Source organism: Brachyistius frenatus, unplaced genomic scaffold, assembly GCF_029030835.1.
Source record: "Brachyistius frenatus isolate BFR_SWC_R1_liver_20210118 unplaced genomic scaffold, ASM2903083v1 Contig_120, whole genome shotgun sequence".
Lineage (NCBI taxonomy): Eukaryota > Metazoa > Chordata > Actinopteri > Embiotocidae > Brachyistius > Brachyistius frenatus.
Window position 1 is genome coordinate 703,258 of NW_027210719.1, and position 121,896 is coordinate 825,153.

At 41.7% G+C, this 121,896-nt stretch overlaps 3 protein-coding genes across 7 annotated transcripts; all 3 read left to right on the forward strand.

Moving 5' to 3' along the window:
- Window positions 1-3,691: 3,691 nt before the first annotated feature.
- On the forward strand, window positions 3,692-6,772 carry abhd13 (abhydrolase domain containing 13). The gene is made up of 2 exons (XM_069713690.1): window positions 3,692-3,869; window positions 5,314-6,772. The coding sequence occupies exon 2, from the start codon at window positions 5,348-5,350 to the stop codon at window positions 6,401-6,403; it is 1,056 nt and encodes a 351-aa protein (XP_069569791.1). The 5' UTR covers window positions 3,692-3,869; window positions 5,314-5,347; the 3' UTR covers window positions 6,404-6,772.
- A 2,567-nt stretch (window positions 6,773-9,339) lies between these two features.
- tnfsf13b (TNF superfamily member 13b) lies at window positions 9,340-12,384 on the forward strand. The gene is made up of 6 exons (XM_069713654.1): window positions 9,340-9,972; window positions 10,091-10,208; window positions 10,824-10,880; window positions 11,030-11,154; window positions 11,400-11,550; window positions 11,719-12,384. The coding sequence occupies exons 1-6, from the start codon at window positions 9,739-9,741 to the stop codon at window positions 11,829-11,831; spliced, it is 798 nt and encodes a 265-aa protein (XP_069569755.1). The 5' UTR covers window positions 9,340-9,738; the 3' UTR covers window positions 11,832-12,384.
- A 5,929-nt stretch (window positions 12,385-18,313) lies between these two features.
- Window positions 18,314-119,559, forward strand: myo16 (myosin XVI). Of its 5 annotated transcripts, XR_011311577.1 has the most exons (36): window positions 38,706-39,287; window positions 44,928-45,197; window positions 55,539-55,609; window positions 55,951-56,094; window positions 63,215-63,323; window positions 65,745-65,869; window positions 66,053-66,178; window positions 69,491-69,566; window positions 71,151-71,301; window positions 71,454-71,604; window positions 72,603-72,713; window positions 75,139-75,204; window positions 76,687-76,814; window positions 78,504-78,609; window positions 79,620-79,737; window positions 80,353-80,500; window positions 80,703-80,820; window positions 82,678-82,795; window positions 83,548-83,619; window positions 84,187-84,328; window positions 85,117-85,189; window positions 88,290-88,442; window positions 89,223-89,423; window positions 89,897-89,972; window positions 91,363-91,559; window positions 92,675-92,755; window positions 93,945-94,150; window positions 99,595-99,697; window positions 100,587-100,683; window positions 100,761-101,025; window positions 103,329-103,711; window positions 103,827-105,092; window positions 107,775-107,927; window positions 109,052-109,137; window positions 111,626-111,731; window positions 116,231-116,320. XR_011311577.1 is itself a non-coding variant. In XM_069713661.1 (35 exons), the coding sequence occupies exons 2-35, from the start codon at window positions 44,963-44,965 to the stop codon at window positions 116,399-116,401; spliced, it is 5,826 nt and encodes a 1,941-aa protein (XP_069569762.1). In that variant the 5' UTR covers window positions 18,314-18,376; window positions 44,928-44,962; the 3' UTR covers window positions 116,402-119,559. The 5 variants fall into 5 exon arrangements, 4 of the variants coding, with proteins under 4 accessions (XP_069569762.1, XP_069569761.1, XP_069569763.1 ...); XM_069713661.1 differs by lacking the exons at window positions 38,706-39,287; window positions 111,626-111,731 and adding an exon at window positions 18,314-18,376 and having other exon boundaries at window positions 116,231-119,559; XM_069713660.1 differs by lacking the exons at window positions 38,706-39,287; window positions 111,626-111,731 and adding an exon at window positions 28,221-28,321 and having other exon boundaries at window positions 116,231-119,559.
- Window positions 119,560-121,896: the final 2,337 nt, after the last annotated feature.

The window sequence follows — 121,896 nt, forward strand, 5'->3', positions numbered from 1 at the left end:
TTTTAGGGAAAATGTTGACCACTCTTCCTTAATGCCCTACTTATCACGGTGAGTATACACACAGTGAGAAATAAAAAAACAGGAGCTACAGGTTGTGTAGAGATTTGATTGTCTCACGCTGCTCATCATTTCACAAAACCCTCACATTCAAATCCAACGCAACGAGGAGACCATGTCCTGTCCACATGTAATTACCCCGTATGGCTGTTACTCCTCTATTGTTTCACTTAATGGTGCTTTTTTTTGTAGCCACAGTCTCCAGCTCATCACCACTCCAAGCACTTTAGCAAGACGGGTCCCATATTTCATATTACACTCAGGAGAGCACACACACACACACACACACACACACACACACACACACGCTCCAACCTATATTGGCAGGTTAATTAGAGTGATAGATATGATCATATGTGTGACAGAAGGTTTATTTGCAAGGGAAATGAGGGAAATGTAGCCTTTATTAAATGTCTACCTCCTTGCCACAGGAAGCCTCCTAATTGCTGCATGAGCCATGCAATTTCCACCCAATTTATTCCTGGCAGGCATCATGTATAGGGGAACTCTTTGCTGCAGGCCCACAATGCCAGGTAGGCGTGTCTATTTCCCATCAATATACAAGCTCATTAAATCTTGTTGACTGGGACTACAATTGAGTAATAAGAGTTACAGTAACTGCTGTTTTGTTAATCATGAATCAGTACGAAATAAAAAAAAATAAAAAAGGACTTTAATGTTTCCCCGAGGTGACAGGTAACCTGTAACTGTATTTGTCCCCTCTTTCTGTGTCATGTTTAAAATGAAGAGTTGCCATTATGTAGCTGTCCTCTCTGACTCAAAGCAACGCTCTGTCTCCAAGGTGACAACACATTTACATTGTAGTCATGGACACCACCATCTATCACTTGATGTGTGGCATTCGGTGACTTGCAAATCAAAAAGGCATCGCTCGTGATAGTGTCAGATGAGCTCAACTGTGTCTTTCACACCGCCAGCAAAAAAAAAAGAAAAATGCAGTGATGGCAACTCTCACACATGGATTTAAAAACACAGCATTGGTCATGAAAGGTGATGACTGACGGAAATATCAGTGCCAATCAATAGCTTGGCTTCTGCATAAAAGCTGCCTGTCAGTTTTCATTTTATCAATGGGAACCATGGGTGCCTTGTAGAATCGTACTCTAGTGTTCTGGTGTCCCTAGGAGGCCAGCCACTGAGTGCATGGTGTGAGGTGAATGATAAGCATGTCCCTTGGCCTGATGATATGATATTCCCTGCCAGGTCATCACAGTCGCTCCTCGTCCTATAGCTGCTCTGACTTTGTGTTATTGAGCCTGGGCCCTCCAGCTGTTTAGAGTGCTATATTTCAAGTAATTGAGTCAAGGGATACGAGAATGGAGCTGCAGTGTGTGTGTGTGTGTGTGTGTGTGTGTGTGTGTGTGTGTGTGTGTGTGTGTGTGTGTGTGTGTGTGTGTGTGTGTGTGTGTGTGTGTGTGTGTGTGTGTGTGTGTAATAAATGTTTTGACTGACATGTCAAAGGTAATTGAGTTGTAGGTGAGAGAGTGAACTTGCCAGCTGTCAGTCTGAAGCTGAATCCTTCAGAATGCAGCTCAGGGACAAGTGTGTGCAAGTGTGTGTGTGTGTGTGTGTGTGTGTGTGTGTGTGTGTGTGTGTGTGTGTGTGTGTGTGTGTGTGTGTGTGTGTGTGTGTGTGTGTGTGTGTGTGTGTGTGTGTGTGTGTTTTCTACTTATTGTGTTCAGTATCTTATTCTTATTTCCTACATAATCTGAATAATGAATGGAGTTTGAACACTGACATAATCTTAAAATCTGTTCAAGTTGAAAAAATACAGTTGCTCAGCCGCAGTTGTGAGTCGAGATGATGTCGGTCACAGTGACAGTTTCCCTTTTGGAGGCTGTCTTCTGACTGAATTCTTACGTAGAATTGAACCCAGTGAAGCGTTTTACGGACCAAAAAGATATACTGAACATTTACTGAAATGTCAACAATTTTTTTTGTGTCTCCTTGTTGTGGTAGAAGCAGCAGTGCTACAACACTCCTGCCTCGAACAGCTGTAATTCTGAAAAGACAACGGCTTTCACCAATGTCACCAAAATATACAGATTACCTATATCTTTCTATTGAGATAACAATTTGCCCACCTAGCATACAGTACATTAAATACATACTACATAGTATACGATGATGACATACAGAATGCCGTCACAGTGTATTCAAAATTGCATCATGACCACTTTCTCCAAAAGCACACATATGCCAAACCTCTCCTCACCAACTTGGATGTTGTGGCTTTGGGGTTCATTATTTTGAGTGTCAGCATTTTTACCTTCTCAAATATTAAGACAGAAAAACACACAAGCTTTTATACGCTGGCTATACTTTAGGTGTATTTTTTTTATGGCAGCTTATGATGCAACAAAGTAAAGGATCATGCTCTGTCAAAGGTTTCTAATGCCGACTTGGTCAACAAAGAATCAAATCAACGAACCTCAAGGACAGAGCTGACCAGCCAACAGCTGTGCTCGTCCGCACATAATCTATCTGTCTCCTCCATGGTCACACTAAGTGTGAGGTTAAAAACAGCAATGCCATTGGATGACCTAGAAAGAGAGAAAAATACCAGCATAAACAAACTCAAATTTGCAAATAGGAATCCTTGTGCATGCTATTCTTCATGATATTTGTTTCCTGGTTAGTTTAATAGATCATCGTATAACTACATGAGATGTAAAGTTGCCAGTGTGAGCACACACAGTCACAATCTATCACTTATACCCCCGCCTAGGTTGAGTTGTTCCTCCAGGTAAATAGAAACAGACGTGAATGTTGTTTGTAGGTCGACATGCTTCTTACCCGGGCTCAAGGACATTTTCCATCAGCAACCTTTCTTCCCAGGGTGTTGTGACAACTCACATCTACACTTTTGTGGGCTATTCGATGTGTAAATTCTGACTCCAACAACACACATACACACTTTTTTTTTTTTTTTTTTTAATATAATATGCTGTTTAAATCACAGCAGCAAACACATCATTTATCAAGCTTCATATATGGATCCCTCTTTAGGAAATGAATGAATTTGAACAGTTTTCATCTTTGAAACACTATTTTCTAGGAATGTAGCTTTATAGTGGGTGGTGCTGATTTGTAAGAGCCTACATCACCATCAAATATACACCATAAATATAACTTGGTGTGATTTGGATTTGTGTCATGAATAAGTAGACTATGATACACTGCCTATTTGTACAATACAGCACTGCATTGATCACTTTCAATGTTCACAAAACACCCTCAAGCCAATTTGATCTGAGGCGTTCACGTTTAAACCCTTTAAAATTCCTCTTGATATATTCTTTCTAATAGCAGCACCTGGTGGGCAAAATATGAATAACACATGGAATGGTGATTGGCAAAAGTTTGGTTTAAACCACTGTCTTTAACAGTCTTATGTTGTGCATGACACGTAACAGACTACTTGTTATTATTATTATTATTATTTATTTATTTTTTAATCAATATTAACGTTAGTGGCTGTTCCTGCTTTCTGTTGGCATTTTACCACACTGCAACACTGTTGAAACGCATGCGTGCAGGCCATTGGTTTACCAGGAACCCTCGTCCTTGCGCTTTAAGCTCTACACGGACCGAAAAGAAAGCTGCACCAGCGATGCTAATCAGCTGTGCGGCTAACCTCGCCGGCTGCTGCTGACAGCCAGTCACCTACCTTGCGACCGCAACTGTCATCCCGTTAACTTTCACAGAGCCGAATGACAGTGGTCGGGCTGTTTAAAGGTCGTTGTTTTGAAAATATTTCGTGCGGCTGAGACGCTGAAAATGAGAGAAGGGTGAGTATGGTGGGCTTCTTCGCTAACCCGTAGACGAGGCAAGCTAGGTGGCTAACTTCAAAAGCTACATATTGCAGCGCGAACAGCAGCAGCGGAGTAATGGGAGAAAAGGGATATCTGAGGAGATGTAGTTGGATCCCCCGGTTCTTCAATAGCTCGGTGGGGGGGCTGAAGCGATGGCTGCCGTCACCGGGGAGGGGGGGGGGGGGGGGACGTTCGTTAACATTAGCTCGCTTAACTATCAAAGCTGTCGTGACGTCACCCCGACGAGCTCCTTCATCAGCTGTCACCAGCTCTTCTTCGTGGGTGGGGTCGAGGCTTTTTTTTTATTTTATTTTTTTAGATTTATTTATTTATTTATTGCACTCTTTTGTAATATTTAAGTACATGTTTCTTCAGTCTGCACCCAGCCTCGTTGACGTGTTGTAGGACTGGAGAACCGGGGTGGTGTTGGGGGTTTGGTGGTGGTGGTGGTGGTGGAGGGGGAGGGGGGTGTTATCCACCAGCTGTTGATTGGCTGAGCACACTTGAACCCCCAAAGTAACCGGGTCAAGAGGGTGCAAGCACCTCTGGTTTTAGCCTGGGCATTAAAACGACAGTTTATTGTACCAAAATATCGTCTTAGATTTTTGAATATTGGTTAAAATCGTGTTTAGGCAGAAGTGTTGTAATGTTCCCGGGATCTAAAGGCTCCATTACAGTGGAGCGATGTCATTTTCTGAACTTACCAGACTCTTCAGCGCTCTTCTGTTATTTGCCCACTTAGTTCTTGTGTCCACGGTTATTTATTGAGAATCAATTGTGTGTATATTTTGCGAAAGCACCAATTCAACGTCTGCAATGGGGTTTTTTTTGGGTTTTTTTTTTTGCAACAGTGACGTTGAAGTATTTGGTCCAAAAGATAGTGTTATGTGATTTTTGTCCATATTTCCCAACCCTAAGTAATATTATGAAAATGGGAAGTGCTACAAGAACAGTTGGCACAAAGGTCATTGGATGGGGAGTACATTTACGGTTGTTTTACTTCCTGCATCATGTAATATACCATATTCTGTAATGTTTACACACTGGTTTTTGGATTATTATATTACACTAACAATTTGTTCAATATTGTGGGGGGAAAAGGTATATTTATATGATATGAAGGTGGATCAAAAAAGCGAGCGAAGCAGGAGGAAGCTATAACCTTGAAGTATTTCAGGTTTCAGCACCTGAGTTGCGCACATAACTTCCTCCCGCTCCATGCCCGTCATGGTGGTGCACTTGTTTTGTGCGATCTCTGAACTTTTTGATGCACCTTTATGAACGTGATGTGCAAATTTATTTACTGTATTATATGTATTTTTTTTTTTTTTTTTAAATAGATAATTTCTTTGCCTGACAATTTCTTTACAGAGTCACTCCAACATTTTCCCTTTGCTCACTCTCCTCTGTGTATTTGCAGAGTGTGTGTCTTGTGACTCAGCTCTCGTGAAGCCATGGAGAAGCCCTGGAGGCTGTGGGGGGCGATGGAGCGTTGTACCCTGACTCTGGCCTCCTGGTCCTTGGGTGCCTGTCGAGTCTCCCTTTTGGCTCTCATCCTCACCTTCCACCTGTACGGGGGATTTTTTCTCCTCGCTCTGATCCTCGCGTCTGTGGCGGGCATCCTCTACAAGTTTCAGGATGTTCTCCTCTACTTTCCTGACCAGCCCTCCTCCTCTCGCCTTTACGTTCCCATGCCAACAGGAATCCCACATGAGAACGTGTACATTCGCACCAAGGACGGCGTAAAGCTCAACCTCATCCTGCTTCGTTACACGGGAGGGGACGCACCCCCCGGAGTCACCTCTGGCAATCAAAGCAGCCCCGCTTCCTCTGCTCCACCTACCATCCTTTATTTCCACGGTAACGCCGGTAATATTGGTCACAGGGTGCCCAACGCCCTGCTGATGCTGGTGAATCTGAAAGCCAACGTGGTGCTAGTGGACTACCGTGGCTACGGAAAAAGTGAGGGTGAGCCCAGTGAGGATGGTCTGTACCTGGATGCCGAGGCCACGCTGGACTATGTCATGACCCGCCCCGATCTGGACAAGACAAAGGTAGTACTGTTTGGTCGTTCTTTAGGAGGTGCTGTGGCTGTGCGCTTGGCATCAGTCAACCCTCACCGTGTAGCAGCCATCGTTGTTGAAAACACCTTCCTCAGCATCCCCCACATGGCAGCGACGCTCTTCTCCTTCTTGCCCATGCGCCTGCTGCCCTTATGGTGCTACAGGAATCAGTTCCTGTCCTATCGGCAGGTGGCGCTGTGCCGCATGCCCTCGCTGTTTGTGTCTGGTCTGTCAGACCAGCTCATCCCGCCGGTTATGATGAAGCAACTGTACGAGCTGTCGCCCGCGCGGACTAAACGCCTGGCTATCTTTCCTGAGGGCACACACAATGACACGTGGCAGTGTCAGGGCTACTTCGCTGCTTTGGAGCAGTTCATGAAAGACCTGCTGAAGAGCCATGCCCATGAAGAAAGCGCTCAGCCCTCAGCGAGTGTCACCATTATCTGAGGGCACAACAAAAATAAAGAAAAGAAAAGAAAGCAGTCAGCGACTGACGAGTGAATTGACCGGACGGACTTCACTGATTTTTGGAAAGAATGTACATTTTTTTTATGCTTTTGTCTGGGTTTGTATTTTATTTCACTCTTTTTACCTTTCTGTAAATTTAACATGTTCAAATGTTTTGACTATTTCAAGGTTTTAAAAGAGGGTAAACAATGTCCTCCAGTGCTCTTTTGTGTTGCAGCTATGAATGCATGTATTTGACCTTTGATGAATGAAGCCAGAGCATACATACGCACACCATAAGACATGTCACAACCACGGAGATGAATTCAAATCAATAAAACAATGTCTTATTGTATCATGACCAGATAAGGGCCTACGGTGTTTCTGTGACAGTTGAATCCAAATGACACTTCTTCTGATATACAACATTAGACACTGATAGTATGTAGGCATATACTGTAAATATATACACCTTTGTTAATACATTGCACTTTTCTGTTTCTATTTACCCGAGTGTTTCATCATGTGGGGTCGGCATCTTCTGAGCAATACTTTGATCAACATAAGGATGTTTTTTTTTCTCTCCCCTTTAAGCAAAGAACACGAAGATCGCGTCCGTGCTGCCGCTTGGTTCATCATGTCATTGTTGTGATTAATATTTACATATAGCCTTGGAAAGTTTTGTCTGCAGTAGCGTAAAGCCCCGCTGTCGAGTGATGATTACATTCAGCTACAAAAGTGTCGGCTGGTGGTCGGGAAGATAAGGCGACGTGTGTGATAATCTGCCTGTCAGAAATGACTTCTTGATATTTTATTTCCTGTCACACTTCTGTTTCGTTGCGATTAGGATGTTGGTACAAGCGTTTCTCCCCGGTACCATATCCTGTTAAAACACCACTAGCACACAGGACAGTCTTTGTCTTTTTTTTTTTTTAATGGGCTCCAGTTTGGTGACCAGCATTTGTCCTTGTGGCGTGTTATTTACAAGTGGGTTCAGATTTTTACAAGTCCATCTTAGTCCAGCACTATAATACATGTTTGTGCACTGAAAGAGTAATTGGTTGCTGTAATCCTCTGGTCCCCACTGACATATTCCAGAATAAATCCACGGGAAGAGATTAAGGACAAAATACAGTGTTCGTTTGGTGCAGGAAGTTGAGCTAATGAGATAACGTGAGACCTCAGACAAGCGTAGTGGGGAGTTTCCTAGGACGCAATATGTTGAGTAAAAGACAAAATCACTGTCACTATTAACAAGGAACTGCAGTCTAGAAACTTTCAAAAGCAGAGAAAGTCCCGAACTTTACAAAAGTATTTGTGAAAGTGCTAAAGCCTCATGTTAACTCCAGCTGGACTTTAGAATGAATCTTTTACAAAAACAGGACGGTGGATTTTGTTTCCCATCTCTTACACCGAGGACGAGTTGTTTTTTTCAGTTTTAAATCAGCTGTTGTGATCATTTGTTAGCTTTACTCATCATTACTCGGCATTGTAATTGTCCATCGGAGAATTCTGTCACCCCCATGCTCATGTGGCACAACGGCTTTACTCACTCGGAGGGCTTTTAATGAGCTAATTAACCTTTCCTGCATGTCTTCCACGGGATGAAGAGAAGCCTGGCGATTCAATCTCGGTCGTCTGCTCTCGCTCTCTAAATGCAGCGCGCTGCACTGCACTGCTTTTCAAAGCCATTTAAACACACTCACCAGATCTCCTCAGCCATATTTGAATGCTGTTGGTAAACAGTACGAGACAGAGAATTTGACAACACTGGAATACCAAATTTTTGTGTCAATGTGAAGACAACTTGAAAAATGGTGTAAAGGCTACTATGAATGTAAGTGGTGGTCTTCAATGAACATGCTTTATAATTATTTGTGTATTGATCGTCTTTTCTCTCTTCTGTGTGACCAGTTTTGGGTTTTTTTCTCCACCGGTGGCACTGAACAGTTTTGTATTATATCAAATCCGTATGCTGAGTTAGTGCACATTGAATTCAACCATGTGAATATACACTCATTTTGTTCCACTAGCTTTGTTTCATACATCTCTGCTTTTCATTAGAACCGCACCATCTCTTTCATTCGAGGATTTTTTTTTTGTCGGCCTTCTGAGACAAATTTATCAACCGTAGATTATTCGCCAAACGTATTGTCTCTGTCCAACACCCTGTTCATGAAAAGGAATCAAACTGAATGTCTTTTCTTTTTCTTTTTTATAGAGAATCATTAGCCAGATATTGTGAAAATGCACTCCTGAACATATTTATACATGTTCATATGATTGTGACTAGATTGTTGAAAATATTGGCATTATTTGGAATCAAAAAGTTGCATTTGCAAACTGGCATCTGATTACAATGAAATATCTCTAATGAACCTGCACAGTGTTGATCAACTTTGTGTACGTCCACCATGACTCCACATAGAGGAAACCATTCATGGGACACCTGAACAGACAGACATGTGAATGATTTGTCTTTATCTTCAGTATGAAGCAGTCAGTTTAAGTGATTTTCCATTTCAGTTTCTTTTCTATTTCAAGACAATGTTGACGACTTCTTTTGTAAGCACTCGTTTTCACTTTCTATTTTCTGTACTGTAACATGCAATAAATTGGTACATTAAAGTTTCTTGTTTGATTTTGTTTGTTGTAAATAAGCTTTTGTTGTTTTGCTTTTCAAAATGTAGCAGTCCCAAAATAATTTCTGTAACTTTGCAGCACTTCACTTTTTTCATTCTGGGAATTGCATTTTTTTTTTTTTTTTTTGCTGTTATTTTGCCGTTCAAAGTTCAATACGTTTTTGCACTTCCCTCTTTTTAGTGCATGTTAAATTCAGATGTAACGGTGCCATTCATAATATGTATTTAGCACTCCACCTCGTTCACCATCAGGGTGTTTCTCATGGTGCTGTCGAGCCTGCTTCCGGCGCCTATTCACGGGGGTTATTTGTTCGAATGTGGAGGGCATCAGATGTGTTTTATCGTGATGAAGAGAAACCGGGGAGAGAGATTTGTCAGGGCTTCTGGTCTGGCAGGAAGCTGTTGGTGTGGTTAGCTGAGCGGAACCATAGAGGGGAAGCTGGTTTGCCCTTTTTTGTACTGTCTGTGTTCTGCGCAGTCCCTCAGATGAAACTGGATCCAGCTACAGACGGACAAAAGCGAGAGTTCAGGAAGTCAGCCTTGCTTGTAGACAGGAATTAAAGTAAAGCGAGGTCATCTTGAGGGAACTTCATGCCAGGAGAAAACTAACACAGATCCTGATCCGAGTCTGTCTGAGGAGTAGTTTACGCGTGAGACCGGTCATGCTGCCCGTGTGAGCTCTCTGGAGATTATATGGGCCCTGCAATGGCGGTTCTGGTCGGTGGGGACCCGGGGACTGGACAAGGGGCCGGTCAAGGAAGGCTGTCCTGGCCGGTTTTCCTGCTGACGCTGGCTGCTGTCACCTCCTCCTCTCTTTCAGCTTTGTCTCTGTACCAGCTGGTGGCTCTGAGAGCGGAGGTAGTAGGACTCAAAGCAGACGTCTGTCGCAGGAGAGTAGAGGGACAGGAGGCCGAGGACAGAGGCCAGGTGAGACGACACCAGTCCTCGGGGACAAGCATGGCTGCACGGAGTTGTGTAGACGTGCAAAATGTTGTGTTTGACTTGCGTGTGTTGTGTTTCTAAGGACTTTATTCCGTTTGTACAGACTGGAAATGTGAGTAGCAGGAGAAGCAGCGAGGAGCCCCCGCACCAACCTGTGTCTCAACACGCCTTCACTCTGTTGAGGAGGAGGAGGAGGACGGTGTCTGAACCGGAGACGATAGGTAAGACACAAATGGTGCGCATGAGCCTGACTGATCACTGGTAACGTGTAACATGGAGTTATTACTTGCAATTTGTTCGTGTTTATACAAATATATCGGTTCACCTGCAAAAACAGTAGTGATATGTACAATTTATATGTAACCGACTGCCTCTGGTGTTTGTTTTTTTTATATACCATTATCATGTCCAATATATTTACATAGCTACAAATCATGTGATTGTCTGAGAGGGTTTTACACAACGATCCACACTGCCTGCCCTCAGAGCATTGAAAAGTAATGGAAAAGTTCCCCCAAAACACTGAGCTCTTCCAGACTAATAGGCAAGCATGCCTCACTTATCAGCTTTGGTGATAACCACACCTATGATGTCTCATGACTCATGATATCTGGTGAGATATTGTTGCCATCCATGAGTCGACTTTGTTTATTTGTGGTGTAACTATACACAATTTAACAATCGAAAAACGGTCTTGCTGTTGAGTGCTAACACTGACGCTGAAATATTGCCCGAAGAGAAGAAAAAAAAAGGAAGGAGCAGAAGGAACAAGAACGGTAAAATGTTCAGACTGTAAAGACACAGCTGTCCAAATTTTCTCTCATCTTTTCTCACAGTTTCTCAGCCCTGCCTGCAGTTGTTGGCAAACAATAGCAGAAAAACCATCAGGAAAGGTACAGTATGTCTGACCTCGGCCGGGACAGTTAAGTCTGTTTTTTGGTGAATTTCATGTCGATTTTATTTACATTGTACTAGTTTTCTTGGTCTTTGTGCTTTCAGAGATTTGACATGTTTTCTAATCTGATGTTATGTCTTGGATCAGAAATTTCCTCAGTGGTCTACACAGCTATCCCTTGGCAGGCTGGGCTGAGGAGAGGCTCTGCCCTGGAGGCCGACCGGGACCGCATGCTGGTCAGAGAGGAGGGCTACTATTTTGTGTACAGTCAGGTGCGTCCATCTGTGGTCATTTCAATGTTTTTCCACAGGGAGGTGCTGCTAGTCTGTTAGCAGATCACCAGATTTCTATTCGACACAGTGCAGAAAAAAAAAAAAAAAAAAGGGTGTGCTCCATCAGAGCGTAAGATAAAGAGAAAATGCAAATTGTGCATGTATGATTCATGAGGTAGTAAATGCTGTATTACCAATGCCGGTACTATACCTTGTGGTTTTAACAGTAATTCTTATGTGTGCAGGTCTACTACAAGGACAGTACCTTCGCAATGGGCCATGTGGTGATCCGGTGGAAGAGTAACGTTGTGGGTGATGACCCTTCGTTTGTGTGTCTGTTCCGCTGCATCCAGAGCATGGACCCCGTCTTCTCTTTCAACACCTGCTACACAGGAGGTGAGCCTGTGTTATTGTTCCTGTCCAGCTATGTTCACCCTTTCAACAACAGCTGTTAAGGGTGGGTGTGTGTGTGTGGAATGACTGCACGTGTGTGTGTGTGTGTGTGTCACTAGCTGGGTTAAGGGTCATCGATGTTTTTCTGAAGTGACCATTTAAATCCTTCAGGTATTGCAAAGCTGGATGTCGGTGACTACTTGGAGCTTCTCATTCCTCGGTCTATGGCCAGCGTGTCCCTGGATGGAGAGTCCACCTTTCTGGGTGCTATCAAACTGGCTTAAAGTGTGTCACCGGACAATGGACACAGTGGATGCTGTTGTAGGAAAGAGGTGCCACCGTTGAAGGTGATAGAGCAACACGACACAGTTCTAGCGACCTTGTCTGACTTTCAGTGTTGTGAGAAAAATACAGGAAGCAGTCATTTCTCCACTGGCTGAATGATAGACTGTGTAACTCCTGGCTTTTTCATGCTGAGCCGACAGGAACGGGATAATGAGTTGAGGCCATCATATTTACTCTTCAGCTTCAATTGTGTTCATTTGTACCACACATCAAGACATACATTTGTATTTGTAACTGTCAGAATCAAGAATGCTTTTTTTTATATATATATATATATATATTTTAAATAATCAGAAACATGACAAGGTCCATTTTTCTTCATTGTAATACTGTAAGGATCAATAATACAATCTTTCTTTCTGCAGCAGTAACATGACTGTGCCAATTAAATGGTTCCCATTTTTATAGTTAATGATGTAGACATTTTAACATAATAAATGTCAAACCGATATCAAAATTCAGTTTCAATAAATTGACAATTCTTGCACAAGAGATTCGGGTTGGAGTTTGTTGGTCCATTGTTTAACCACAAGAAGGAAAGACTTATATTTTGCAGAACTTAAATCTGCGATAGAAATCAGGCTGAGGTTGAGCAGGAACAGTGCCAGCATGTCTACATTTTACTCTTTTGCTGTGCCGTGACTTATTCTTGCGTCCCAGTTCTCTTTTCTCCCCACTCCATATCCGGTTGTCTGTGCTTTTCATGTATTTGTATTGCCCCCAGTGTTGTGTTTCACCAATAAATCAACACACAATTTGACTTACAAACCTTAGTGCCACAGTGGCCAAAAACGCTTTGCCTTTCGAGGGTTGAAAACAGTGACCTTCCCTCCTGTAGCCTATCGGAGCTTTAGATATTAGTACAGCAACACCCAATGTACACTGAGTGAAAATTAATTTGGGATTATCCCAGCAATGTATTTGTCTACTTTGTGGCTAAGGTCACCATTTGTCAGCCAGCTTCCTGTATCCATTTCGAATGAAAAGCCTTCTAGTGTTGAATTCATGGTGCAGTAATATACTACCAGGTTTTGAGCTGATCCTGTTCCTTTCATATTTGAAAGTGTTGTGTTGACATGTGTTGTGAACATCAGCAGCTCTTCATTGTATCTTTTATTCACTGTAAAAATACAGAAAGTTATACACAATGATTTGCTGATGCCAGTCGATACACACACCACCATGTAAATGGAACTGACTAGGAACAATGAAAATCAATCATAAGAACATATCTTTTAGCTTGAGGCAAAAGTGTAGGCAGATGATGTCTGTACTTTCAAAAGGAGCTGATCAATGAATTTGTCGTGCCTCAGGAAATAGTGAAATATCTTCAGTGGGTAATTCTTTGGTTTATATTATGTATGGAGGCAGAGAAAGAGTTACGCCTGGGTTATACTTATGGACGATGGATTTCCATGACTTTTCCATAACTTTAAATCTATTTTCATTCCAGAATATCTTATGAATTCTGTGTATACAATTAAAAATCACTCGGCAATTTTTTTTTTTTTTTTTTTTTTTATACTTTTGCAAATCCTGCTGTGAAACTGTTGACTGCTTAGTATCAATACATCCAAAAGTAAACCATAATAAACTTCTCACTGTCATTATAGCCTCGGTGTTTGACGATGCTGCTCCATACATTGTCCTTGAGATCATTGTCTTTGTCTTTTTTTGCTCTTTGTCATATAACCACTAGAGACACGAACCATCAACTTTGTCATCAGGGGTTTTGACGTGACCTCCGTTCTACTTCAACATGATTGGTTGATTCATTTAATGAAAAGTAAAAGTGCAAGCTCTGAAACATTAACCTCCTTACAAAAAAAAAGTTGCTTTTTTGCTGTGGAATGTTCATGTTCTGTGAAAGTTCTCATGACAAAAACAACATTTAAAAAAAAAAAAAAAAGATTTGTGAATTGATTGCCGCAAAAAACACCCACAGTTTCTATTAAAATGTACTTTTTTACCTTTTAAAATGAAGTTTATTTAAAATGCTCTTGATTAGACAATTTAAGTTTTTTTAAATAAATGTATCATTTGTTTTAACTGTAAAAATAAAATTACTCTCGCAGTTTATTTATTTTTGATTTTATTTTCTCTTCTTTCATTACAGAGGCTGGTTATTTTTGTACTAAAGTTTCCCCCTACCTGCCATACTCTGTCTGTCTCTTTGTGTAACTCCCTCTCGCTAACAGGCCTTCTGTCCGTTGTGGCAAAGAGTTAGACAAAGCCCAGTGGGTGGTCACTTCTTCACCAGGCATTTTGCCCTTGGAGTCATGGCTCCATTTGACAAGAACCAAAATCAAAGGAGGGGGAGGTAAGTAGAAAGTCTAAAATTGAAGACTTCAGAAAGAAAGATTTCCAACAGACTTAATGGATGGCAGTAGATATTAATGGGAGAGGGAGTGGAAGAGAAGCAGGGAGACCATGATGCTAAAATGTATATAGAGCAGGCCAGACACGGGGATCCAGAAGTCAGAGCAGCGCTTTGATGATCTGGTAAACAGAGCAGGCGGCTGGACAAACAGCAATCGAGAAAAAAAAAAAGAAGAAGGAGGAGGGGAGTGGAGCACAGACCTCTCCTATAAATGTGTCAAGCATGATGCTCCCCCTCCCTCTGGGCCAGAAATGTCTTTGTGTGGTACCATGGTGACGGCTTGTGTGTTGGCGGAAGCTGATGTCATTGTAGGCTCGGCTCTCAAAAGAGAAACCAGCATCTGACCGGACAATCAGGAAATGAGACCTGCTGTGTACACATGCTGGCACTGTGTATAGTTCACACACTCACACACATGTGAGTACACAGAGTTGTATTATCACAAACATCTAAACATTCAAGGAAATTTTGAAAAATATACTTCTTCGCTTTCTTGCCAAGAGTTCATTTGAAAACAGCACTCTCATAATCCTATTTTCATGCTCGTGGGGTGAATATAAATCTAGAGCACCTAATTTAGCTTAGCACAGAGACCTACAGCAACTCGCTGTTCAATCTCAAAACAACCAGGCCAGCTGTAACTCTCTGTTTCCAGTTTGTTTAAGTTAAGGCAGCTGGCTGTTAGATATCAAATTGTACAGATAATACAGTACCAATCTTTCAATTTAATCTGTGTATTTTGTCCAAAAAAGACCTATCTAAAAAAAAATTAGCCAACACAAAAAACAAACATTTTAATAATATCTTTTTGAATTTTGTTTCAAAGCTACTAAAGGCATAGTCTAATCTGCAAACAGTTCTTCATAATTTCTTCCACTTAGTTGGAAGAAGTTGTTTGTCAGAAACAAATTATTTCTCAAGTTTTCCTGTGATGTCTGTGGGCAAATTCCAAGAAATCATCAATTCCAGTTTCTATACTGTCTACTTAAGAAATTGACATCATGTTTATGGGTTGTTTGTCCCTCTGATCCAGGAAAACAGATTCTCCACTCTCAGTCTTTTGAGCGCAAGACTTTCTTTAAATTTGGTACAACTATTCACTTTGACTCAAGGATGCACTAAGTGTTTGGGGTTCGAAGGTCAAGTTCTCCGTGACCTCACGTCCCTCCATCTGTCTAGACAGGCATGGATGTAAACTGCCACTTGACTGGCTGACAGGCGCATGCAACCGCGAGGCGGTAATTCGGCATTATGGATCTATAAGCATCTCTGTGTCCCCATCTGCACTCTCATTTCCTCCCTCTCTCCCTGTTTGGTAGCTTGGGTACAGGTCTGACTGATGAGAGGGGCTGAAAGTGATCCCTGAATCCTGATTATAAAACTGGGCATTCACTGTGTTTGCAACAAACAAACACGTGCTGCAGCTTTGTACACTGTCATACACATGTATACATGCGCGTTCACTGCCCTTCGATAAATACTATAAAATCTGCTGCGCTCACATCGTCTCACTATGCTTTCATATTCTACATGGTTGTTTCATGTACATACTTGTGTAAAATTTGGGGATTACTTCGATCTGCTGCAGTCTGCCCAAAGTAATCAGGCTGATCCTGAGCCCCTCTGGCAGCAGCCCTGCATGGATTTCTCATTTAAGTGAGGATTTGGTTTATCAACAAACTGGATTGTGCCATTCGTTCCTCTAAATTCTAAACACCATGTTCTGTGATTGCCGTGGTGTTTTTGTTTTTTTCATAATTGATTCAGCAAGGAGACACTAAGTGTTTTTGATCTCTAAAACGTGACCGACCCTGCAGAATAAGAGGTCTATTTGTTTTTAACAGTATTACCATTTGATCGGGTTTAGTTTTCTTCCCCTGACTACATTAGATCTGCTCGAATATAAGCTGATCTATAATTCATGTGGTTCTGCCTCTGCCCAGAATCAAACCATGATAAAACGGCAGGCGCGCAATCTGCACGTGTACGAGAAGAGCAAGAACAGAAAGTTGTCTCCGTTCAAGTTCTTCTTGATGAATCTTGCATTTTTTTTCCTGGTATATTTCTCAAGGACTTCAGCCTCTTACAGAGCAGATGAAAAACATCAGACGAGTGAGAGGAGAGAGCGAACAATTTTGGTTTGCCTCAACGCAACCCCCCCCACCACCACCACCATCTTCTCCATCTCCTGACTTCCACTCTCTGTTCTGCTTCATCGCTCCAAGATGGAGCAGTGGAAGGCACACAGACAGACAGAAACATTTCCCTACATGCACGCACACACGCACAAACACACACACACACGCACACGCACACACACACACACACACACACACACACACACACACACACACACACACACACACACACACACACACACACACACACACACACACACACACATTTGGGGGCTGCTAGACTGACTATAGTTTGTATACACTGTAAATATAAACTGCGTTTCCTCATGAATGACTGGCCAATTTCACACTGATTGCTCCACCGGTTTAACAATAAAGATGCTGAATGTACAAAAGCACTAATAACAGAAATAACTGTGCTTTACTAAGAAGCCAGATGAGTGTAGATGTATTATTTTTTTAGTCAGCTGTGCTTATTTTTATTTTTTTTTCTCTCCACTGTCTCTGGAAACGTCTCAAAATGCGCCACAATTTGAGAACTCAGAGCTTTTGGAAAATTTGGAGGTCCAAAGTCGTGAGTAGTACGAGTGGGTTCACAAGGACTCTTCTCGTGAACACGACATACACGACCCCTTCTGAAGGTCGGCCTATGTTGTGTACCATTTTCACCATAAGTTTTGCCTTTTAGCATGTTAACATTTGCTAATTAGCACTAAAGGCAAAAAAAGGCTCTAATTTTGCTGGTATTTTACCAGTATGTTATTATAAGGTAGGTTCATTATAAAGTAGGTTTACTATAAAGTAGGTTTATTATAAATTACTAGGCAAATAGAAATTACGACCTAATAATAGTGTTTCAGGGAAAGTCATTTAAATCCATCCTGAAGGTAACTTGAATGTTTGTACCAAATTTAACGGAAATCGATCCGATAGTTGCTGAGAAACTTCAGTCTGGAACGAAGTGGTAAAGTAGCTCTACTCCGAGAATGGCTTTAAATAAAACAGCAGTGAAATATTATTATAAAATGAAGATAGATGTGGATTAATGTCACCCATGTCCCTCTGTGTGTGTGTCTCCTCTCTCCATGCACCAACCAGTCTTTGCCACGCTGATGAGGAAAACCAAAAGGAAGGCTAAACGAAGAGGAGAAAGAAGTTGGGAGGATGAAAGTGGGAGAGACGGCACATAGCCGGTAGGAGATGTCCTCTTGTTCGCTACAACTGCTTTCTGCTGCTTTTTGTCCTTCTGCTTTACTACGCGGTATCACCTTCAATCCATTGTCTGAGTGTTTGAGTACTCCTCCCCTACTACTCTACAACACACACACACACACACACACACACACACACACACACACACACACACACACACACACACACACACACACACACACACACACACCCAACAGGCGTAGTAGCGGTGTGTATGAAGTCCTGTGTCACTCATTCCCACCATCTGCTTATGGGCTCATGATAAACAGATGTAATTAGAGATTTAAACTGCTGTCTCCCTCACTTTCTGTTTCTCTCACACACTAACACACTCGCACTCATTAACTCCTCAATCTTTTTTCTCTCTCTCTCACACACACACACACACACACACACACACACACACACACACACACACACACACACACACACACACACACACACACACACACACACACACACACACACACACACACACACTTAGTAATGCTGTCTCTTCCTTTCAACTACTCCCCTTTTTTCCCCCAAACTGGCACCCCTTCCCCCTCCCCCCCGCCCTTTAACTCTCTCCCTCTCTGCCTCTCTGATGGGATGTCAGTGGAGGATTTTAGCCTATCGGTGTAGATGTAGAGGGAGCCGGGAGTTGATTTCTCTCTGGCTTTCTCTCCCTGAGTGTTTCAGATCTTTGCAGCTGAGACCAGATTGTCTCTGGATTTTATAGCTGGGAAGAAGTGCGGGGAAATGCCTGAGTAAGGTATGGTGCTAATTATCTACTGCTTCTGTGTGTGAATAGGTGAGAGTTTCTGTGTTTCTATTGGTCACATAAGGCCTGATGGCACACTGTTGGGCCTTTGGAAAATAGTTTGGATTAAACATTGAAATATATGATTTTTAATCATCTTTTGGATGAATGTGTTTCTTCGTCCGAACAAACACCTCAAAGTCAAATGTCTACTTCTGTCTGCATTCATTCAGGTTTATGTATTTCCCAAAGAAAATACTATGTCTTTTCCTTGAATGTCGTTGTCTTTGTTCACTGTCTGTAGACTGGCCTTTGTTTCAATTCATTTGTTTTCACTCCTGTGTGCTGTTGTTTGCCCTGAGATGTTCATGTGTGCCGACTGGCAGAAAAAGGGAAACAGGTTTGTTGGCTTGTTCCCTGCACACATTGCACACACACACACACACACACACACACACACACACACACACACACACACACACACACACACACACACACACACACACACACACACACACACACACACACACACTCCCCCCTCCAAAAACCCTTTGGGGTACTGAATGTCAGCTGGGAATCGTCCCAGTTTCAGAGGACCTTGGGCGACGTTCACCTGCACACTGTGTGGTTGTGTGACATGTCCAATGTGTGCCTGTGTGTCAGTGTCTATAAAAAGTGAAGGGGGTAAAAGCAGGGAAGGAAAAATTAAAGACATAGGATTAAAGGCATACTATAGTAGTGGGCAGCCAGGAAAAAAAAACACAAGCGAAGACACAGAGAGGAGAATGGATTTTATGGTCTGTGAAGCTTTTTCTTGGTGTGACATCGCTGAGCATCAGACAAGAACATAACTCTGGCCGTGTCTCTCTGAAAAACTCTGCTTTTGTTTCTCAGGAGCTCACAGATGGCTTCATTCAGCCCGATAGCCTACACACCCCTGTGTGTGTGTGTGTGTGTGTGTGTGTGTGTGTGTGTGTGTGTGTGTGTGTGTGTGTGTGTGTGTGTGTGTGTGTGTGTGTGTGTGTGTGTGTGGGTTGAACTTGTTGGTGCTAAACCCCTGAGATGATCTGATTCTGAGTTGTGACTGTTAAACACTGCGTAAAAAAAAAAATCAATCATGATGTGCAAGGAGGATCGGCCATTTCGGTCACAGCCTCCCTTTCAACAAGATGTCAAGAAGTGTGTGTGTGTGTGTGTGTGTGTGTGTGTGTGTGTGTGTGTGTGTGTGTGTGTGTGTGTGTGTGTGTGTGTGTGTGTGTGTGTGTGTGTGTGTGTGTGTGTGTGTGTGTGTACTACACCCATCTGTCTTGCAGGTCTCTGTGTCTAGCAGCGCTGCCTTGAGGTATCATTCTCTTTTTAAACTGAAAAGATTATCTGCACCACTCTGCTTCAACAGCACCATTTTCCAGCAGTAGCAATCCAGTTTCTTTCTTTCTTCTTCTATGCTTTTTCTTTTTGGAGTATGACTACACATGTTGCAGAGGTCTTTGGGTGTAGCTGGAATGACGCTTACGTCTGAAGTCTGCAGTCTATTGCCTGCGTCAGGACGCCCAGTCCCCTGTGCTGTGGTCAGCTGTTGAGCCACATGGTCTCAAGATTTAGTCACCAACCCCTCCCTGATAATTATGGGTTGATTTATGGGCTGGAGGGGACGATGACGAAGATGAGGATGAGGGGGAGCTGGGACGGCTCTGTGTGACTTCTCCTTGCAAGAGAGGTTTTTGATGGATCTGCCGTTGCCAGAACTCCGTAGGTGATCAAGGAATATACAGGCCACTCACTGTTTCACTCATGTAAAGCATTCCACCGGCTGTGCTGCAATGAGCCCTGTCACTTCAGCGAGACCTAAATGACACCATTCTTGCATGATTAAGGAGGGGAACACTTAACCGCAGAGGTCTGTGAGAGAGAGCTGTGAAAGTCAAGGCTGCATAAAATTGAGAAAGGTAGAAAAAAAAAAAAAAAACGCCACCACCATAACCTTGAGTCTTCTAATCTGCTATCCGATGAATCAAATCAAACTTTACAAGAAAATCCTCAAAACTGAGAGGGCCTTGTGTCAGCAAAAGCCTTTGTCTACATTTTCTACATGTGACCCGTGGTCTGTCCACCAGCCGATCTATTCTTAGGATTTGGGATTTGGGACTGGAGCGTTACCACGCGTACTGGATTTCCCTTGCAGCTCTTCTGACAGACAGTCTCCCAGTCCCTTAGAAAAAACAAACACACACACAGACACTGAGTAGATAGATGCATTTCATGTGCCTGATGTCAGAAGGCAGACAGCTGACTGGGCAGACAAAAGAGGGGGTAGGATGGGATTAAGGGGGTTACCGCTCATCTGGGGAAACCATAGATTCATTTCACCCGTAATCTGATTAGTGCAAACTGTAATCCAAACCAATATGTGCTATTTATAATTAGTGAACTATGCCTTGAGAGAGATGCCTGTGATTTTTTTTTATTGGAAGCCATGAGTTGTGTTTAAGACTGCAACTACGTTATATAGACTGAATTGTTCAGTCTATAATTTTCAAAATAAATGAATGAAAACATTCCTGAGCCATGGGAAATACCGTAATGTATTTTTTTCTGACCAACAGCAGAGCTATTTCATTTACACTTTATGAATGAGATCAAATCAGCAAATTTGTGAAAGAATAATCCACTGATTTCGCATTACTCTTGTGACAGACTGTTAAAAAAAAAAAAAAATGAAGCTGTAAAAATAGATATAGTCTTCTTCCTTGTCAAAGCCTTGCGCCTACATTACCCACAATGCAACACACAGTTTAGTTGGAGAGATTTGGGGCGCGTGTAACCTCAAGCCAATAGCCTCAAGCAAAGATGAGAAGCGAGCTTCATACGCAGAGTAAGCTCATTAGGGCACAAGCACCGATGGTGAGAAAGCCTTGATGTTCTTCAAGGAATTCTTATTCCGCATTATTATTATTCTCTGTAAACAACTACATTTTAAACAACTCCTCCTACAGATTTTGTCAGACCGACTTGAAATTTAGTCTGTGCACTCTTAACATGATTGGAATTAAAAGTTATAGCATGTCGTCCAAAAAGTGACCCAAAAATGACTTTTCAGTCACTTTTAGCTATTGTATGACTTTTTTTTTTCTTAAATTATGACAAAGGGGGGAAGGAACCCTAAACCTTTTTACTAGAAGGAATCAGCATTTACCACTGCACCACCAATCTTCCCAGGGTCAGTCTGCATTGTGACAAATCTTTGGCCCACTACAATCTATAACTCCACCGTCCACAAATATTCATTCAAATGTGACCAAAATTGCCCAAGAAATTCTTTGGATAGTAGATATACATCTTTTCAAGGAGGTGATATGAAATATCTTCCTGTAATGTGTAGTGGATGCAAAACTTTTTCAATTTCTCCAAACGTTTCAACTTCACTAAAAGTTGAATCACCATCAACAGGCCAAGGTGGAATTTGAGCCATTAATAGCAACCTTGGTGAAGTAGAATCTTTTACCTGTTGGGTTAACCAGACTGTCAAGGTAATACACATGGTCCACAGAGGGCGATTCCCCCTAAGGGTAAACCACACAGTTTAAGGAGTGCCAGGTTAATGGTGGGCAAATCCCTGTAAGGGTAATCCGCACGGGTTCTGGTTTACATTGTGAATACACTCATACTGATACTAAACCAAAGTTCAAAAATACAACTCAATAACAAAAAATGAAGGGTGTGAATTTCAGTCTGAACTACCACAAACTTTATCCCCCAAAATCCCTTTAATACATTTTAATGCTATAGTATGACTTTTTTTTAAATATTTCCAACAAAACCACTACAGTGGTGCAGTGGTTAGAGCTGTTACCTCACAGTGAGAAGTAACTGGGTTTGATCCCCACTTGAGGCAAGTCAGTTCAGAAAAAGGTCATTCTCCAAAAAGTGATAAAAAAAAAAAAGACATATCGTGTTTTCCAAAAAGTGACCCAAAAGTCATTTTTGTATGTAGTATACAAAAGAGCCGGTGGCCCCGACCCGCTGGATCCCCGACATGCACCGTGCGAGGGCCCACATATCACTGCTTGCAGTTTTAATTTCTTTTTACATCCACACGCCTGATGTTCTTGTTTTCTTTCCTTTTCAGTCTTCAGCTACGATCAAAGCTGAATCAACTGACATCACTTGCAGTTCATCAAACTTTGTGCAGCTCCTTCTGGAGCCGCAAAAGACTTTATACAACTTTTTTTTTTACATTTTCATTTTTCAGCATGAACCCGTCCCCAAAACCTTACAAAGCTGTAATCTATAACATTTCCTCTCATTTGTCCGTTAAAAAATGATCTCGAGAACAGGATGAAATCCTGCACTATTCTTATAAGTGAAGCCCGTGGGACTAGACAGTTGGTTGACTCAAACAGCAGCAAACGCTAATGACAGGTGGTTGGAAGCACTGCTGGCAGCAGCAGCAACAACATGTTATTTGGGAGTGGAGCACTTCCAGCAGGCTAAGATTAAATCCAAACCTTTGGTCTGAGATTTTCCCCCCAGTCTGATGAAACAATATCATCAAAGCACAGATTCTTTGCACGGACTCTTACTAAACAGGTGGAGAAGCTGACATGAAGGTTGACCAAGCCCTCTATTATAGTAGTTTTTGTCATAGGAGGGAGCGGGAGGCTGTTCCCCATGTGACCTTATTTTTCTATAGAAGACTTCCTCATATTAATGCAGGCATGCTGCTGCTGGCATGTGACTGGCAGCTTTGCAGACTTTGTTTCCCCTCCAAGGCTGTCATTGGACACATTCAGTAAGGGACATCACTGTCAGGGTCAGTGTCTGGGCTTGCCAGGACTTGTTACGTTTACGTGTGTGTGTGTGTGTGTGTGTGTGTGTGTGTGTGTGTGCGTGCGTGCGTGCGTGTGTTCTCCTCTGTTTGTACCATGAACTGATGCTGTGTTTTATGTGAAATTGAGGTACAGTGAACTGCGCTAGAGTTTCTCCTCGTGCAGAGAAAAAAAAAAGCACTCCCTAAGTGCATACTCAGATGTTATGAGGGTGATTTAGTGTGCAGCGTGGCCAGGAGGGTGCAAGCGGAAGGTGGCGAAGGTATTTCTCAGCAAGAAGAAAGAGGAAAGAGAGACAGAAAAGAGAGCAGCTCGTGTAGCAGCTGGTTCTCTCCCCTTTCTGGAATGTGTGTGAGGGCAGGTGCATGAAATGGAGCCGCTCCACCGCTCCCATCACTATAAAGCCTCCGACACACACACATAAACACACACGCACACATGGACCCTCCCCCTTCGCACACAAATACTTGTCCACCTACCGGGTTATTTTGCCCGTAGTTAGACAGTGTGCATTAGAGTGCTGAGTGTGAGCCCAGCTGCAGAGCCATGCCGATGATTTGAACAGGATCAGTTAAGCATTCCCTTTAAAAAAAACATTGCTTTGATCTACTCGAGAAGCCATGGGGGGAATTTATGCTGAGATGAAAGATAACGTCTGGCTGTGATGTTTCTGCGCCTGATTTCAAATATGTCATCTCTTACATTTAACCCTAATCAAATCAGGCCAATACCTAATCGGGTGTGATACCCCCCTCTGACAATGCTATGATACACAGTTACAATCATGCTTATAGACGAATGTCCACAGAACGACAGAGACAGACGATAAATGGATGAAATAGTACGACAAGAAGCTCAGCATGTGAGCCAAGTTCTTTAGAAAAGGCTAATTTACGACATAGCTGGATTTATGGGGAGACACAGCGAAGGACAGGAGAGAGGATATGAGGTGAAGTATAATGTGTGCAGTGAGGAGAATGTATGGAGGGAAAAAAGCCTGTTGGACTTGTCATACTCTGCGTTCATGTCTGCAAGTGCAGATAAGAGTTCTGAAGTGAAGGATAACGTGCAGGTGAAGTAGAATCTCAGATCATACTGTGGAAGGAATTACTTCAATTTTGGATTACGGGTTCTCTCCTTAGGTGTGTGTGTGTGTGTGTGTGTGTGTGTGTGTGTGTGTGTGTGTGTGTGTGTGTGTGTGTGTGTGTGTGTGTGTGTGTGTGTGTGTGTGTGTGTGTGTGTGTGTGTGTGTGTGTGTGACATCCCACTAGTCTGGCAATTTAATGCTCCTAATGGACCTCAATTCGAAGATTTAATACACACTCACCCCTGAACATTTCCCATCCCTTCCTCTGGTTTCCTACTTTGTCTACATCTTCCACCTCCATTCCTCTCTCCAACATCTTCCAAATGACCTACCAGAGTAGAAGGAGATCAGCTCAACTAGAGCCGTAACCACACACACTGTGACCAGAAGCAGATAAGTGCAATAAAGTGTCATTAAGTCAATGTAATGTGTGATAAGTTCAAATCATTACAAGTCTGAACCCTTGCTGCAGAGTATGAGTTCATACTGGAGCAGTTCCAACAGATTAAGGAACATTATGACAAAGTGCTGTTTGTTGATTATTAGCAGTGACACACTGACTGATGAAAGGAACAATTTTCTGCTAATTATGTGGCTGTCTGATATGGTCATTTACTCATTAGAACCAATAATTAAGTAATTGAAGTCGCTCATTTCTGTTGTGTGTGTCCAGCAGTGCACTGTGGAAAAAACAAAAAAAATGTTGTTTCCCTATGAGGAAAACACAATCTGACACAGATGGTGTTCAGTTACAATTCAAAGTAACACAAGTATATTAAATTATGCATTTACTCATGCCATCACGCGTGTATTGTTCCATTTAAACGGTATTCCGATAAATAGGATTCACTGTTAAGACAAATTAGTGACTTAATCGTCTAAATTTTAAGATAATTTCAGATATATATTTTTTCATTAACCACAGATTATAAAATGTGGATTGTGTAACACAACAAAAAATAAATGACAAAATGAAACTAAAGAATATAGTATGCTACCTGTCCAGGGTGTAACCCGCTTTTGCCCAAACTCAGCTGGGATGGCTCCAGCCCACTGGGACTGTACAGGATTAATAATGGATGAATGGAATATGCTTGGAGCTAACACACTAAAATGTGTAACTGTGTAATGTTCAAAGTAATGTTAACTAATCTCACGAGTCCAAATTCATACGTCACTGTGTAGCTATGGCCTTGGAAAACATACTGCAGGTTATAATTGAAACACTCGTTAACTGTTTTCTTGTTCATTAGCCACATTTTTTTGTCATCTGTCACCCCCTGGGTTATAACCTGCTCGCTTGGCAACACAATATCTTTAAAGTAACCACACTTTTATGAGATATGTGCTAAGGAGCAAAGTGTGAGGAAGTAAGGAATGAAAGTTGAGGAAAGCTGGAAGTGTGGCCCTGACGACAATGCAAAAAAATCTTCACAAATATGCCAACATATGTAAATTTAAACTGCTGCATAAAGAGAAATGCTTGAAAACGTTTTTTTTTTTTTAGTTTTTTTTTTTTTATCCCAGTACAGATCATCTGTAGGAAGGTAGAGGTTCCGGGCTCTGCTGAATCTTAGGAACGCTCAAGCAGGCAGTCATTAAGAAAAGCAGAGAGGTCTGACCTGTCCCGAAACACCTTTTTCCATCAGAAAGCCCTTCAGTGTTTTATCATCGGTGATGTCATCAAGGGGCATGCCATTGTAAAGGGAGAAACACCCATCTTTTAATACTTTATTGCCTTCATGATTTAATTTAAAACACCTGTGCAACTTTATTGTCCGTTTTTAATCATCTCAATAAGTGTTTGCATTGTGTTGAATAATAAAACTACACTTTTAAAGTGGCCTCGTATTGTGACTAGTGGCGGTCCAAAGTAACACCTGTGTAATAATCACGCTGTTTAATCAGCATCTTAATTTGCCACACCTGTTTGTGTGTGGAATAGCTTGGCTCAAGTGAAGTGCTCACTAACAAGGATTTTAACAAATTTGTGAACAAAATACCTTTGGTTTGCATGGCAGAAGTCTTTTCTTTGAACCCATAATAAATGCGAGCGAAAACAAAAGTAGGCTATTTATTTATTTAGTTTTGTCAAGTAGTTAGCCGTTTAACTAACTCGCGCGCTTTACTTTGAAAAGTAGAAGGAAACCACTTCACAACAAGGTCCGGCAGCTTTCCGTGTGTGTGTGTCGACGTTGCCGTTATCGACGTTACATTGGTCGGTTCTGTCTTTTTTTCTGTCTAGCTTTTTTTTTTTTTTTTAAGTGTTTTGTAGAACAACAACAACAACAACAACAACAACAACAACAACAAGTAAATCTGTTGTCAGATGATTACTGGGAGAGGAAAGAGGAAAAAAAAAAAGAGTTCTGATCTACAAATCTGTTTTTAGTTTTTGGAATTTTTCTTTCATCTCAATTCTTTGGTGAGATATTGGATTGCTTGAACATTTATTGAAATTAAACCTTGTGAGAAGTTTAGAGTGAAAATCAGCAGCCTCTTTTGTGGAAGCTGTTAATAATCCGTAGACATTTGAAATGTGACCCTTGTTATATTATCCATTGTACCAAATCTTCATCTTAAAAATAACTATGGCCGCCAAATGAATGTAGTGGAGTAGAAAGTACAATATATCGTATAGAGTTGCATAAAATGAGACTAGTAAAGTACAAGTAACTCAAACTTGATTAAATGCACTTTGTTACTTTCAACTACTGCTTACTATGCATATAAATAAAACTAAGAAATGAAAATGTTGTACTTTCTTGGTTTTCGGGCGAGACCACCATTAATAATATGAGAAACAACCGAGAGATTAAGAATGACAGGCTGAGACTGACGCAGACAGATGGAGAGATTTTCCAGGAGAAAAGCACAGGAAGCTAATTAAGAAACAGATGATGTGTTAGATATGCAACAAAGAGGAGATCCCATTTTTTTTTTCAGTGGTACCCTCCTCTGTCTTTGATGTCCTTAAGAACTTCTTTGTTTACTCTGTGATTTCTTAATTCCTTTTTTTTTTTTTTTTTTTTTTACCCGTCTCTCTTTGTCCTTTGTCTCGTGAAATTGTTTTCTTTATCAGTGATGGACCGACAAGTAGATGTTTTATTGATTTTAAAAAAAAAAATTTTTTAATTCACATGTCTGTCTGTCCCCATTTTTTTTTTTTTATCTGTTCCTCTTTACATTTGTGGTTGAATACCTGTCAGCTCTCTCGGTCCTAAACGTGAAGATGCAAGAAACAGGGAGAGGAGATGCTGACGTGAGATTTAAAATATGAAAGCAGCAGGCTGGTGAGTGGTTGGACTGCAGAGTGAAATGGTTGAAGTAAAGCGTTTCAAGCCCGTGGAGGTGGCGGAGACAGGGCTTGCTCAGGGAAGTGGTGCTGGGGAAGGTGGCTTGTAATTGAATCAAGGAGGTGATGATGTGTGTATATGTCTGTTTTGATTTTTCTATCAATGACCAGGTTCTCCTCCCCCTTTTCCAAGGGCAATATGGGGATTATTAGCTGTAAAGAACTGCAGTAATGATGATGGTTGACATTAACTATTCATCACCACGCTCAACACTAGTGTGAGTTTATGTGCGTGAGTACATTTAAGGTGTTGTGTGCCTTAAGTCTCTCTTGTATAGCAGTTCTGTTTGTCTGCCGTCTGCGGGTCACCTTTACAAACTATGGCTGTTTGACCTTTAACTAATCGGGGCATGCAGTCTGCAGGAGGGGAATCCGGGCACCTCCCCTACTCATTTTTTTTTTTTTTTTTACACACTCTCTTCGATGAAGAAGAGGGGGGTGGATGCCTGAGAGGTTGGGGGCCGGGGGGTGTTACTGCACTTGAAGGAAGGAGCAGCTCCAAGCGGCGGAGTTGCCATGGCTACGGGGAAGGGGATGAATGAGTGACATCACAGTGGCGAGGAGGTGAGAGAGTGTGAAATTGATTTGGCGGTGGAGCACGGGGGAGGCGGCTCTCGTCTGTTTTTTTTGTTTTTTTTCAGGCGGACACATTTCTCTCTCTCTTTCCGCTGTACGCTGGGCTCTCACCGGTAAGGCTCCGCTTTTTCTCCCTTTACACTGGCGGTCCAGTGAAGATGACGGTGTGTGTGTGGAAGAGTGATTTTTTTTTTGGATTTTTTTTTTTTTTTGCTGTGATAACTGTCCTCAGGTCCTCAGCATGTGAGACAAACGTAGGAGGGGGGGGGGACGTGCGTGCTAATATGCATGGATGTCATCTGACGCTCCCAGGTTGTGTCACTGGGAATGAAAGGAAAAGCAGATGTGCCATGCAGTTGTCATGGGTCTAAATATACCACGAGATGCTTAGTCTATAGGAATGTGTGTATTTCTGCCTGGGAATGAACAGCTGATTGTGCAAGAAAGGTTTCGGTGTTATCCACTCCGTCATGAGAATTATTACACGAGTATAGATAGTCACACTTGTTTCACGCTCTTGTTTAACACGAATGTATTATGTGTATCTTTATGCGTGTTATAGAGACGCATGCAATCGTGTTGTGGTTGTCACGCAACTACATGTGCTGATGCTCTCAGTTGTCACGCGATCACTTTTTGGGTCCTCAGGGAAATTGTTGTTACTTTTCTACCGCGAGATCGGATTCAGCCACTGAACAGCACCCTTACAGTTAGTCACATTTTCAGTAGAGGAGCTGCTTTTCCACTATTGGGGCGTGAACTTGGCTCCTCTGCTGAGGGTGGTTTTCCCTCGCAGTGCACCACCATGCTGCGACTTTATTGGCAAAGCTAGTGGTTCATTTGGCTCTGTGATAAATGAGGAAGTTGACCTGCATTGACCCCTGAGGGACAAACGGAGTTGAAAGGTAGGGGCTGCACATCAAAAACCTCTGCTCAGCTTCTTTTCCCTTTGGTTAGCATCCAGAATTGGGACAAGAGATGGGAATGTAACAGATTATGTTAGCCATCAATGGATCAACATTTTGGCGATTTGAGAAGCATAATCCATGTTGTAGGACTAAGTGGGTTCACAGATCTGCTGATAACCCGTCTTGTACTTTTTTTGGGGGGTGGGGGGAGGGGGGGAAGCTGGTGTGTTCATACTGCCTCTGTTTTGGTCTAGGGGGAATATGCAAAAAAAGACATTTACAGATGAATTTGCATGAAGTCATTTTGCTGTGATCCTAACCAAACATTGCTTTTACACTCTGTACTCTCCGCTAAATAAAACAGCTGAGTTCAGTAATGCTTAGTTTCAAACACGGCAGGAGAAGTATTATTCACAGAATTACCAGTGTGACCAGCCCTAGCACTATTGGTAGGCTCAGAGCATCAATTATTAATAAGAGGTGATGAATATACATGAGGCTATTTGAAGCAGTTTAATTTAATTTGTCACCGCCAGATGTAACTGTAGGTGTGGGTCACTTGTATACATGCATATCAGGAAACCTCTTGGCCTACTCGATCTATTGTTAGAAGAAACCAGTGTGGATATTTAGAGGCTCCGGTGCGAGCAACATAAAGCCACGCAGGCGGCATGTCTTTTCAAGTCGGTTAAAAAGCTCCGCTGAGTGAATGAATGTGAGTCTGCCAGCTTTTTGGACGGCATGGTCGGGGGCACAAGTGGGTCAGTTGTAGCGAGTCATGCAAAATCTCTTGTCTTTCTACTCTGAGAACAAAACTGCCCCGTAGCAAAACACAACACAACATCGTGCTTTTTCTCTGTGTTGTAACTACAACATCAATAATCTGAAGTCGGTTTTGGGCTATTCCACTTCGTGCCTGTTATCGTGCATCTTTTCTTCTGGGATTTGGTTACACAATGAGTTTAGTTTGTATTATAACTTGCACTTCTCTTTGCCTCTTCCTCTCTGTTACTGACCGCTGGAAAGGTAGTTGCTTAGCGACATGATGAGTCTATACCATGCTGAAGTTAGTTTATGTGTGTAATCATCACTTCTTCCTTCTTGTTGTACAGTATGGATTTTGACACGTTTGAGCTCTTTTAGTCTCAAGTCTTTTAACAAATTAGATTTTCGTTAGTTTGTTCTTTTAATCAACATGAACTTAGTCTGCTTTCACACCTCCCTGTTTGGTAGGCCACAAATCACTTTCTGTTTTAAGCACCACAATCAGATAACATTACTTACTGATTAGATACAAGCTGCTTCTTAATAATTAAATAACTTGGATTAATTGGGGTCTAGTACAGTTTAGTTATGCAGCATGTCAAGCGGCTAAATCATCTACTAAACAGGAGACGCTTTGGGAGGCAGAGGGTCCTGTTTCAGTGTTCAGGAGACGCATGTTTGTGATTCCACAGATGCACGCAGATTGTGATACAAGACTTTCACGAAAACCGTTATTAGTTCAATTTTCTCTTTCACATTATTGCTTAGTATTTATCCATTATTTAAAAATGTAATATCTTATTCCACAGTCTTTGTTTTGAAATTATACTCTTTATTTAGTTTTGTCTCAATTTCAATTGTAATCTCTATTGCACACCTTTTTCTCTTTTTCATATGGCCTTTTTCACTGCAGGAAGTTTCATCTGCGTTTTTACCACCGGATCATCCTTTTCAATAAGCTTGACTTTACTTTTATGTAAATTTGACACAAACACACATAATTAACACTTTTTAGCTGCACAGGTTCCAGTTACTTTCATGCTAAATTTGTTGTTCAGCTGGGAGGCAATTTTCTTTGAAATGAATTGGAGGAAAAAAAAACTGTTAAGATAAATACACATGGTTCAACAAATAGCTTGATTTGCAGGCCAGTGAGAGTGCAGAGGGGCATTCAACTGGTGAAGCTCCCACACTTATTATTTTTTAACTGCGGGGGATTGAGACAGAACGTCCCTGCGTGTGTTCCTCTGCAATTACTGTATAATCTAAATTAGAAAATAAAGATGTACAGACACAAGCAAAAGTATTCCATAGTCCCTGGGAACTATTCAATTATCACTCCAGGAATAATAGTCACACATGCACCAAGAGAGAGCGAGAGACAGACTCACTCACGTTGTAAACTCTGGCTTGCTTTCAACAAAACTAACGAAAAGCATGTCTTTAGGCATCACCTTTGAGCTTTGTCTGGTGACATAGCTAGCCATCGATTGCTTATCTGTGGATGGACTTTCTACTCGGTGCTTTATTTTCAAATCCCTGTGCATAGTTGTGGAAAATATCTGATATGCTTTAGCATTCAGAGTTTGCACTGCACCTCATTTTCATTTATTTTTTTCATTTTTTTGTTTGTACCTCAGCATCTAATTTCACAGCACCACACTTGTTTTAAGGACTCCTTGTTTGTAATGTGTGAAATGTGTTCTTCTTCTGTTGCTTAAGGACTGTTGGCAAACATCTTAGGCGCATCACTGCCAGCTTCTGGCAGTAGTAACACATTACTACCAGGCATCGGGAATTTTTTTTTTTTTTTAAGATGACAGTTTGATTTTTATTTTATGATTTAATGATTTTATATATATATATATATATATATATAAAATTAAAATCTTGAACCATCTTCATTAGAAAAAAAAAAGTTGAAGAACATTCACTAGATCTCCAGTAGTTCAGAGACAGGACGAGTCTTCCTGTCTTTTACTATCTCACTGTTCACCTCTACACACCAACTGTTTAACACCAGTTAGACATCATTCAGTCATGCAACATTAATGTTGTTGCTGTGCGTGCCTTTAGATCTGCCTGTTTAATGACACTCAAATCCAGATGGGAGAACATGGAAATTGTGGGGATTACAATAAGTGAGGTTGTTTTTTTTGGTTTCGTACAGGGTTCTTCTCACCGTTTCACCAAATCCAGCTAGTAAATATAACCCATTTTATTAAACAGCAACAGACAAAAATGACATCTGAACATTTATTCCTTTTAGAATGTCCTCTCTATTTGAAATTATTACAACCGAAATATGATTATTATTAAGACTGTACCCGACTCAGAACTTGCAGATTTGGCTGGTCAATATGAAGATTTAATTACTCGTTTCTCTCTTTTTTTTTTTCCATATAGATAAACTGTCAATCAGAAAATCCTCAGCATGCTCTCTTTTGCCGATAGATTGCAGACGGTCTGTGGTCTGAACCCCTTCCAGTGGTGCACAGCAGAGGTGTCACCTTCTGTCACTCTCGCTTAGCTTCTGTGCTGAAAGCGTGAGCCCGCTGCTGCCTGGGCTTCTAGTCGACCCTGTCCGCGCCTGCAGACCTCACCTGGTGGAGGCGGAGGGGTCTCCGACGGATGATTTGACTTTCAGGGGCCAGCCCTAATTATTACAGTCTCGTCTTTCTCTTCCTACTGTCTCCTCTCTCTTGTCTTCATCTACCATTTTGTGTTACCACATATAATTGCTTTGGCACCTATCTCTGATTTGCCAAAAACAGCTGGTTGAGTGTAGTTGCGCATGTATAAGAGAGCGTACGGTACAGCGTGTGTGTGTTTGTGCACATTTGTTCACATAGACAGCAGGCATCTTAGGGAACATTGGTACTTGAAATTGAGCAGCTGTGAGTTTAGCATGACAACATAAGCCAAATTTGTTGTGGGTTGGAGGTTGGAGCCAACTGTGCCTGAGTCTGTCAGCTTACTGACTAATAGCGTGTGTATGTCAGGCAGTGGTCATCGGTTTTATCCTCAGTCCGCTGGGAACAGAGTACGGTAAGAGAAGGATGCTGTCTGTTTACTGAGTGCTGCTTGATTTAGAGCTGTTCTCATGCTGGCTTGTGCTATTCTTTTATTTGTCTGGTTATTGATCGTCTCTCGCTGAAGGTTGCTTGCATCTTTTATATTGTCCACTGTGCCAGCTGCTTTGAGCTGGGAGTTAGGGGAGGGAGACAAAGGCGGAGACAGAGCGGACTCTCTTCGAGTTTGGGGCATTCTGAAGTGGATGAGAGGAGGGGAAGGGAGGTGATTTCGAGAGGGACACATAATTATATGCAGAAAGAGAGACACACAGCTCAACAATGTATGAGAGTAGAGAAACTGACTCAAGTTATTAATCGTTATAGCGCTCTACTGTCTGTCTTGCCTCCGTCATACACTCATTAACGTCATTTGTCTCTCAAATTCTCCTGGCTCGTCACAGCTTTTCTCCCCTCTCTCATTAAACCATCTTGTCCTTTCTTTAGATCCTGGCCAGTGGTGTCAATGTGCTAAATCAGTCTGCCAATCATCCAGCAGTCAAATCCTCTCAGTCCTTCTTCGGCACCCTTTTTGACAGCTGTTGACTTTAACTTTCAAATGATAGAAATTCAGTTTTACTCAGCTCCTTCATGGTCCAGCCAATCTATGCCACAATATAGTTCTTGTTTAATTCTAATTCTGTAGTTCTTGATCAGCTGTTCAATGCGGTTTTTCTTGTCTTGATTGTCAGTTTGAATAATGATTTTGTGTAAAATAAATAAAATGTGTGAACATGACTACAAATCTGATAAGATCTCATATTTTAAAATCCATTTTTGATATTTAAAAGTTATATTTACACTTTTTTGGTGGATAGCAAAAATGTAATATATTTCAGAAGTCCAGAAACTGTTGGACTGACATTTCATCCATGTTTTGTTTAGTTTAGGAATTATTCAACAGTAAGCTGTCATTTTAATTACCGGTAACCCTCGGTATAAACGCTGTCAGTTAGTCACTCTCCGGCGACAGTCAGTCTAAAGGTTCAAGATTTTCTAGTTCGTCATTTTGCATTGTATGCTTGAGTTTTTATGGAATACGTACCAGTACTAAATTCCACATGACTGAGCCGACTGTGTGCCCATGTTCGGCAACTGAACTCACTTTTGTTGTTTGCAATTAGGTTTAAAATGATTCGGTTAAAGGTGACATTACCTACCGTGTGTCAAACCCATGAATCAGCTTCACAAAGGAGAAATCTGTAATCGTGCAGTCCTGACTGTTTAGTGCCTGTGGACTGCTGAAGCAACTCTTGGCTTGTTATCAACTGTCTGTGACTGAGTCACACTGGCAGAATTCTGGTTTGTCCAGATGGACAGTGTCAACTGCTTTTTGCATGGACACCATTCTTACCTTCATCTGTCTGTCCATTGTCTTGCGTTTCCACTAATGTATTCAATTTGTTTTCTACTGAGAGCACCGCAATGCAGCACTGTGACAGGCTAAGCTGTGTATCTATTCAAAAATATCTTTGAAAACTAATTCACACATCCTCTGTATGAGGCGAGTACAAAATGAAAAGTGAAATAAACGTAAAGCAGGTATGTTGCAGCTTCGTTGTCTGGAAAAAAAATGTTTCGTCACTTTAAATTGCCCCCCTTCTCAGTTGCATTAATTACAATTGCTGGTATAAATTTGAAAGATTTGCAATTGCTACTAGTACTACAAATCAGAATCAATGAATCGGTAAATATAATCAATAACAAACCAAAACAAGGCAGTTTCTTCACAGCATAATGCAGAGAAATGCTTAAATCCTCCCTTTGCAGGCAGCAAGCCACCTTGGAATTGACCAACATCGCTGCCAGGCTATTAACTCGTATTAAGAATATTAGATAGTAATGCCAGCTGATTCGTTTAAACCTGGACTGAGCTACCAATTTAGAGTAAAAAAAAAAAAAAATGGTTGGAATATGTTATAATTTAGTCCACAGAGTGATTAAAACAGATTTCTCACACACTGTCTTTGAACAGGAAACTGTAGTTATCTTGTAAGTAATTCATTAATTATTAATTAATTTAGTCCAAAAAATGCTTGACAAACATCTAAGTGAATTGCAAATTTCTTTGCTGTTTACAGTCTTTGCATCGAAAAAGTCAACAATATTAGTTAGAAAAGTATAACGTTCTTGCAAACAGAAAGTCTAAACTGCTTTAGTCATGCTAGGTATTACTCTTAAATGACTTCTGTGTTTGGAGTTAACAAAGCAATGTTTTGATATTACCACAAAAATGTGAAAACACACACATACACAATTGCACTCGTAAAACACTGTCTAAACAGTACGGGAGGCAACCGGTAAATCAACCTGATCTTAAAACCAGGTGTGACAACAGTGAGTGTGAAACTACATCAATATGCGACTCCCATAACTTCAACAGCAAGAAAAGCAGCATGACATCTGCCTGCAGTCTGTCAGTCAGAGGGACAGTTTGTCTTAACCACACTCACAAAATGCTCTTGAGCAATGAAATAGGACACGCATTTAAATCAGCCATGATCTAAACTTTGCTGGCGTTTCCAATACTAAAAGTTATTTGTTCAGGTTTTTTGACTACCACTTAGTTGCATTTGATCATACATTTTTCATTTGCACATTTAGTATGCACATTTTTCCCTTTCATTAGATAAATTATGGCAGTAAATACATACAGTACATCATTCAATATGTCGTCTTCAAGTCTTATTCAGATCTATTAAAACCTGAACCATAAAGAGGATCTTAAATGAAGTCTCACGTAACAAATATTTACCACTAAAGTAATAAACAATAGTTCATTTAAGAGTGTTTTGTCTGTACCACAATTACGATCATTAAATGTGATACTATAATAAACAACAACAGTGCCAAGCAATATATCAATAAGACCTGATGTTTGTGACAAAACCACAGTGTTGTCCTTCAACTGAGGTGAAGCTGTCAGTTTGACAACCGCAACACCTGTAATTACAGATTCTGTGTATATTTACTTGAGAACTTTGTATGAAACAACACAACACATTTTACACTATTGTTGCAAGTTTCAATGCTGCTGGAAAATGGCTGCAGAGCAATCAAATTTCTTTGACAGAGCAGGTTCAGAGGGGAGGCGTTAAGATATAGACAAGAGGAGGCAATGGAAATAACATAATCAATTGAAGTGGTGTGTGTGTGTGTGTGTGTGTGTGTGTGTGTGTGTGTGTGTGTGTGTGTGTGTGTGTGTGTGTGTGTGTGTGTGTGTGTGTGTGTGTGTGTGTGTGTGTGTGTGTGTGTGTGTGTGTGTGTGTGTGTGTGTGTGTGTATTTCTCATTAACAAGAGATGGGCATTATGTAGACACAAGGTCTTCAAAAATATTACAATTTTGGCTGGTAAATTAAATAAATATTTATTTGTGTAAATATATCACATCTGATTAATAATTAATTCAAAGAGGTCTCTTTTCATCCATAATGCATCACCCCCAAACATGCCAAGTGCCTTTGGCTTTGCCGTAATTGGGAACATTTCCTTCGTTGGGCATCCTGCACCATAAGTGGAAGTTAAGCAGATCGCATGCAAGCAATGCGCTCGCTCAATGGTGGCCACCACAGCAAATCATGATGGTGACACGGTCTCAGTATTGATTGACACGTCAGGGCAATGATGGCAGAGTGACAGCTGTATCAAAGAGAATGAAATCTGTCATCTCCTGTGAGTCAAAAGCTTCTATAGTGAGAATTTGTCACTATTGTACAGCAGCAATGAGGCACAATCTGTACACAGCCAAATACATCTTATACTACAGTTGAAGCTATCATTTATTACATTTATTCTGAAACTATTTTAACATAGACAGATGACACATCTAGATTATGGAGTGTGAACGCGTGCTAATTCTTTACACATCAAAGACTTTCTCCTTACATATACTTTAAAAATCAGTTAAACATTAAAAAAAAAAAAGATTTCCATGGCTGTCAAACAAGAGAAGCCCTTCTGTCATTTCCCTTTATCTATTTTCTTCTCTCTCTCTGTGCCCCCTGTCTGTCTCTCTGCTTCGCTGCCTGACCTAGTTGTAGCTGTAGAGTGTTGGAAATTATTAGTACGTGACACCGACCCATTATCCTGCCGCTGTTCGACCAGAGATGAGTTCACTTGCCTTCTAGCGGGATGTCTCACTTTGAGACCCGGTCTTACCTTTTGTCCCAATGTTCCACCTTGTCACCGTCTCCTGATACAGAATCCTAAAAGTCTGCTTCTGCAGGCACAGATAACTCACATTAACATGAGCCATTAACGCTAAACAACATTGAGATGGAAATGCATGACATTTTCTTGTCAGATCTACTGCTGTGAGGTCTGGATGTCATGTTTAAAGTCTTAACAGCGCAGTCAATGTGTTATCCTTGACCAAAAATACAACACCATCCAGCAAACGAGGGCAGAAAAGGTGTGAATGTGTCTGTTGTCTTTGTTTGCGTGAGCCGTCTCATCGCAATCTGTGCAAACACTGAGTCCTCTGCACATAAACCCGGCATCTGATTTTACTCAGGTAGATTTCGGTGAAGTTGTTCGAGCAGTGTTTTGCAGAAGATGCTGCGAGTAGTTTCTTTGACCTGATTTCGGATGACAGGACTTACTCGAGCATCTAGTCACACACACACACACACACACACACACACACACACACACACACACACACACACACACACACACACACACACACACACACACACACACACACACACACACACACACACACACACACACACACACACACACACACCTTCCAGTCTGGCATTTTCTCATTCCCTTTCAAGCTCTCGCTGTTGCTCCTCTGTGCTCGCTACCATCACAGGATGAATCTCACATGCTTCTCATGTTCTTTTATCCCATTTCCACGCAACCATGTTTGACAGCAGCGATAAAATAACAGCTCATAATCTCCCACAGAAAATTCAGCATGCTTTATTACCTGTAGGTGTGCTAGCAGCGTGCCACAGATTTGTAAAATGTGTGTTCCCATTCTGCTTTAGTCACCCGCTGCACACTCTGATGGTCATCCGTTTCTTTCAGGTCTTCTTTTTTCTTTTCCTCTCTACCATTTTGCTCTTCCTTTTCTCGTTCATTCACCCTTTCTCATTCACCCTCACATTCTAACTTCTTGTGCAAATCCTCTTTTTAATGCAGAGCTTAGTTATTCATATATGCAAATCAACCTTAAAGCACAAAGTCATAGAGATTGCCCTACAGACACACTAACACTGCAAGCATATAGTTCATATTGCGTCACACTCTGTGTGTGTGTGTGTGTATGTTGCGTTATGATAAGTGCATTACAGAGTATGTGTCCTGATGTCAAGCTTTTCCATCTTGGTAAACTATACATATCTGCAGTTAATTTGAGGCCAGTTTAAGACCCTTGATGAGTACTTAACCTGTCACCGCACCAAAAGCCGCACTGCAGCAGCTTCGCCTCCCTTTCTCTCTCTTTCTATCAAATTTAACACTCCCCCTCTCTGCCTGCCTCTTGCCATCTCTTGCTTATTTCTCTTTCTCTTGCTCCCCCTGCTGTATCTGCATTTCACTAAATTTTTCACTCTTTTATTTCTGTCTTGTATCTTTATTTTCTATCCTTTTTTTTTTTCAGGTAACCTCCCGGACTATGGCTCTATTCATGCCCTGTTTTATTTGGCTGAGAAGGTAGAGGATTTTCCCCCCAAAAAACGTGTGCATCTGAATGAGTCACTGCGTATGTGTGTGTATCTGTGGTAAAAGGAGACCGGGAGGGGGTGTGTGAGGAGGTGAAGAGCATTGCGTCATTGGGGGTGTGTTGAGCGAGAGGAGGGCTGAGCCGGCTGTCAGTCAGTGACGCCAGTGGAGCACGTGCGTTGGGTATGGCTGGGGAGACGTTGTGCAGCGGTTATCTGGCTGTAGGCGAGAAGAGTTAGAAACAGCCGCAGCTCCCCGTTGCCAACGGGTTGACCGAGGGAGTGTGTGTGTGCGTGCGTGTGTGTGCGTGCGTGTGTGTGTGTGTGTGTGTGTGTGTGTGTGTGCGTGTGTGCGAGGCTGGGGCTGTGTGTGTGTGTGTGTAGATGCTGCATGGGCTGCAACCAGAGCTGCTGCTGCTGCTGGTGGTGAATAATGCAGACAGGGGAACGGAGTTTGGATAGCATGCAGGAAGCCAGATTAATTATGCATTGTACCAGTTACAAGCTCTGCATTAGTTCATTTTTCTGGAACCTGTAGCTGCCTACTACCTGCCTGCCTGACTCAGTGACTCCCTGCCTACCTTTCTGCCTGCCTGCCAGCCTTTCTACCTGACTGGTGGACTTAACTCAGAAAATGTCTCACTACCATTTCATCAAATGTTGTAAGTAGCCATTCAGCAGCTCTGTATTTCTGCATGCAAGTGTTCTTGTGTATGCTTCAGTCATGGATGTTCCTGTTGTATTAGCACTTACTATATATCTATGCAGGTGGTCATACTGTAGGAGTTCACATGCTTGAGAATTCTGGTCGTTTGCTGCAGACACGGCAACAGAGTCTAAACTTCAAGTGTGTGTGTGTGTGTGTGTGTGTGTGTGTGTGTGTGTGTGTGTGTGTGTGTGTGTGTGTGTGTGTGTGTGTGTGTGTGTGTGTGTGTGTGTGTGTGTGTGTGTGTGTGCGCGTGCATGTGCATGTGCAGTAAGTGGGTGTGTGAGCTTGCTGCAGATAGCTGCTGCAGATGTGTGAAGTTGACCGGTGAATGCGGCAGGTAGCAGCAAAAGGAAAAAAAAAGACAAAATAGAGGCACAAAGATTGCAGATCCCGTGAGGGTCTGGCATGTTCATGACACTCTGACAGACTGACAGAGAGAGAAAGTGACTGCAGTGAGAGGAGGACAGATGGAGACATACTGAGGGTGATTTAGAGGAGCATTGGAGAGAGGGAAGGAATGGCAGGATTGGTGAAGACGGGATGAGTGACACATCTAGAATGCGGCCAAGTGTTGCAAAGAGTGATGAGCAGACTCTGCGAGCATTGGGATAGAGAGATGCTGATATATAAAAAAAAAATAGTGGCATGGAGAAGAAAAGGAGGAAAAAAAAAAAAAAAAAAATCTGCTGATCAGTGAGTTCTATGATAAAGGTGATACAGGCTGTCAAAGACTCTCCTTGAGTCTGGGAACCCTACGTGTCTCACTCCTTTATCTATACATATCCCTCCCTCAGTATGTCCTACATATTTGTGGTGTCTGCAGTTTGCATCCTGTGTTGTGTAATTGTATACGTGTGCTATTTTCTAATTTACAAGCACCTGCAGTGGTGTGTGTGTTATTAGCTGGAGCCTGCATGGGATGTACTACATTCAATCAATAACTGATAGCCTGCAGATGGGATGGCAGTGTCTCTCTGTGTCTCCTCTCACTCCAGCTCGCTCAGAGTCATTCAGCCCTATTTCCCATTAGACCTACTGTCATTTCCCACTCTCTTATTCACATTTCATCTATTTGCTGAGAGACATTCATCACACAGTATCAATTGCCAGCATTATTTTGTATGACTATTTTGTGCAAATATTTGAAAATGATTTGCAAGGTTAAGTGGTAATCATGTGTGTTTTCATCAACTAGGTTGATGTGAATTTGCATTAGATTTGTATGAAAAATGGAAAAGTATTCATTGTATTTCAAGTATTCATTGTTTAGGGGTAAATCCTAATTCTCTCCTATTGATCCTTGATGTTTCTATCAAAAACAGAGGACAAAGAAACGCTCCTTGGAACGTACTGCTATAAACCAGTCAATGTTTTCACACACCATTGAGCCTCATTGCATACAGCAGGTTTGGAATAAATAAATAAATTGTGAGTGACAGCTTCTTTGAGTCGTAACATGTCGCAACATCTAAAGCCACATGTCAACAGCTATGCAGTTAAAGTGAACCTTTTAGCGCACATCATTGTTTGTTTAAACAGATACATTTTTCATGACTTCATCTTGTCTTACTTTAGGATGTTCAGCTTCTCTTGATATAGTCTTTTTTTATCTAATGTATATCCATCTTCTACATCTTGTGCTTTAATATCTTGGTGTAAGTCGTGTCTGTACCAGTGTGTCATCTGGTGTGATGTCTGTCATGTGCTGGGAGTTTATGGGTTTATGTGACTAAAGCCTTGAATATATGTTTATTAGATGAATGTTTTGGGGAGACAAAGAGTGTGAAGGATGTAAAGTAAGCAGCCAAACCAAAAAACAGATTACAGTTTCAGTGAGCACAAGGATGGAGACAGCATTCACCATACTGCTGTCTGTTTGACAAAACTGACTGGGCTGATGCATTTGTTTCATCTCTTCTCTTTACTGTTGCTCATAATACAAACCAAGTATTAAAAAGGAGAAAGACAAAGGAAGAATTAACTGCAGTCTAAATTATTTTTCTTAATCTGGAAAATTTGTCACTCGTCCTCGTGCACTTACAGTTTACCACTAAAACACTGACGAAGGCAAATCAAAGGAAAAATAAATACGGTGACAATTTGTTATCCTTGTGTTTGCAGCACTGTCAGTGCCAGTTTCATTTAGTTTCTTTTGAATGAAGGTTTTGTTCGGAGTTGAAAAGATTAGTCAATTAATCAGTCTGTCGTTTATAGACAAACTGTTTTGGTAAATCAAAAGTTTTGTAACAGAAATGTGAGTTTTGGCAAGTTTCAACTTCTCATTTGTGTGCATTTCTTTGTGTTGTGTGAAAGTGAATAATTGTTTAATCAAGAAAGCAACATGTCAGCTGTATTCATACTTAACATAAATCATTAGTTGCTGCCTTGGTTCTTTATAATTGAATTACTTCCACATATCTGAGTTCTTCCACTGAGCTTTGTCCTCACAGGTGTGTGTGTGTGTGTGTGTGTGTGTGTGTGTGTGTGTGTGTGTGTGTGTGTGTGTGTGTGTGTGTGTGTGTGTGTGTGTGTGTGTGTGTGTGTGTGTGTGTGTGTGTGTGTGTGTGTGTGTGTGTGTGTGTGTGTGTGTGTGTGTGTGTTCGTTTAGCCTAATGCACGTAACAAGTTTTGCTCTTGGTGCTCTGGATTTTTGCTTGTCACTATACTATATCTCGGTATAGAAAGCATCAGGGCAACTCATATCAGTGCACCCACTTCAGTTGGTGTCTGCTGTGGACAGAGAGGGAACAAACGCCACAGCTGCTGCTGCAAGAAATATAAAAAAGGACTGCAAAGAGGAGAAGGTGAGAGGGAGTAATATGTGAAAGCCGAAGGAAAAAATGAGGCAATAACATGGCACTGGGAATGCTTGACTGTAGAGAGATGGAGTGGTGTTATTGGAAAAAGCGGTAGGTTGAGTATACTTTTGTGTTTATATTTGTAAGTCTCCTCGACCTGCAGCCAAGTTCCTCAAATAGAATACAGTTGAGGCACCTGGCGTGAACAGTATAATAATGACCCCCCCCACCACCACCACCACCACCACACACACACACACACACACACACACACACACACACACACACACACACACACACACACACACACACACACACACACACACACACACACACACCTCCCTCTCTCTCTCTTTGTCTGAAACCTGAATACAAAAGAACTGTTTTTGCATGTCTAACCAGAGCAGATGGCACTGATGTATTGTGCAGGAGGTGTATGTGTATGTGTTGGGTGGAGGGGGCAGGTGTTTGAATGAATGTGTAGATGTATATCAAACAGAAAGGAGAGGCACATAGAAACACTGCAGCTCCTTTTGTCTGCTTGGATGTCTTTGTCTCTCGTCCAAACACACCTCAGCCCTCCAGATGAGAAGCAGCTGTATACTGTATTAAGTAGACTCAAAGTAGCAACACGCACTTGTGTCCATTGGGAGACTGTTGAGGACATCTTTTATTGTTGTGTCTGCTTTTCACTCCTGAATGTTATCATTGTTCAAAGCAGAACTCTAGACTCAAATTTCACACTGATGGCACTCGTGCCAGCGAGTCTCTCAGCAGCCATGCCAGACTGGGTGGCACCAGTTCTGGTTTGTGGTTTAATGTAAAAAAAAAAAGAAATCCATTATCCTATATATGTTTTTTTATTTACCTTTATCTTTAAAAAAGAAATCCATTATCCTAGATATGTTTTTTTATTTACCTTATTTGAGACAGTGCAGCACTGCTCAATGTGGAGAATAATGCATCATAGACAGATGATCAAGAACAGACAGTAAAAATAGCCCCAGGAAAAATTAAAACAACAACAGTTTATTAGAGATTTTGAGAGAAGATTTGTACTAGAAGGCATCTCGTCTTTATCGATGTGATGTGGCATCTTGAATTTGGCACACGACTCGGCTTTCTCACTCGCCATGCGACAGTGGTTCTCTTGATGCTGACAGCTTGCAGGAACACAAGCTGTTTCTTGGGCGATGCAAAAGCGCAGTGTGTAGTATTAAAGTTTTGTGCTTAAAATTTGTTGGGGCTTTTCCAAACCTGCCCGTGACTCTCCCAACTTCTCCACATTGCTTTGTGGCTGTGGGCAGAGCCCTTTTAGATGTGCTCGGAGTAAATAAGACTCAATTGTATGTTTTGTCACCGACTGTTGTTAAATGTCACCAGTAGCTTTACCATACTAACTGCTATGTGCCAGTGCAAACACTGGTATGGCACGTTTGCATAGATAGTTTTGGCATAATTTGCCTATATATCCTTGTCTATGGCTATATCTGTGACTACCATTGCTGAAGTGACATTAGACTACAGATGTTTGTTTACCAAACACCTATTTATTCTCACTGGTCCAATCAGTCACAGTCTGCAGCCATGCGAAGATTACTGCATATCAAGCATGTTTTAGGAGATGATGAAGTAGTGCGACCGAAACAGAAGGGTCCAAACCTTTGACCTGATGAACAGACTGATGTGTGCTTAGTCACCCTAAAAGAGAAAGAGATGATAGAGACCCAGTGCTACATTCAAGCAGCTCTGTGAAAAGACAGAAATGCTCCAAGGAGGGAAAGTTTAAAGCAAAACGGTCACAAAAGGACAAGAGCAACAAAGGAGCAGTACAGTTGAATTTGATAAAAGAAGGAGAGATATACAGACAGCAGGGCCAAAGAGACATGAGTTGGTGAGTCACAAAGAAAAAACGAACACGGTCTCTGCAAAGACATCCTTGTCTTCATATTTATCTTGTCCTCTGGGCTGGGTATGACCTGAATTTGTCAGATTATTAGTACGAGCAATGTCAGATTGGACGCTTAACATACACACCCAATTCCTCTGCTGATGTTTGCACTGCAACTAAAATCCACTGTTTTTCCCTAAGTGTGTGTCTTTTTTTAATTTCTACATTAGCTCTCTGAGTGATCTCATTCTTAGCCCACCTGCTGCACGATCCCTGTATATTCTAATCATCCATACAGACCATAATAGGTTCAGCATCTGCCTTGGGATGAGATCTGTTTGGCGGAGTTCCACTGAGAGGCAGGGAGATTATGCACAGTCAGGAGAATTGCTACACTCTTGTCGGGACTGGAGAAACAACACATAAAATGCTGTGATGCCTCACTCAGCCCACCCCGCAGGGCTAAACAGACAGCAAATATCCTTCACAGTAAATATGCTAAATTATTGCCCACATTAAACCCAACTGGGCAAACTGCTGACACAGACATGCAAGCACAAGCATACATGCGCATACACAAAACAATAACACAGACGCACAGTTAAACTTGGAGGTGAACCTGACAGCGTTAGCTGTTTTTTTTTTTTTTTTTTTATTGTTGGAGCCCTGTTTCATTAGCTCGGCTTCAGAATCTGTTGCGTAAATATTATGAGCTGAAGTGTTTCCACTGATTCACTCTATTGCCCTCCTCACTCCCATAGCATGGACAGATTGCCATCAAAGCTTAAATTAAAACAAATAATTCACAAGTAAATTACATTCGCATTTAGTTTTATGCAACTATTTCATGTTCTATTCATCACTAACATCATCTTGCTCTCTGTCTCCCTATTTTTCTCACCAGGTTGTTTCCAGCTATGTAATGTCTTTCGTCAGAACATGGAGATAGACCAGTGTCTGCTGGAGTCTCTCCCCATTGGCCAGCGCCAGCGGCTGGTCAGGAGGATGCGCTGTGACCAAATAAGGGCATACTACGAAAGAGAAAAGAGCCTTCAGCGCCAGCAAGGTGGTATCAAGGTTCGAGCCCCGCCCACCCACCGCAAGAAGCACCGTGTCCGCTTCAGCCTCACCGACGTCATACAAGATGCCATCATTCACCATGACGACAAAGAAGGTGCATGTGTGTGTATGTACGAATGAGTGTGCATGTCTGTCTGTGGTTCATTGAAAATGTGGTTTTTATGTGAATGTTTACACAGTAATTGAATGAGGACGACAAGTGGCCACCAGATATGCAGTGTTGCCGCATCGATGTTGACTGATCACAAACACTCCCACACATACAGCAGCGGTGGGCCAAATCAGTGCTGCTCACTGCGGGTCACACGATTTGTTCTGCTGGAAGCTGCCCACTCGACTGAGGAGAAATCAGTGATGCTTTTATCCACATACAAACACCTCTCAAGGACAAAAATACCTTGGCAGAGATGACCGTGTCTGCTGTTGAGAGCCAACAATCATTTCACAGAATTTAAGTCACTTTTTCTTGAACTGTAGGTCCTACAAGCCCCTTTGCTTTTATTTTCTTTCACCGACACTGTTCAGTGGCATCAACAGGGGGGTTGAAATGTTCTTCAGAGATAAACTAAAGCTCAACCGGGCTGATACGACCATTAATACTAGTGCTAGTCTGTAACATAAATATTTACCTTTTTATTGATTCATGTGGGTTTTTATATCTGTATCACAAACACAAGTAAAGCCTCAAAATACACATTAATGTATTAGCTCAGGATCACTGAATGTTGGGCATTGTTTCAACCATTCAGCCTTTTGTTTCAAACAGTTGATAGCTTTCCAATACATACTTGAACACTTTTTATTGTCAGAAGACCTTGAAGATAATTTTAGTCAGAATACATGCAACATAGCATTTTCTTAAGACTTTAAGGCTGTTGACTTTTAACTGCTGACAGTACAAAATGTCATTGTGTGCCTTTCTGAGTCTGTTTTTGTGTCTGGAAATGTTTCTTTGTTTCTGTCAGTGTATGTGAGCAGACATTTGTTCATATAGCCACGATCAGTCGGAGGAAAAGCTTTTCTCAGACAGACTATCATACCTGCCCTTAAGCCTTCGGTGTAATCAGGATTCCAGCCTGGCTCCCAGTAAAAACACACTCCGTTTTTATCAATTAGTCAATAAACTTTAGAGAGAGAGATTTAAAGGGACCACACACTTTACTCTAAAGGGCACTGATTTCCGTCCAACCTCACTGTCTTTCTTTTTGTTTATGACAGTCGGTTGCCAGTCTTTTACCCAGCTGTCTGGACGTATCTCTGCCAGTCTTTGCAGGTCAATGTGTTAATCTCTGCCCCCTTGCTGGTGGTGAGATTCAGCCGGGGTCTGTGGGAGCAGCTGGTGTGCCATTGCAACAGCCAGACTGAAAACAGTGTTCCTTGGCTTGGCATGAATCAGAAACCCCTCTGCCTAATCGCCCAAGCTCCACCATGGCACTGAACTGGTACTAGGCTACCATTTGCTTTGCTCTGTAAAGGCCTTCTGACCTTCTGGGGGTGTTCAAGGCAAGAACTGGATCTAGATTAAACAAAATAATAGACTCATGCGCAGTAGCCGCTGTATGAGGGACAGATTCAGCTCTAACAGACTCTCTGAGACAGGGACTGCTTAAAAGCTTTATTGTCTTTTCATGCCATGTTGGCCGGTCTTGTTCATCTGACCTGATTTCTGCGTGTCTCTTTGTGAGGACTCACAGATCTGTTTAAACCACTTGGAGGTAACACAAGGATGAGTGGATGAACATCTTGACAACACATCTCAAGTATTCTTCAGTGATGCTGGTGCTCTGAGTGATAACAGTTTCTCTCACCATCGCAGCTTGACTTAGCTCTCTTCTTCTTTTTGTAAAGAGTGGTAGGATGTGCCTTAGGCCAGGACCCTCCCCAGAGTAGTGTGGGAACATTTCTGGATCTTTTCCCCTTACTACAGAAGCATTTGAAGAGAAAAAGGAATGTGTACCTACACGTGCCCGGAGGGATTTATCTGGTGGATGGTACGAGTTGTAACTCACAGACAATGCCAGGATAACCTCTTGCCTGGAAAGCATACTACAACAGAAATACTAAGCTGGCTGATTTTATGATTCAAACACTTCCATCATATCTACATCAGATATGACAACCAGAAAAATATGTGCATTTTGTGATTGTTTTATGCTTTCAGTATTGTTATTAAACCCTAATGGTATAGATATTTTTAAGAATGAAGTGTGAAATGATATTGATAGACTGTTAAAAAAGTTTAACAAGCCAAAAAAATGAACAGCTCTTAGCTGATGGACAATTATATATTTAACATGGCTGTTAACTCGAAAAAACTGTGCATGTCTCAACTCTCAATTTGTTATTATTTATCAGCACAGTTACCTCCAGATGATGATGATGATTAATGGAAAACTTCATGGAAAGATGTTTTGGTGACTCATTTAGGAAGTTGTGAATGTGCAACATAGAGAGAAAAAAAAAAGATAAGCAAATAAGACTCTGAGATGAAACAGCAAAAGAAACAAAGAGCCTGACAGGAAAATAGAAGGAGAGATGGGGAGATTGGGTGAACCTGTGTTGTCCTAATTAAGGCCTGCTTTATGCAAGCTGGCCTGAGGTTTAGATTAATAGATAGCGCAGGAACTTTGTCTGCTGACATGGCAGCCAGGTAATCAGAGATACCAAATACCCGTACAGTAGCAAAAGGATTTATTTTCTTATCGTTTGTCTCGTACAGGAAGTAAGATGAAGGAGAATGAGATAAAGAGAAGCAGGGAAGAAAAAAGAGGAAAAAGTGAGCACGGTGAGAAAATAAAAAATTGGATCGCGAAAGAAATTGAAGAGCAGCAGGGAACAAACATCAGGTTAGAGAGGATATTGTAGGGTTAAGGTGAACAAATAAATAGCACACAACCCTATAGTTAGATAAGAGCATACTACACCTCATTTCTCCTCTCCATTCCTATCTGTCATGTGCAAACATCTGGCTCATTTGTGTTTTGACATTTGGTGAAATTGCTTTTCCCAAACCAATCTCTGAACTTCATCAAAGTGAGACACAAGAGGAGCAGTTGCAGCTGTTGCCCTCGTAACCGCGGAATCAACAATCGGTTTTTATTAAATCTTCCCTTTTCAACATAACAATTATATTAAATGCCATTTTGTGTCTGTGGGTCTAAATTAGATGATGATTACTGTCAGAACACAATGTGATAATTGTTCTGAGTCTATGTACATTTCCTAATCAAGTCTTAAGAAAGGTTTGCATCACTTCAAATACATTTTGTCTGAGAGATTTTCTCAGTCATCTGATGCTGATGGTCTTTCAGTCCAACAGTTTGGCCCAGAAGAAAATGATCTAAAACCATAATTTGTATTATTATTATTATTATTATTATTATTATTATTATTATTAGCCATGAAAACAATCATGGTCCCCAGAGAATGAATCCTCATGTTGTTTTATATTCCTCTGACCTGTGTTGCACAGTCCTCGGGTAAACCCTCCAATTTTTCCCCCGTGGCAGTAAAGATCACCTTTACTACATGAGCATAAGCATTTGTATTCTCTTCAGTGTGAACACCAAACCAAACCTAGAGTATTGTTAGGTGCGTTTTACCCGGGTTTCTGCATCAATGTGCGTTTCCTCTGTGCTTGTGTTGTGTGTCTGTTCTGTGTACACTTTATGGAAGTGTAATTACTGCATGAAGTATGTCTGAAAAGCCACCTTTCATTATTGGATCAATCCGAATAGATCCATCCTGCAAGCACAGCACAGGGACTTGCACTCCAATCACTTCTCCACAGCCAGGAAGTGAAGCAAGTAGAAGTAATAGTAATAGGTTACAACCGGAGTCAAATTCCAATAAAGCCGATTCTGATTCTGAGTCTGATTTAAGTCTTGGTGTTGTGGAGCTCTGCTTTGGAAGCATACCATGGCTCAAATAAAAACACCATGTATACCATGTGCATTGTTGTTCTGTGGAATTTGTGTTGATTCAGATCGGTGGAGCAAAAACTCCTTTCAGAGTTTGAACAGCCTTGTTGACTCGAGCCACCTAAATACCTCGTAGCTCAGAGGAATTCTGTGAAAAGGTGGCACTGCTGCTCAATCCATCTACCACTGAATTGACAATATTCTGTATTGGTAAAGTTCAGGCTTTTAATTGTCTTTTATTTATCAGTTAGCCTTCCCTCTATACAGTATACAACCTCCCTAGATGATAAAACTCTAACCAGAGAGGGGAAAAGAGAGAAATAAGTGAAGACATGGTGGATGTTAGGGGAATACACTGATATTTCTCTGCAATACACCACGCTGGGATTAAAGACATTTCAAACACCTGTCATGTTTTTGACAGAACAGGGCCTCGGCCCACAGAGGTGCTCGAGAGAGATGTCATGATATCTTTTGCTGCAATTCCATTTAAAACTTTCTTGACTTTCCTTTCATGCTAACTGCGTCATCAGGCAGTGCATCAAAACTTTTCTCCGGCAGTGGTGTTTATTTAAGCTTCTAATATTAAACTTTTGGTCCCTTCGATGACTCATCAGTGTTCCTTTAGAGGTTTGGCTGTACAGTTTAATATGAGAGGGAGCAAGGAATGCAGAGAGTATGAAAAACAAAAGAACTTTGTGAACTCATTTCCTCACCGAGGTCTACAGTGCTCAGTTTGAAGATGAAATGTTTAAGCATTTCAATTCACATTACTTTTTGCCCAAATATAGTATTTACAGAAATATATACAGAAAACTCATTAGAACACATTCACATTCACTTTGCTGTCCCAATTTCCCTTTACTGCTCACAAACAAGCATTTACATTTTTCTAGGTAGTCAGATTTTATGTGGAGCCCTCAAGAACTTTATAGAAAAAAAAAGGAGTAAAGAAATATCCTTAAATAAATAACTTGACTAGTAATTGCTAGTCTGAAGAGAACACTGCTGCTACAATATCAAGTATATACTACAAAATTATGCTACTTTCATGACCTTTGATGAGAACATAGGAGTCTGAATAATCTGCAGTTTATTGTTCCAACAAGCTGTAGAGTTGTTTTCTTGCAGATTTTTTCCTTTATCAAGGAGGATATTTAAGTTATAAATTCACATTTTTGGAGGGGTTCTGTGGCTTAAACCCTTATTTTAGGTCAATCAGATTCTTTTTCAGACAGTTTCATTTGTGAAAACACATTACCATCCTGGTGTGTTGCATGATATTGTTACAGAGAAATATTTGTGAAATCACCTCATCTCGGTACAAATGGGCAGGATAAGCCTGTTCCATTTATGGAGGTCATTGTTGAAATAATCTGCATTCTGAGTTGAGCGTTATTGGGAAAAATGTACAGTACCTTTTTTCATCAGCATTGAAACAACGGAAAAATGTGAAAGCTCATTTCAGAAACATGGGGCACTGAGGTGAGACGGTCCCTCTTGTGACTATGACTGTGTGATGAGGACCAAAGAGACAGAAGCATATATAAGGTTGAGAATCTCATACAGGCCTGCTGAAGGAATGATGCTTCACATGGGGAGAATATGTCTGGTCGCTATAAAGAAAATTGGCAATGCTACTGTAATTGGCATATTATGGAGTATGCATTACAGAGATTTGATCAGATTCATAGAATATTGAGCCACCGAAATGAAAAAAGAGGCGTAAGAAAGGTTAATTTAATCTTGTACCGTGTGTGCAGAACAACCCCGATCAGTTTGTGCATCAGATCTGTTTCAAGAAGTTCAAGTTCAACCAAAAATAATATTGGTGTTACTTACATGGCTTACTGTGAAGGTTAGTCATCTTTAGCATAGGAAGAAAGCATATCTAAAGTAGACGTTTTATGTTTTTAACTGTGAAGTGCTCTGACTTTGCAATTTTCTGTGTAGGCAAGACATCCTGAAGAGCTCTATTCAGGTGCTAAACACCAACACAGGTTAATGACTGCATCTGAAAGAGACTAGTTTTTTACTTGAGCAGCTACATTCGAGTACGAATCTGAAAGCTACTTATTGACTTTTTGTACATGGTTGTAGGTGTAGGCTGAGCTTATCTGCTCTATACTTTACAGGGATGTGGTAAAGTAGCTCTTTCTTTCATAGGAAAGATGGTCTGATGGGTTTTTAAGAATCTGGATATGTAGACATAGGGAGGCCATCAAAGTGATTTTTCCTCATTGGTATCCTTCTGTCAATCTATACCTAATTTAGGTTTCTCTCCCATCCTCTCTCTCTCTCTCTCTCTCTCTCTCTCTCTACCAGTTTCTATCTGGTTGCCATGGAAACTCCACTTATGTCTCAAACAGCTGTTTTGCAATTTCCCACAAAATGACAGCCAACTTTGCTTTGCGCCCACTCTCCTTCTCTGTCAGCAGCCTCCTGATATAAGGGTTAAAAACACACACACACACACACACACACACACACACACACACACACACACACACACACACACACACACACACACACACACACACACACACACACACACACACACACACACACACACACAATTATTCTCTCTCTCTTTTTTTCCCTCTCTCATGACCAAAGCCTGCGATCACCATATAATCAAACACCAACTGACATATAAAGATTAAATATAGGACGGAAATTACTGCTGTTGCTGTGGGACAAGCATAGAGTTGTTATACAGTATCTGTGTGAAGCATCCAGTGGATATAAATCTCTAGGATTCTTGCTTTAGTATTTATCAGACCTGCTGAAGTTCACCTCAAGCTTAAACCATTTTCTGCAGCTTTAGAGCTTTAAGCCAAGAAAGACATTTTTACCCATAGAGGTATTGACTTGTTCTCTCTTTTGAAATCCCAGTAATGCTTGTATGGAATTATGGAAAACTAATTTTCACTGTCAAGCTAGGTTCACAGTGTCTAATCTTCCATCATTCCTCTTTACTCCTTTTCATACAGGCATTTAAGAGATCTCTTCCTGAGATGCTTCCGTTGGAAGAGATGGAGAGCAAACTAAACAGTTGCTCTGTGCAAAGCTACCTTGTATTTCAAGATTTTTCTGTAGGTAATGTAGTCTTCAAGGTTATGAAATTTGCTCTTGGTGTTTCCCCGCCATGGTGTTTCTGTGCTGTGTTGCTGTGGAGGGCTCGCGACGTGAGGAGGGTATGTTATTGAAAAGACTATAAGTTGAATAACACGTCCTTGATTTGTCGAAGTCAGACTGCTAATATTGGCTTCATGTGAACTCGGGGAATACCTTTGTACAAGGTCTGTTAATTTTGTCCTCCATCTTCGAATCTTTTGATGGACAGCGTAAGCAAGAGGAATTATTACAGCAAAGAAAAACCTGTTTTAGTGTTTAAAAACAGACATTAAGATATTTAAACCCAGCGCCTGAATTTCACTTTTCAAGCTGGGGGGGAATTCTCCCCTTATATCCTTCACATAGGGGGGATTTATAGACTTTGTGGGAGACACTATACTTGTGAGCTTAGCTACAGGTCTTTCTTGTCCTACTTTTACCATAGATTGCATTTCATTGCTCTCCTCCAACTAAAATTCTCTAAAGTATATACATTGCTGTAATTTGTTGTCTCTTTCTCCTTTCTTAGTGGTCATCTTTTTCAGCTGCATCAGCGTCCTTATTCTTTATGAAATGAGTCGCTTACTGTTACTTATGTCTGTGGGCTCATCCAGTAGTCCTAAGGTAGCTTCCATAATTTGATGTGTCTGTGTTCTGCTTTCAGAAAGAAGGACACTCCACATCCGTCATGAAATTAATTACATGATCAAATTTAGAATTTGATTTAGTTTTCTGCGATAAAGTGGTTTTGAGAAGCCCCTTCGGTTCCTCATCACACGGCAACTGAGCAACTTTGATAGCATTAGCCGTCGTATTCTTTGCTGAATCTGCCTCATGTTTCCTTTTCAAGGTTGCTGTATGAGAAGCGCCATCTGAGTGGTGACTTTATAACATCGGCTGGTGAAAGGTGCAGCACCGTACATTTTAGAACTTAAGCAGCTCATCTCACAATTAAGCTGAGCTGCAGATATATTTTAAACCAGTTCGCCTGAAACGTATCTTTGAACGGCTGCTTCCACAGCTGACCTGTTTGAGTTTCCAGGCGCCGACATTTGTTCTTTCAGGTTCAGGTTTTTTTTTTCTGAGCGGGATCCACTTCAGCCAGCCGTCCATGTGGGCACGTTTTCAAGTTTACATTAATGAAACTTGTGTGTGTATATGCCAGTCAGAAATGCTGCAACAGCAGAGAGTGCTCGTAGCCTTGTAAGGAGGGACACAGCACGCTAAGTACTGATCGGAAGTCATTCTGTCTGATACAGCGTTATGGGCCATCAACCCTCATTATGCACTATTAATTAGCTGAACCTAATGTGTCTTTGCTGCAGATGTGTGCAGGGAAGTTCCCGCATTATAAATGCCAGATTTGCGGGAATCTATGAAATTATGCGCTATACCCCCAATCCCTCAGCAAAATTCAGGCCCCGAAAACCTTTCATTAGGTTAAAGTTAAATTAAAGTCTTTAATTTCAATGAAACATGCCTAATATTGCTGGTGCCTTCACTACTAATCATGCCAAATGGACATGGTTGTTGGTCTTGAGGGATCTGCCAATGGCGCAACAGTGCTATTGATTCCTGATGGCTTTATTGTCAAACAAACACTTTGCTTTATTTTATTTTACAGCACTGAGGGTCAATGTGCACCTCTTGACCCTCAACCTCTCTTCAGACACGTTCAATAATGTGTGCCATAAAACTCAGGCAGGTCTTTCTGTCATCGACTCACACTAAGTAGCTCTGACAGATTGAATGTTTTTTCAGTCCAGAGACCGTCCTGACCAATGGCATGCACCAAACGTCAAGCCATAGTTTATCTTTAATAATATGCAAACCATGAGATACATTACACACAATAATTGCTGTTCCATGCTCAGTAATGAGGACCCTTGTGATATGCCTTTTGAAAGACAGGAAAGTACAAGCATTATCTATTCCCTGGTAACTACTTCAGCATTGAATGAGCCTTAATAGGTATTTTGCAGTCCTGAACCCTCACAGTATATTGAAAAGTGAAAGAGATAATTGTGCCGATTGGCTCCAACCATTTAAAGGGCATCAAGCACTGGAAGCTATTAGAAGACTGAAAAAGGCTCTGTGTATAGTATGTGTTTGTTGTGTGTGCATTTGTAGAACTTCTCAAATCTAAAAGTCAATTATGTGATTGCTAAACTGATGGAAAGTAAACTGCAATATTAGTGATGAATACATGTGTAAGTAATTTGTAATAAAAAGCAACATCCACAGGTTACAGTTTTCTAAATGTGAAAATGTGAATTATTTTGGAGACTGTAGCTTGCGGTTCTGCTGAATGAATGACCACGTTCAACCATTAAGCCTTTTTTACACTTTTAACAAAAATTGTAAAAAAATATATATATATATACAAGAAATGATAAGGCAAGATTTATGCCAGAGATGTTGTATAAGACTTTATTAGCTTAACTTATTTTAGCTTTGCCTTGGTCAAACTGTACCATCCTCATGCCTGCGTGTCCATGCAGCAATGATTAAACATGATGTCGTATATTGCAGAATCACAGGTTGTTAACAATAGCTTGTTAACCAAGGTTAATGAGTCATAAATACAGAGGTTATTGCTCAGTAGTTATTAAGACTCTGATAAAGCAGTGTAAAATGTATATTTGTTTTGTCAGTGAGGCCATATTGTTTCATTGTACTGCATTGTAGATGTTTTACTCCCTACATACAATACTGGTATGGGCCTCCAGTTCATGTGTAAAATTAGTAGGTGTAGTATTTTTAGATGAGAATGAGATCACCAGCAGTTTTAAAACATGCTTTGTCTGTATGCACAAACGAGACATCATATATGTCTCGATCACAGTGCTTCACCTCCCTCTCTCCTCACCCTCTCTTGTTTTTCTATCACTCTTTATTCATGTCTCACACACTGCTGTATGCAATGCTGTCTCTCACAGTCTTTCTTAATGTCTTCTGCTCTGTTCTCAGTTATTCCATGTGTAATCTCAGTTGTATAGTGAAATCAATATGACCTTCTTTAGCCCACAGCTGTCTGCTCATCTGTTTCTTGCTGACAACGTGAACTTGTATGTAAGGGTTTGTGTTTTCTTCAGTAGATCTGTGTCAGTGTGTCAATAACACTTGTGGCTCACTGAAGCTTCGAGTATGTGATTTGAATGTGTGTAATCCAGAGGTTCTCTGACCTGCTGCTACCAAGGGGCTACCAAACACGCACACAAAGTCTTAACAGTGATCCACACTGACGCATCAAGGGCAGTCAGAGGACACTCGGCACAAACTGGTTGTGATAGTGACAGGCACAGATCAGTGTGTGCTTGTGGCTGGTCCACACGCATGAAGCCCACTGCCCGTCTCCACATACAGCAGGTGTTGACATGAGGTTTGTTGTGTTGCAGTATTGCGTCTCCTGAAGGAGGGAGCAGACCCCAACACTCCCATTTCCTCTGGGGGATCTTTGCTTCACCTGGTAAGATGCACCCACAGGTTTTGATGATAAAGAACATTGTATTGACTCGTATATAATCCCCTGAGTTTTACCTGTAATTCTTATTTTTCTAATCTTAACCTTTACCTACATCCAAGCACAAAGCTAAACTTAACCAAAAATCTATCTAAACCCAAGAATACATGATCATTATTTGTCTTAACAGCATGGTGTTGTTTTGCCATACATTTTTCACATACATTTATTATTATACCAAATGCAGTGAACCAATCGTGTACTGTTCATACCGATAATACATGCCTCAGGAAATATATAATTCTGCCAACAAACAATACGGTAATAGCTGTCTCTTCTTTCTGCAGTGCGCTCGCCACGACAATGTGTTCGCAGCAGAGCTTCTGATCGAGCGAGGCCTGAATGTGAACCTGCAGGACGAAGACCTGTGGACAGCACTGCACGTAGCGTGTGTGTGCGACCATGCAGATGTGGTGCTGCTGCTTCTGGTGGTGAGAAAACACACATGCAAATGCGAAGAAATATTAAGGATATTATTTGAAGGACTGGTTGTTTTTTTTATAGTACCACAAATATGCAAAGACACACTTTTTGGACAGAGTTATAATTGTCATGTTCTGCCTTGCTGGTCCAAGTGTGTCAGTGACTAATTAAATTAGTGCTTTGAAATTGGTTGGCACACAAGCATAATTGGGAATTAGCTTTGAACTACTGACTGTATTCACATTAGTCATCAATAATTTTCTGTCCACCTGGAGCATCCTCCATTGATGAGGGGTTTTGTTTTACTGGGGGTTTGAAAGACAATTTTGCATTCTCTCACAAACCCAGCTGAATCTGTAGAAATGAGAATAATTAGAAATTCTGCACTAGCATGATATCAAAGCGAGAGCCTATTCTGTGGAGGATGTCATGACAAGAGCTGTGGTTGTACTGATTAGGTCCATAATGAGAGCGGTACCAGCTGCAGGGGAGGGCATGCACATCCATCCTAGTCACTCAGTGAGCTGGGCCTGATCTGCTGGTGTTGATTAGACCCATGGAGGGTTGACTGTAGTTCTGAGCTCTGTAGAATCCCATACAGCCTGGTCCTGCTGATTGGGTCCTGAGTGATTGCTGTAGCCTGTCTGTGGGGCAGGAAAGACATGTTCCTGATGGGAATGGATACGTTTGAAGAGCTCATAGGCAAATGGTGTGCACAATGAATGTCAGCCAGCACCTGATTGTTGAGTTCATGCATGTGTCGTGTTTTAGTGTGTGCATGCATTTAACTCCCCTGCGAGCAAAGAGACGTGCAGCCTGGTTTGTAGGGGAGGGTGTGATATAGATATGCCAAATGCAATTTATGCAGTGAGTTATGCTTTCATGATGGCCACAATACTGTGAGAGGGAGAGAAAGAACAACTTAATACTGCTCCCTCGGAGGCTGTGGCTAAATGTTTCTCATTCAACACCAAGACAGAGCTAGTTCCTAGGAAATTGGGTCATATTGACAGACTGTTGGAAGCGAGCAGGGGGTGAGGAAAGGAAGAGGAAAAACATTTCGAAGAATTTAAAAAATGTATTCAATACTGTTACAGTGTCCAATGCCAACATATTTTTCAGCTTCCACGGCTCGATTTTTATTTGATACAAAGGCCTTTTTATTTGTCACTATTTCAAATTATGTGATATTGTGCACTTGTGCATGCTTATGTGATGGTGACAGCATTTAGTTTAAATTAGACAAGCCAAGTAAGACAACACTCCAAAACATTTCAGTTTCCAAAATGGTGTGAATTTGCTTGAGGTGCATTTTTTTGTTTCTTTAGTGTAAGATAAACACTTAAGTTTCCTTTCTTGGTAATCAGCAAGGGAAGATGGTTACTGAAAGGAGAGCCTGAGGCGCTTCCTGTCTAGCATGGTAAAAATAGCTTCAGTCAAGCCGTATTTCCGATAGAGATGCAATATCCCTTTTCTTCTATTTATTCGTTTTGACACCCATCTCCTCCACCACAGACCCTGCCAATGCCCACCCTCTCTGCACTGTTCTCAAGCTGCTGCCTCATCAGAGCTGGAAGTGGGAGAACTCTGAATGCAAAGGGTTTACATTTTAATGAGAAATGGAACAGTGGTCATGCTGGAGGAGCCTGGCTGGCACCCTTATCTTTGATTGGCACATGAAGCAACAGTGCTGCTAATATGTACTAATCTATTGTGTCCCACTCCATCATCTCTTTTTCCATTTCCCCTCCCCTCGTCCTCTGCTACTCTGTCCTTGATTTCCTCTCTCCAGTTTCTACATGGACGAACAGAGTGTTTTTTGCTGACAGAGATGTTACCAAGCTTGTCTTATGGGAAAAGTAGGGGGAGGGGGTTGATGAAAAGTCTGGGTGCATTGCTGCTCTGCATCCGGATTGGCAGTAATGTTAATTCTCTTATCTCCTGCCTCCAAACAGCAGGAGAGCCAGCCATTTTTAAACTCTTATCATTCCCAACCCATTTCCAAGCCCATTCCTAAACCTACATAGCTCCAGTGCTGGTTAATGTTTGTTATTGAGACCCTGGTGGGTTTAACTATCAGTTCAGAGGCCCTGTGGATTGTTGCTTAGCAAAAACATGTCAGGATTTGCAGTCTTTATAAATGTGTCTACAAAATATTAGTGCTGGGGAAAATAGTCTGATTACCCGGGGCAAAAATGTTTACCTTTTCTTGTCCCACAAACTAAAATAGATCACCCTTGGAGTACATTTTACGCTGAATTTTCATTTGTTTTTATGATTTTTCTATCGGGCCTGGTTTTTAAGTGATACTGTATATGCTTACTTACTTCTAAAATGTGCAAGTGTAGGATTTTCAACTATATTTAGATTCAGCAACATCCCACTTATGTGTCCAGCATTAGTCTGCCAACACAGAGGATCCCCACTTTCCTTGCTGTTCTATGCCCTTGTGAGTACATTGGAACAACATAACTATGGATGATAAAGACATTTTGAAAACACATTTGGATTCAGTGTTCGAAAAATCATGAACAGGTATTTGTTTTTGCATGGGACAAAATCTTTGTTAACCACAATTATCAAGTTAAACCAGACCAAACTTTTTGCCTTTTCATTTTGGTGTGCAGGACTTTATTAGATTTTGCTCATGTGCATACATCTGGATGCCTTAAAAAAAAAAGTTCTTAATATCCATCCGTTACATCTTGGCTGGTCTCCGATTGAAAGCCACAGACCATAAGGTACATATAAAATCTTATTTTATTTCTTCTTTTTAAGCTTTTTTTTTTTTCATCTCTTCTTTTTTGAAACTGATTTTCTTTCCTGTTGTTTTCTATCATTATCTCTGGGAGATTCTGGCTGTCAATCTCCAAAACTGTGCAGGCGTAGATGACAATCATGTGATCCACAGGAAACAGGTTCTATTCCAAAATGGTATTTCCTGTCCTACAGTTCAAAATCTAGTGGGGGTACAGTTGAAGAGTTGACCCACTTTCTATGCGTGTAAATGATGAATTTAAAACTCTTAAGTCCTTTGAAGTTAAACGATTACCAGCATGCCCGTGGGTGCACTGAACTCCACTTCACACCAGTTGGAATCTTTTAGGTTTTTTTTTTGCTTATAATGTGATTCCCTCTCCTGCAAACAGGACAGCGGTTCATCAAGCAATTGTTGCCTGCTGTTTGTGCAAAAACTTTTGAAACATTATCATGAAATGCAGTAGAATACATTTGTGAACAAAATAGTGAAATTAATCCACTGTTGTTGCTGATGCACTTGTAAATACATATTTTCAATGATGAAGAATTTGTGTTTATAGTGCTTCTTTATCTTTGTAACAGAATCTGCTAATGCTTAATAATACAGAAATACAAATGTTATGATGATTTAGAAATAATGTGATCATGAAGTATTTGGTCTATTAGGCTATATTGTTTAAAAAAAAAAAAAACCACACACATTACAATACTGGAGGCTGCTGAGCAGATTGTGTGCAATCACTTGAGAATAATACATTGATTTGTCAGTTGTAAAACACGCTGCCTCCGGTACATTTCTTTATCACAACTCTTGTCAGGTTTGAAGGTTTCTTTGAGATGGGATTGTACTCTGTGGGAAAACTCAAATCTAACACGGTGTCTACACAGAAAGCACCGCGAGCAGCAGCAAGTGCTCCGTCTGTGTGTCTACATAGGACTCCGTTTAGGTAGTTGAGCGTGGGTCACCTGCATTTTGGAGGCACTCAAATCCCAGTACACAATTAAAACTGCGCAAGCAGTGATATGCGGGCCCTCGCACGCTGCACGTCGGGGATCCAGTGGGTTGGGACTGCCGACTCCCCAACGTGCACCACGCGAGGGTCCGCATATTCCCACTTGCAGTTTAAATTTTTTTTCTCAATCTCGTTTCTTATTCTTCTTTTTTTAAAAAAGCCTTTTTTTGGCGGCTTTAACATCTTCAAAAACTCATGAAAGTTGGTGCCTGACGCATGTTTCATGAGGTTTGGAGCATCGTTTGACCTTAAACATCAACTTCCTTTGTCACGGCAAAACATCAAACTTACCCGCATCGCCCTGGCTATACTATATAGTCTATACTCTATACTCTATAACTCTTGAAACACTTTCTCCAGCCGCAAGTCTTGCTCCGGCACCGAAGATAGTCCAGCGGTCTACTAGCTGGAAACAACCTCATGAAGATACGGGTTCGAGCCCCGCTCAGGTATCACACATGGTTCTTGGTTTACAGAGGGTAAATCTTTATAAGGGTAAGCCACGTGGTTCACAGAAGGCGAAACCTCCTAAGGCGAATCCCTATAAGGGTAAGCCACATGGTTCATGGAGGGCGAGACCTCCTAAGGCGAGTCCCTCTAAGGGGAAGCCACACAGCTATGGGTTTGTACATGCAGTTAAACCAAAACTCAAACAAAAAATAAGTCCAAAGAGACTTCTTTTTTTTTTCATTTCATTTCTTTGGATATCCAAAATATCAGCGGCCCCGACGTGCAGCGTGTGAGGGCCCGCATAGTTTTAATTGTAGTTACAACTTTAAAACTGATACAAAATAACCATGAAGCCTAAAGATATGTTGCAGGTTGCGGTTATGTGCGTATGTAGTGGTGCGCATGTCGTTATTCTGGTTGTTTGGACGACTGTATAGGAGCCTCTCGTTCCATCAGACACACATGACACAGATCACTCTCGTGTATGGGAGCTGTTTGTGTTGGTGTTGTGAAGGTGTCCAGCTCTGCAGTGACTTCCCCAGGGACAGCTTTCAGTGCATATCTACCAGTAATTGATTTTCTAGCAGTCACAGTGTTTAAAGACTGTCATTATGAACCACGGGGAATGCGGTGTTAACAGCTTTCCATCTCTGGGATGTCTGAGGTGGATCCATCATATTGTGGCTCGGCTGTGTGGGGTTCAGAAGTCAACTTGTTAACCCCTTGAATCTTGCGTGACTGCCAACCATCACCAACTCATTAATAACTGTCAGCACTTATCATGTGAACTGACACATGATTTATGTCTGTGGATCAATGGACTACACATAATGCTTCCTTCACCCCTATTTGTGTCCGTTGGTCTTGGAGCTTTATGTGCCATAAATGAATTGTATCCATTATTTCTTTAGTGACCGTTTTCTGTTATTTTGTGCAATATCATTGTCACATTCATTTATGCAATTTTTCACAGAGCATCATTATGTTGTTGACTGTCTTGTGACTGTTTCTGAAAAAAAACAATGTCACTCTGGGATAAAAACCCACCTGACAACAATATCAGTCTGTTGTAGCATTATGTTCCACTGTAGAATCTAAAATTTGACTAAGAACACTTCCCTTTCTTAGAGAACGGCACATACATTTTAAGGTTTCTCCAGCTGTTTTTAGTACAGCTGTAAGTGAAGGTGGTCAGTGGTGAGAGTGGCCTTCGGGCCGAGCAAGATATATCTGTCTCCCATCTGATAACTTCATCCTGCCAGACTCCTATTGACTTTTACTGAACCTTGAAGTGAATTGCCCAGGTTACTACACCTCTTTGCTGCCCACTGTGTAACACACACATGCACCCAGAGACCAAAACAAACACACCCTGAGAGGAGCTGTCAGGTTTATGAGAAGGTTTTGCAGATTGGTGTCGGGCAGCAAAGCACAAATCTAAGAAATATAGATGGAGCAGTCCAAATTTGACATCAGAGCATTAAGGAAGGGATAGGGAGGGTTGAGTGTGTGTTTGTGTATGTGCATGTGTGTGGTGGAGGGCAGAAGGCGCATAATATTGCTCTCCTAATATTGCTCTATCGCTCATCGTCTCATCTCTTGCTTTTCAAGCTGTGCTTCACGTTGTGATAAGGTTTCTGGTATTTTCATGAATAGTCATGAGCAGCAGTTGAGCAAGGTTAATGTTAATTAATTCCCTTTGTTAACCCCGAACTAACCCTTCATACTGTAAGCGAGTGAATACAGCTCCCACTAGATAACACAGATGGGTGCACAATGAAACCTCCCAAGAACAGATTCTCAGATATGTAGAATTGAAAACGTTGTACTGCCTCTATCAAATTGGAATTTCTTGGTATTTCTTGAAAGAAAAATGTTTCTTCTGAATATCTGCAAAACGTATTTTGAAATTGAAAATAAAACCAGTTGTCTAAATTAGAAATCAAATAAACAGCTGGATGTTGCTATTTGGGCTGAGTATTATTGTGGTTTTCCTGATTGGCTTTCAGAGTACCGAGGTCAACTGCTCTTGTGTTGTTCGGTCAGCTGGCTCCCTCCTTGCATTTTCTTCCCATTTTTTTTACCTTCCCCACCCTTTCCTTCTCTTGACTGCCTCAGGACTGGGTCATAAATCTCTTTGCCGCACTGCAACTGGGTCATTAGAATTCTATTAGCTGTAAATATTAACAACGGGCCCTGACTTAGGGTCCCCCATTGCTGTTATCAGACCTCGTCCAGCTATGATCGTTACACTGGCTTGTCTTTTATGGTTTAGTCAAACAACAGGAAACAGTTTATAGCTGGATGCTGACAACTTCCACTTGTACGTTACTTTTAGGGGATGATAAAAATGAAGAGGACATCAAGAAGGCTCTGTCACTTTAACTGAAGTACATATTGCTTTGCTTGCACATCCTTTCTGCTTTACTGGTAAAGCGTTGCATCATTTCTACGAATAATGAGTGCAGTAGTCTTCCCCAAAGAGAAGCAATCAATTATAACCATATTGTGACCACAGACTGTGTTGTCGTCACAGTACCAATCATTAAAGGAGCCCGAGGGAAGGTCTCTTGGGTTATCTCATGCTATGACAGAAGTCTGCTCTTGTAGGGTCCTTGTTGAGTAAACACACATTAATCTTGTCGCACACACACTAACCGATGATCCCAGGTAATGTTAACCAATGCCGTCACTCTTTACTGCCCCACCCCCCAGGCAGTATTTTAATTAGTTCTTTAATTCACTGTATTGTATGTTAACATCTCCATGGTTCTGTTCAGGTATACGCCTCTGGGAAGCCAAGATAATTACTTGCACTCTATCATTGACTCAAGTCTGATGAATGGCCCCAGCTAAAACACAGTTTATTTGTGTCCTTTTTTTTGTGTTGCCCTGTGCCTGGAAGGCCGGTGTGAACGTCCTGCTGCAGGACATCAACGGAAACATTCCTCTGGACTACGCCTTCGAGGGAACAGAGACCAGCTATATCCTCCGAAAACACCTGGAGGAAAATGGTAAAGCTCTGCACACCACCTGCTTATTGTGTGTCGCACAGAGACAGAGATAACTTTGACATTTCAGATGTAATTAATCATGAGCTCTTCTCATTCAAATTTAAATGGATGGCTTTCATGGTATCGAAGCCTTTTCGAAAGAGAAAACTTCATCTAAACATAATGAGTAAATATTTAAATGAATCTTGTAGTATTGGAACGATGTAATTGGTTAATATGTCATACCTGCAGTTAAATGAGGGGCTATATTTCAACAGTTTCATTGAGTGGTCTAAAACACATGTTGCCAGTTTATTTTGTCCAAACCCAATTTTGCTAGTTTAACTGCAGAGAATTTGAGTGCAAAGAAATGCATGTATCTTAATTAATCATACACATAGTGTCATCTGCCATTCCCTTTAAGTGCCAGGTATGCTTGCCTCTTGGTGGTTTGCTATTGTAAGGGTGGATTTGCCAAGTAGTAGAAAGAATGCTTCTCTGCAGAGAAAACTGATCTGCAAATTAATGTAATAATGTTTGAACTTTGTTTCATTTTACTTTCAATCTTTAGTACGTTTGTGGGCTGCTGCATGTCTCTGTGTGTGTAAAAAGCAAAGTATGCAATCACTTATGTAGGGGCATATTACTGTCTTAATAATGCAAACAATCGATCACAGAATCATTTTCAGCTGCCTCAAGATAGCAGTGCACCAACTATGTGCCTGACCACACTTCATTCAAAGACCAACACACCCATGGGTGCTAAAATGGCCACAAGCACATTTGCTGTTCAACGTGTGTGCGCTGATGTGAAAATGCCAACTGCGACAGTCTGAAACTAACAAAGATACTTGGTTGCACTTGGTGCCGCTTTTTGCCGGGTGTGAGATAGAGCCCGAGGTGTGTATGTGTGTGGGGGGTGTGAAGGTGAGGTACACCCACAGGCCTCATGATAGCAGATTGTAATTGGGGCACTGATCTCCCACAGAGAAAGGAGAAGGTCAACATTGGCGCTGGGAATAAAAGAGATAAAGGCACAGGGAGAAGAGAGTGAGAGAAGCAGACACAGAGTGACAGAGGGAGAAGCAGTGAAAAAAGACACAGAGAAACACGCACAGAAAGAGGAACCGGAATCATGCTGACAAAGCTAGACAGAAACCGTTATAGACAGGGATGGAGGATTTTCCTCCATCCATCTACCATTGGCTCCACATGTTCCTTCACTGAATCACATGACAAATGCCAGAATCTGACTGCCGACAGCTAACTCATCAAAGCTTAGACCAGCCTACACACACACACACACACACACACACACACACACACACACACACACACACACACACACACACACACACACACACACACACACACACACACACACACACACACACACACACACACACACACACACACAAACACACATATTCTGTAACTCCCCCACCACTGACTTGTTTTGAGCCTGCTTTTGTGTGTTGGCCCCTGTGGTGATCTCGTCCCTCCTGCCTACCTGCAGCTCCTCTGATAACCCCCTCCAACCTCCCCCCACATTGCACTGGGCTTCGCCACCATGAAGAATATTCTTACTCATGCAGGCGCTCTGTTGCTATAGCAACTTGGCTGCAAGCTCTATATCCCCATCAAGTTTGTGGATATAGGAAAAAGACTTTGTGTCGCTACATTAAAAAGTAAAAGGGGAAAAAAGAGACGTTTTCTCTTTGCAGTAATCTAAATTCATATTATTCTTTATTTCCGTTCCACTGATCCAGCTGAGTTACTTGTGGTTCATGTAATATTGGATTACCATAAGTTTTTGCACTGTGGAGGCTACAAATTCTTTTGTGTTGCAATAATGCTCCTATGAGTTTGTCACGTATACCTCCACACCCCGAGGCTCTCATTTGTTTGGAAAGACACACTTATTGACCAGCTGATTCAACCAGTCTATCTGGAAAAGTCCAATTAGTTAGTGGCCTACAGCTTATCTCAGTGAAAGATGGATTGATTGATAATCAATTTACGCTATTATAGCAACCAAAGTTAGGTCCTCTGTGTATATGAATATGGAGCGGTGTATTGATCCTTCGTTAGACCTCTGTTTGTCCGCAAGTCACAGTGGCCTTGAATCGTTTAGGTCTGTGTTTCAGTGAATGTTGTTCCCAGATCCAGCATCCTCTTAAAATCATACACTGTAGTTGTACTGTAATTCAGCGCAGACACTTCAAAACCACTATCATAAAACAGCACACACAATTCAAACCAAATCCTCTTAAGCAATTTAGTTCAGCAAAAACTGGGCAATTTTTAAATGCACACGTCAGAACCGTGCACTCCACTGTAACTCGTGTCTACATATGGCAAAGTCACTGATTTACTTTTTTGGCATGACAAATAAAGACTTCCTGTAAAAATGAGTCGTGTATTGTGTTGGTGTTTTTTTAGGTGTGGATGTGTCATCCATGCATGCCATGAAGACACAGAGACCTAGCACCATGTTATCTGACGTGAGGCAGCTCGTAGCCACAGGGGGAAGCCTCAACCAGCCCAATGATGACGGGGTCACTCTGGTAAGGGAGGTCACGTGTGTTAACGTGTGGGAGTTTACTTTTTTTTTTCTTGTATAAGTGGTTTGTTCTGTTTCTTCAATTCATTCTCAACCAGATTTTGCTGTCTTCTCCTTTTCACTATTAACACTCAACTTACATTTTACCTTTGTTTCTCTCTCTCTCTCTCTCTCTCTCTCTCTGAAGCTTCACATTGCTTGTGCCAGTGGTTACAGAGAGGTGGTGTCTGTGTTACTAGAGAGTGGAACGGACCCTCATCCCGCTGACAACAACTTTTGGACCCCTCTCCACCTGGCTGCTAAATATGGACAGGTAACTGACAGCTGCACAGAAATGTCAGAACGTCCCTGACATTAATCAAGTCGACCCCTAATTTACAACTCATCTACCTGTATTGATCAGTGTGATTACAGCTTTTAATGAAATAACCAGGAAATTATTGATGGATTGTTTGTCAGAGAAACTTGCCTCCAGTTACCTTGCGCACACTCTGATAAACTGCTCTTTTTGGGCCTATTGATCAGAAGCAGTTTAACTGCCGGCACACAGGAGCACTGTATATGCATTTCTTACAGCCTTTTAGATTAGCAGTTTAATGGTCTCTCTTAGAGGAGAGGAGATTGATTTCCAGATGAGCTGTGGGAACAGCATGTGAATGGGATCTGGTGGTTTGGGAGCGGTCCAGCTATGAAGAGAGGGAAGCAATCACATTCAGATCTTGCTGTCCCAACTAGTTATTTCATTACATTTTGAGCCGTGTGCTTGGCTGCTGACAAAGAGAATGTATTCATTTGATATTTGGAGTCACTCTCTCCATCTTTGCCTTATCCTCAAGCCATGTTTGTTCCTTACTAGAGTGTGTTTTATAAATTATTTTTGTCCCCTCGGTTGCCCCGTAGCTGTTTCATTCATACAGATCTTCATCCCTTGTCCGCCCCCCCCCCCCCCCCACACACACACACACACACACACACACACACACACACACACACACACACACACACACACACACACACACACACACACACACACACACACACACACACACACAAATCCTTCCTGCAGTTGTTAGATGATCAGATGATATTTAATCAGTTGATTCACATGTGCATGTTCAGAGAGTGGTCCTGTCAAATTGAATATTAACCTCATTATGTCTCTTTGCTTTGACTCTCTACATATGCAATTAAAGTGTGTGTGTGTGTGTGTGTGTGTGTGTGTGTGTGTGTGTGTGTGTGTGTGTGTGTGTGTGTGTGTGTGTGTGTGTGTGTGTGTGTGTGTGTGTGTGTGTGTGTGTGTGTGTGCATTCGTGCGTGTTCGTGTGTGTCATATGTAAGTGTATCTGACTGAAGAGTGGCAATCTGGAAGATTGGAGAATCGATCAGGTTTCCTTGCGGTGCTAAATCACCTCAGCCATCGGCTCTTTACTGGAGCCAGTACTTTGCCACCTGCATACAAACTACTCCCTGATCCTTCTGTACATTCACCTTCTGTCACCTTCATCTTATAGCTAGACAGTGACACGTCAGTAACACAGGACATTATGGGTTCAAGATATGTATGTGTGTCCAGCCAATGATCCAGGAATTGCTAGCTTGACCTATAAGAAGAGATTTTGATATAATGCGGAAGCAAACTGTTTCTTGGAGACACTCACTGACTTCTGTAAGACCAGCTGATACATTAAACCCAAAGACCCCTTGTGCAGTTTGGCAAACGTACTAGACTGACCTTTTAAGAAGATGCATGACCCTATTACTGCAGCTAATTAAGCTTCCCTCCCTTGGTCTTGTGATAAGTGCGACCCTGGCTCTTACCTTCCTGGTTGGAGTTGGGGCTTTTCAAGTTGTGTTCTCTTGAGGGAAGAATTTTTAAATAGTTTCGTGTTGGATTTTTTTCAAACAAAAAAGACACAGTATTGAAGTACAGTGCTACTGGGATTGGGTTAATTTATTCAGTTTTATGATGAAGGTACATTTGAAAGCTGTGGCAATATAGCAATGGCAAGTTTCAGATAACAGTTAAAAAATTTAACCACCACTTTAATCTCAAGATAAATTTTTAAGTGTGACACTTACTATTGAAAGGACAGTCTGGACCATTTCACATCCACAGTGAGGTTGCGATGTCCCTGCTGATCACATGTACTGACAACATTTTCTTGGTCCTTCTTTAAACTCTGACCCACTGAAGAGTTCACATCTTGTGGTGCTACTGACGTGTTGTCTGTATTTATAGAGTGTGAGTCTGGCTGATAGGGTTTGTGGGCAGCAGAGACACTGTAGACTCACAGCTGAACAGCTGTTGGCGTGGGTCACAGTCAGTCTGCTGAATGTGCTGAGTCATTAAGTCCCCTGTACTTCGATCATGTCTTATTGCTGTGCTACATTGCAAAGAGTCTCTGCTACTTCCAGAGCAGTTCAAACTGTCACTTACAGCAAAGGATGTTTAGTCCTGGACTTCCATAAAGTTGAGACTCACGGGAGTTGTTTGAAATAGAATAGTTGAAATCAATGCAGAAAATATCCTGATTCTAGTCACAGGCAACTTGCCAGTGCCTAATGAATGTCTATTTTCACCCTCATTTTGTTATGTAGCTGTTATTTTGAGAACTTAAAGTCCCTAAGCCCAGGCTTAGTTGTCGCCAGACTTGGAAAGTTAGTTCAGAGCTAGAGAAAACATCATACAACTGTGTTCACAAGCTGAGTAGTGCTGCCAATTATGAGTAAAATTACCTTAGTGTGTTAAATCAGTGGAGTTTCCTTCAATTTGTCTATTTTTTCTTTCAATGTAGGTTTGGTTCTACTTAAGTGTCTCAACTGCCTTTTGATTACAGTGTTGAAAATCGATAATAAATTCGACACAAAATTATTTCATTCTCATTAAAGGACAGTACATTTTTTACTGGATGGTAACTTAGCTCAAACATAATTATCTGGTTCATTGCTGTGTAATATATTGTATGCACCAGTAACTGCAAAACAATGTAAATATGTTTGAGGTGTCCTGATAATCGGTTAGCTAATCATAAATAGTTATTCTGATCACATAGGGGTTTCATGGGTTTGATACAGTAGATGCTCCAAAGAGGCAACTGAAGGGGTGGTAAAAGAGACTAAAAGATAAAGAAGTAATGAGAGAGAGCAGAAAACAAGTCAGAATTCATAGAATGAGAGCTTGTGTTAGTCTCAGGAAAACCTAGATAGAACAACAGAGGACAGAGGTGACAGCATGACGTGTCCCTGTGCGTAGAAATGAGGGAAGACAACTATGGGGCTCCTCCACTTTGACATGTGATGGAAGATATCTCATTATTAAAGGATCTCCTCCGACAGAGGCACCACTTGTGTGGACCTGTCATGTTTGACACACACTGTATGCATCATCTGCTTAGTGTTTCAATTCAAAGTCCGTGTCACAGTGTGCCATACCACATTTTCATATCCACTCTTCTCTTCACCTTAGCCATAGATGTAGAAATACCCACCATATCTGTACCCTTGAACAGGAGGTTCCTCAAAAGCAATGAAAAATCTGCAGTGAAATGTGTTTTTGTTCCGGTGCTGAGTTTTTCAAGGAGTTTTTAATGAAAATGGATGTTGGTGCTTCTCCCATCTCTTACAGACAAGCATTGTTAGCCAGCTCCTCAGGCACAGAGCGAACCCGACTGTGTTGAACCGCAACCAAGACAAGCCCTCCGGTAACACATTTACACAATCACACAAATATACATGCATGTGCGCAGACACACAAAATGAGGAGGTAATGAAGCAAAAAAGCGTAGAAATGAATTTTGCCTTATTCGGCTGAGCTTGTTCAAATGCAATAAAAATCAAGGTGATAGTATAAAACAGGCACGTGCATATACATTCACAAAGTACGCAGTGATTGAGGCGTCCTCATAATCATTCTCTTGTGAGCCTTTTTTTTTTTTTTTTGCATATCTCTGCTAGTGAGACCTCATTTCTTAATGACAGAAAACATTCACACCTAACTGATGCTGCACACAAATAAACCCCTACATGCACTGATTAAATTTAGACATTAGCAGTAATTATAATGGGGTGGTGTGAATAGTATGCTAATGGAAATAAAGGTACCATTATCCAAAAGCATGTATTGTTGTTGCAATAATGGAATAATTCAAGATTAGCAGAGGTCTAAACTAATACAGTTTGCACTGGTTCGATCTGGAGGTAAATGCATTTCCTTCCTCACAAAAGACTTGCATGAATAGTTAGTTGTCAGTTGATACATTTACTATCAGAAATTGATGCCCACTCCTAATGTGTAGTTACAGTTTCATCCCTTCTACATCCCACCCTCGTACATTTTATTTGTACTGAAGACACAGACACACACACACACACACACACACACACACACACACACACACACACACACACACACACACACACACACACACACACACACACACACACACACACACACACACACACACACACACACAGTTAGAACTTCCCGCATCTCGCGTATGAAAAGAGCCATTATATTCTTTGAACCAGGTGACTATAACAGTCACTGTTAATGTTCTTTCTTGTGTGGTAGTGATTAAATGGGTCGTAGACAGGAGCTCCGGATTTACCCTGTAAACTGTCCATTGTGGGATGAAATGCCATAGTTGCCATTTACTCCCGTGGCTTAATCACGGGTCTGACTGCCTCACACGGGTCTTAATCAATAGCCCCTTCTAGCATGTAGACTTGCGCGACAAGCCCTAGAGACTGAGACAGTCCCCCTATTTTGTACATGGAGCCCCAGAGTCCTTCTTCAGCAGCCACCTGACGAAGGAAAGACAGAGCAAGAGATGGGTGTCTAGGGGACTGTCTGTCACATGGAAATAAAAAGACAGGATGAAGCCATTCCCCTCTCTCGTGCCCTGTTAGACCTCATTACAGATAGTGGGATCTCTTCCTCTGAAGCACAGTTGGATTAAACCACAGTGGGGTTCACATTCTGCACCAGTAATGCAAAATGCACATGGACTGTGAAAGAGGTTTAGCATGAAAGAAGAACAGAGAGGTGTACCTGGTTGTTTTAGAGTGTAGAGTATATAGGCTTTTGCTAAAAATATTACCACCATCTCTCAGTCTCTTTTCACTACGCAGATCAACATTTGAGTGGATGCAGAATAGTAATAAAATCTATTTTGGAACTTGCAAATATGTGTTTTAAAGTTTTTAAATAAACTTATCTTTGAGATGTCCAGATTTTACAATAAATCACTCCACTGATTGGCCCATCTTTTGTATCATGCCATTAGATATTGCCGTGTCAGAGCCGATAGCAGATATGCTGCTGAATGCGGAGGAGAGCTGGCTGCAGAGACTGAAGGATCCGTCTGCTCCTCTACCCTCCACTGACCAACGCTATGACAGCGGCTCACACGACCTCAACACTCCCGTCAAGAACTTGTGGGTTGACAATTTCATAAGTACTAATGTTGTGTTACGTTTACTCCACATATTGTAAACCCTGTTCTTTGCTTCACTTTGCCCCAAATCTGCTCCCTGTCCCACCATCCACTCTGCCTTTCCTCCTCCTTGCCTATCCATTTATCATACAGGAACCCCCTGGGCATCTCTATCTCTAAGCGAGACAGTCTGCTGGAGAAGTGTGCCATGTTCAGAGAGGCCGGTGGAGCACTGAGCCGACAGCCCTCTCAGGATAATGGCCTAGACGGCCCCTTCAGCTCCGGATCCAATAAATTGGAGCAGGTAACTTGTCATTTTAGAGCATCCAGACTACAAAAAACACTCTTAGACAGTAAGCACTCAGAGAGTCCCAAATGTCCATAAGGGTTACTCAAAAAGTAAGATTTCATATTCCATTTGTTGCTGAGCCTTGTTTTTCTGGATATATGAAAGGCTAGGCATGATTCTTTGTGCAGCATATTTCAACAACAAGGCAATTCAAAGTGCTTTACTTAAAACAAAAAAGGCATCACGATAACATAGGTCAGCAGCTTAAGACCAAAAAAGCTTTTGAATAGAAATTAAATAAGAAATACAACGTCAAAGTTACAGTGCCCTGTAAAAAATAAATAATTATTTTATTTAATAAAAGGCAGTGGCAAACAGTCTTCAGCCTTGACTTGAAAGAACCAAAAGTTGCAGCACAGCTGCAGTTTTCTGGGAGTTTGTTCCAGATCACTGCTTCTCCTTTAGTTTTAACTCTGGGGACAGAAAGCAGACCTGTCACTGACAACCTGAGGGGTCTGGATGGTTCAAACTGTAGTGGCAAATCAGAAATGTATTTTGGCCCGAAACCATTTAGTGCTTTATAAACTTGGGAGTGAGTCACAAGCCAAGAAAACCCACCTGTACCATCTTAAATTTGTTTAATCTGTTGTCTACTTCAAATTTTTGGCTGCAACTTTCACATTACAAATAAAATGTGTGCCCATCCTGTGGTTTAAGTCACCAGTCATCTGTTTAAGCTTTTTAAGTGAGTAGAAAAGTGGGCAATGCATTTTGTGTCTAGTTCAGAGATGGTATTTGTACATTTCTCCAGACATGTGCATTTGAGACCCAAAAGCATTACATTCACAAGGCAGTTTCCCTGTCTCAAACCGAAAATGTTCTATTAGAAGAAATCAGTTGGATAAGATTTGGGTTGGAACAAAATTAATTCTGCAATACCTGTTGGCTTCAGTGGAGAATAACTAGAAAACACTGTCTCAGAATATAAATCTAATAAATGGTATTTTCTTCAGGTTAAGCTGATGCCTCCGGCACCCAATGATGACCTGGCATCCCTCAGCGAGCTGACTGACAGCAGCCTGCTCTACGAGATGCAGAAACGCTTTGGCAACGACCAAATCTATGTAAGACTCCACAGTCCTTGCGCCACTTGACAAGAAATCCCACTCAACATTAAACATGCAACAAAACCCAAAGCACTCAAAGAACACAGAGAAAGATAAAAACACATTCCCTCACGGGCAGAACTGGGATGCTAGTTGTTTACTTGTAGTGGAGTGTTGCATACGATCTGGGAATTTCAGGGTGTGATGTTTGGATCACATCAGGCATTTTTTACCCATGAGCTCTGCAGTGGGTCTCCCTGCAGCATATGTACATAAAGTATACTCAACTATAAACATCACACAGCGTGCATTACAAATGCTGCACCTCCTCTCCTGAAGAACATGGTGAAGAATATATATTGTTTGTCACATCTACTAGTAGTAATTGTTCTGAATATAGTTAAAGGGTCATGTTGTGGGTGGAATATACCTAAATTTGTCTTAAAAATCCATTTCAAAGACCAAAATAAAACTAGGAAGTATTGCATGTGCAGCCAAGGCCTGACAATGAGCCACACCGTTTAACTGGGTTACATGTTTCTTGATTACAAGGAACATAAGAACACAAAATTACATTAAATCTGCAGCTGAAAATAGTTCCCAACAAATGCACCATTTACTCCTGTTTGACTTACTTTTTTCTTTTTTTTTCTTGAAATGAGGGAAGTCAGAAAATATTAGAAGGACTAAAACAATGTTTGTGTTGGTCTTTGAATAACAAATACTGAAAATATAAAACACAAGTCCTAACTTTTAGCTGTTTTTTTTTAGCTAAATTCCTTCCCTTCTCTGTTCCGGTCTGCTGACTTGTGTAACACTGGTACTTAATTCTAACACACACATATACTTACACTGGTGACAATTGCAAAATCAATGCCATTGAGATTGACTGGAGAGAAAAATCCATAACTACATTCAGGAGTGAAATGCCTTCATCTCCAACAACCGGTCCATTTTATGTCCCCGCCCTTTTCTCCTATCTTTTAAAACTGTAGTCTGGCTCCACGGGGACGGAGCTCTATGAAGACTGGAACCAGATCAATGTGGCGCTATCGGTGAACTCTCTTCTCTTTGAAGAGGCGGTAATAGTCTGTTATTACAGAAACCCAGATGGGCGACAGACAGTAGGTTTAGCCACAGCAGGAGACTAAGATAAGGGGATGACAATGAAAGGAAGTACAAGTGGTGGATGAAGAAAAGAGAAACAATTAGATTTCTGAATAATGAGGCCTGGAGGTGCAGTCGATTTTGGAAGAAGTGGTGAAAAGAAAGGACACTGAGTTAACAAATTGCAGCTGTCATTGGTGTGTGTATATATAAATATATATCGCAGCATGCCTGATCTGATAGCGTGACACCGGTATGCATCATGCTCCTTTCTGACTTTGTTACAAACATATTCCTAAACAAAGTCAAGGAAGCAAATAATGACTCACCTTGGCTTAAAAAAACACAAGGTTTACAGCACTGTATCAATCAAATGAGCAAAAGCAGAGGTCATGTTATTCCCCTTCATTTCATCTTTCTTGTTTCTACAGTTAATGTCCTTCGTTACCTTTAGTGAGGAATATAATTTTAAGAAAGAGGTGAAGAGAGCAGAGACATGGTGATGGACAGAGATGGGGGGAGAACAAAGGCAGTGAAGGCTCCATATGTTCCCAGCAGGGTGGTCAGAGATGGAGGCTTTGATGAGTGGTAGCTGCCTTCTGCCAGGATAGAAGGACCAGTCCACCGCTAAACCCCCGAGGAGAGCGGGAAGGAACCGGGGGAGGATACAACAGAAGACACTGATGAAGGCTGGATTACTGACAGTCATAAGATAAAACTGGGTGAAAATGGCTCAAATTGCAACCAGTCAAGTTTTATCCAGTTAGTAAAAAAAAAAAACATTCAGAAAGTACTGAGTTCTGCTCTGTGTCTTTGAGCAGTGGGAATTTGTTCAAGTCATTAACCTTGAACCATGGCCTAAGGACAGATAGGCATGTAGCAGAATGTTAACCATGCCTGCGCTCTCCCAGGGGATAGCGCGTTAGCTTTCAAACAGAGGAACAGAGGGTTAGCGGTTTAGTGGAAAGGGTCAGAAATTGGGATTTGGTTATTTTAATCAGAATGGCCTCGGGGTCTGTGTGTGGGAGGACTGATTTGTTGTTTTATTAGAGTAAGGTCATTACTGAGGTTATCATTAGTGGTCACTCTTTGACCTTTCTGTCCCATCACATTACCATTTTCTTGGGGACAGAAATTGGCAACACCGTGAATATTGGCGTTAAGGACAGAGTGGGAAAGCACGTCTGTTTCCAGGTCAGTGTTCGCTTTAGGCAGCATGTTAACCCAGCCTCAGTCTGCCTACTTAAAGCAGGACTCTGCCACGTCATATGCAAAAGATGAATGTTTATAATAAGTCAAAGATGATTTACTTGTGTTTCTTTCTGCTCCTTTGTAGACTTACATTGGACACATCCTCCTGCTGGTCAATCCAAACAAAGAGCTGCCCATTTATTCCACTTTGGTAAGCACGCCTTTACATTACCTGCAGTTCACATTAAACTTACAAGATATGCTGTGCTTAACCATCTTAATGTGTAATTTATAGGTAATGTTGAATTTACACCATTAGCCATGCTGAAAATACTGTATGAGGATTTACATATGAAAATCAGTGTACTGTACATGCAGAATTATGTTGTAAAGGAGACATTTGCTGTCTAATAAGCAGGGCATGAATGGATGAAATGGACCTTGCGGTTGATAAATAATGCAGTCTTCCTGTCAGTGATACACAGCATAAAGCTGTCTGCATCAGCCAGGGAAGAGAGGGATCCAGTTTGGGTAGCACATGCACGCACACATTCTCAGACTCAAACAGACTATATTACACTACCTCTCCACATAAAATATTTTTTTTTTACAAATATCAAAGGATATTTAACATATCCAAAGCTTAGATGAGCCTGTCAGTGGCTGACCGGAAGGCTCTACTTCTTTATGATCATGTGTTTGATGTTTCAATACCAATCAGCGACAGTTTGTGTCACCTCATTTTGAATTGCACATAACTAATTTTGAAATAGCTGAATTAATGCCAGTTAGAGGCTTGCCCATGTGGACCCAGGAGGAGGCATCATCTCCTGGCCTGACAGATGAAGCCAAGCCACCCTCTGGCTGTCCCATCCCTGCCTCTGTCTGGAGTCACTCCAGGCATCTAGGGCCAACTGAGAGGATGTGTGGAGGAGCAGGGAGGAGACAGTGTGAGAAGGACATATGTCACAACACGTGTGATCTGCTGGCCGTCTGTCACCCCCTCTGGTCTGGTGGTCCAAAACCCATTCTCCTCCCCTTTTACCACAGCCACTAATACAACACTGGCACACGTCTGGGACTGGGCCAACGCAGTGTTACACTCAGTTTACCGTTCAGTAGGATAGACATTAGAGGGCTCACTGTTTTATACTGTGCAGGTTACAATGTTTTCAAGTTATTCCTTTAAGGAATGTATTGTGTTTTTAAAAGCTACGTCTAATGTAAAATGCAATCTCCGAAATGACTTAAACTTTTAAATAACTCATTTTTAGAAGCAGATCTTTGTCAACATAAAAATAAACTGAGGAAATAGGAATGACCTGATTAGAATTTCTTAAGTTGATTGTAGTGACATTCACCTTGTTGATCACAAGCCCCAAAATAAACATCTTCACAATTACTTTTAAGTTTTCTTGATTAAATCCTTGTCATTGTTTTAGCCGGGAAGTTGAGATGTGACAGCTCAGTGTCAGTAGAAGATTTTTTAATTTAACCCCCTGGTATTAATAACGAATGACATTTGTGCCTTATATTTGCTTTGTATTTTATATTCGTTTAAGTCTTATAATGAACTTGACAAACAGACAGTGACACTCACTATGGTTTCACTGTTTTTCTGAAACATTATCTTCTGCGTTGCTGAACTTTGGTGTGTTTCCATGTTGCATTAAGGTCTACCTCTCTTTCTCAGGTGAGTCAGTTGTACCTGAGCTCCACTGGTCGTCTGTGCTCTTCTCTGCCGCCTCACATCTTCTCCTCAGCAGAGAGAGCTTACCACATGATGCAGCAGGAGAGGCGCCCACAGTGTTTCATCTTGAGGTACACTGACTGCCCATTCCACATCCAAATACAGACTCTGACAGTCACTGAAATACAGGCCTCAGAATTATGAGACATGAATGTCAACGGAGTTAAATAAACATATGGGTTATAGTGGATAATAGTTTAGCAGGCCACCTGGCTTGTCCACACCCTTCAGCCACACACCTGTTAAACACTCCCAGAGAGATTAATAGCTCTCAGCCTGAGCCGAGCTGGAGACCTTTTCGGTGTTCACACAGAGATGGATGTTTGCTGGGAGCGTTGTGCCGTCTTGCTCTTTGTCCTCGTCTGGACCAAGGCAGCTCCCTGATTGCAATTAAATCCCGTTCCAGCTCTCCAGTGACATTCCCACTGAGTCGTAACCAATCTGGCAGAGAGTTAATGCACCCTGGCCACAGGCTATTCGTCTCACTCACACACACACACACACAAAGTGACATTGTTCGGTGCACTCGCATGTACACACCTTCTCGTTTCCTCGATCCTTTCCTGAACGCACTCTGTCATTCCTTTTCTTGTTTCACTTTTGGTCAAGCTTTCTGTTGTACTGTGTATGTCCTCACTCACACACATATGCCCAGAAGCGCATGCGCACACACACACACACACACACACACACACTTACTTGTACACATTTACAGGCAATCAGTGGCCAACATCCCCTGAGGCAAGTGCTCTTACAAAATGCCCTTGAAACCTAATAAAAACTGGTAAATGAAAAGACAGTGGAAAGACCTCTGGACTTCACACTCAGCAGGGCTGTTAGTAGGAAATATAGCTACACACATACAAACAGCGCACCACAGCATACTGCGGTCATTAGTAAGGGTTTCTGACCTTCTGAAGCCATCTGCTTGGTGTTACTACGCAGGTCTCAACTCTCTGCTTGTCGGTGTGTGTCAGTGCATGTACTGTAGAGGTACCTTATGTCAGACTTAATATCCACTCAACAGAAAATTGGAAACAGGCCTACGTTGCCAGATAGATTTCAACATTAACAGTGTGCGAAAAGTGTTGGTCAATGGAGCAGTGTTACGGGCGTTGGAGGGAAAAGGTTGTAAATGTAATGGGAGGTGGTCCCTGAAGGGGTGATGTCAGGTGGGTGGAGACATTTGTCTGAGGTGACAGATGTAGGAAACACCCTGATGACAAACATGTCACACCTATTCTTCTCAGACAAAGATATTTGATTTTTGTACTATTATGTTGGCTTTTTACTCTGGAGCTCTGTCTTTAATTGTAATCTTTTCATTTTTGTTTTTGTTTTTTGAATGCCCTATTTAATCTAATTTCTGTATCTATTCATTGGTACATGTTTCTAAAAGAATTCAAAACATGGATGGTTATATATGATTACACAAACAAATTGAAAGCAACAAAACATACAAACATTTAAATATATGATATCTATACAGTTAATAGTTTATAGAATTAGTATTATCTGAATATTGCAATGTCTCTCACTATTGTATTGGTGCAATAAGTGCAATAACTTCTTTTACACAATTCAACTTTATTGTTCATCATAGTGGAAAATGTGTGACCACACCTGAGCAGTATAAAGCACTGGAGCAGGACTTGAAACAATTGGGACAATGACAACAACAAGTACAACAATGATGGGACCACCTAAGATTTGAATTACATTAAATTTACATCTTTTTGTTTCATTTTGTTTCTCTCTAGTGGGGAGAGTGGTTCTGGGAAAACAGAGTCATGTAAGCACATAGTGAGACACCTGACAGCTCGCTCCAGCCCCAAAGGATTTGCACTGGAGCCCAGAATGAAACACGTAAGTCTGGACGTACCTGTCTGCAAGATAAATGTTTTGCTTTATACTTCAAGTAGTTAGTAGGCCGGGTGTCCTGCTGGCTTGCACAACCAAGGAATAGCTGATGACTGTACATCCTAGGGATGAGTCTGGAGTCCTTAGTTGCTTTCAAAGGCAAAATGCGAGAAGAAACATCTTGTAATACACATTTTTGTCTGTTTATTGTTTACATCAGTCCTCATAGACAAACCAAATTTGTGTATTTCTCTTGATGCTTCTTATGTCTTACTGCATTTATTATTTGTTTCTCCATGCCATCTCTGTGATCAAAAAAATCTGATAGATTCCTAGCCTAAAAAAGGAGTTTTGATTAAATAAATAAATAAATTGTAGAGTACAAAAGATCCAGAAATACCCATATCCCCTTCACGGCACAATTTCTTTTGAATCAGTAGAAGCTGCAATTATACAAATCAATTAAGTATTTCGTTAAAAAGATTGAACAGAGAAATAAGTTCAAGGATGGTCAGAATTCAGTCTCTTCCTACACAATCACTATGAAAAAGTAAAAACATGTTGTGTCTGAAAAAAGCAAAAGTCCTTCAGGTCACCACTAAATGTATTACTGCTTCGTGTGTCCCCAGTTGCTGTGGTCTAGATTTGTTAGTGATGCTTAACATATGATTCACCTGCTCTGTATTCAGTCTGTCCATCAGTTGTGTAACAAAGCTGTGTGCAGCCTGAGAGAGCTGATGAAGTCATCGTTATTGTCAAAATCTGGGTCAACTCACTCATCATTATGGGACACAGAAAATATTGAGTGCCCAGATAATGGATGTACACTGACATCTAGTGGTAGAAAGTGGAACAGAAGTAGGACTCTTTTCGTCTCGGGCCTGAGGAAGAGATACTATGTTTAAGTTGATGCCATTAGTTTAGAAAAGAAAGGCATATTTACTGTACAGTAAAATGTATGCTATAAGGCATCGTAAAATCCAGGTAACATGTGCTTTGGTTGATGGAATATGCAGGTGAACTGTATTCTGGAGGCCTTCGGTCATGCGAAGACCCCGAGGAACAGCAACTCAAGCCGCTTTATCAAGCTGCTGACCATCCAATACTGTGATAAGAGGAAGACACTCCTCAGAGGTAACCTGCTTTTCTGTTACTATATACACTACATACACTTTATAGCACTATGCTGTCTGTCAGTAATCTATACTTTCAGGTTCATTCAGGTTTTTGTCCACATGTCAAAATATAGTAGTTGAATTTTCCAAATGTCTGTATTTTTGTTCAGTGTTTCTATACTTTAAATGAAAATGTTTACTCAGAATGGTTTTAATGACACACATGTATTATTGATGTTTTATCTACTAATTTAATGTTTACCAGGATGTCTGAGTAAATCATAATTTTCACAGGTCTCGATCACTATGGTCATGGTACATTCACCTTAGACATAAAACAAACATATTTCACAATATATACAGTACCGTAATGTAGTTTATCTATTTAAGATTAGGTGCACAGTAGTGAGAGACCAGCAGGGGGCAGTAAAAGCCCATTTGTCCACTGTTGAGCTGTTTCTTGTAAATGCTCTATTTTGTCACCTTATTTTACCCCCAGTTAATTGGATCAGTGAGCATTGGCCATTCAGTTGTAGCTACAGATTGATGTGGTCACTGCTACTATTATCAGAAACACTGTAATGTAATTTACACACTCCTGTTACTGAAGTATAAAACACATCTGATGTTTTAGCCCGGGTGTACACCTACATGTTGGAGAAGACTCGTCTAGTCCACCTGCCACCTCAACAACACAACTTCAGCATCTTCTATCTGATGGCTGAAGGCCTTTCACCCGAGGACAAGAGTGCACTTTATCTCAACAATGTCCTGGCTCATAGGTATGTGACTGTTAGGTGCTGTTTATACCGTTTATTTATAGTCACTTTAATTGATGATGTGGTCCACATACACATACATTCTTGCTGAACACATAAGTATTTATTTGGAATCAGGCTGGGCCTCACCTTGTTTTCTAGTTGTTAATATGGTTGTCTGAAGTCTTTATTCATAGTTGCCACCATCTTTCTTCCCTTACTTCAGATATCTCAGCGGTGGACTTCTAGGAGACAACCCTCCAGTAGCTACAGCTTCTACTCAGAGCAGGGAGTACCTTTTGGCAGTCAAACAAGCCCTGCGAGCCCTGGGATTCAACAAGCAGGTATTGATTGGCACAGCAGCCACCACTCTGTTGAGCCAAAGGATACTCACGGCAGCCAAAAGTCAAAGTGTTAATGTCACAGACCCTCAAGTCATAGACCACTTACTAGTTTGCTCGTGAAATTTTAACCCAGATTTTTGTCCACCTATTGAAGGTGGGTCCTTCAAAAGGCTTTGAACTGAAGGCTCTACCTATAACTTGTCTACTCTTTAAAATTACACATGGCAAATCTAATGGTTTGGGTCCTTTGGTCAAACTATAAAGTCAAATATTCCAAATTTTGTCACTAAAATGCCTTTTTCAAGTAATACTTGGCAAACAGTCACAGGAATTCACACAATAAGGATTTCCCACACACCAATAAATAATTGACCTTGAATAATGAATTAGTGGATACTGAGAGCTGGCGAGTACCCAAGAGTTATGTGCTCCAAATTCAAGATGCCTTTGATCAAGCATCTATCTGAAGACCATATGAAATGTGTGACCAAATGCAAAGGGCAGGATGTTGATTTATGTGTGCATGTGCATGTGTGCGTACTGTGCATTGGTACAGTTCGTCCTGTGCACCACCAGCTGTGCTGCCGGCCCATTATCAAGTTCTATTCTTAGATTCCCAGACAGCTTCTATCAGCAGTGAATGACCATCGTCTCACCTTTTAATCCACCAGCAGTCAATACACGCATATAAGTAAGGGACAGAGGAATAGAGCACTAGATAATGGTATTATCAGAGGGCACTACTGTCCACTGGATAAGAGAGAGACCTAGGGACAGAGGAAGGGGTGGGGGAGCTGGAGTGCAAGTGATAGACCACCCATTGGGCTATGTCTAAGCTCTCATCAAGGGCCGATTCCCAGTCCAGACCCAAAGGTCAATCATCATTAACGCTCCCAATCGCTCCTTTTCTCTCCCTCGCTCCCTTTCTTCTCCTCCCTAAGCTGGGGGTGTGGGGGTCTCTTCTGTGTGTATAGAGTGTCAGACAGAGAGTAATGCTTGTGTTTATCTTTGAGATATCAGCTCCGATATCCTGCCTTGAGAGAGTGCACACGCAGACATATTCACACACACACACACACACACACACACAAATGCTCACACACCCTCTAACTCAAACATCCCCCTCTCAGAGAATCAGAGCAGTGGGTGACGGGGTATTCCATTAAGAGTCCTCTACTCAAGGGCACAGAGGAAGAGAGAGTGTGACAGAGGAAGAGAAGAGTGTGAATGAAGGGAGGGAGGAGGGCTGACGCATACAAGTGTTGGATTTTCTGATATTTGTACTTCCCTACCCTATCTGTCACACTCAGCCCATTCATTCCTATTGAAACTGGAAACGGGTCATAGACCGTTTTAAACAGTTATATTTTATTTGAATTCCTAAAAGGGTTCAGCAGTGTTTCATTGTTGTTTTAAGTAACCAAGTAAGTAATCAATTCGATGGGGACTACTTTCAGTACCAGGATGGCTTTAGGAATAATACAAAATAAAGTCCATGAGTCGTGTTGATGGAATGAATGGCCACTACTGTAAAAGTTGAGTCATTTAGAGAAATTAACTTTATTTGGCTTCGTCTTGATAGGCTTGTTAGAAGGATATTTCAGTTAGTGGGATTAGTTTTTGGTCTTTTCATGGGATTTATTGACATCAAGCTAAAGAAAAAATATCACCACTCGTGTCCTTTAAAATAGGTTTGACTTGGCTTTATGAAACATTGCTCCGCCATTAATGTAGGTAAGATTTATATTGAGTGATGCAAAAAAAAAGTTTTGATTGATTTAACACAATTTTTTACCCTGTCTAACTCCACACCTTCTCCTCTAACTCCTTCTTTTCCACTGTCTCTCCCTCTGTTAGGAGGTGGACTCGGTGTTTACTCTGCTATCTGCTCTGCTCCATATTGGGGACCTGCGTTTTACCGCACTGACAGATGCCGACACGGCCTTCCCTTCTGACCTGCAGCTGCTGGAGAGAGGTCAGTGCCCCCATCATATCCCCGGCCCACTTCCCCACCCTGTGTGGAGGTGGGATTGGATGAGGGAGGAACAACACACCAACTCGTCTTGTTTACCTCGCAATCATAACTCGTTCCTTTCTCTTTCCCTTGGAGTTCTGCTTGGCAGCTTGCCAGAAATAGCCAAAGGCCAGACAGTCACCTGTTTGGTGAGCCATATTTTCTATCAAAATGTAACCATGGTGAGGAGACATCGCTCCTATAGACCTTTTCTCTCCATTAGGGTCGATGGTTTATTTTTCCCTGTCTCTTCCTCTCATTATGCAACCACTGCATGTGCTCCTGTGACCTGTGACCTCTTGTGAGACGGTAAACAAATGACATCAGCGCCTGAACGGGAAAAGAGCCTGTCGTTGTCAGGGAGATGTGATGTCATGGCCAGTGATGTCAGTAAAGGGTTTCTGTGTTGCTGTCACCTGTTTTCGCTGCTTGTTTATGGTTTCTGCTCAGAAATCCAATGATGACTAATTGCTGCCTTCTCCACCAATCAGTTGAGCGGGAGTCAGCTGTGGAAGAGTTCAGCTTGTTGTGCTGTCAGCGTGATATCATCATTAGAACAGTGCACAGCAGATCGGGTTCTGGGATGTTATCAGCTCTGCCTTTCTGATGCTCAGTGAATGATTAATACTGTTATTTTGATGTTTTTCCTCCTGTCATAATGCAACTGTTGTTTACTTTGTCTCTTCCCTCTCTTTTTGTCTTTCTCGACACAGTTGCTGGATTATTGCAGGTGTCCTCCAATGATCTAAGCACGGCCCTCACCTCTGATGTTCAGTACTTCAAAGGTATCGACTTACCGGCTTGACTCCCCGTTTCATTCCTGCAAAATCATGTACTTTTACTGCTACTGACATGTAGAGGACAAACCTCAAAATTGTTGAAGTTCTGCTTTTAATACGGTGCAGAAAGTAAAATTTCAACAAGCAGCAGAATGGTTCTTATGTGCCTGTCTAGGGATGATAGCAGGCTGCCTGCTAGGTCTTCCCGAGTGGTAGGAGACCTCAGGGTAGACCCAAAACATGTTGGAGAGATTCAATATCTTATCTGGCCTGGGAATGTGAAGACCTTGGCAACCCCCAGGAGGAGCTGGAAATCATTGCTGTGAGAGAGATATCTCTAGCCAACGCAGAGAATTGATGGATGGTTAGATGTAAAGGTCTTTTGGAAAGAATTTGTTTTTCTTGCAGGAGAAACTAAAAACGATTGGAAAGACGAGGACAAATCTCAGCGAGTTGTTTTTTTCCTCTCAAAAAATATAAATATTTGTCTTTGAAAACCTTTAAAATGGGGCTGTGCGGCCATCTGAATTGTCAAGTGCCAGAAATTGTATTTTCATGTCCTCTTTTTGTCAGGTGATGTGATCACTCGGCGCCACACAGTAGAGATGTCAGAGCAGTACAGAGACCAGCTCGCCAAAGCCATCTATGGACGCCTCTTCAGCTATCTGGTCAACAGTATCAATGAATACCTTCAGGGACAAGATGACAGCACTGGGTATAGCTGTGTGTATGTGTGCGTGTGTGTGTGTGTATATGTATGTGTGTGTCGCAACACGTGTACCTCAGGGTGTTTTTACTGTAAACCACAAGAACAATTTCTTTGGAAGCGCAGGCCGTTGATATCTGTTATCACAAGCACAACCAATGAAGTATATCTATTATTGCATTCAAGCAGTGACTCATTCAGGGCTCCTGGAGCAACAACACTAATATTGTAATAGGGCGCATAGTTTAGAGTTGAGATGTGTAATAGTTTACATTGCATGACATGCATGTTTAAGCAAGTACAAGGTAGAGATGGAGGACACATCCAAGGTCTATTCGGAGGTCTCAAATACATACACGCATTCAGAAACTTACTTGTAAATACACACACACGCACACACTCCCAAGTGAAGGTCATAGGATCCTTGATGTTGTTAATGTTGTGAAGTCTTATCGCACTCTGACAGATAACCCAGGCTACATCTTCTGGAATGTGTTTGTGCTTTGCCTTGTTTACACATCAACCACAGAAAGCAATACATTTCTTAACCAAGCACTCATGGCACACCCCTTTCAGATGTTGTTGCACACACACACACACACACACACACACACACACACACACACACACACACACACACACACACACACACACACACACACACACACACACACACACACTTGACAAAAGCATGATAGTTCTTGTCAGACTGACACAAGCAAAGCTCTCATGTTGATCCTTTAAAATAAGTGGTGGTTATATAGTAAATCAGGTTTCTATGTACTTATTTCTTTCAGTGACCCGGCCTTGGAAATTGGGATCTTGGACATTTTCGGGTTTGAAGAATTCCAGAGGAACAGATTTGAACAGGTGGGACAGTGGTTTTGGTTGTTGTTTTTTAGTCCTCAATAAAAAACAAACAAACATAAAAACATCAATATTGTTTTGCTGTCCGCTTCAAACTGACACGATTTCTCCTATTCAAGCCAAAAGCATTCCCTGCAGCTGTCCTGAGTTATAGAAGTCTCTCAGAATAGTGTGTGGCATTGTAGTTTCAAACAGATCTTAATCAAATTTTTCAAATATTTTGAGCTCTGTTTTAGCCCCGGACATTTTTGTCTGTAATTGTAATGAATGAGGTGAGGTCTGCGGCTGACTGTGGCGTGATTTTCAGCTGTCCTCAAATGAACCGACGGCAGACACAATGACTGTCTGTGTACAATGTGAAGTACAAACCACTTTGTGTTTGTGTGTTTGTTGGGGATGGGAATCCTGCTTTTACAATATTAAACGCTGTTGTAATGTTTAACAATATTTAGTTTAGATTTTTGTGGTCACAATACAAATCAGGACTGATTGCTATACTTCAGACAAACATCGACAGTTACTTGAATACTTTAAATTAAAGAAACTGCATGAATCCACAATACTCTCTTTGTTTTTGTTAGCTTTGATTCAAATCAAGTAAATCTATGTTGTATTAGTGCTACCTAAAATTAGCAAACCAACAGCCCCTTCTTTTGTTAGAAGAACAATCAGTTATTAAGTCATTCAGTTGGACTCAGACTGTTTGACATCATTTTTCCTTCTTCAAAGCACTCAAGCACCACATGTGACAGCCCTGTGCACTGTATTTACTAAGGAGAAAAAGGGATTTTTTTTTTTTGACTACACAGGAATCATTTTTGGGGAATTTATTTATTGATTTTTGTCAGTTGTCTTTTTCGGCAACCCTATTTTGTATTTTGTGGCGTGCGCTGTTTCCCATACATGTACATGCACATACATGGAGTTTGACAGTTTGTGTGTGTGATTATATTGTTTGGTGTACAGAGTACAGCATGTGCAGCTCTATACAGCTCACCTGTTCCTGTTATGGGCTTTAACTCTACAATGTGCTCATCAAGCATGCAATGTTAATAGACTACTCCATTGTAAGACCAGCAGGGATCAAACAGTGAGGTGTGTGTGTGTGTGTGTGTGTGTGTGTGTGTGTGTGTGTGTGTGTGTGTGTGTGTGTGTGTGTGTGTGTGTGTGTGTGTGTGTGTGTGTGTGTGTGTGTGTGTGTGTGTGTGTGTGTGTGTGTGTGTGTAGGTCTCAGAGTTTAATTCATAGCGCTCAAGAGGCTAAGTGCTTATTCCTGCCACTTAGAGCTTTCACTTCCTCCCTGTGGAGCTACTGGTTTCTCCCAGCTTTTATTAAGGGAAATGTGTTTGTCTTTGCTTTTGTGCATAATGTGTGACTTGGGTGTTTGTGTGTGCGTGGCTTTACTCATCTGGATTTTCTCTAATCCAAGTAGAATAGAAAAGAGGGTGGCAGGATAACTAAACCAACAAAAGAAGAAAACACTTCTCTAACATCATGTATTCTCTGTTGAGAACTACCTATTAATGTCACCCTGTTCAAAACACAGACGCCACCCACAGAAGAGAGCAGAGGGGAGGCTCAAGTTCTGGATTAGCAAATACAATGATCTCTTACAGTATATGTGGCTATGTGGCACATCAGTGACAAACAAGCTCCAACATGTTTGTACACACATGCAAACACACAAGAACGCTTCTCATGCGCAGCATGATCAGGGTCATTAGAGCTTGTTAATTAGAACTGTGTTTGTCATGGTTGTGTTCAACTGCTCAGCACTTTGCTAATGAGCTAACTCAATCAACCACCTGCAGGGACTACGCTTTTAATGGACTAGACTAGGTCGAAGACAAAGAATAGACAAACACAGACAAAAGAAAAACAGGACTACAGCCGCCTGCGCCATGGAACTACACACTAAGATCAGGGGGGGCGTACTGTTCTGATACGTCACAACTTTCTTTTCAATGATCCAGCAAATCACCTTTTCATCCGGAGCCTCCGAAGGGTCACTGGTATTTTCTATAATCTACTTTTGTCTTCCTTTGCAATAAGTTTTTCATTTTCCTGATCAACGGGAACAGTCATTGTGTTGGTCCAGTCTAGTTATAATTCAGTGAGTTTGGAGAAACTACAGAAAGGAAGGATGATTTGACACTTTACATGATGCATTAATCACTCCTTACTCTTTTTAAAAGGCCAAGTTGTGACAGTATGTGGCTGCTGGCTAGGGCGCAGCTGCTCTGTCTGGCTGTACTGATTGAAGATGTGGCTGTGGATATGGTTACTGCTTCGACCGGCTGCATTTGGTGATTTAATCCAATGTTATTATGAATATGTCTCTGGATGACATTGTCATGACTCTTCCCTGCTCCTATTGACAATCATGATTACAGTACCACTAAGTCACACGGGATTTGAATCTGTTGTGCTTCTTTCTGTCAAATCTGACAGATGGATTAAATAGGAATAAATTAGCTATAAAACAATACTCAGCCAGCAAGGACCATGTCAGTTCACAGTGTAGGTAGTGTTTCACCCATTCTTATAAACTGAAGTTTTATAGCCATCATCAAAACAAAGCACATGCATGGTTTAAGTCAAACCTCACTGCAGTACTTAAGTGTTATAACATTGTTTAAATGCTTTTGTGCGTCCCGTTTTGGCTTCAGTAGTTTAAACAGGCCTGCTGCTGCAGTCTTCTACACACACATATGCCAGACAAACCCATTTGATTGACTTCTCGCTGTGATGTTATAAGGTGACTCCTCAGTCAATACAATTTTGTGTCTCAGCATGAACATTTCGTCCATAATGCAGTGAAACAGCAAAAAGGCCACACAAAGAGTTTTCCATTAGTGTGTACGCCATGAATGAGGTGTCCCTGTAAACAATCCTCATAATGTTGGGGTCAGCTGTGTTACAGAGTAGTCCGTTTATGCCTCACTGACTTCCCTGTTAGTGCCACAACGGCTGCTTTTCGAGGCTGTATTTCTGTGTTTGTTTGTATGAAAAACAAACATTCAGCAGCACGTCTCTGAGGAGTTACACCACGTGCCCTGAAGTGTGTGTTTGAAGGTTGGTGTGTGTGCTGTGTGTATTCCAGCTGTGCGTGAACATGACCAACGAGCGGCTGCGGCAGTACGTCTCTGAGGTGCTATTCCAGCAGGAGCAGGCAGAGTGTCTGCAGGAGGGCATCGCCATGGAGACCCCACGCTCCTCCAGCAACCACCCACCCGTTCTGGACTTCTTCCTTCAGGTACTGTATGTTTCTGGTTTTGGCCATGCAGTCCAGACCCCTTTGGTCTCTTGATGTAATTGTCAGAGGTCTTCCTTCTGTTAAAGGGAAGTTTTTTTCTTCCAACTGTTGCCTCATGGGGATTCTTGAATTGTTGGGTTCCTCTCTACAAGGTTCTAAAGTTTTGTTGTAAGAGCCTTTCTACGTTAATTGTCCTGGGATGACTTTTGTACTGATTTGGGGCTATATACAACATACATGAAATTAGATTAGATGTAATTCAATATATCAAGCCCACCAGAGCTTTGACAGATCAAGTCAAATTCACAGATAATTTCAGCGCAAATGTGAGTTGTTGTTTTTTTTCTTCTTAGAAACTGAAATGGTTTCCATAAATGAATCGCTCTTTTTCTTGTTTTTCTAACTGAAGTTTAATTTAAGACGTCCAGCAAAACAATAACGTGTAATGCACTGGAACATGACTGTAAACGCATTGGTTGAGATGCAGATCACATTACTGCAACATGGCCTTGGTTCAATTGTGGCCTTTGTTGATGTCTTACCAGCACCCAGCCCCAACCCCACCTTGTCCTGTCCATATTATTTGTATCAATAATGACCCAACAAAATCCAAAACCAAGGATTAAGGCTGAATGTACTTTACATCAGAGGGTCACCTCTACCCTCTGAGGATCAATAGAAGTGTCACAACAAAATAATGTATTACTGGTATTATCAGTTGTTCTTTTTAAACATAACCAGCATATATAACATTTAAGCATCTATTTATCTCTCCTCCAGAAGCCTCAGGGACTGCTGTGTGTGTTAGATGAGGAGAGCCAGAGTCTGCGGCCAGTGGAGCAGACCCTGTACAAGAGGCTGTCCGCTCAGCTGGACTCCAATCCGTCTCACGGGCTCTCTCTCACCACCAAGGATGGCAACGGGAACCCCCCACCTAAAGACCAAGGCCCGGCCTTCACTGTCAGCCACTACGCAGGACAGGTCTGTGTGTATTACAGAAAAAAAACATCTATGCATATTCTGTCCATGGAAGTGCTGTGCATGGGACAATAGATCGTTCGGTCTACATCACGATCAGGTCGCGCTTCCGGCTTCATGATCTCTGAAGAAGGAGATTGAAATGACTCCCACAGTATTCTTTCCACCTATTAAATTTCTTCAGCTAAATTTTAAAAAAATCAACATTTCAAATCATCATCTATCCATGGTAGCATATATGCCGTTCAACCAAGTCATGTTTGGCCTGTTATACATTTATGTTGAATATTCATTTAACATTTGTCACACATACAAGTTGACCCTCTAAAGCGGAAAAAGATTAATTAACTTGCTTAATAAACCGACTGTATTTAAATATAATTTCCTACTGCATAAGAAATAATGTTTATGTGGTGTAAGTAAGATTGAATGTGTTGTACAAGAGAATATCTATGTATGATTTGTTTCTCTACCAGGTTTCATATGACCTCACAGGTTCACTCACAAAAAACAAGGACTCCCTCCCTCAGAATCTCCTGTTTACGATGAAGTGTAAGTACCCAATGAATAACACACATATGAGCACATTGTGGCATCAGAGCACGCTTCATCACAAAGATGCACTCTTGTATAAACAAACAGCGCACAAAACCACTCCTTGTCTAAGTGTGTTTGTGTGTGTGTGCACTTCATTCCATATGCAGCAGACAGCTCCATCTGTGTGTATATTGTCTATAGAAGGTGCCAGATGTGGGGTGTTGTGGTTAGCAGGACACAGGCAGTCGTTGTGTGACTGCCAGGCTAGTCGCGCGTCCAGCAGCCTAATTGCTATAGTTTCCATGATGGGGCTAATCTCCTAAAGGCCAGCCCTTCACTCACACTTGGCTGTTATCCCTCTGCCTGAAGAGTCGAATCATTGCTGCCTTTCATCCACACACAACTATATGTTGTTTTTTTTTTTTAATGAGAAACACACGCACACTTTAAATTTATGCCTTTAAGCTTGGTGGAGGATAACGGAGTCTGTTTATGGCACTAAAAGTGAGATGAGGATGCTTTTAAACCTAATGCATAATATTTTTTATTATTATATAACCTCATACAGTGCAGTTGAAGTCCTTGTTTTTCCACATCGCTGTAGATAATTCTTCATGAATCTGGCTGTATGTTTGGGGTTGTTATGCTACAGAATGAAGCTGAACCAATCAGACACCTTCCTGATGGTTCTGCTTGTTCAAAAGAATCTAAAGTGCCCACAGCTTTTGCGCAGTACTGTAAGTCAATATTCAGGTGGCGGTGACGATTGCTGTAAAGACAGTTACCCCCGGAGCTGTGAGTAATTAAGTCCTTAAATAAGTTCTGGACTCATGTTTGTTTTTCTTCGCTCAAACGCCCACTTGCCATCATCTTTTAACCTCTCGCTTTCTCTCTGTGTTTCTTCTTTCTCTCTTGCTCTGTCTCTCTGTCAGCCTTGGAGATAAGAGCCACACACCCACGTCCACACACATGTTGTTTGGCTTTCTGAATGAGCTCATTGTTGTTGTGGACCGCTCCACGTGTTGTGGAGGGACATGGCCTGTCCCATGTTGTCTGATTGTTTACATGCTGCCTAACTTTATGCTTCCTCCACACCCTCACTCCTTCCCTGACCCTTCTCTTCCTTCCTTATTCATTCTCCCTGTTTTCTTTTTCTTTCTTTCTTTCTTTCTTTCTTTCTTTCTTTCTTTCTTTCTTTCTTTCTTTCTTTCTTTCTTTCTTTCTTTCTTTCTTTCTTTCTTTCTTTCTTTCTTTCTTTCTTTCTTTCTTTCTTTCTTTCTCTGTTTTTCTGTTTGTTCATTCCAACTTTCATTATTCTCCTCCACCCCCTTTTCTCCACCAATGCTGTTGCTTCTTTTACCCTTATTTTCCTCCCTCTCCTGTGTGTGTGCTTTGTGCCCGGCAGCCAGTGAGAGTGTGTTACTGCAGCAGCTCTTCCAGTCCAAGCTGACTCAGACTGGTTCTCTGGTGCCAGCAGCACATGGCCGCATGGGGCTGAGGGGGCCTAAAGCTGCCTTGTTGCTCCACAGGATGTCATCAGCCTCCCTTGTCAATGCCAGCTCCATCCCCCAACAGCCCCGGAGGTACCATGATCTTACCAAGGTACAGTGCCTTACTCACAGTGGGGTGAATACAGAACTACAGTCTGTTGTTGAACTGGACCTGTAGCTCCATCCAACTTCAACACACACTTGAACTTTATGACTTTAATTTTCTGTCCTTTAAATATTATTAGCAGTTGGTCAGTAGGTTTTGACTCAAACATTACTCAAAAGTACAATTCTCCCACTACCATTTTTAACTAGATAAATAAAATGTAGGAACTGGTGACTTGAAGGACCACAGTCATCCACAAAGTGACACTGTCAGTCATAACATTTTTGTTCCAGCTGGCAAATGACTGCTATGACAATCAATGGGAAAACAGTGGCAGTATTTTTGGACAAAACACATTTAATTTAAGCTGCTTCCCACCACACAGCTATATATAAACCTCTGGGAATTGGATTGGTTTGTGTGACCATGTAAAAGATAAAAAACTCCACAAGCATGCATACACATGCACATAAAGTCAGGGCATGAGTATGTATATACTTTTTTTATATACTTTTCTTATGACATGCAATAATTAAAACACAAATGGCACACTTGATGGTATTCGTTATTCATTTTCTCCTTTTTCGGTCTATCCTTTTTGTGTCTCTATTCTATCTGCCATAGTGTTTTAGAAAATACCAAAGTAGTGGTCCACATATGTTGGTAAAAAAGCTTGCTGATTGTGTAACCTCGAGGAGGTCCTGTCTGCTGTCTCTGTGGCTCATTAGCCATGTAGAGCAAAGGCTTACATCAGGCCCCTTTCTCCTCCCTGGTCTGTCCCAGCAGCCTTATACGGTAACATTAGGTAAGAAGGCTGTACTGCCCAGGGTGTAAGACTATAAACAAGACAGTAGAACACAGCCAATGCCACGGGTCTTGTTTGGTCATATAAAAAATCATAACTGGGGGACTGAATTATCCAGCGGGACTATTTAGTAGGATTGCAAACACACTACAAGGAATCAAAGACGTCATCGTCATGCTTTGTTCACTAGTCAAAGCCACACAGCCAAATGTAATGATAATATGTGTTGATGATATTCCATAGTCCTCAGTGGCAACTTAAAAGAAGATGCTCAATTGTCTAATACTTTCTTTCTCTAATCTTTTTATATTGCCAGATCTTGAAGAAAAAGGGCTCAAGCTCCTTCCTTCAACGACTAGAGCGTTGTGGGCCCGTCACGGTGGCTGTCCAGCTGAGGGTACGAACCATTCCCATTGCGTAATTATGGAAAAGATCCAAATCTTCCGACAGCAGGATTCTTCTGTGTGACTTTTGCGTGTCTTCTGCATGTTGATGCATGAAATCAATATAAATATGTACTTTGGGATTTTGATGACAATCGGAAAGAAACCAGTCTGTACCTTTTTATTTTTGTATTATTTTTTTACTGACTGTTTATCTACATAGTTACCTGTAGGCATCTGGATTAAATTTTTACATGAATACAAATATATGTTGAAACTCGTGGGTTTATATGAACTTAGTCCTCATCCCAAGCAACCACTATAGTTTGTGTCCCTTACAATAGTCGTCACAGCCTTCGCAACAATGCAATCACAAGACCTATTCAGAGTAGTGCACTGTGATTTCATAAGTATATAAAGCAACAATAATATTCAGTTGGAGTGGAGCCGTTCAGTGTCTTCTGGTGACGCAAGAAGGCTGAAATGTGGTTCAGAGCAGCAGTACCTTCGGTTTGAATGAAACCAGTGTGTTGCACAATCAGAGTTGTGGACTTGTGGTTGACGAGTCCCTCAGGGAATGGCAGGGAAGGAGAGAGAGTAGGCTGAAGAATGATGCTGTACCAAGCCAAACATGAAGCCCTCCACATGAATGAATGAACAATGAACAACACCCACTGTGTGCTGTGCGCACGCGTTTGTGCATGTGCATGCGCATGTTAGGGGGGAGGATGGCAGTCTGAATGCTGGTTGTGGTGTTTAAAAATGAGGGGTGAGGTATTGAGCATTGTACCTAAGCGCATGCAAGGCATAGATTGACGTCACTTTGAGGAGTGGCAAATTCACAGATGTAAGAGTTGCGTGTCTGTGACCTTGGATGCAGTATCTTTTTAATTCAAGGTTTGAATAAAAGCTCTTTCACACTGAGAAAGCGCAAAGAGCTCTTTGTGTTTTTGTTTTTGCTTCCTCCAGAGGCAAAATGCACACCCAAAAATCAGACCACTTTGTCACAAACAAAACTTGTTCCAGTCACTGTAGCTCACAAATGAGGTTACAACATCAAAAGAAGCCAGAGGACCCTCTGTTCTCAAACAGCCACAGGGCTCGACTGACCCAAACACTAAAAAGTCCAATTTGTTTCTCATTCTGTTGTAAAATGACCAGTGAGTGACTTTGAATGTATCTCCTGTTCTTTTCCTCCTTCAGAACTCTCTGTCAGAGATGATCAGTAAACTGCAGGCTTGTACTCCCCACTTTGTGGAGTGTGTGCGTCCCAATTCCAGCGGTCAGCCAGACAGTTTTGACAGCTTCCATGTGTCGACCCAGCTGCAGTACATCGGGGTGCTGGAGATGGTGCGCATGATCCGTTATGGATACCCTGTCCGCCTGTCCTTCCCAGGCTTCCTCAGCAGGTCAGTGCCGGAACACATTGTGACAGAGCGCTGCAACTGTCAAAAAAAACTGTCCTCTGAAGGTACAGTTTTATCTTTGTATGTCGATTCATTGGCTTCAGGTTCTTCTTCAAGGGGGAAGTCTTAAAGAAGATGGACTGCTCTGCTTCTTCTTTCTGTCTTTCTTCACTGACCTCAGTAGTTCAGACACATTACGCTCCCAGCAGGTCACTGGCATCTCTGTCACTTTATAAATGACAGATCCAGCAGGTCAGAGCAAGCTGAAAGTTTGACAGCATTCACTGTCTCGCCATCTAAACAACGAATGCCTGAGCGTATACCGTACAGGATCAGGCAATCACAGACTGACATGTTAGCATTTAAAAGTCACAGCAACCCCTGTTGTTAGAGGTTCAATTTGACCTTAAATGTGTTTTTTTGTCTGTATGATGGGAGACCATTGCTGCAAATGCATGTCACTATCACATTTCCCATGTCAGCCTGACAAGGTCACTTTGTTCCGCACTCGAATGTCTGATGCTGTTATTCCCCATTACCTGCTTTCCTAATTCTTTTACTACAGTCCTGGCTTTTTCCTGCAAAGAGGTAGATCCCTTGTACCCTATCTCACTAGCCTTTTTTTGTGTGTTCGTTGTTTCCCACTTTTTGCTGATAACTAGAGAGAACGAGGGGATTCTGCCATACCACCTCCCCCCATTGCTTTATCTCATTTATTGTGCTCACAGTTTGCCCATTTGTCTCAGTGTTTCTCTCCTGTTCTTTGGATTCTGAGAACCAGCGGAGTACTGAGGGGATTTAGCTTTAAGTCTCGCGCTCTCTTTTTCTCCCATCCTCACTCTGTCTCTCAGTCTCTCTCTCCCTCTCTTTTTGAGGATAAAGGGATTAACATGAACATTCCTGCCAGATAATAAGAGAGGACAAAGCTGGTCACATGACCCCCCCCAAAAGTTTCCACTACTCTGCTGTAAACATCATCTCATCACCCCACACACACACACACACACACAGTATACTTTGCCTCTAACAAAAACATCCAAGAAATTAGTATAAATGTAGATCCCGTTAAATTCTAATACTGAGTTTTAGCAAGGAGACATAACAAAAGTTATGGTTCACACTCTAATTTGGTAATCATGCAGGTTTCCCCTCAAAAATGGTATGTTGTTTTATTTTCTAGTTAACTGGTAGGTAACAGTAGGGCTCCATAAAGAAGAAAAATGAAAGCAGCTTCTCAAACACAGTGTATTGTGCAAACAAGAGAATTTTTTTTTTGGGGCTCAAACATTCATACTAGTATGTGGAGTTCAGATGATAAGCTTTCATGAGTGAAAACCTAACAGAGAATTGAATCGGGAGAAGTAAACCTTTGTCAAATGATTAAGTGAATCTTATATAGATTGCATATATATATATATATAACCATGAGTAACACTGACACACAGAGGGTAGCTTTTTATATATGTTTGTTGAGCTGTGTGTGTAGGCATGTCTATATGTAAGTTCAGTATGTGAGTTTTCAAGATTGTAGGCAACAATGTGTTATATGATAACCTCAGTGTTAGTGCAACCAGCAGATAACTAAGCATTATAAGGGTCAGTTGATTGCTAGAATGGGGAAACTCAACCGTTGCTAGGATGGACATAAACCAGGGGTAGAGGAGTTTGGAGGAGAAGACATGCAAGGAAAAAAGTGTAGATATCAATTGTGTGTGTGTGTGTGTGTGTGTGTGTGTGTGTGTGTGTGTGTGTGTGTGTGTGTGTGTGTGTGTGTGTGTGTGTGTGTGTGTGTGTGTGTGTGTGTGTGTGTGTGTGTGTGTGTGTGTGTGTGTGTGTGTGTGTGTGTGTGTGTGTGTGTGTGTGTGTGTGTGTGTGTGTTTTCTACAACTCTGTGGTGGCGTCTGCCATCTTCTATGCAGTGATCTGCTGGGACTGTGCAGGTACAGACAGGGACAGGAGGAGAATAAACAAGCTGATAAAAAGGGCTGGCTCTGTCCTGGAAAGTCCTCTGGACTCCATAGAGGAGGTGGGTGAGAGGAGGATGTTAGCTAAGCTGACATCGATCATGGACAACACCTCTCACCTCCTCCATGAGACTGTAGGAGCTTTAAGCAGCTCCTTCAGTGGCAGACTGCTGCACCCTCAGTGCAGGAAGGAGCGCTACCGCAGGTCGTTTGTTCAGACAGCTGTCAGACTTTTCAACACCAGCCTTAAATAACATTGCACCGTACTTCACTTCATTTCATTGCACCTGACACTTTTCCACTTTTCCACTCATCCCAAGCTGTATTTATTTTTTATTTTACAGTGAAAAATTAGAAATCATGCATAAGATGCATTTATTATGAACTGAAGATGAAATAATATTTAAATGAGTCAGGTCGGTCAATAAAAAAATGTAGCCCAATGAAAAGTGTTGTGTACGATTGGTGCAAAGATAAAGCTGTTTTGAGAAGCTTTAATATGAGAAAGAGGTAAGATGTGAAGCCACCCACAGAAAAATAGGCTGAGACCAAATTCACTTAGGTGTATGCCATTTTCTGAAGTACCTTCTCAATGGGCTCTATCCATTATCCTGAGACGGTACACCAAAGCAGCCATTCAGACAGCAGGCAGAGAGGAAGGGATGTTACAATATCACTCTTGAGCAGATTGTCTAACATTGCCGTTTGCTTCCAGTCGGTTGTCCATTTCCAAATAAGGCTAAAATGACACAACATAAATTTAAGACAACTTATATTTCAATTGAAGTTGTATTCCTTCCAGTCCCAAAGCTGAGTTAACATGACCCCAACAGTCTGTTCGGTAATCAAACTGTCACCAAGGCTCCTCTCACTGCTGCAAAACAAGCAGAATCCATAAATCTTAAAGTAATGCTAAATTACTGAGCAACTGTCATTGTAATCCTACTCCTTCCTGAAAAAGGAATCAAATGGCGTTTTTTCTTTGTGTTTCTGTATGTTTGTTGTGTTTTGTGTTCATACAAATGGATCTTTTGTGTTTGTCTTTGTCTGGTATGTCTCTGTTCTGCTGTTTATACATTAAAGCTTTGCTTAATTTGAGTGGCTGCCACTCACAAAGACACCAGTCAACCCAGCCCAAGTGCCATTCATCTTTCGCCCTCTCTTTCTCCTCCACTCGGTTCAGCACAGACATGGCCAATGAATGAACACAGCTTTGGCCAAGCAGGGAGCTGCTGCAGAGCGGGGGTGGACTACACTGGTGCCTCCACAGAGCTCTTTCTCACTTGATTTCTCATTCTTTCCTTACATGTTCGCTCCAATGAGCCACCATTTATTTCTCTCATCTTCCTCCCTTTTCTTCTCTCCTCTCCAATATTTTCAATTTTTTTTTCTTCCTTTCAGTTTTTCCATTTCAGTCTTTCATTTTTTTTCTCAGCCTATTTCTCTTGTGTGGACACACTAATTCCTATTTTATTCTGTTTTGCCCATTATTTTTTACTCATTCAAAACAAGCCCTGGCCCTTGACTAATTAAAATGACAGGCCAATAAATCAGCCATGAATCTTGATGTCGCTATATTGTCATGAATAGAAACAGACCAGCGTGTATACACACTTGCACACGAGAGCCACACAGGCCACTTCACTAAGCCATAGTGGCTGCCTGAAGCAAATTACATTAGTGTCCTGGTAACCAGAGTGATTTATGGGGAAATCTATTTTACTGTTGCTTTTATTTGTCTTTTATGATACACTGTGTTTTGTGGCTAGGTTTATTTTCTTCCAATGTGTAAGGTCAAATACAGCCACTTGAACCTTGTTTCTTCAAATGTCTGCCCTCCCTGTGTGTCGCTCTCCTTAGTTCTTAATTCTTAGAAAGTAGATGGGAGAGATGCCTCAGTATTTACTGAGCAGGTCACAAATCCAGTTGTAGTGTACAGGTCATATTTTTATTTAGCTATTTTCAAGTGGATCTTCACCTTCCACTGACAGATAAATACACTCATATATAGGCCATTAAATGACCTGCAGAAGAATATCCGACCGCTGTGGGTAAATAGCCATGACTAAACAGTACCAATAGGCCCTGAGAATGCAGCAAAAGAAAGTTCATCTAAGGAGCCGCTCCAGAGAGGAAGGGGTGTGGGTTTAAATTACGGATGCATTTCCATCACCACCTTTGTGTCGCCCAGTCACAGTGGTCGGTGATGGCACTTTGGTCACAGCGAACCATGTTAGCGCAGTGTAGTCCATTTAAACTTCTATCAAAGGAGTTGTTTCACTTCTTTGACTCCACATGAAGTCCCCTTGGGTCTTGTAAAAGCAGGGACCATCGATGGTTTTCATATCCTAATAGGCGAGGTCATGGGTTTACAGAGTTCCTTCTTCCTTCGTGTTTTATGGGCCCGGGGGGTGGGGGGGAAGAAGAGACATTGGTGGGGGGGGATGGACATGGGGGGGGGGGCTGTCTGCAGGACTGGTATTACCATACAGAGGAAGGTTAGGGAGAGTTCAGACAGACCCCCACTTCTGCAAATCAAATACATCCCACATTCACGTGCACTCACTTGCTCACTATTGACAGCACTAATGGTTTATGTTTCCAGCCATCTGCTTGTTGTATTTGCTTCATCGGATGTGTAACATCATCAGCTGGCCTCTCATTAACAACAGAAGAGACAGAGCACTGACCAACTGATGTGATTTCAATTTCTAATTCAGAATTTTGAAGCTATTGGAGCAGCCTTTTAACATTTAGGATTGACCATCATACACGGTATGTTGTAAGCTGAAACTCTACTACTGCTGCCATTGTTGAAACTACTTCAACATCATTGCACTTAGCTCCCTCCACTGCTCACTGATTGGTCTGTGCTTCAGACTGGCTGAGCAAACTTAATGCAAACAAGGTTTCCAGACTAAGATCACAGTGATGACTGTAGCTGTGTGCAATAGATGGGCGGAGTCAGGCTGGGAAAGCTCTGGAAATACAAGAGTACAATCTCATAGGGATAGAAAATAACAACTAAGTAGACTTTTTGTTATTCATTGTGCCTATTATTATTATTATTATTATTATTTTACTAAGAGATGCATTATATTAGAACATGACTCCTGAAAAATATGACTACATAATTATAATATAATTTTCATCTAATTTTCATCTTGTTTTATTTCTTTGTATAATTAGTGTTTTGTGTATCAGCGTAGCTCACTATCTGTTTTTTCAGCCACCATCCCCGGCACAAACAAATCACTAACTCAATCCAGCTGACCATTCATAGCAATGGTTGCCAAGGACATCACCAATAGGAGCAGATGCTGTTTGGCTGCTCTGCCGTATGACCCCACCCAGTGACCTTTGAACCCATTGTTTCCAAAAGAAGCTGCCGCTATGTCTGGTCTACATTCCTAAGTTCAGCATGTTTTTCTCTGCACCTCTAATGTTTTCTGTTTCTTTTCTTTTTTTTGTTGTTGTTCTCAGATATAAAGACCTTGTGGTCCCAACTTTGGGAGACAAAAAGAAATTGTCATCAGAAGAGAGATGTCGCTCAGTCCTGCAACAATCAAAACTCCAAGGATGGCAGGTGTGTTTGGAGTCTGTGTACTGCGCCTTTTTCTGTCTTCATCAATAACAAAAGATTTGCCAAATGACTTAATCCCTGAGCCGCTGTTTGAACGATCCCATGGAATCTTGACAACTCGTTCCAGCTGTCCCACCTCATCACAATTCAACTCACACACACACACACACACACACACACACACACACACACACACACACACACACACACACACACACACACACACACACACACACACACACACACACACACACACACACACACACACACACACACACAGCAGCTTGGAGCCTCTCCCCCTCCCCATCCCCTTCCCCTCTCTGTTCTGTCTGCTAGACTGCTGTTGTGTCTGAGGGTGTGACCTTGCAGGTCACACACACATACACACTCCTCCACAATGCCCCGCAGACACTTTTTATACAGCCCTGCTTTAAACACACACACACACACACACACACACACACACACACACACACACACACACACACACACACACACACACACACACACACACACACACACACACACACACACACACAGAGTACCTCTCCAAGTAGCATGTGATGGAATGGATAGCGCTATCTGTGGAAGTATGTCACCCTCACAGTTCCATGCACCTGGTATAGGGTGACCTCTGTCGCACCCCAAATGCTCCCTAAAAGTGAATGCATTGTCAACATGCAAACCCACACCCTGTCCACACTCCACACCCACCAATTATCATAAATCATTGCTCTATCACTGATCTCTCAACTAGTAAGCCACACTTTTCTGATATTTCCAACAGGAAACAGTGTCTCCTGGCTACTCCTACAAGATGATGATAATGGCAGTGTAGGGATTAACCATACGTATATGTTTAATCAGACTACCTGTTTCGTTGTGTGTATAGATGGGCAGCAGTAAAGTGTTTCTAAGATACTGGCAGGCAGACCAGCTGAACGACCGCTGCTATCAGCTTAATAAAAAGATCATCACCTGTCAGAAAGGTAACATCCAAAATAACCAACATTTTATTTTCGGGTTTGTCTGTCAATCTCTGACACCTCTGATGTGTTTGTCTCAGTGGTTCGTGGCTGGCTTGCCAGACAACAGGTCCATCGCAGGTTGTCATTACAGCACAAAGAGGAGTGCAGTGTGCAGCGATTCCTGCAGGGGGCAGAAGACATGGGGCTGCGGACCTACGACCAGCTGGTCATCCAAAATGCTTCTGATATTGCACGAGAGAGCGACCGTCTGCGCTGCCATGGCAATAGCTTCCTTGGCAGCAGCCCACCGCTTGGCGAGAGGCCTGAGCCGGTGGGCAAGGAGGAGGATCAGCCAGTCAAGAGGTAAATCAGCAAACACCTCCACAACTCAAACCCCTTTAATCAAATCTGAAGGCAAAATGCATGATCACAATTTTCAAGCAAAATTAGATGCAGTTTTTTATTTTATCCCAATTTGTCTTATTTTGAAATGTTGAATGAATGAATGAATGAATTAGTCCATGGACGGATCAATCAATTGCCATAACATAAATTGGAAACCACTTTGATTAATGATTATTATTGTTATTTCGAGAGGAAAAAATATCCAAACATTTCCTGGTTAAAGACTTTATGATTTCATGCTTTTCTTTTTTATGTTGATGAATAATAACAATAATGATTATTTGCAGCCCTTTTTACTGCTTACTTATCACCAATGTGATCAATCAAGACCATATTCACACTGAATTAAGGCGTTTTGGAGACCCTTTATACTGTAATTCGTAATACTAAATGTGATCACCTCGAGGGGACTGTTGCATTATTTAGCCGGGAGAAAAGCAAACAATCTGCAATTACTGTCATTCACAGGATTTATAATTGTATGAAGGAATAATTTTCCTGCATGTATAAGTGTGTGTGTGTGTGTGTGTGTGTGTGTGTGTGTGTGTGTGTGTGTGTGTGTGTGTGTGTGTGTGTGTGTGTGTGTGTGTGTGTGTGTGTGTGTTCATGTTAATTTATGTGTGTGTGTCTGCATACCATGTGTTTTGTGATTAATGATGTCATTGTATACCTGTGCACTGTAGACTTTTAATTGTAAGTTTCATGATGGATAGTCAGATAATGAGCCACGTTATCAGATTGTATTCGTATTGTGTTGCACCTATGGAACACTATCCACGTCTCCACCTCACCCACCTCGTTCATAGAGCAGATTACTCTTGAAGAAAATGAAATGAGGAAGGATAAGCTGGAGGCTCTTTAGAGGTGGTGCTAAATGAATGACCTTCATTTTGAAAGTTACCTACTAGCTTAGAAATGATGGCCTTTGTTTATGGTAATACCTGAGATGTGACTTTCAGCACCTATAAACCCGTGAAGCTGCATATATGCTATATTTGTATGCTTTCTGCGGTGTGCTGGATAATGAATGCATTTATTATTTTAATATGATTTTTCTCTCTCTGTAGAGGAAGTGCTCTGTCATTTGTGATCATTATTGCAGTTATATAATTTTTCTTTTAGCTTGACAGTATAGGTGACTAATATGCTAACATCATAAAACTTTGTGACAAAATGTAGGAGGATTTTTCGACAGAAATTCTCATAGCGACTCATACAGGGTTTTTTTGGTTGTTTTTTTTAAAGCACAACTTTTAAGTGCCTAAAAATGCCAAAACAGTTCAAACAATTTTACATGTAAATTCATAATTTGTTTTAATGACCTCTAGAAAACTGAGACACAAAAATGTGAAATGTTACCATACAACAGTGACTACAACAGCAACATGAGAAACATACATGATTTCTGTATCCTCTATGTGTCCTTGTGATTTTAACATCTGCTGCTGGAACCGCAGACACGAGCACAGGGGGGTTTCAAACAAGAGAAGGGTTGTCAGTCAGCGGACTGGGAGAGGAGTCATGCTTGCCATATTTTTGGGGATTAAAAGGCTCTTACAAGCACACATTCGCCCTAACTCACCTAACCTCTGCAGTTTCTGCAGGTTTTTAAAATGTCTTCCCTGATTATCTTCACATACAGTCCAGCAACCCCCCTCCACAGTCGGGGAACTAACAGATGGCTCACCCAGATTAGCCAAGAAAATATCAAAACCGATGCTATCAAATTACCTCAAGGAGATTATGTATAAAGCATAATCTGTTTGCTCATTTTCATCCAATTTCCCCCTTTAGCTCTTCTTATAAGCATGACAGCTGAAGCAAGTGTATATTGAATATGAATATAAAGATGATCTAAATTATATAATTAACTCAATCTGGATTAGAAAGTGATTGGATGGAAAAAGCTGTGCTTTTGATTCAATAATTCAAGCTACTTTTGTGAGAAAAATGTATCACAAAATCCAAATGAACACATTCACAGAAATGGTGGAAAACAACAGAATCAGAATCACCTTTATTGGCCAGGTATGTTAACACATACAAGGAATTTGACTCCAGTTATAACTTGTTCGCTTAGTGTGCAAAAACAAAAACAGACTGACATAAATAGATCAAATAAAACATAAATAGACATATATATATACAACTGAGAAAGAAAGAAACATCTATCTACATATATACACCAAAACATATATATATACAACACAATCCTTTTTTTAATTATTCAAATATAAATTCTGTTGTTTACCAATTTTTAGGTTGGTGGAAAAAAATGGGAAAGTCCACGAGGGCCCTGTCAACGGGGGAAGTCGAGTTATTCGCCACTTTCGTTCCAGCTCAGTGCCCATCCCCCTCGCCATGGAGAACATGGTCCACTCCTCTGCCACTCCACCCATCAAACCAGGTTTGCAGCCTGTAGCTCATACCAATGAGGACGGAGCAGGCGGGGGAGGTCTTTCCTCTCCTCGGAAGCAACCTCCTCCCAAACCGAAGAGGGACCCCAACACCCGTCTGAGTGCATCTTATGAAGCAGTTAGTGCAGGCCTGACGATGGCCGCCAAAGAATGCTCCACTCCAGAGGGGTACGGTTCGCCATCTGGGAGCCCCCCAAAATCCCAACTGTCCCCCACGGACCCTGCAGGTACTCCTCCTCCACTGGTCTTAAGAAGATACAACAGATGGTTATATTTTTTGTTGCTTCTTTGCAGTTGAAAGACTTCCTCTGTGCCTAATTCCATTTTTTGTATTTCCCTCAGCTTTGTCCAAGCCCCGTCCCCACAGTGACGACTACACAACTATGAGAAAGGTACCACCCCCCAAACCAAAGCGCAGCCCCAACACTAAACTAACAGGCTCCTATGAGGAGATTAATGCTGTAGCTCCCCATTTCCACCAGCTGCGCCCCGCTGATGTAAAGCTGGCCTTGCTTTCCCGTGGCGGTGGTGGATTTGGAGGGTTTGGAGGTTTGATGCAGAGAGCAGCCTCTTTAGATGCTCCACAAGGGGTAGCACTAACCCTGTACAGGGGCCAGGACGAAGAGGACGTATACATAGAGATGTTGGGGTCCCAGCCGCGGGCTCGGAGCCTCCAGGAGCCCCCCGATAGCCCAGAACAGATTGACTCCGAAGCTGTCTACGAGGAGATGAAGTATTTCCCACATGAAGATGGTGGGACACCTGCTGCGGCGGTCAACAAAGCAGCCAAACTGGAGGCTCTTGGCTTGGGCCTGGGCCTGGGCCTGGGCCTGGGCCTGGTGGGACTGGGAACGTCTCCTCCTCAGAGCGGAGAGACCAAACGAATGATATTAGGGGACATTGCTCGCTCACAGAACTCGTCCAACAGCGGAGCTCCTAAAACTCAGCACAGTAAAGAAGGCAGCTGCGACATCCCTGCTCCCTTCCCCAACTTGCTCCCTCACCGCCCACCTCTCCTAGTCTTCCCCCCCTCCCCCGTCACCTGTTCCCCTGCTTCAGATGAGTCACCCCTCACCCCCCTCGAGGTAAAGAAGCTGCCGGTATTTGAGACAAACCTGAACTTTCCTACTGGCCCAGACAGCCCACTGTCCCCACAGTATGCCCGCCAGAGGGCTGACTCTTCCCCTAGCCTCACTGTCCTCATGCCAGAGAAGAAGTCCACCCCTCCACTCACCCCTCCACCTCCACCTCCTCCTCCCAGTGCCCCGCCTCCTCCCTACAGACCCCCTTCACACTTTCCCTTCCCACCCGAGGCCAGCTTCCTGTCTCTGACACGAGCAGCATCTGTTACTGGGAGCTCGGATTCCCCCAAAACATCCTCACAAAGGGCAGGTGGCGAACCCCTGGGGAAGCCGCCTCCCTACTCCCCAGTGAAGGTGTCTCGTCCTGAGCCTCGGAGGGCCCACTCTTGCTCGTCCTCTCCCTTGCTATTTAACCCAGCCAATGGCCGACCCCTGACCAGCCCCCTGGACGAACTCAACACTCTGTTCAGCTCTGGACGCAGTCTGCTGAGGAAGTCGACATCTGGCCGCAAGATGAGAGATGGAGGTCTGTCAGTAATGCTTATACACATAACCACAAACTCACTCCTAGTTACACACATGAGACACTAGTAAGAAGATCAAAGTGGAAGATCACAGTATAAGGCCTGGAACACACTGCCTGTGATGTGTTTTACCTGCTGCTGCGAGGCGTCATTTTATTTTGGCATCCATCTTCTCATATGAGAGCAGCTACACTGTCCGCTGAGACACGTGTCTTAAATGCAAAAGTAATGTGATCTGTGTGTATCACGCCATCCGTGCACACACATTTAACTATCTGTATATAGATACAAAATAATGTATTTTTAAACACATTTCAAATTTCAAATTGCACATTGTACACATTTGTAAATTATATTTTTCATCGAGATTATTTCATACACATTTCTAACAATTTTCATCCTAATTTCTCTCGGTACATTCATGGGTAAACTGTCTCGATGTAGAGATAAACAAGGCCAGGCCACCCGTTTATGAACTTGTGTGTGTGCGCGTGCAATAGTGCACGTGTCCATTATGTGTTCTATCTACTGCAATGAGTTGATGAGTCTCAGCCTGGTTTGTGCCAGATGATTTATTGGATTCTGGGTGATTACTTTCAGTGCAACAGGAGTAATGTAGGGCTGTAGGTAAGTAATAACCCCCTGTTTCCTGTGTGGGTGAAGGTCTATGACACACATGTTTTGTATTTGAGTGGTAGGGAGGTGAGATGCACCAGTACTCTACATTTGGAAACCCCTTCAATTAATTCAGGTGTTGTAGCCAGCAGCCGCCCTCTTTGGCCTGCTTGAGGTAGTCCATTTGTTTCAGTCTCCAGTGCAGTGCCCTTTGGCTGCTGCAGCTGCCTCCTAACATGTTGGCCCATGAACTAACTTGTGTAGCCCACTTAGCATCAAACTGCACTGTAAGTATTTTGGAGCTGTGTTGTTCCTTGTACTACATGCAGAGCACATACGGACTGTGACACTGATGCAAAGGTTGACCTTTGTAAAAGGAGGACAAACATATTTGTCACACATAGTCAATGGAATGGGTGGATCCTCAGGTCAAAGGTTTCAATCCCAGGGTAAGATTACTGTGCAGTGCTCTTATTAAAAGTAAATTTCCATTTGATACTCCATCTTGAGACAACACATGGCTCATCAAAGAAGATAGAAACTGTTATCCCAGTGTTTTTATCCGAGTCTCTGTTTCCTCGAAGTGTATTAGTTGTGGCTGCATTAATAATACATGAGCAGCACAACGATGAGGATAGGTATCAAATATTTAACAGCTCACTCATGTTCTACTGAAGGGAGTGTGTCTGCCCGGCAGCGGTGCACAGGACATCCTGGACAATTATCCAGGAGACAAGGTAGAAAAATTTAGGTCAAGTGAAAGTATTAGCCGTCGTAAATAATCAGTCATCCTGCTAGAGGTTTATTGTGGAGCCTCTTGATTTGTAAGAAACTGTAGTGTCATCGTTCTATAATTGTAACAAGTTCAAAGGGCAGGAAGCTGAACTCCTTATAAGAGACGGTATGAGAAGAAGTGCAAATGCTTACGCAAAAGCCTCACGTGACATCTTGCACTTGAGTCCTCGTCAGCACCTGGACCCGTACAGGAACAGTGCTGGCGTCATGGAAATGGTGTGTGTGTGATAGGGAAACCAGGCACTGGTGTATTTTGAGTGGGCAAAGTGAGGCGGTCCTGTCAGATCCGAACGCAGAGGGATGCCGATGGGCTTAACACGACCGCCTACTTCCGTTCCATCTTGGCTGTTAAATGACTGAATGTGATACCTGACGCTGTGGGAGTGGCCACGAGTTACAGTTGCTATCCCAGACATCTCTGTGATGAGCAGCTGACTCTTCCTCCTCCCCCGTCCCTTCCTCATCTTCAGGGAATGAGAAAACCACAGGAATGCCAGTGGAAAGAGGGCAGGTGGTCTTGACAGGCTTCAGGAAATCAGTTTCAAAAGACACCTCATACCTCAGCAGCAACATACTATAGTCCTGAAAACTGTCCAAAAATCCAATTCTTTTTTTTTTTTTTAAATAGTCTTCATTATGCAAAACCTCACAACACTCACTGTGACAAAATTTTTCACTTGTATGGACTGCCTCTCTACCTGGCTTTTTGTCTCTTACAAACACAAACCTACCCCATGAGACCGATAGTAGAGTTTACTCAGTTTATATTTAGACAGCTTGTGACGGGCGGGGGGGGCGGGGCACGCATACTCAGTGTGGGACAGCAGCTGATACATTCCCATTCACACTGCCACACACATATCTACCCACAGTCATTTACTAATACAGAGTGAGAGCATGTGAGGCCCAATGAGCAGCAGCAGCAGCAGCATTAGAGGGCAAGGACAGGCCATGTGGAGTCACCTTCCCACCAGACCAAGCTAAATGAATACTTTTTAAAAGACTAGGATACATCTGCAAAGAGGGGTGGGACTAAGTGGTGAAAATATACTGGAAATGATTAGCTAAAGTATTAGATTATAATGTTTCAAAAAAGTTATAAAACTTTGCAAAATTATATGTTAAAAATAGATGTGACCTGCTCCGTTTTTTTTTATTTTGCTGTACCCCTGATGATATTATTCATGGTGGAATCTAAATAATGTCTGTGATGCATACTGTATGTGACATGTATTGATATGGGGTGTGTTTTCCTCTGATCATCCTGCGAACAGGATTCAACTCAAATATCAATCTGCCCGGGAGGGAAGATTGTGGCTCTGCTCCCACCTCACCATCTCTGCAGCTACAAGACAAGAACGCCAACAATCACTCTCCCCACTCCTCAAGCTCCGCCCCTGTAGAGAACGGCAACCAAATCTCCAACGGTAACAGCCAAGCGTTGTATAATTTTTAGCAGCCATGACTTGCAATATTGTCCAAGTGAAACTGGGTCAAGGTTGAAGCACATAATAATTCACCAGGCCACAAACACCTGTTAGATATGAAAATGTAAATATAGACAGCCAAGGGTGCACACATATACAGTTACACAGAAAATATGAGCTTCATGTTGAAACTATTTCAAATAGGATTAGTACAGTCTGTAATATGTGTGAAAAAGTAAGGTAACCTTGTGTTTTGACAAATGTCTAATGCTGTGTAAAGATGCCACCTCACAGTTCAGTATGACAAATGATAGCGCGCTGGCTTCATGACAAGACAAGTTTTCAGGGGCTAAAGAAAATCTGCTCTAAAGAATTCTATTGCAAAATATCATTGAAATACATGCCGTATTGAAATACATTGTTCAGCCCCTCCCAGACACCATACTGTTACACGAGCGGAGTAACTGTTAGATGAGCAGAGTTATGGACATCAGTATGCTAATTGTTTCCAGTTCAAAAATGGTATAACAAATATAGCTCGACTCACTCTACATGTGTGGTGAATTTTTTTGCAAACTGGAGCATATCTGCATGTATATTGTTGCCACAGCAACCCATGCAGATACGTTGGTGATGACTGTACACACCAAATTCGATCCGCTCACTTGCAAATAACAGTAAGACAAACTGTCTTAAAGATCTGATTTAAGAAACAAACCCGATTGGGCTGCAGTCTGAACAAAGCCTTAGAGATATCTGAAATAAAAGCACTGTGCAGGCAAGAAAGTTAAGCCTGTGGAGATTGAGTTACAAATAATTTAAAAAAAAAATGTCATGCCATAGTCAAGTGACCTGAGAAATTAGAAAAGGAATTATAAAAGAGGATCCTAAATGTTTTCAGCTGCAGTTAGAGAGTAATCACATTATTCCTTAAAAAACTCAGAGCGATCCACAGCCACATTATCTTTCCTTCACATTTTCCTCTGCGTGAGAAAGCGTGTTGAAACCCCTCTCCAACTGCTTGTGTTTGAAAAGTGAGGTGTCCTTCAGCCTGCACCTGTCCATGTGTGGGAGGACTTCCAGTCATCGTGAGTTGTAATATGCTTTTGATATTGTGTGTTCAGGGTCGCTGGAGGAAGAGAGTCACAGCAAGTCAAACTCTGCCAGCACCGCCTCTCTGCACAGACACATGGACAGCCATCATACTCAGGTAACCACACTAACACAGGCACTTAAATATCTATTATCTATATCTAAAGTCTGATCTGTCAATTTGTTTAAAACCTGTGACACACACGTTTACACCCATACACTCACACTAGCACACACACAGGTGAAGCACAACTGTATGAGGTTTCTGTTGCGTTTGGGTTTGTTGACATTTTGAATTCACAGGAAAGTGGCCTCCTTTGAACAGCGTGGATCACTCATGACATGTGAGCTTTTTCTGGCTCTGCAGATGGGTGTATGGTTACAGGATTGAATTTATTGTCCTGTGTGCGTGCACCCAAGCTCACACACACGCTTACATGCACGCAAAACACACACACACACACACACACATGTTCATTATATGGAACTGATAAAACTCTGATGAGAAAGTGGAAACCATTGCGAGTGGAAGAGCCTTTTGAAAACCGTGATATTACGCTACCTGATAAACATGTATGTTAGAGAGACTTAAAAATGTAAAGATATAACAATATACGGTTTACCAGCAAGATCACTCTCACATGATTGACTGAGCGTACAAGATGTCCACAGAGAGCCATTCACAACCAAGAGATAGACTCTTTCAGGAAAATCATCATGTGCTGTACCTTCACCTCACGCAAAAACACTCAATATATGTTAAGACCAGAGTCTAATTCTCTTTTGATCTGTTCTTTCTTTCATCTTAATTGTTAATCATCAAAAGGTAAAAGACCCTCGTGAATAATAGAAAAATTCAACTACTTAATAGAATAACCGAGTTACATTCTGAGAAGGCTCTTCATCCGCACAGCATGTATGTTAACTTTGAACATTTCTTCTGCACTCACTGGAACAGAAAAGAGAAGCTATTATCACAAATAATGCATTCACAACTCCTGAATGGCCAAAGTACGCAGAATACAGCTACGTTATGTTCTGGCTGCGTCACATCCAGCTCCATGACCCCTGCCATTTTACCCAGTGGTTCCAGGCTCGTGACCAATGTGCTGCTATTTTCACTGATCAACCATCTTTATATGATGGATGTGTTTTACAGGATGGGCCCGTGTCTCTGAAGCATGAAATTTACTTGTGGAAGTCTGTACATGTTTGTATACATTGACTTGAATGAATTTTGAATGATGTATTCCATTTGTTCTTCAAAGATCCATTTTTGTTAGAGAGAGAAGGAGAAAAGCGAGCGGTAGATGGTCCGTTCACCTTCAATCAGGATGTTCAGCAGGGTATTTCTCTCTGAGAACAAAACAAATATGAAATTTGATCATGGCTCGTAAATACTTTGTCAACCATAAATTATAACCAAGCTGCTGATCTGCAGATAAAAATCTTTATTTACAACATTATCAGTAAAAAAATACAGAGTAATGACAGCAGCTGTGCTGTGCATCAGCTATATGAACATTTGAACTGAGTGATGCCACAGAAAGTTAAAAGGAACAAAAGGCGATGATTTTCATATACAGACACAAAACTGTTACAAATTTAAACACATATTTGCAAATGTGCAAATATACTTAAGAAACATTAAAAAAAAAATGTGTGAGAAACACCTCTAAATTGTTAAAAAGTGAGGCAGCTGAAGAGCAATACTCTTTTTCATAGCGATGACTGAACCTGAGTGCAGCCAGAATGTGACACTGCTGGTATCACATTCAAACACTTTCTCCACCGCAGCTGTTAAAAGATCAAGTCGGCAGGCCTATCAGTAAATCCACAGAAGTTAGATCTTTTTAGGACATGAGCTTCATACAAATAATTGATCTGCACATGTTGCCTTTGCAGCTTTCCTGCACATGTTTTCCACCCCTACGTTGGTTTCATCTGGAAGTCATTCTATAATTATTGCAGATTACACGGTTAATGGTGTGCACGCTGTAAATGCTCTCCTCAGTAGTTTGTGTGCCGCTGCATCGCGTATTCCAAGATGCAGCTCTCTGGTCCTCCCCGCAATACAAAGTTTTATCACACGGAAACTAATTGAGATTCATCAGAGACTGCGTTAGTGAGTGACTGAGTGTTACTGTCAGTGGTGCACGAAGCACAAGAATGAGCGAAGGACATGGTATCCCAACTTTAAAGGAGCTCAGGACACACTGTTCATAAGACATTTCCACTCGAAATTTGAAGGCACGCCGTGTACCCACTTCACAGTCCTGACGTTGATGAAATGCTGTACCCCTGTATTTACAGCTCTGGTGAGTTCACCTGATTCATCTATTTGAAGCCCGTTTCTTGATGTAGAATAAAACAGTGATGTGCCAGCACACCATGTTTCCATATTGCATTATGAAGCACAGCACAGCTGCTTTTTTTTTTAGTTTTTATTTTAAGATGAAGGTTTATATCAGAATATTTGGGCTATTCTCTTGCACCAAAATTTCTTTCTCTCTCTCTCTCTCTCTCTCTCTCTCTCTCTCTCTCTCTCTCTCTTTGATTCTTTGATGAGTTTGGCTGTTTCTCTCACTCCCTCCTTTATTTTCCAGAGGGGTCATCTCAACTTTTCTCCGTTCGGTGCGGGGGCTGCCCTCTAAAACAGCGAGGGGGGCAAGGGTGGGCTCACTGGAAGCCCTGTCCACATGTAGGGATGTGGTGAGTGTATGTCATGCCGCGCTGCTCTCCACCCGTAATAGCAGTGTTTTTCATAGACCCAGTGTGCAGTCACAACAGTAATGATCCTCCTTTTGCAATAAAGGCTTCAGAAGTTTTGTCAGAAGCTAAATTGAAACCACCCAAAAGTCAATTTTTTTGGAGTATGGAAGACATACTTCCTGTAGAAGGCTGTTTTAAATATTTTTTTGTTTGGTTTTATGAGGAGATCAGAGGCTGTGGTCTGAAATTCATTGTTGTTACAAGGAAATTCAGTATTAATGGCAGAAAAAAGAAAAAATAGTATATGATCCAAGTTTCTGGTAGTTTTGATCCAAAGATTCAAATCTTTCTAAAATATGGGTTATTGGAGAATAATTCTTGAAAACCACTGCTTTCACAGGACATTCTGTGCTTGTTGAATCAAAAAGTCTGAAACAAGAATCAGTGATGTTGCTGCATCCCTCCTTTTTTATCCTTCATTTTCTGGAAAAAAAAAAAAAACTGCAGCTCTTGAGTTGATATAGACTTTCTGCATGAGCATACTAACATTGGTGGATGAGTCTAATCGTTACAGGAGTTCCTTTTGATGCTGTCCTTGGTCCAGCATATGCTAACGCATATGCATAATATGCATAGCAACATTGACACATATGGACTTTACTGCTAAGAGACACTCGAACTTGAGCTGCAGCTTTTCTTTTTGCATATCCATCCGCTGAGATTTTATGTTGCTGAATCCATCACTTAACCCTTCCACCGTTCTCGTTACATCGAAGAGTTGTACAACCCTCGTACTCCTTCAGATCTGTTGAGTCTGATATCGCTGTGAAAGTGCGACGGATAAAAACTGTGGCGTCTTAATGTATGTACGCTGTTACCACGGAAACGTGTTAAGAGAGACCCTTATCTTGGCTCCATCCTTCAGGATCAGAACCATGATTTTATTCATTACCTTGAGATTCTGTGACGCAGAGATGCCTTTCAATTACTTGCATTCCAGACTGCGTTTATGTAAGACTCGCAGAACTAATGAGATAAATGAACATGAAAGGGTGAAGGAATATCCGGGGTGGGGGAGCAACTCCTTTAGAAATGAATGGACTCGTTTGCTTTGGTCCCTGTAGTGAGTAAACATCAACAGTCTCGACTAATTATATAAAGAATAGAGAGACGGCTAAATGATTGAATGATACAGGGATTGATAGTTTTGTTTCTCTCTTCAGATGATACCCAGGCCAAAGGAATGACATTTAAATTATAAGGAATACTCACATGGTTCTAAGAAAGAAGGGGCAGACTCATTTTCATTCCTAAAGTGTATAGGAAGGACAGACAGCCACAGCATTGGTGTCCCTGCATGAGTCAATGTAATCTTTCCAGAGAAATTTCCAGTAAAGAGCTGACACGTACAGTAGGTCATCAGCGACCACCGACGTAGCTTCCTCCACCACACTGGTTCAAACTAGATCTAGAAATACAAGCCGTTTAGTGACCTCTCTGTTTCAGCTGCTTAGAAAAACACATGGAACAGGCATTGCTTTTTTGTTTTTTGTTTCTCGTGTTAATGTTTGTTTAAATAATGAAAAATGAAATGTATTGTAATTTATTGATATTTTGTGCCACTGTGTGTGTGTGTGATGTACATATTTAGCATTTAGATAATATAAATCTGAAAATATGGTATTTTAGCCCCCTGATGTTTGTCTGTGTGTGTGGGGGGGGGGGTGTATTCACAACAGCATGCATTGTTGCCTGGACAAGAGAATGTGTGTTTAATGTGGAAAAGATCAAATATGATATATGTCCTCAGGACATCCAGCCTGTGAGTGACAGTTTGAAATGACCACTGGTCAACCTACATTATCATATAATTACCATAGCATTACCAATATATTAGCATGTTGTTATGGATAATAGGACCATCCCCCACATGTGAGGGCGTGGTTAGGATTTTGTATGTGGAAGGGGGGTTGAGAGAGTTTTTGTTTTCTCAATCAGACAATGATTTATTCAGGCCACTTCATGAAATTTGGGGGTTTGGTCAGGTTTATTGATCTTTTATACCATTAATATCAGTTTCAGCACAGAAAATCTTATAAGGGAATAAAAAAAAAAGTCCGTTTTCAGATAGCCTTGCATTTACAAAGAAAAAAACGATAGAGATTATTGATCCCAGATTTTGAATGTGAACTGACAATTGCAAAACGCTGCATGGCAGTTTCTATTTCCTATGACATTGTATCGTGTCAGATTCTCAGCAACGTTTCTTTTTTTTGTAGTTGTGAATGCAGAGTTACCTTCTTTAATGTCATGACATTTTAATCATGAGAATTCAAATGTTTCACATTTTCTGGCATCAAGGCCTCAAACGATGAATCTCTCCACATTATTACCTGTCAAAACTATATCTGTATTTAATGCTTATTGCATCGTGTGTGTGTGTGTGTGTGTGTGTGTGTGTGTGTGTGTGTGTGTGTGTGTGTGTGTGTGTGTGTGTGTGTGTGTGTGTGTGTGTGTGTGTGCGTGTCCATGTACAGTCATGGATTGCAGAAGGACAGTGTTCCTACTTGTCTACTGTTCCAGTAGCTGGTGTTCCTGGCTGGCGCCAGTGCAGAGAATAGCCTGGCAGGGGGGGTGTAAATTATGGATTAGGCTCTTGAGTATTGTGCTTATGTAGGCAATCAATCTGTACGTGTGCACATGTGTGGGTCCAGAACATATGGATACTCATTGGTAGTATAAGTGCTGGGGACTTGATTTAGCCAAGTGATATCAGACCCAAATTCGGTGAAGATATGGGTCTGGACACGACTATAATCACAGCGTAGAAAAACAAAGCTATGAGCAGTAGTCAAGAGGGCTCAGGGTGTAGGGTAGGAAAGTGACAGTCACATGTTCTGATTTTGGTGTTTTCATGGAATTCGTTGACACTAGGAAAAATATACAGCTGAGTAATGCCAGACTTATCTTAAATCTCATTCCAAAGCATGAAGGAGCTGGTTTTTTTGCCCTTTAACAGCCCATCAGCTGCCATCATTACACTCCACCCCACCCTCACCCCCTCAGTTTCTAATTTGGCCTGGATCACTGGATCATCAGGGCTCGGTCCCGTTGCTGGTATTACTGACTGAGGGAGATTGGAATTCCTGTTGATTTACCTGGATATTGACTCACGGATGACTGATGATGTGCCCCATACAGTGTGTGTGACCTGAGTGTGTGTGTGACCTGAGTGTGTGTGTGTGTGTGTGTGTGTGTGTGTGTGTGTGTGTGTGTGTGTGTGTGTGTGTGTGTGTGTGTGTGTGTGTGTGTGTGTGTGTGTGTGTGTGTGTGTGTGTGTGTGTGTGTGTGTGTGTGTGTGTGTGTGTGTGTGTGTGTGTGTGTGTGTGTGTGTGTGTGTGTGTGTGTGTGTGTGTGTGTGTGTGTGTGTGTGTGTGTGTGTTTGACCTGAGTGTGTGTGTGTGTTTGACCTGAGTGTGTGTGTGACCTGAGTGTGTGTGTGTGTTTGACCTGAGTGTGTGTGTGTGTGTGTGTGTGTGTTTGACCTGAGTGTCTGTGAGGAAACAGATGAGGCACTTTAAGATGCTCGTTGCACAAGGGTCCCGACTTTCACATGATCCACTTGGAGGTGATGTACGTTCCGTGACGGAATATGGAAATGTGCTGCTGTTAAAGCTGTCACTCAAAGGAAGGGATTCCCCTCCATGGTTTCCTGTTGTATTAAGATGGCTTCTTCTTCATGTCTGTGTTGTTAGAATGATTAATGAGGAAAAAGGGACCCAGTTCAGGAAGAGAAACTTCTGCCTCTTCTAAGATGTAGACTTGGACAAAGCCGCATCCTGCTTTTCTTGCTCTGTGGGTGGAATTCTCCAAAGGAAACATGAAAATTAAACTCTCTCCTCCATTTGTGTAACTCTCACACAATAATAGTAAGACTGGCATTCTTTTACAACCTTCTTCTTTTACAACGCGGATTCCAAAAAAGTTGGAACGCTGTGTAAAATGTAAATAAAAACAGAGCGTGATGATTTGCAAATCATGTAAACCCATATTTAATGGAAAATATAACAAAGACAACATGTCAAACATTGAAACTGAGAAAATATATACTCAACATGTTGAAAAAGAGTTGGTACGGGAATGTTTACCACTTTGCTGCATCACATCTTCAACATAACAAAAAAACTCTATTTGATATGTAATCCTTGTTCCATTTTCAATTAAAGATGGGTTTACATCTTTAAATCATCACATTCGGTTTTAATTTACATTTTACAAAGCGTCAAAACTTTTGGGGAAATGAATTTAAATATATATCCGCTGTTTCTCACTTCCATTCCCCATAGCTTGGTCATCTCCGCTTACTGCCATCAATGTTGCCGAATGTGATTCTCCAGTGTGTGATGGAAACATAGACGTGCTGTATTTATTCTTCAGCTAACCCCGGTTTCCTTTCCTAACCCTAATCTGCTCCTCTAATTTCTCCATCCCTGCCGCAGGTGTTCCAGCGGCTACGTCTGTCCAACAGGGCCGAGAGCGCCGCCCTGGGGGAGCTCCTGCGTTGGCGGCGAGTGCAGTGTGAGGGGCGCAGTGACTGGAAGCACCGCCCACCTCAGTCCCCTCCTCTGCCCCCCACGCTGCTCTGGACCAACAGGAAGGCCTCTCCCTGACAGGGGTTGTGTGATGCAGTCTCATGTATTGGCGATGAGGTTGCTCCCTCTATGTTCAGCCACATTCACACAAGCTCTTTTTTTTTTTTTTTGTTTGTTTTTTTGGTCATTTAATGTGGGCCCATAACCTCAATGCCCATGGACTAATCTGAAGCTCCAAGCTCTAAAGCATTAGCCTGGTCCCTGAGCAGAAGGTCCTGGCTCTCCTCTTTGTACTCTACTGTGAAAGAGGCCCCAACCTGTATGATAGAAACTCTGCACTATGCGAAACTGACATGTGTTGGAAAATAAGTGGTTAGCAGACACAGTAGACATTCACGTGGAGGAGGGGGTTATTTTGTGATTGAATATTTTATTCGCAAAAGGAGACCGACAGAAAAATAATGAATATCACATGACTATTTATTTTCAGTTCTTCTGAGATCAAATCTATGATGTCCATCAACTGGAGGCAGAATTTAATAGCACATTAGTTGTGTTTTTGTGGTGGTTCAATTACTGAATGGCCCTCTTATTCTGTCTGTATCCAAGCCTATCATGACATACTGCTGCACACAAAGGAGCTCCACCTCAATACATGGTGCTGATTATACTCGATGTGCTGTGCTGTGACGTTCCCATGAGTTCTTATGTGTGCAACCCCCCAAGTCTAAGACCTCTTAAAGTTTACAAGTCAACCAACGCCTTTGGAAAACCTCCAGGTTTTTTTTTTTGCATCACTGCACTGGCTTCGACATGGGAACTTTTTCAGGTACACAGCTCTCACTTAGCCTCTCATGTTCGGGCTCTTAAGTGCTACTGCAGTCCTGGTAACGAGCGACCAGGGGTCAGGGTAACCTCGTATTATCCCAAGGTGCACTTCTCTCCCCTCTTGTTACCACCAGCCTTCGAGGGACAAAACCCTCTGGCCAAACTACTGCACTTACCTTTACGATGAAAAAGGGATCCAACAAATGAGCCTGCATTGGTTTAATGTATAAAGGTTAAGCTAATATTACAAAGCTTTAGCTGACAGGTATGTAGTTCATGCTGTGAACATGAAACTCTGTGCCAAAGTGATACAATGTGTGAAAGATATGTCTAATCTAACGAGTACAGTTCTAAAAACTGATGTATACAGTAGTCTTCTACTCATATGTGTACAGACTGACGTAAATGACCAAATCATAGCTGTTACTGCGGTGCAGTGGTGATTCTTTGGACTGTTTCCAAATGGATCAGAAGTACATGTTGAAAAAAGGGGAAAAAAAAAAAAAAAGTAGCAACTTAACTGTCACTGTGTCTCATGGACACTTGAACAGGTTGGTGTGTTTGGTGTTGTTCAGGAGATCTCACACACAGACGATCATTGTACAGATTCCTCCATCGTGGGTGTGTCCTCACAGTCGCCAATTACCTTCTGTGTCTTCTTCTCCTTGTCCTCGTTTGACCCCCAACAAACGGACCCCTTTTTTCCCCATTTGACGCCCCCATCCTCCCCGCCCCAGTGGATCAAACCGGCTTTACGGGTGTTTCCATAGTAACTACAATGTAAATAGTGACCGGTGTCGTATGTTCTTGCTTTTACTACAGCAGAGGAGTACAGAGGTTGAATTGAAAGACAAAGGACGAGGAAGAGGTGAGATAATACTGTCTATGATGGTGATACTGAGATTTAAGAATGTCTTGGGTTCGATGCAATGACCGAGGTAAAGAGAAGAGGTTTATTTTAACATGTGAATATCTTTTTTTCAGAATGACTGTCTATGGCTATGAAATTCTTTATACTCTATTTAATATTATTTGTTTATTCCCCTCTCGCCCCTGCTGTTCTGTTCCTCTGAAGCGAGGCAGATGTTTTAAACGTATATGGATGTTTTTATTGCACAATGTTTATGTGGTGTTGTGTTGACTTCTGTAATGGGCTGGGTGTGTCTCGACAAGCTGTTTGATTTCTGAAGATCGCACCAAGTATCAATAGCTCTAATGGATTTCTCATTCCTACTGATCACCCTCAATGTGTCTGATTGATTCAGTCTTACAAATTAGCGACACCATCACTGGATCGATCTCTGCTGCTGTCAGCACGTGAAGGTGCACAAATATTTGTGAGGAATTAGAGGAGAGCGAGCTGAGCTGCGTTTTTGAATTGACTGGCTGAATGTATAAATGCAAATTTTTATTCCACGACCTGTTTTCATCATTGACTCCCTTCTTATCTTATTACTGGAACATGCACCTGTATCTAAAGAGTGTACCTAACTGCTTAATGTGATTATTGTCTTCAGAAGTTATGTATGCAGTTCATTTTTTAAAGCAAGTTAACAACAATAAGGATTTGCTCCATAATTCACACCTTGTCTGCTGTGATTGGGGCTGCATGAGCGCTGCTGTGGAGAACTATGTCGAACATTTCCAGACAAGGATTTAAACTCATCTGTGATCAAGCTAGTTAGCCTTGCCAATGACAGAACTTCTAGCCTCTGTGTTTGTCCTTCATTATGAACAGAGTTCTACTTCGTCATGTGCAGTTATGTGTACTCCCATGTTTTCTGGAAGTCATGAAATGAGGACATTGTTGTTATTGTAACTTAAAGCATATCAGTGCTTTTTACCCTGCATGACCACACACCGGGCCCCGCCCTCCTATAATGTGCTCGTGCTGAAAAGATAAAGGCTGTCTAATGTGAAGAACCGCTTCCCACTGCACTGTGAATTACCACACTGTCCCCCATTTCTCATCTACACACTCGTCCTCCACCTTTAACCGGACATATCTGCTCCATCACAGACGAACCTTGATGAATTAGCTCACTCTGTCGGAAGCTTACCAAACTCTGGCAGCCACATTACTGCCGGTCATCTTTGTTAGTCAGGAATCTATAAATCCTCTGCTCTGAGATCAGCTCTTTGGTGCTGCAGCCAGTGTCCCCAGTCCATGTATAGTTGTCCAGAGAGATACACTATTTCAGCACCTCAAAAGGGATATCTCACTGCCTTTCATAATGTCGTTGTTTTTTTTTTTTTTTTTTAATGTAACCTTTCTTTTGTACATGACATACAGTATATTTTAATCTGCATATATGTTTGTTGAAAGATTGTGATATTTCATAATTATTATGTTCCCAATGTTTTATAAGTACTGTTACCTGTACAGCAATAAAGCACAATTGTGTCAATGACCGTCTTTCTCTCTCTCTGTGTGTGTGTGTGTGTGTGTGTGTGTGTGTGTGTGTGTGTGTGTGTGTGTGTGTGTGTGTGTGTGTGTGTGTGTGTGTGTGTGTGTGTGTGTGTGTGTGTGTGTGTGTGAGAGAGAGAGAGAGAGAGAGAGAATCAGGGTCCTCAGGAATCAAGATTAGAATTCCTGTCTGATAGATTGATGTGTGCATGAGCTTTACAGTGTTTTTGATCTGAGTGTCTTATGAGTTAGAAATACTTCTCTCTCTCTCTCTCTGCTTGAGGCATGTGGCTGAACGGTGACTTGACTTGTGTGCACACGATGTGCTATGTAATAAAAAATTTGCATAAATGCCGTTTATATTTTCTTGTTTGTAGCATGATAATCTTGGCATGACTGTTGCAGAATTGGCTGCTGATGGTATTTCTTTGGAAGACTCTCAGTTTTCGACACATTTCAATGAAAACATTTCTTTTGGTAAGCCTGATTTCGAGATCTTACAAACGGCAAAAGATCACAAAATCAACACAGCATGCGAGTTGAAGGATGATTTTTAGATTTTGGACATGTCAACGTGTAAACACAGCAGAAATCTGCTTGTGTCGCTCTTCAGATGTTCAGAAGATCTTATGATTCATTCTGACACGCAGATATTTTGTGAACTAAATGGTGAACCATTTGTAACTCCTCTCTAGAGAAAATTCTGAGTGTGAGCTTATTTATCTGCATGCAAGGTACTACAGGAGCTCAGCAACTGAATATTTATACTGGTAATAAAGCTGATATACTGGACATCTGCTCTAATGTCTGGAGTATTTAACTCTTGTGTTGTTCTCAGACTGGAGAGGGAATCCTGCTGAGGTGGAAGGTGGATGTCATTGCCGTTGAGTAAAACGTGAGCATTGATTTCTAATCCGTATTTTAAAGTCATGTGTACATGTGTGGATGCTTCAGGCAGCAAAAACTAGTTGGTTTACTGAATGATCCCTGGTTGCAGTTTATTGTATCTCATTGCACGTGTTAATGTGTGTAAACTGTTTTTCTCAAGAGCAGTGAATCACAAATGAGCCATTAACTTGGGCACCTGGTTTATTTGCATATTTCTCTGTTGGCAGCTCGTTCTCTTCTGTGGGTTCTTGGAATCATGTTTAATGTTTAACATACTGGAACACCAAAAAGAGAAGGAAGGGAGGAAGAAGTTTGAATGCTTTCACTTACAAGGCCATATTTACTGTATAAGACTCAATTTATTTATTTTCTGAAACATTATTTAGTTCATATAAGAATGTACCGATAAACACTAGATCTCCATGAGTTGGTTTTTTTTAGTATTTCTGTGATATTTTAATTGCTTTTGCAACATATTTTAAATATAATATGTATCAACATGCAATATATTGTGTGTCCCAGTGTGTTCTCCTGGGATAAACTGCAAGTTAGCTATCAGTGTGTGTTTTGTTGCAGATTATAAATTAAAACCTTTACATTTTCTTTGATGAGGAAAAAAAAGACTGGAAGTTTATTGAAGACATATAAGCAGTTTTTACTACTTTACCACTGTTCTGTACATTTAGTTGTTTTCTCTTGGTAAAATTAAAATTTTTAGTGTTAACAGTGACGCAAGTGTTCTTTTTGATTGGTTGACCATTAATCTAAACCAGCAGTAAAGGAGGGTTCTTCTCTTCTAGATATCCTTGAAACTACCTGTGGCAGCCGGACCATTCTGTCATTTATTGGGGATTGAAGAGGTCCACCATGACTTAGGAGGAAGGGGGTAAATGGCCAAGAGGTCATTTAGACCAAACTGCCCCCTGACGCTTCACCAATAAGGCCTGAATGAAACTCACTGCCCCTTCCTCTCCGGCTCCCATTAAGACCAGTGAATGTGTTCACCTTTGCCATACATCCTGAGTTTCTCCAGATTCTCTTTGGTCTCCATCACTCCCTCAGGGATCCTTTAGAGAGCAGTTGAAACCCAGGTGTGTATTGTGTCTATTAACAGGATGTATGTACATTGATGTACAGGTCAAGAAACCGAACTAGAACATGATGCTGACAATCTGACACCTTTCAGCAGAGAGCTGTGATTACAGACACATGTCCTGAATTGACCTGATGCTAAACTCCTCCTCTGAACTGACATTGTAATCCAGGCATAACTTAATAAACAGCACAGGAGGTTGGTCATGTTCTGGATCTAATAACAGCAATAAGAGCTTTGAGACTTAAAGACTGTTCAGAAATGGAATATCAGCCATGTCAGATGTGCGGCTTTCACTGTTTGAAAACAAAAAACAAAACAAAACAAAAATTAAAAAAAAATATATATATATATATA

Excerpts from the sequence above, each read along its gene's own strand:
- myo16 (XM_069713658.1), top strand. The coding sequence starts at position 39,260 with ATGTCTCACTACCATTTCATCAAATGTT. Across the intron at positions 89,973-91,362 it reads TCTCCTGTTTACGATGAAGT|CCAGTGAGAGTGTGTTACTG; the intron begins GTAAGTACCCAA and ends TGTGCCCGGCAG. Across the intron at positions 105,093-107,774 it reads CCGCAAGATGAGAGATGGAG|GATTCAACTCAAATATCAAT; the intron begins GTCTGTCAGTAA and ends TCCTGCGAACAG.
- abhd13 (XM_069713690.1), top strand. The coding sequence starts at position 5,348 with ATGGAGAAGCCCTGGAGGCTGTGGGGGGCGATGGAGCGTTGTACCCTG.
- tnfsf13b (XM_069713654.1), top strand. The coding sequence starts at position 9,739 with ATGGGCCCTGCAATGGCGGTTCTGGTCGGTGGGGACCCGGGGACTGGA. Across the intron at positions 11,155-11,399 it reads ACTATTTTGTGTACAGTCAG|GTCTACTACAAGGACAGTAC; the intron begins GTGCGTCCATCT and ends TTATGTGTGCAG. Across the intron at positions 11,551-11,718 it reads CAACACCTGCTACACAGGAG|GTATTGCAAAGCTGGATGTC; the intron begins GTGAGCCTGTGT and ends TAAATCCTTCAG.